Source organism: Aethalodelphis obliquidens, unplaced genomic scaffold, assembly GCF_003676395.1.
Source record: "Aethalodelphis obliquidens isolate GAN/ISIS:26980383/991018 unplaced genomic scaffold, ASM367639v1 scaffold50, whole genome shotgun sequence".
Taxonomy (NCBI): domain Eukaryota; kingdom Metazoa; phylum Chordata; class Mammalia; order Artiodactyla; family Delphinidae; genus Aethalodelphis; species Aethalodelphis obliquidens.
Window position 1 is genome coordinate 12,284,673 of NW_020837994.1, and position 144,179 is coordinate 12,428,851.

The 144,179-nt window shown below is 36.6% G+C and overlaps 1 protein-coding gene and 1 long non-coding RNA gene across 22 annotated transcripts; both read right to left on the reverse strand.

Moving 5' to 3' along the window:
• Positions 1 to 1,459: 1,459 nt before the first annotated feature.
• PICALM (phosphatidylinositol binding clathrin assembly protein) lies at positions 1,460 to 107,831 on the reverse strand. Of its 21 annotated transcripts, none has more exons than XM_027083582.1 (22): positions 107,327 to 107,830; positions 75,373 to 75,515; positions 71,729 to 71,804; positions 68,447 to 68,549; positions 52,979 to 53,072; positions 49,800 to 49,911; positions 48,114 to 48,220; positions 45,758 to 45,799; positions 42,562 to 42,647; positions 40,554 to 40,677; positions 40,145 to 40,281; positions 37,840 to 37,943; positions 32,559 to 32,687; positions 24,833 to 24,940; positions 23,148 to 23,279; positions 23,025 to 23,055; positions 22,745 to 22,844; positions 19,357 to 19,380; positions 17,909 to 17,968; positions 16,081 to 16,185; positions 4,580 to 4,682; positions 1,460 to 3,317 (listed from the first exon to the last, which is right to left on the reverse strand). In XM_027083582.1, exons 1-21 carry the CDS (start codon positions 107,454 to 107,456, stop codon positions 4,590 to 4,592), a joined length of 2,040 nt encoding a protein of 679 aa, XP_026939383.1. In that variant the 5' UTR covers positions 107,457 to 107,830; the 3' UTR covers positions 1,460 to 3,317; positions 4,580 to 4,589. The 21 variants fall into 21 exon arrangements, with proteins under 21 accessions (XP_026939383.1, XP_026939382.1, XP_026939381.1 ...); XM_027083581.1 differs by having other exon boundaries at positions 23,148 to 23,264; positions 32,559 to 32,708; positions 107,327 to 107,829; XM_027083580.1 differs by having other exon boundaries at positions 32,559 to 32,708; positions 107,327 to 107,829.
• LOC113607850 (uncharacterized) lies at positions 83,788 to 96,388 on the reverse strand. Its single transcript, XR_003428117.1, has 3 exons — positions 95,941 to 96,388; positions 84,172 to 84,298; positions 83,788 to 83,940 (listed from the first exon to the last, which is right to left on the reverse strand). It is a non-coding gene; the product is annotated as an uncharacterized LOC113607850 (long non-coding RNA).
• Positions 107,832 to 144,179: the final 36,348 nt, after the last annotated feature.

Sequence of the window (144,179 nt, forward strand, 5' to 3'; positions counted from 1 at the left end):
TTTTCTGAGAGAGACTGCATGGAAGATGATACAGCAGCCTTTCCATCCAGAGCCTATTCAGACTGCAGAATTCTAGGTGTAGTCAGACCCACGGAAGGTAGCAAATGTGACAGAACAAAGATCTAAGCTAGATGCAAAGGCTGTGGAGCCATCTTTTCTCGAGGATAAGATAGATGAAGTTCACCTGGCTGAATGCTGTGGTCTTTCCACATACTGTGAGCTAGCCACTGGTGAACACACAGGGGCCACCCTCCCCTGAAGAGAGCTCCCTCCCCTGAAGAGAGAGATTCTGTTTTTCTCCATGGAGTGCTGGAGAATAAGCATTTACATCAGTACTCTGAATTCTCAAGAATTTGGAAACATGTTTATTAGTGACAATAAACAGGAGAAGAGCCTTGGAATTACTTTAGTTCAAGGAGAAACTTATCCCATAAAGGCCTGCTTTCCAGGGGTAATGTTTTGTTGGCTCGTGGAGAAGTAAAAGATTCCTGCTCTAACATAAGGCCTCTTCCTAAATATGGACTCTCACAGTCAATGGTTAAGAAAAGTATATCTTAAAAATATAATGAACAATAATAATGAGATGTTAAAAGGAAATATTTTGCAAATGATCTGGGATGGGTTAGCTGCCCTCTGCTAACAGTCTTAATCTCTTTCTGCAGCCACTACCAACTTGTTAGCTGGGTAGTAAGATGGCGGGGGCATATACAGGTTTAGAACCTGATTTAGTTATGTATTTTTTTATGTATTCAACAGCTGACTTACTTCACTTACTTTTTTTTTTTTTTTTTTTTTGGCGGTATGTGGGCCTCTCACTGTTGTGGCCTCTCCCGTTGCAGAGCACAAACTCCAGACGCGCAGGCTCAACGGCCATGGCTCACGGGCCCAGCCGCTCCGCGGCATGTGGGATCTTCCCGGACCGGGGCACGAACCCGTGTCCCCTGCATCAGCAGGCGGACTCTCAACCACTGTGCCACTAGGGAAGCCCCCACTTGTTACATTTTGATTAAAGTTAACATGCTCATGTGTTTTGCAGGAGGTGGGAAGTATGCTTCATAGGAGAAGACCATCTGAGAATAGACAGTGGTCATCAGGCTTGGCCACAGAGGGAAATAATTCCCTTTTCAGTTTATGCACAGACAGAACAATGGACCATGAAGCAAAGACCTGATTCCAATGTCTGTTAGCTTGTCAACCTGAGCAAGTTCCTTATTCCAATCTGTAAAATGGGTAAAATGTGGATAATACTAATCCAACAAGCCCAAAAGTTTGAACAATAAGATGGAAATGTTTATGAAGGATTTCACAAACTTGAATATGTTGGGAAAAAAAAAAAAGTAGTATAAAAGGAACAAGCCATAGACCTCAAATATAACATCCACTCAAACACCACCAGGAGAGACAAATCAAAATCTGTGATGATGTTAAGGAAGTTAACTTACAAAAGTACATTTTCCAGTCTGTATGAAAATGGTTTAATAATAGTGAAACTTAAAAAGTGGTAAAATTAACAATGTATATTAGTTAAAGACTATGTTTTCCAACCATGGCAAATAGTATGCAGACATTTATCAATGCAAAGCTTTTAGTCCCTCTATCATGTACTCTGGATCCTACTTACTATTCAACATGAAACACGATACAGTCAGAGGTTTCTTTGGCAGACATAATCACATGCATCAATAGGTCAAATTCAAAGCATTTTCTCCCTTAAACTTACCTGACCGAAGGCGTCTGATCAAAAGACAAAAATGAACAGTTTTAATAAGTAGTTCAGTTTCTAGAAGGTAACAAAAGTACCAAGATCAAGCTTCTTGGAAGTTAAGTTAAAAGAGAAATAAATTTTACATTTTATTAAATCATCAAATATAATCACTTGGGTATACTTTTATTAGCAAAAAATAATAATACCAATGATAAAGAAAAGAGAAAAAAAGTAAATGTGCCTCAGACCAGAATACCATAACAAAAGTTTTGTGGAAGCTGCATTTTATTTGAAAATCCACCCATTTTTGCTAACATACATTTTAATATTGTAAACAAAAATAGAATCTGCAGAGACAATGCAACAAGTATGCTTAACTCATGTACAGAATTGCTTTCCTACAACAAACTGTCCTTCTTAAGGCCCCTCTCAACCCAAATGTTAAGATGTATTTACACAAAGCACCGATCAACAGTGCAGCTTAATTCTTCGTTAACTAAACTCTTGGCTAGACATTAACTTTAAAGATACTATTTCCCCTTATTTAAAAGGTACATGATCATAACATGGCATGAGCCAAATAAAAGGTTCAAGGATTTTGTCCCCTCCCCTCCCCCCATAACACCTCCTAGAGTTTTACTGAAAAGAAGGAAAGTCTTGAAGTGAAAGCAATTCCTCACATTCATTTTGGAAAGGCCCTAATGTCAAATGGAAAATAATGACATGCCAAGCACAAAGCAGTAAAGTCCCTTCCCAATGCACTAATGCTGAATTTAAAATGTAGTGCTTTTCCCAGTTCTGTGAACTGTTCCCTTGCAAAATCCTAGGCACAGAATTGACTATAAGGATTAATGCATTTATAATGCTTCCCTAAATCCCATAGAAACTGAGAATTCTTAAGCGATTCAGACCTATGGACTTGCCTTAAAATATTTAGTGCTCTGTATGTCAGCTGAAAAGCATTCTGAATCAGATTCATTCTTATGGATAAAAATCAAACATACTGTGTACATCCATACTCATTTTCATAAGGAGGTTTGATACAATATTAATGTTACGTAAATTGATAATCATAAATAAATACAAATACTTAAGGAATGTCTACTGCAAACTGAATATATAATTTTTTAAAAAGAAAAGTTAATTTTAGTTACTGTTTCTGTATCTGTGAGGACTGGAGAAAAGAAAGATACTGCATAATTAAGAATTATGATTTGATCCCCCCAAAAGAGTCCTGTTGCATTACAGTAAAGGACACAGCTCTTCTCTCCAGGCAGCTTTTCCAAATACAAATTTCACTCTTTCCAGATAAGGGCTTTTCTTGGTAGGTTACTGATTATGGGTATTAACAGGAGATGAAAGAACTGAAGAATTAGTCACCAAAAAGACAGTCTGAATTCATGGCAATTCTTGGCTTTATAAACTGTATTGATACGTTCTCCTATCGACTAGTCCCAATTTCCTTCATGGGCCTTCATTGGGTTACTGTAGCATTCTAATGAGAGTTTAAGAGACAGCAGTTTGGATTTTGCTGGAAGTAAGTATTTGCTGCTTGAGCACTTGTCTTTTTGGAATAATTCCATTCTCTTCCATCTAGTTACATAAACTGTATCTGGGGGAAAAAAAAGAGTGTAAGTTAATTCACTGCATTGTAGGGTATCTTCTCATAAGTAAAAATGCTTTGTGCCTCTTACTATTCAACTTGCCTGGAAGTGTTCATGGCATGCTTATCACAAACCCTGATTACAAAACGAAGTCAGTATTATCAGCTTATCATGAGCCAGAACTCAATATTTGAAGCATAACTACAGGAACTTCCAAATATCTTTCTAATTACTAAAAAACCAAGGGATATGGGAAGAAAGAAGACGAATGATTTTTCCATGACAAGTTCAGAAAATCTCTCCATGAACACAAATATTCCACATAAAAATCTCATTTAGGCAACAAGCAAAATTTGAAATATTATTTCCAAATATTATAATAAAATCAGAGATAATTAAGGCAACAGTAATATTTATTAAAAATTTCTGATATAAATCAAAATCTGAAAGATCTACAAAAGAATACTTTTCAATAGGGTGTCAACTAGTCACTCAGATATTTCACTCATGATATCTTTATCCTTTAAACTGCTCATCCAAAGACATTACTGAAATGATGTGCTAATAAACTGTTGTCAAATCAGAAGAGTACAAACTCTCAAAGATCCAGAAGGTGTATCTACACTGGGGGCTACGGCATCAAGAAGAACAAATGACATTGTCTTCCAGGAAAAGAGGCAGTGTGGATTCAAAAGCAGAATCTTTCTATCAAAAAGGGCACTAAGTATTCACTTGCCTTTAATTTAAAAAATATATATAAGCTGTTTTCTTGGAAAATACTACTATTTTAAAATGAAAAAGGCATACATAAAAATATAACCCTTTAAAGAAATTGTTAAAATGAATTCTTCACAATGAATCCTGGCCATTATGTTAAAACTAAAGATGCTCCTAATAAAGCTTGAATCCAGTGTGTAAAATTGTGTTGTTCTCTATAAATCTTTTAAGACTGAATAAAACACCCAGTTTTTAACGGCTGGTGTTTGAGCTCATCCATCTGCTGTGCACAGTGGATGCTTATATGTACATATGTGAGATGGTCTCTTGATTTCACATCTTCTAATAATGTTAAAGATATTTTCCAAAAGTTCTTTGTCCTTATGCCCTGTCTTGATCTATTCTTCACCTAAAGAACAGAGGAGGAGGAGAAAGAGAGGGAACCTAGAGTCCTTTAAAGAAACAGAGGAGAAGAGTAAATTGTGCTTAATGTTTGGTAATTTTTAAAAGTATTGATATTTAAGTCCCCATCTCCCCCAACAAGCAGCAATACCTAAAGTGATTTATAAGAAATCCTCCAAAGAGAGCTCTGCAAAAGGGTCCTTTCCTGAAGCTCTGTGAGGACTGTGACTGGAGGGGCTGGATGCTGCCGACAGCTGGGGGAAAAGAAGACAGAGAGAGGGAAAGAAAAAAAGATCTCAGAATGACAGAACATGAAAGCAGAAAATGTAATGAAAGAAGAAGTGGTTTTTGTTTTGTCAACTTTAATAAATATAATGGCAGCCCTTGCAGAAGGTGGAATTATTTAAACAAAAGTTTCAGTCACACGTCTAGTTAAAAGGGTATCCAATGGCATGTGTTTTTCAGAAAACAAATTCTTGTTTCTGAATTCCAAAGGAATAAAGTCTTTTACCCAAAAAGGTTGAAATAAGCTGACCCATGGTTAAGACTTTTATTTTATGTGTGTGGGGGAGAGGGGAGGACGGGAACCACAGCCTAATTGTGAGCCACAGAAGATGGCTTCCTGTGTCCAGGCTGTCTGTCAAACGGTGTGTCAAATCTGACCTCAGTCCAGACCCAACACATCTAGCTGCAATACCCTTTCCTTCCTTCCTCGTAAGAGGTGGAAAGTCCTGTTCTCAGTGTTTACACTTTTTTGACATGGAGTTGTCTCCTGCCTGTTTATCTGGACATGTCACAGCTGATGCTTATACTTTGGGAGGTAGAAGGAGCTTAGAGGTTATCTGGTCCAACTACCCGCATACTGCCCTGAATACATGGAATACTTAAGATCTTTGGTTCAGCTTCCTGTTAGAATACATTCACTTGATTCTTGGAATTTGCTCCTGTTGTTTAATTTGAATATACAGTAAGGCAAGCAGACTGTTGAACTCCATAACATATCTTTAGTAACCCTAAAGTACCAAGATGTTCATTTCATACATGTATCTCCTTCACCGAGCCTACTTTAAGAGTATTTTAAACCAAATATAAGCCATTTTAGTTTGGAACAAACTTTTAATTTTTTCCTCCTCCTGCATCAGATTGCAGAGGCATGAACAGGAATGTTCAACTGAGCATTAAATCAAAGTTAAGACTAAGTAGAAACAGTTTCAATTCATACCTCAACATTCGAATTCCTATAAAGGATTTCAAGGCTCAAAATCTGTCTTTGCTGGGTCAAAGTGATCTCATTTCTACCTTTTTATTTTCTTAAGAAAAGCACTATAAAGAATGAAGAGCCAATGAGTTTTCAACAAATATTACACCACAAGTATGTGCAATTTGTTGTTTTGGATGCCAAGATTAATTTACAGGTTTAGAAATCATCTTCAGTTATATTAGTGGTTGAGTCATTTTCTTAATCCATACCTTGTTCTCAGAAATAAATGTTCAAAGACAATGGGAAGAGACAATGGAAAAGTTGATGGAATTACACAAGCAGCTACAGATGGGAGGACAGGACAGCAGGTCTGGGTTTGGAGATTCAAGTATCATACGTGCTGAGACAGAATAAGGTGCAACTTATTAGAAAGACATTTCCTCCTCACCTTTCAGACCAACCAGGATGACCATTCAGAAGCGAAATGATTTTAAGTAAAGTGATCCCTGAGCTGGAGGGAGTTTAAGATTAACTGGGTTTTTCTCCAAAACAGATTTTCTTTTTCATTTGAAGTTAAAAAACAACAACAAAACCCCCCTGCTTACTGCAGATAGCTAAGCATCCAAAATCAACAGTCTCCCATGAGAGCCCCACACTGAAACATCTTCTTAAATCAAATTTTCATGAGGGCAGCAGTCTGAAGACCTGACAGTCTCAGGGGAAAATGTCCCTGAAGAATATGGTCAAAGGGAGCACCAGAATTCTGTTCTTTTCCATATGTGAGCATACTGCTGGAGAAAAGTCCTGGAGGCTCAAAAACAATGTTGAAGAGGATCAATTTTCCTTGAGGGAAGAAGTGCTAGTTTCTAACTAATACTTCTACTATTCTGTTAAATTGGCAAAACAAACATATACATATGTCTTATACCTATAAAAAATATGTAGCTAAATTAAAACATGAGAAAACAAGACTTAATATCCCTGCAGTAAGTTTCATATCATCAACATCCATTTCAAGCAGATGAAACCTTGGCCCAGACTGGACTGGCTGACTGCAGCGAGTGCCAAGGACTGAGCCATGGAGCAGCCCTTCACCAGCGGGCCCCACCCCTTCCTGGCACCTGTACCGAAGCATAGGCACATCTTGCACTGGTGAGAAGGTAGTCAGCTCAGCGAGTAAATAAGGAAGCAGAAGGAAAGGAAATATACTGCAATCGCCCAGTTAATGCTCAAGGAAAGAAGGAAGAACAAAGTACACAAAGGAGTAACAGGATCCTGGTGGGTGAGAAGCAGCAGGATTTAAAGAGCCTGAGAAAGTCAAGTTAACCCTCCTTTACTTATAATTCTTGGGAGTAGATTAAAGAACACGTAGGGTTGCTACGTACTGGAGGATAAGGAATTTAAAAAAAGAAAAAATCCAATGACCATCATTAATTACAATATCACCATATTTTACAAGCCAGCGTAAGACAAATTGTAACTGACCATTCCAGTAAAATTCTACTACAAATATGCCAACACACACACACACACCAAACAAAAGAAAAAGACTTTCACTCATTTATTTCAAGTAACATTCTCTATACCAAAATTCCCACAGAACTAAAAAATTAGTACAGCTATCAGTTTGTTCAAATTAAATCGACCTACCTCACAACTAAATATGCCATTTAAACAAAGCAGTCAGTCTCACTAGTCTAATACAGACATACTTAAAGTCTTCTCATTTTATAGGAAAATGAAATACTGAGAAGCAGTGAAAGAAGAGCCGCAGATAAATAAAAATACTAAAATGTACAAGTAATTGATGATGGCAACTCTCAGCTGACATTCCTTCACCCACTCCCGCCACTCTAATCAACCTTTAAAAAAAATATGTTGAAATAGAAAAAAAAAGAATCTAATGTTACCAAAAATCTTTGTTTTTATCTCCAGAGCAAAGATTTTTTTTTGGCTGTAGTGTGTGTTTAGTATAGTAAAGACAAGAGTACAGAAATCGTAAGTTAACTTTATAAAAAAGCAAACATACAGAGAATAAAGGAATTTTTAAAAAAGAATTCTATCAGCACACTAAAGATCATAAATAAAAATGGTTACTCCTTCATTCTACTCCCATTCAACACCAAAGAAAGAAAATTTCATGTTAGAACAGGAAAATAGCATCAGTCTCAGAAAGTGAACCTAGTGCAATTGAAAGCTTACGGGAGAATAAAAGACTGGGTATTTAAGGACAAACTTGGCTGTGCTTAAAATTCTTAGCGAAGAAGCAAGGTGCCACATCTTTACATTTGAATTTGTATCCAAAAGCCTGGATAGCAAATAGCAATGCTGTAAAGACTCATTTTGTCTTTCTTGAAGAAGCAAAGTTAACATCTTAGGAAAAAATGGGCGTATTTCCTTTGCCTGGGATGAGAGAGCACAGTTTTATGGAAAGGAATCTAATCCTGGCTCTTTTGTAAAATGAGGTTAAGAATATCAAGACCCAATACCCACATCCCCGTTAATGGCTGTCTTGAGGATTAAAATATACAAAAAGCACCCTGGCATATGTTAGTCACTCAAATATTAGTTCAACCTTCCTTACCACCTACAATCAAATGCTCATCTAGTCTTACATAATAGGAGCCACTCTGTCTTGTCTGTGTTGCTCTTATTATAATAGTTCTTATTTTACCATCAACCAGTCACTTGTGCTTCCATATTATACTCACCTTTAGGCTCCTCAGATGTAAGAAACATATTCTCCCTGTCTCTTGTTCAGCAACTAGCAGTGACTTACACATATTATAAGCATTCTATAACATGCTAAATTAAAATGTTTTTTGGTGATAAAACAAGCTCTGTATAAAAATGTCACCAAAGTCGGATATTAGAAGTATTAGAACTTCCCTATTAATTTTTACCCTTTTAAAATGTCTATTTTTACATGTTATTTAATGTACATATTGTTGTAGGGATATATAAATATAAATACACTGAGGGTACATGCTTAAAGAATATTTTCCTGATATTGCTGTGCAATGGAAACATTTTAGAAACCTCAGCCCTACCTAATATGATTTCACAGAGATGTCAGATATAAAACTGAGCACAGAAAGGTATGTTGTTTTTGAATAATGTTAGACCACGGCCAGACCACTGAATCCAGATGCACAGGAATATAAACATATAGTGCTGCATTCCAAAATTTTATACTAAAGATAATGCTATTCTCAGCTGCCTCTGTGAAGTATAGCTAAAAGAGAGGACTCCTTTCTCCACTGCATAAGGTAGAGGGCCTGTCCTGTACGTTGAGTCTAGTGCCTTTTGATAACTGCTTCTTGGGTTTATGCTTAACACAACCCATCTTGGGCTTCTGCCCATCAATAACATCACAAAGTTACGCCAACCTTACTCCTGTCACCTTCAAAGCACTACTTCATCTTGTCTTAGGGGCACCAAACAGTGACCTAAGAGGATTTCTCTTTGAATGTGTTGTTTCTAAACCTCTCTACTGCTAGAGTCCACGTAACTTAGAACTATTAACATAGGAGTGACATTATTCCAAAATGGCATCTAAGTCATCTCCTTAGAATTATGGCAACCTAAACCGACAAAGAGTTAAAGAAGACCAAATTGGAGAGAGGGAAATAGATCAGAAGATTTCCTAAACTCATGGGAGGAAATACTATTAACTGACCTAAGCCAAAAATAAACAACATTTCTGTATATCAGAAGTATTTGCAAGGGTAAGAGAAGTCTGTTTAAAGTTCCATTTGATGGATGGAAATCATGAAAACTGGCTCAGCTTATTTGAATAAAATGTTCACTGCTCATTCATATTAGACTCTTACTCCTTGAAAACCAAAGAAAATGAAAAGCTGTAACGTTTATGTCAACTGGTACATAAGGAGACAAAATAATAATTACATGTGCCTACAATGCACCACTTATTTGCTGTTTATTGAAAATATGGCACTTTTGTTTGGTTAAAAAAAATTTCCAAACTGTGTTCCATATATGAGCTTGAGGCTACCTGCTTTTACCTGATTTATCTATTGGGCTTCCACTAAAAACGTCTAAGACAGAGTTCCTTAGACTTAGACATTTTCAAAAGAGGTTTGCCCCTCCCCACAAAAAGAGACTTATAAACTGTATTAAATTGGACCAAATAAAGATTTTAATTACTATAAAATAAAGCTTGGTCCTTTAGGGTAACACCACCTCCACAAATACTGAGCCAATTCAGGTGCTGCTGACAGAGTCCTCAAGAGCGGTGTGTCAGGTTCCTGTAAACAATGTCCAGCGTCTACACCTCATGTGGATGATTCAGGCCCTAATGCAGACCGTGCTCACCCAGCCCGCCCCATCCCCACACCACAGTGACTACCCTAGCCTGTGGTTCTCTATGAGTTTATCTGATGTCATCAGATAATAGTGAGTCATGATTAAGGTTTCAAAATAATGAAGTATGAATTATTATATTTACAATAAAGATAATTTGTAACACATGGGAAGAAATATAAACTGTATTATTATAAATCAGAAGTTGGGAATAGGGACACCTCATGGAATAGAAACCATTTCTGAAAATAGGGCAACCTTGTAACATTTTCTTCTAAAGACAAAAAAGGTTCCTTATAATCATCAATAAAAAAACATAAACATCCATATTCCTAAGTCAATTACAAATATTTTCATTTGGACCTTTCAACAAACTTATAAAGTACACAAGGTAAAAATCACCATTCTATATATAAAGAAACTGAGGCTCATCAAAGTTACGTAGACAATTTTCTCTGAAACACCCGGTTAAGTGAGGAGTCGAGCTGAGAGTCTGTTGAACTGTATCCCCTAAAAAGATACGCTGAAGCCCTGACCCCTATGAATGTATTTATGAATGTGACCTTATTTGGAAATAGGGTTTCTGCAGTTGTAATCAAGTTACGACAAGGTCATTAGGGTGGGCCCTAGTCCAATGACTGATGTCTTTGTAAAAAGAGGGAAAGGCCATGTGAAGACAGAGACACAAGGAGGATGCCATGTGAAAGAGGCAGAGACTGAAGTGCTGCAGCTCTAAGTCAAGGAATGACTGGGGCTACCAAAAGCTGGAAGCGGCAAGGAAGGATCCTCCTCTAGAGAATTCAGGAGGAGCGTGGCCCTACTGACACCTTGTTTTCGGACCTTAAGACTCCAGAACTGTGAGAGATTAAATTCTCTCACAGAGAGAAATTTTTAAGAAATCGAGTTTGTGGTACACTTTGTTACAGCAGCCCCAGGACACTAATAACAGACTCGAAAGCAGATCTGCTGACTCCAAGGCTGGTGCTTTGCTTTCTCTCTAAAACCTGCTATCTCAAGCTCAACTCAGCTAGAATTCATGGCTATATTTTAATGTACAGAAAAAAGTTTAAGAGTCGAGAAATAATTTTTTAAAAAGGACTTCTCTAGTAAATGTTAGACAGTCAATATACCTGTGTGCTTTCTATATTCACAGTGCCGTACACAATCACTGATGTTCATCATGAGGATCTTGAAGAACTTCACAGTCACCCAAGATTTTATGAATATGTTCTAAGTTTTGTTTAAAACAAGAATTAGATTTCCACCTTTTAGAAAAAATGTTCTCAGCAAAAATCCAGTGAAAAGGCCTGGTCGTACATGTTGTCTTATTAACAATAATGGTAAGCAGACGGGACTCCAGAAACATTCTCACCGATGGTCCTAAATCCCAATTCCCAAAGTAAATCCCCTCCTGAGCTCTTCTACTAAGCAAGGATGAATGAGCACAACACACTGCTGACAAGGAAAAAGGCTTTCACAGAAATGCAGCTGGGCAGATCAGCTGACAGAGAGGCACTGCCAACACCCACAGTTAACATACCAAGAAAGTAAACAAACAAACAAACAAACAAACAAACAAACAAAACTAAACTAAGCCTAAAAGCAAAGAGAGCTATTAGTTCTTATACACAGGAAAGTCATTAAAAGGCTTTTTTTTTTTTTGGTAAGACTTGAATTATTCCAATATCCAAAGCCAACAGTGCCCCCATTTACATCGGTAAAAAGCACTCACAACTAGCCATTGTGTCCTTTCAGACACTTAACTGATGTCATACTTACTTAAATTTGGCCAATACAAAAAAAACCCAGCAGCCATTTTACATCTTTAACCACAGCCTCCATTAAAAAAAACCCTCAAAGCCCCCCAATACCAACCAAGAAAACAATAAAACTTTTAATATGCTTATTTTAAAAAATAAATCCCCAAATGTAACACTCTACTATGGTTTTCATATTGCTTTTGGGAAAACAGATAAGGGATCATTTTGAGTTTCTCATATAAATAAGTGATAAGAACATAATAAACACAACCCTCCCCCTCAAAAATCTTCAACATCTAAACTGTCTTATAAACATTCATTAAGAGAATGTTAGCTCACGTCACAGTAACTTAAAAAAAGCAAAACTAACTAGGTTAATTGTCTTCATGCTTAGTAACATAATAGCTGCATACTGCAACGCAGAATGAGTTTATAAAATATTGACCAGCAATGGATATTTCAATTTATATACCAGTAAGTACCAGTAAGATTTATACAAAGCATGAGCGAGAGGGCATTAAGAGTCCCCACTCTCCCCAAGTTAATGAACACATTAGTAACCGGTAACAGGCAATCAAATAGTGTGAGGAAGCACAGAAGAGGAAAAAAAAGCATTAACCAAAGGTATCTAGTGTTTTCCATGTAGTCAAACACCTAGAAAGATGCACTCATGTAAAACATTAAAAAAAAAAAAAAGCTACAATGTTAGGCATGGAACACAAGAACGTAATACCCATCTTTAAGCATCTAATAGTTGTGTTAAAATATCTTAAAAAATACAGAATAAGCCAGCACAAAAAATGGGATGGGAACAGAACAGAAGAAGTGTATAGGTGTATAGGGAGGCATAATTTCAACACTACAGTGTAGTCTATTAGATTAAAGCTATTCTGAAGACCATTTCCTAAAGAACAAAAAGTCTGAGCTAACAGTCATGTGGAAGGTATTAGCTACTTTCTCACTAGCAGGCCCTAACACAGCACTAAGAGTAATCTAGATATAATTCAGAACACACAACACATTGTTTGAAATACCTCACTGATGGTAATATGATAAATATATGTGGGAGGGTTGAGGTACTCTCAAGAATATTAGCTTGGTTCAATGGTAAGTAGGCAAGAGACCAGGAGCTACAAGTTACACCTTTGGTAAGTAATGGCTCCCAAAAGAAATACTTCAAGGAATAGGAAAAGATTTTTGATAAGAGCTGGAGAACTGGGATTTGATTAAAAGATTCTATTTTGATGGCATTTGACTTACATTTAAACTATCATTTACTTTACAATGTACAAAGAGACGTCTCTGCCTCAAGGAATTTTTATTGAAAAAAAGAGCAAAACAATGAGAGAACAATTAAAAGGTAATTCATTAAGAAAAATTACTTTGGTTACTACTACCATTGGATGGACAAAGTTAATGCAAGGGACTGGCTAAGAATCATTAAAATACTAAAGCATGAGAAAATCTTTCCTACTTCAAAGATAAATCGTTTAATTTTTAAATGATTAAAAATATTCAATCATGAAATTAAAGGTGTCTTCATTCTTCAGGTGACAGTCATCTAACATTTTAACTTATGGTCTATTAGCATAAATTAAACCAATTTTGAACACTGCTATAAATTATTACAATGGTTATAAGTAAGTAAAAAGCTATACCAATGAGAAGCAGAGTAAGTTACGAAATGGTAAAGGTAAGTTTTCAACCAAATTCACTTGTTTGACAAATAATGTTCAAAAACTATCATGAATCAGGCACTGTTTTAGGAACCATGAACACAGAAGTAAACAAGCCACATCTAAGCCTGCCTCTATGAGGGTTACAATCTAATATGGGATCAGATGGATGGATGGATGAACGGACAAATGGATAGACTGATGGACAAACAGATGTCAAGTAGTGGTAAGTTCTATAAAGAAAAATAATGCAGAATAAGGAAAAGAACTTCAGATCTCAGAAGAACTGAAAAGGGACAAGACATGACTAAGATTGAGTAAAGAGTAAACGCACTTTATGACAGACAAAGGACTTCTGGAAAAGACAAACAGCAGCAGAACACTGGATACTTATCGAGAGTTATAAAGGCATGGGAATTGAATATTCTGTTTATTCATTATTATTCTTACAAAGAGGGAGATTTTGTGAGGTAGTTTTTATGACAGAAGGAAAGCCTTACATTTCAGTTATGTTAGATTTGTCTCCTCAGATTTTTGAATATGGAGATGATACAAATGCTGCCTATAAAAGTTTACTCCAGTATCTACAAAATGGATTAAATTAGAAAGGCAAGAAAAGTTCCAATCTGGGCAAAGGATATAGACTGCAAAAAGGGTGGAGCTAATAATAGCAGAGGAACAATTAGTGGGACTTTATGACAAGACATATGGAAAACAAAGGGATAAAAGGAATTAAAAGTAACATAAAATTTAAGATTCTGACTTTCAACTGATTCAAATAACTGCATAAGGAGAAGACCAAAGCCTCTTTGAGCCACTTTACTGCCACCTGATTTTCTTTTCCTAGTTATCAATTTCCTTCCTTCACAGGCTTTTCTCAATCAGTAATATTTAAAATTAAGTACTCGCTTCAAATTTGATTTCTCAACTAGAAACTTATTACCTTAATGTTCTCATTCTCTTCTCTTCTGGTATAATTAGAAAAAGGCAGTTCTATCACTCTTTCATTTAAAGAACTTGGAAATTCTTGCACTTTTTTTGGTGTTTCAGTGAAAGTTACATGGATTTCAAAAGGAAACAGGATATAAAATCTGTGTTAAGAAAACATGCCAGGAGGCCAGCAATTTTTTTAAAGGTAGATTTTACTAAGATTTTTTTTTTACCATATTAAAAAAAAAACCCTCATATAAAGTGTTTCAAGGTTAAAAGTATTATCCAAAATTGTATAGGATGCTCTTGACAACTACAGTAGTTATATCCCAAATACATAAATATAGTTTATAATATAACAGTAAACGCAAGGAATTAGCAGAGTGCTTCGTTGCTGACAAAAGGAAGACAGTACTACTGTAGTGGCCACAGGGGCTGAGTTGCACTAGTAGAGAGGCAGTGTGGCACAAATGAGCACTCGACCAGGAATCAAGGATTCTGGGAGCTAAGTTGCATTTCACCACTTATTTAGTTGAAGAACCTTTCCAAGTCTCAACTTTCTTTATCTATAAAGATAAAGGATGATGACAATAGTGATCCTAGGCCCATCTACCTTAAAGATTATTTTGAGAATAAGATGAGATAATGTATGTGAAAGTGCTTGGAGACTGTCAGGCAGCATCCAAGGTTAAGGTAACAATATATTCTGTTTTCTGTTTCTGTTTCTGAGACAAAAGCTTCAACTGGATCAATACAAATAATTTTGGCCATGTAACACTGTATGCACTGGCAAGTGTAATACTTATATCCATTCAAGTGGAAAAGGAATAAGTCCATTACCAAATGCTCCCATGAATGTTTTCAAATAGCATTAAACACATAAAGTAACCAATCAGTTGGCATCGGAAGCCAAGGAAGGTGTACTTTAACAATCACATGTCATTATTTCTAACTGTTAAATGATATGAGCACAGCCACAGATACAGAAGGACAAGCTGTCCTATCACTTTACAAGGATCTCATTCCATAGTATGCTGCCAGAGAAGTAAATAACAGAGAAACTTCATATCTCCTCTCCTAACCACAATGAGAAGCTTTTTTCAGAAAAAACAGATTCCCCTGATGCTAACAACGAGATGAAAAAGAAAGAGTGAATATTTAGGTGAATTTTCTTGAACTGGAAGAAGGCCTTAGAAACATTTGAAGAGGAAAGTCTTTCCTGTGAAGACATTAGGTCAGCATGGCATTTCAAGCTTTTTTGTCCTTTTGGAGGGGTTGCTTTTAAATATGATCTTTAGCAGCAGGAAGTTATCTAATGAAAAAACAGCATTCACAACTTTTGAAGACTCGTCAAGTTTCACAAATATCTCAAAGGCAACACCTTTATTGTAGCACCATTCAAGCCAAGGCACTGAGTTCTGAGTTCAAGGTTTCTAAGGCCCACAAAGGAGAGCATGTCAGAATCATCATCAGAAAAAAGGTTCCTTAACCTCAGAAAAACCATCCTCTGGACCCACCAACTGTAAGTTATCAAGAATTTTCCATCTTTAATATTTGTAATCTGCTTATCCTTTCTTTCTAAATAATCAATATTCCTACAAACTCTTAGATGAGAAAGATATGCGAAGAAAATAACATCCACAATGAAGGGGAAAAAATGCTAATAACCTGCTTCTCAAGTTGTATAAAAGGATTTTTTGCTATTATATTTCTTCCACATCAAGCACATTAAAACAGTTACGTGTAGCATGTTAATTAGTACCTGTGCTCCTGATACAGGGCCAAAAGGGTTTGGTGGTCTCATGACAGGCTGGCTGTATATTAAGGTTGGTTGTGTCATTACAGGTACACTTCCCATTTGAGGAGGCTAAAAAAACAAAAAATGTCAAGTTAAAGGATGTTAACTCACATTTTCCTTATTATGAGTAAGTAAACAAGAAGGATGACAGGGATGAACAGTACTAGTACTTTTGCAGTAACTCAAAGGGAAAATACCTGTAAATGCAAATAAGACTGACAGCTACAAATTTTTTTTTTTTTTGCTGTACGCGGGCCTCTCACTGCTGTGGCCTCTCCCGTTGCAGAGCACAGGCTCCGGACGTGCAGGCCCAGCGGCCACGGCCCACGGGCCCAGCCGCTCCGCGGCATGTGGGATCCTCCCGGACCGGGCACGAATCCATGTCCCCTGCATCGGCAGGCGGACTCTCAACCACTGCGCCACCAGGGAAGCCCCATCTACAAATTTTTAGGAGTATTTTTTTTTTATATGGAAAGTCTTTAATGTGCTCATCTTTTAAAGTTTGCAAAAAAGCTCAACTTTTTCTACATGAGTTGCAAAATTCAAACTACGATAAACAGACAAAATAATTTAGACCAAAAAAATTTCCAAATTTGCCAGCTTTAGACATGGGAAACTTGAAACTATAAAATGGCTAAGACATTTCAAAGAAAACTGCCTTTGTGTATCAAATCAAGTTCTTATGCCATTATGCAAATAAGCACAAGGGAAAATAGTTGATTGTTTGAAGAAGTTTACTCCCAATTGAAAGAACCCAATGGTTCTTTCATTTTATTTCAGACGTTTTTAGGGAAAACCAAGAGGCTTAAATTACACACAAAGAGGTTAGTTCATTCTTAAATAATTGAAACTCTCAACCAACCATCTCTTTAAAAATTACCACTCCATGGTATATAATTAACGTAAGTGACAAAATAAAGTACACATTGACCACCATATTATTTTGGTTAAAATGCTATATTCTAAAACCTTACCTTTCTGCAAGTTCTATTTAACCTTTTAGGATGACTCCTATTTGTAGTGAGATTCATTTTGAGTTTTTTGTGCAGACACCTTTTTAATGTAATGACTACTAATCCAAAAGCTGTGAAGCTCCTTCATATGCAGGAAAAGAGCTACAGATGTATAATAAATAAAGAAGTAGCAGAAGCAGCCACAGTAGCAATACCAACGGATGCAGTGCTGCCTCCCAACAGCAACAGTTCCGCCAAGTGTGTGGTGGGCTGAAGCCACTACCTTCATTTCTTATTTATGTGAGTCTATGTATTAAAGAGAGTTGGGAGAGTAAGGGCAGTCTAGAATGTGGGTTGTGGGCAGCTTAAAGGTTTAAGGACTGTTTCTGTACTATCCCAATCATGTCATAGGAAAATTTCTGTGGCCTTTACTAAACTAAATTTACCCCTACACAATTCAAGAAATATTAATTCCCCCCTTCCTCTAGAGTGGTATTCAGGTTATAAGACCTCACTGGTATTAATGTAAGATCACAGCAACGAAGACTTGGAGTTAACATTAATGTTTAAATGAGTTCATAATGAAGTATAAAATGCCTAACAAACTTATGAGAGGAAAAATAAGCCAAGTAAATACAGTGAACATTAATAAATAGTATCTGTTGTATAATGACTATTCTAGAAATACTTATGAAACCTATGCTATGGTGCAAGGTTCTGTGTTAGGCATTAAGGATATATGTGGCACTAAGTTCTTTTTTCAGTTAAGCTGCGAAATAAATTCATGTTAAATGTGAGTCAATCTATTTTCAAAAAGCTGTGTTGGGAAGAATACTTACGATTCCATATCCTATCATGCCTGTTGGTGTAGTAGCAGGATAGGCCATTACAGGGGGTGCCTGACATGATGAAAGAAAAAACAAACAAGGAAGTATAACTCATGTATGTCAACGGAGTTCAAGGAATTAATAGCTGTAGTTCCACTAAAAAGAATTGCTAAGACAGCTGTGATTAAATATGACATTTGTGTTCGTTAATAATTGTGTCAATTAAAGCTCAATGAAAAAAAGTGTCTTGAAATTAGCGGAAAAGAAGAATTATCAGAAAGAAAAAATACCATTTAAAGTTAGATACAACAGTGATCTAAGATTTCATTGTGCTTTTACAAGCTTTAAAAATATTCAGATTTTTAAAAATACTCAAAGTTCTAAATTTAAAGTCTATCACTAACATAAAAAATGTTTGCCTAGAAAAGTAGCATTACTGAATGTTTTCCTAGGTACTTCATTTTTTGAGCAAAATAAAATGTAAAGATCCCAAATCCATGAACAATCTGATCTTCCAAAAAATTAGTTTCTAAGGACCTCATTCACTCTTTTCAAATAACTCCAAAGATTTCAAACCACTATGGAGTATGACTATTTCTAAGAAGCACAAGTTCTTACATAGAGCATGTATACTAGTATTCCTTCTAATTTATTTCATAAATTATTTAAACTATCTTCTGCAAAGCACCAATTTGGAAGAGCAATACATTTTTAAGTCTGTTTATGCTTTAAGTCCTAAAAGAGCCATCTACCACTAAGGTGTTTAAGGTCCCTTCCTCCTCACACTTTAACTCAAAATAGACAATCTCAGCACAGAATCATTTTAGACATATCTGCTGTCTTAACAACATTCCCTGTGTGTGTTATCTTATAATAAAAACTGAAGAAGCTGAATACAGGTGAAAGACCAATAACACTGCTAAAACATGAAAAATAACAAATTATATGGCAATTTGAACATACACATGGAGAAGTTAAATGAAGCATAACTAAAGTGAACAGTTAAAAGTTTAGTATTTGGGTGAGCATGTAGGACTTATTGGTCTCTCCCTACTTAAAAACCAAGAGCTGCGAGAGCAGTAGACAAACTGCCAAGTTCAGCAGAAGCCTGTAAGATTTCATGCAATTGTTATTTTCAACATTACCACAATCAACATTTCCCTTCATTCAGAAGTCATCAAGTGCATAGTGGCAGCACAGATACAGACACAGACACCCAGCCATCTGGCAGCAAATGGCAGAATATTAAGCAAGAAAAAAAAATTTGTATTTCCCATGCCACCATCAGAATCAATTCTGCAACAAACCCACAAAATCAGTAGATGCTAGGAAGAATTTTTGGCACATTGAAAATCTGAATGTGAAAACAAGTAATAGCTAGAAGGTTATGAGATTCTGCTACAGCATTGGTTAACAGCATGCCAATTTATTGCAAAAAAGGCTAGTTTTTGGTCACTTACGTATTGTGGAAAATGCATGCCATTCTGTTTTTCCCAGGGAGAACAATTACATAATGCAATAACACTGGATTAGAACAAGTACTTACACAACAGAAAATACATAGAGAGCATTTTAGTTCACATGAACATTCATTAACTACTTAAAATCCCTTGTATTTCCAGTATCTAATGGAAGAACATCTATACTAAAACACTATCAAGGTTGACACGGGAAATTTAGTCTTTGGCATCATCACCTTACTTACATAATAGTTTATCGATTACAAGTGTCATCAAAACATAAAATCTATCAGTAGCATCAACAGTGCATCCCATAAACAGGGTTGCATTGCATAATGTCTACCACAGAAAAAAAGCAAACAGTAATAGAAAGAGTTGGTAGTGTAACATCATTATATATTTTAATAAAACATCAATGAATGGTTAAAATTTTAAAAAATTTAAAAACCTTGACAGTGTTTAAGGATTAATTAAAAAGGTTAGAAATGTAAAGAAATGTCAAAAGCAGCAGTTTATCTAAGTAGTGAATCACATCACCAGCCCTAAATGTTAGTCATTACAAAGAACCTCTATAAAATACATACATACAAATGTTTTACCAAAATCCTTAAGAGATGATATACCTTACCGTATACAACACAGCACCATAGATATTGCTTCTTATCAACAAATTCTAGATGGTTAGAGGCCTATTAAATGCTAAAAGTCAATCTTAAGTCAAGTGCTATTCACAAACTTCTAATACTTCATACAGATTAATACTAATTTCATACAAAATAAGAAAATATTCATTGTATTTTTATATCATTTGGATTTATATCATTCCTCATATACTGTCAATGTATAATTCACTCCTGAGGCTATAACATCTACTAACCTAACCTCCTGCCATCCCTAGTCAGAGAGGTGTGTTAGAGTGGGAAAAACACTGATTGCGAGTCAGAAAGGATGGATTTCAATTTAAATCTGCTTTCTAGTTGCTTTGCAATTGAGGGAAAAAAAAAATTGCATAACTTTATCCTTACAGCTGGGACAATAGCTGCTCAAACTCCCCCAAGAGTGCACTATTTACAGACTCCGGATAGTGTGTGTGTGAGTGTGTGAGTGTGTAAAAATGTAAACTATTTAAATGCAAGGTTTTATTATTGGTGACGGTAGTGACCACTACCAGAGAAAAAGTACTGATTTAAAAAGGTGGCTAAATTTCAATATTATTTTCCATTAATGGAGACTGAAACTAATAAAACTCTTTAATGTCATGTAAAACTTTAACAGCACACTATTTTTAGCTCAGCCCTATTAATTTTAACATACAATTAACCCAAGGAAACAGCAAAACAGCACAGTACTCTGGAAGAGATTTAATAACAAAAAGTAGCTATAACAAGGATAATGTGGGGAGATCAGCTTGGTGCTTTGTAAGGACCTAGAGGGTGGGATGGGAGGATGGGAGGGAGACTCAGGAGGGAGGGGATATAGGTATACATATAGCTGATTCACTTTGTTGTACAGCAGAAACTAACACAACATTGTAAAGCAATTATAACCCAATAAGGATGTAAAAAATAAATAAAATGAAAAAAATTTAAAAAAAGAACGCCCCTGAAGGTATATTTAAAAAAAGTGGGCAAATGGGGATATATGTATACGTGTGGCTGATTCACTTTGCTATACGGCAGAAACTAACACAACACTGTAAAGCAACTATACTCCAATAAAAAAAATTAAAAAATTAAAAAAAAAAAGGATAATGGGGGTCTCTAACAACAACAGAAAGGATACAATGTGTGACTCGTGTAATCAAATGCTGATTAGCACACACTGTTGCAAGAAAGCATGTTTCAAATTTTTCTACAAAAAAATTGGTTTTCTCCGATGCAGGGAGACTTACTGGATTGGTAAAACAGCAGCTGACCAAGGATTGGGGTACGGCCACAAAACTACTCTGGGACGACCATACCTTATATTAATTAAAACCATTAGAACTTCTTCAGTACTAGATGCTAACTCATTAATTATCATATACAATTAATTTTCATTACTCATGGATTCTGTATTTGCAAATTTGCTATGCACTGAAATTTATTTGTAATCCTAAAATCAATACTTGTGGTGCTTTTGAAGTCATTCACATACGTGCGCAAAGTGGTGAAAAATTTGTAACCGGATGCATTCATTCCCAGCTGAGGTCAAACAGGGGCTGTGCCTTGTTTCAGCTCTGACATGAAGATGACCAGAAGATGGAGAAGTAGGGAACAGTGTAGTGTACTGCAAGAAGCTCTGGGACCAGTTGGATAGGGCAAGAGTCTCTCAATTCAGGCACCTATTAGTGGGGATGCCTCAGGCAAGTCACTTAATACCTCTGGCACTCATTTTCTCTTTTGTAAAATAAAAAAATATATAATCCACTAGAATGAGTTTTTTTGTTTTGGGATTTAAGATTATAATCTATGTGAGATGTGTATGTGTATAGGCATACTCAATTAAAACTATACTTGCTTGGCTTTTGTTAATACTGTCATATAATTTATATAGTTGATTCTCCTTATTTGCTGCACTTACATTCTTAAAGTCACCAGAACACTGAATCAGTGAACACTGCACCATCAGTGCAGCGGTCCCCAACCTTTCTGGCACCAGGGACGGGTTTCAGGGAACACAATTTTTCCTCGGGTGGAGGAGCGGGGAGAGAATGGCTCAGGCGGTAGTGCGAGCGACGGGGAGCGGCAGATGAAACTCTGCTCGCTTGCCAGCCACTCACCTCTCCTGCTGTGTGGCCCGGTTTCCTAACAGGCAGCGGACCCATACTGGTCTGTGGCCCCAGGCATTGGGGACCCCTGCATTAGTGAACACTGAGCCACTGTTGGGGGAAACACGTGTATGTGTGTGAATCTAGCAACTGGTTCAGTGTTAAGGTTATTTATTTATTGTAGATAGATAAATAATAGATTTGAAACCAGCAGTAGACAATAGTGATTAAGAAAATATGCTCTGAGGTAAGGCTGCCTGGGTTCTAAAAACCCACCCAATCTCTGTGATCTGGGCTTACTACTTAATAACCCTGTGTTTTCATTTCCTCATCTGTAAAATTGGGATAATAGTTACTACCGTGTAAGGTAAATTTGAGGATTATATAAAACAAAACCACATATTATTTGTTAGAATCATGCCTGACACAAAGTAACCTTTAAATAAATGTTAGCTACTAAAATGTACCTGGCAAACATAGTCAACCAAGCTTCCTTTAAAAGAAATACAAATTACTTATATTTCTAAAACTTGGTAACAATCTTTCCACTTATGCCTTATCACTATTTAAAAAACATTTTCATGTTACACATTTACCTAAATCATTCATGTTAGTATATAATGAGCTTTTCCAACTCACCATTGTTGCAGCATTCCAAGCAGTTGTTGGTGCAACCTTCGGTTGCCAGTTAGATCCTCCAGTTAGCTTCTTTTCACCTGGCTGACTCCAATTTACATCACTTTAAATAAATATGAGTGAGAATATTAAGTGTGTGTAATTATGAAGTTTCTTTACTACACATTTAGATTGAACAGAGCATTTAAGATGCAGATGACATCTCTACACATAGTTTCTTGAGAGGAAAGCCTAATCAACCTCTAAATGGCACATAGGGAAAGAATACAAATAAAACACTCACTTCTTAGTGGTTCCATTTCCAATGCCAAGATCTAGGACAGGAGAAAAAGAAAGCATTTAAAAACCAGACTAATTTTTATAAAACAACTTATTTTAAAGATTAAAGAATACAAAAAATACTTACTGCCAACAAGGTTGGCTAAGGATGAATCCAAGTCATCAGATACTAACTTGTTAGGTGGGAGTTTGGCAACAGGAAGACTCTGGTTCTGAGAGGCCACTGTTGGTTTGAGAAGTCCACCTAGTTCATCAAAGCCTTAAAGTTACAAACAGACGAAATAGGATTTGTAAGGAACTTTATGGTGCTACAGCTTTCTAAAGGAGGTCTCTGCCTTTTCTCCTTGTTTGTTTACTGGAGAAGTCCTCCAGGTAAATGGGCACTAATAAATGCTCTTAAGTGGAAAAAGGAGAAATCCACAATTTCAAATCCCTTCTCTGTGAAAGAGAAGGGAATGGAATTAATCCTTCCCCTCAGCTGACAAAATTTTCTGAAGACTCACTTATACCTGAAGCAATACAGGTAAAAAATATATCTCTGTAACTTTGAAAAAAAGTTCCTTTTAAGAAATAATATTTTATAGACCTTTTAATACTCTTCAAAGTGGAGAATGTAAGGTATATATGTAAAACAGTATATTAGAAGCAAGTGAAAATGAACCACTAGGTTATCTCTTTTCCTGTCTAAAAACAGCTAGCCTAAATTATACACAAGAAATAGTTAAACTACACTCAAACTGCATAAAACTATCTAGTAAAGTAGAACCCTGTTTAAAAATTAAAAATAAAATAAAATAAATAAAATAAAATCCCTTAAGGTTCTCTACCAAACGGTAAAAGGTGAAACAGATCCAATCAACAAACCACCAAAGGACTGAACGGCACAACCCAGGAATACCAGAGAATATGAAAAAGAAAGTCACCAGAAACAGGGGTTTATAAAATATGAACAATTGGTTTCTATTTCCTTTATCCTTTTTCCCAGCAAGATAAACTCAAGAGGACAAAGTCAAATGCATCAAAAAATGTAATTATAAACCTGCTAGTGCACAGAAAAAAATAAATTCCTAGTTCATACACATTCTTTATAAGTTTGCTTCTTACTTTTGTATGTATACTTATGATAACTAATTGTATATTATAAAATTAACAACACCTCAATATATTTCTTTAAATGGCTTGAGTTTAATTACTACACTTACCACCCCATGATTAAGAATATAATTTGGTGCCAACTTTACAGGAACTCAATCTTTACAAAACTTGAAATTACCAAGATGTTAAATGGAAACTTGGCTCTACAGATTTTATAAAGTTCTCTTAAGATGACTAAACAAGCATACTATAAAACAATAAAAAGCCCCTGAACCCACAACTCTGATATTTAGTTATTCTAGCTGTTCATTACACAGACTACCTCAACGAGTCAAGGTACCACAGGTCATATTTTCCTAGTTTTCAAAAAAGCCAATTTCATTTCAGTAAAGGTAAAAATTAGAGTAAAAGGTACAGCATTCTACACACAGTCCCTAGCAATTTAGCAGTCTAATCTGAGTAAAACCTCTTTTTTTCTCTCTTATTTAATAGCTCTGGGAGAAATAAAATCTACCCAGATTCAAAACTGCCACTAAGAAAAGAGTAAAGGCTAACAACAGTCCCTTGAAGCTTTCTTCTAGTGGCTGGGGGAAGAGGGACCACTTCTTTGGCTACCCCAATTTCATCTATTTACACGTTAAAAGGACCATTATCTGTCCTTACACAGACTCTAAACTAGAACATTATAGTAATGTTAATAAAGCAATTTTTTCTTACCCCCAGAATCTACAATAACGTTGGTAGATTTATTTCCAAACACAGATTCAAAGTCAACATTAAGGCCAGCTGAAGGATGTGGCTGTGCAACTGGAGAAGGAGTGAATCCTAAGAAAAACCAAAATGGAAAAAGCTCAATTCTTTAATAACTCTACATCTACAGCTCTTTAATAATGATGACAATAGAATGGAAAAAGCAGTAAATTCCCACAACAAAAAACAAAGCCAACCCTTCAAGCAAAATGCTTCCTAGACTACCACATCTCTTGTGATTACATTTTCCAAAACAAAATCATCCCACTAAGAAAACTAACAAAAGAGCAAGTGAAGTTGAACTACTAGTTTGTTTCATTACAGAAATAACATTTTTTGCTTATTTTTTACCTTAAACTTGTAAGCTGATGTTAAAAAACCAAACACATCTAAAATTCTAGGATTTTGCATGAAGCCAAATTTAATTTAAGGGATCATTTGGGAATAAAATAAGTATTCTGTGGTGCTTTAAAAAAATATGAGTCTACTTAGTATCCCCCAAGAGTCTTTCTCCCTCTACCTACTCACCTTCCATATTTCTCTCTCCTTCCTTCCTTTCTCCCTTCCTTCCTTCGATGGTTAATCAAAAGCTATATGGTTTAAGTTAATTTGAGAAGTGACAGGATTCTGAAAGTTATAACCCACTAATCCTTATGAGCCCCCCCCTTGTGTCCAGATGTGTTCTGAATATTAAAAAAAAAACAAAAAACAGACTATTTTCAACACCCAACCACCCTCTAGCTTCAACTTAACTACTTCCTAAAGTGGAGCTGACATGTATAATCAAATATACTAATTTACCTAACTGTTCTGAAACACCAGAAAATTTATTCTTTCCTGTCCATGTTACACTGATGGTGGTGGCAATAAGCCAACAGACACCCAGCTCACGTTGCTGAAACCAGACAATGCTGAGTTAAACGTTAAGATTTTCAATTGTGTGAGGTTGTATTTTGTGAGGTGAGGCTCTGAATTTCCAGAGGCTGACAAGAAGAATTAAAATCATCTAAAACCATTAGGGCTGTCACATGACTTGGGGAGCTTTCAATCACTGAGTATATATCCAAGTAGAGAACAGCCTAGCAAGGATCACAAAGAAGGAATTCTTTTGCTTTGTGGAAGGCTGTAATAAATGGCTCCGGAATTCTCTTCCATTTCTAAATTCTATAAAGTCAGAATGTTAAAAATAAAAAAAAAGTCTGGTATCAGAAGATTAACAACTATATCATTAAAGAGAAGTTAAACTTTTGAGCCCTGAACATAGACTCTCTCTCTCTTCCTGTCCCAACTTTCTGCTAAAGGACTTTCAGTCTATAAGAATCTCACTTTGAACTCTTAATGTATACCACCAGGATATAAAGAAGTACAATAATGCTGTACTAAAAGGACTGATCTTAAAGAAAAACAAAAAGTAGGACAAGATTTGGTGAGAAGTTCAAGAAGGTCCTCAAAGCCAGAGAAGCCAGAAAGCAATGACTTATTATTAACAATGACCCACACAAGCTGGTATACATCAATGATACTACTTTAAAAGTAGCATTTTACATCATAGTATGAATATTCTGTAGGGCACAAAATTTTTTAAATGTACAAATTTGATCTTATTCCATAATTATTTAACCCTTTCTTAACTCAAAGACACTGGTCATACAATGAGAATACAAGCACTATCAAAACATAAAATAATTTAGTAAATAAATCTGACCATTCATCAAAAGGCTCCTAGAATTCTATAGATATACTGATTTAACAGCTCTTTGAAGTGTACAAACTGCTTAAGAAATATACCACGGGCTTGATGGTTCTTCTCCTAACTCCTTACAAAAAGAACAGATGTATCTACTCAAGAAAGACAAAAATCTATCATGCTTAATTATATGCCCATGCTGAACCACCACACATAGCATTCTTTAAATCATCCTGGAAATAATATCTGAGCTATGATATCATTAAACTTTAGAAAACACAGGGAACAATAATTTATAAAGTAGGATGGCATACCAATTTCGCTTTTCCCTTGCTATCTTGTCCCAAATTCTTTCTAGAATTTGATTGATATCAGAGATGAGCCTATCCTTTATAATAACACAAAAACAACTTCATTACTTTCTGTAAAGAGAGGAGCCATCTCCTGAGGTCCCTAGGGGCACCAATCTGTGAAATTATATTACTGCCTAAAAGTATAAAAGCTATGAAAAGATATAAAGTAATCCAGAGCTAGTACCTCAAATTTTAAAAGCTTCTACATAGCAGAAGAATAAACTAAAAGGGAAATTCTTAATAAATTATAATAGCTGATTAGATTGTCAACCTTCAATTTTTAAAAGTTACTTAAAGCAAAGTTACAGAATTAATATCACCATTTCAAAAGAGCAGATTTAGGGACCGCCCCCAAAAAAGATGAATAGGCTATCAAAGTTAAGGTTAATTTTATGAAATAATCACTACATTGAACTGCCTAACTTTCATTTCACAAAGCCCAATGAAAACTCTGTCACTGAACAGCTCCAGTTCACAGATTAACATTTAGAAACCACTGTACTACAGGGCAAATCTTGAGAGGACAATAGTAAGGTGACGGAAAGGTACAGGATGAAAACGCTTTTGGGACAGAAAGGCAATCCAAACACCTTTGAGAAAAATTGGCTGGGTTGTTTAATAGATTTTGATGGTAGTTCTGTAATAAATAGGCCTCATTCTTTTTTGAGAAAATTACTGCTACTATTTATTAAACATTATGCAAGGGCTTTATAGATAGGTTATTATTTAAACCACACAATAACACTATGAGACAGTTATTATTATCCTCATTTTACAGATGAGGAAACTAAAAGATTAAACAACTTATCCAAGGTAAAATAATTAGTAAGTGGCAGAATCAAGACTTAAACCCCAATTTGTTTGATTCCAGAATCTATTAAGGGTTTTTGGTTTATCCTGAGTATTTCATCTTATATAAATTAGTAGGTAGGAAAATTAGTTTTTATTATTATAGCTATAATAATTATATCTATCAGGACTCTTCAAGTTTTATGAACTTCTTGAGCTTTGAAATAGCGAATACTGGGCTAAAAAATAAATAGCCCTTGGCAATTTAAAAATCTATCAGCAATACAAAAACAATGAGTTTTCAAGATTATATCTGATGATTAAATAATTTAGGTAAGAAGTATACTCCAAGTATGAAATGATCTGCATACACAAGATAATTGCTTTTTTTTTTGGCCTCGCCCTGCGGCATGTGGGATTTTAGTTCCCCAATCAGGGACTGAACCCTTGCCCCTGCAGTGGGAGCGCAGAGTCTTAACCACTGGACCACCTGGGAAGTCCCCACAAGATAAGTTCCCAATGCAAGTAGTTTTAATGATACTTCTGTGTCAGGCATTGTGCTAGATGTTATACAGGCATATATGTACACCTCATTAACAATCCTGCAAGACATTATTATCCCAATTTTCATAGTCTTAGAAAGGTTAAATACTTGCTTAAAGTCACACAGGTAAAGGAGTGTAACTGGAATTCACACCCAAGTTCACCGTATTCCAAACATTTTCTTTCTGTTAAATGCCCTCAACAATTCCATTTTTAAACACTTTTAACCATGTCTAATTCTTACTGCCAGTCAAGAACCTCAGTTCTTCAGTTGTGTCAAACCTACTTTTTAATGCCAACTTAACTAAGGTAACAACTCCTATACACAAAAAAATTCAGCTGGATTTTGAGGTCTTATTGCTACTGCACTGGTCTAGACAGAATATATTTGGAAAGATACAGATCAAATTGGTTACACCTCCCTGGAAACTACTTCCCATTTCTATGGCCTTTGCATAGCGCTGGAAAAGTATACTTCTTTCCAGTATAATCTCCCTTCACCTGTGCCACAACTGTTCAAATCAAAATTATCTGCCATTCTATCACTAAGATCTATACACAGAGCTTTAAATTCCATAACCTTGTAATATTAAAATATTATAAACTCTTCTGAAAATTTGAAAGTTTTGAGAATGAATAAAATCAGGAAGATGACAGGCATCCATTCATAAAACAATCATGTTTAATCAAGGAAAACAAAATTAAGCAAAAAACTACCTGTTCTTCAAAACCAAGTATTTTTTTTCTTACCAACTCATTTTAAGGAAAACAACAAAAAGAAACCCCTCTTGCATAAATAAACTGATAAATTTTAGAGATTATTGTTACCTACCTCCAAATAAACCAGCTACAGTAGAAGGCTCATGGCACATAAGGGTAGTATTACGATAAGCTTGAGTACCACAAAAAGAATCTGACAAGGCATATAAGGGGGGAAAAGAAAGGACAGGAAAAAAAGAAAAAAGAGAAAGAGAAAAGTGAGAAAGTGAGGAGGAACAGTTAAGAGTGGAATGGAGTAATTAAAAACAAACAGAAACAAATAAAAACAAACAAAAGAAAAAACAGAGGAGTCCAAGCCATTGGTGTTCTTCAAATTACAACTTACTAAAAAAAAAGCACTTAAGCCTCCATTGTAAGTACTATATTTAAAAATAAATATATAAATAATATTCACAACAAATTTTTAAAAATAACCAATACTGCATTTCTTTAGATAAAGAAATATGAACCAGTTGGCTTTTTAGTCAATACCAACATGTCTTCTAATGTCTTCTTTTGCAGATGAGGAAGCAGGCCTAGACAAGGTCACAAACATGGTAAGGCTGAGACCACAACCCACTCCCCTTGACTTACAAATTTCAGTATTCTTACAGCTTTAATGAGGACAAGCTACAAAGTACACTGAGAATCATATCATCAAATCAAGGTCCTCTCCTGGAAGGGCTGGAAGGTATCTACATACCTAACTCTGATTGTTCTTGGTTGTTCTTAATCCTATAGAGCAGGGGTTGGCAAACTACAGCCTGGGGCCTATTTTTATATGCCCATGTGAGCTAAAAATGGTTTTTACCTTTTGAAAGGGTTGTTTAAAAAAAAAAAAAGAAAGAAAAAAGAAAAGATGACGACTCAAAGATTTTATGCATCCTATAAAAACCTAAAGCATTTACTATCTGGTTCCTTACACCAGAAGTTTCCTGACCACTGTTCTAGAGCACTATCCAACAGAGCTTTCTAATAACAGAAATGTTTTATAAATCCACACAATATGCAGATATGTGCATATGGTACATTATGGTAGCCACTAGGCACATGTGCCACTGAAGAACGGAAATGTGGCTAGTACAAGTGAGGAAGTAAAATTTTAATTTTATTTAACATTTAATTTTAATTAACCTTTAAATGATGACATGTGGCTAGTGGCTAATTAGACTATACAGTGCCAGGAATGGCACACCTTGGGTGGTCCTCTCATGCTCTTACTACTCTGAGTAAGAAAGTATTGGAATTTTTATTACACAACTCTACTTCTCAGGAACTTTCAACTTGCATTGAAAGACTTATTAAAAAGCCTCTTCTAGGACAGGCATCAACAAACTACAGCGGCTTATCTTTGTAAATAAAGTTTTACTGGAACACAGCCAAGCTCATGTGTTTATGTCTTGTCTACAGCTGCTTTCACGCTATAATGTCAAAGTTGAGCAGCTGCGAAAGAGATCGTGTGGCTCACAAGCCAAAAATATTTACAATCTGACCTTTTAAGAAAAAGTTTGCTGACCCCTATTCTAGACTAATGCCTAATGGTTTGACATCAGTGGTTTTTAATTTCCCCTTCTGCACTCATTTTCATTAAAAAAGAAAAGTATTTAACAAGTTTTTTTTCTCTAATGACAAAACTTAGCAGATGTGATTTTTTTTTTTAAAGTATACTTCATACTTTCATTTGTATTATTCTCCATCAGAAAGAGGAAGATAAGGGTTTAAATGAAAGTCTGCACTTCCATAAGGGAAAGAGCGCTGCAGAGCAAAGCTGCTGTCTCCTGATTTAGGCTTTGCTCCCACTAGCTGGGCTATCTTGATTAACTTCTCTAGGACTCAGGTGATGCATCCATAAAATGGTAATAATGTTCTCTTACTACTGTGAGAGTTGAGCTGGACCAAACATTCTCTGCAGGTTTTTGCAAACTCTAAATCACCAATTCTATGATTTTAATTTTCAAATGGACCGACTGACCTTGGAGTATATAGCCATCAACTTTACTAATCCGCTTTGCTTTCTGGTCTTCCTCTTGCCCCAAATCATAGGCCTTAAACTTAAAAAACATTAGGAATATGACATTTCTAGGATATTCCTCTTATTACAGGCTTTTTTCCTTGAAAAGTCAAAATAATAATTAACTCTCTCACATGACTTTTATATATTTTTACTCTGTTTTTGTTTATATGTGAAATACCTACAACCTTCAGCACTTAAGGTTACTGTCCTCCATTCTGTCCCCCTTCAGGGGATACAGATGTGACATCCTGAAGCCCATGCACTGCTCTGACCTAAAAGATCTAAATATATAGTCCCAAAGCAAAGACGTATCTGTTTCATATCCCCAAATTAAGGCAACTGACTTAAAAAGATACAAACAGCCATATTTACAACATACAGACTATTCATATTCAGTAAATACGAAGAAAAGATAAACCTAAAAAACCACCACCCCAACAGAACACTCCAAAGATAACTCTAGTTAACCCTTATTACCAAGCAAAAAGGCACTCCATTTGACAAATTTCTAGAGCAACAAAATGTATAATTTAGTTTCAATTACTTTTTATATAATTTCTAAATGTACTACAATAAAGGAATTATTGCAACCAAATATTACACTTTAGAACTATTAGACTAGTTGTATAACTGGAGCACGTGCCTTGAAACTTTCTCATATCTCCAACTACTGCTTTCTAGTCACCTTCCATCCTCCCCTCTCTCAGATATATCTAACAGAATATGGCCACATGATCTACCTAGGGTACACAGATGACTTTCTGCATGCTGCTTTAATCAAAGATTTAAATTTGTGTCACCTTACGTTGTTTCTTTGAATTGAATAAAAGCAGTTTTCATCATCTTTTAAGGGGGTTTAGCATCTTTTTAGTAGGATTCAAAAACATTTATTTCAGTTTAGTATGTACTTAAAAACTTATTCTTCCTTGTACAACTTTGGTATGAAATTTTGCCTTTTTACAGATTTTTAGACCACAATTAAGCCTATTCAGTCAAGTTGCTTTTCATTTTCTACTTTTCACCCCAGGCTAACAATGAAATGAGACCCTTAAGATTGGACAGAGGGTATAGTGGGTTTTAGACAATATAAAGTTGTACCATTATTTGAAATTAAAAACGGAGAAAAAAGGAAGATTCAGAAAGCTACTAAGAGTGATAATCACCCTCTTTCTCAAGCAGAGAGGGGAAAATATAAGCACACATAAATACGTAACTAAGTTTAAGAGATGTTACGCCTTCAATCAACTCTCCTAATAACCACCTCTCTGAACTAATAAACAGGATGTAGCATGTGATGCTACAGTATGATAGAGAACAAAACAAAGTCCAATTTCAAAGGAAATTTTCTTTCCTAAAAACTTGCATTAAATAAAATTAGGGATACTGGTGTAAAAAATCTCACTACATTATTACTATTTAGTTTACTTAAAAATTTATTATTAAAATACAAAGTAATTATTGCAGTGCTTTAAAAATAATGGATACGTTAAAAAAAATACTTAGGCAGTATAAACATTAATTGGAAAGAAAGGTTAAATGGTACTTTACCAACAAACATTTCATGAGTAGGTGTCCTAGTAGTAAAAGTGGATACATCTGAAGAAATGGGAGGGTGAACATCACCACTACTTTTTGTGAGGAAAGGATTTAAGCTTGGAATGGCATCATCAACAGCATCTACAGTAGCAGAGAAAGGATCTGTGCAGTCCAAGTGCATTATAGCAAAATGAAGAGAGGAAGTAAATTAATTAGTATTGTAATCAGTCAAAAGATGCAAAGTGAAAAGTAGTAGCTATATTATTATTAATCTAAATGCAAATGATCAAATCTAATCACCAAGATAGAAGAAATGCATTTAACATATTTTAAAATGAACCCTCAGAAAAAAATACTTATGTGTCCATAACAACAGTAGCATACGAAGGCTAGATCTGCTTTACATCAGAAAGCCAACAGTCATGTAGTTAAAAAAGAAGATAAGTAAGAACAAAAATGTTTCTATAAAAGAGCCATCTACCCTGAACCGTGTTCCCCACCCAAGGTGGGAGTGTATCAGTTCTGGTGGCATAGCTATGTTTACTCACATAATTGATATAAATAATTCAAATGTGGAATAAGCAGTATTTCAAAAGCCAAAGGGAATTAGGGGTTTCTAACATGTGAATATAAACTCTTGTATGGGTTCAGATGTAGGAAACAAAATAATAAAGACGAAGAAAAGGTCTAATGATGGGAAAGGAATTTTAGAAAAATTAAGAACAGAGACAAAAGACTGGCCATCCCAGTAGACTGGGATTAGCTTTGAAGGCCTAGCTATGAGTTTTAAAGCCTAAATGATTTGGAAGGAATAACAAAAGTATTGTTCCCTACTAGAATGGTACCAAATATGTACTTTATTATCAAATTTAGAATCACATATTTACTATACCTATACCTCATTCAAGATAACTGTCACTGTAATGACTGAAAGCCATTCATCATACCTTAAGTTAATGGGGAGAAGAAAAAATAAAGAGCAGCGAAAATATAGTGTCATAATTTTTTCTCTTATAACACAATTAAAAATGAAAAGATACTCCTGTACTTCCAACCAGCACCTGTTCTTGCCTCTTCTAGTCTAGTTTGTGGTCCTTACTTAAGAATACAGTATTAAGCACTGTATTTTACTCTAAGACTGTATGACAAAACAATAAGGAAGCAATGGCCTAAGGATCAGCTTCTGCAAAACAATATAGGCACACTTTATCCTTAAAGTCAATAAATTCAAAGCTAGTGTTCCACAAATCCTGCAACTGCAACTTTAAAAAGAAAAATATCAAGATAATATTGAGGTCATTGTATGAAGTCCTACAAACATCAAAACTCACTGATGTACTATTCTAACTCAAATGATCATGTTAAACATCTTTCCCACCCCTCCACTTCTCAATAAATGGAACAATGGGGGAAGAGAGTCAGAAAAAATAATTCAGAAATAAAAAGCAGAAAATAGTCAAAAACAAGATTCATTTTTTTGTACTAAAATAAAAATGTAATGATGACCGCTCTAACTCCTTCTTGTATAAGAAAGGATTTGCGTTAAGTTTAGAGTTAACCAGTTTGGTTGAAAGTACTACTTTTAAATATTTGATAGAGGCATGGAGTTTTTAAAGTACATCATACTTTGTTGGACAAGTAACACAAAACTTCTCTCTGGTTTTCCATGCAAAAGAAGTCATGAGAGAAGTCATTCAAAAAGAGTACACATATTTCTACAACAGATCTATTAGGTTCATGAGAAAAGACATGTTTGGAAAAAGTTACTAGTTATCTGCTATTCTATTGATTGACACTTTTTACCTAAGCACTTAATATCAATCATTTCCTATTATATGAAACATCCTAAAGAAGAATATGCAGAAACGCATAAGTGAATCTGTATATTTAGATCAGTGAGACAATAAGAAAAACCAGCTCTTAATCTACCTTGACAAAACACTACTACTATGGGTAGCAGATTAACATCATTTAGATTAGATGACGATTTTTAAATCTAAATGTTAGTCTACTATACCATAAATGATTAATTCAAATTCATTAAAGATAAAAAAAATAGTAATAATGTTCCAGCTATTCCAACTTAAACTGTACTTATCAGACTGGCAACTCTAAAATTCCTTATACTTTTAATAAATACTTTTTTCCATTATTTTTATCATTATTCACTTGAAAGTTTAATTTTATGTTACATTAGAGTCATAGAAAAATAATGCAAAAAATTAAAACAAAAATAGTACCAGTCATGTTACAGTCTTGAGGTAAATATTTGATATCTACGTTTATTCACAGAAAATTGAGAGTTTTCATAGTGTTGTGTGTCTCATGCCAGCTGAGACTAAAACAAATTCAACTTCAGAAAGGGTCATTCTTTTTTACCTGAATTAAATTTTGAAATCTTGCTTAAAATATACAACAGTATACTTAACCTGGTAATACTGTATATTTTTAGATTTGCTGTAACTCAAAGTTTTCAAGGTGATGAAAACTGATATCTCAAGATATTAGTATTCAACACCAAGTGCTTGTTTAGATGCCAGACCATTTCTTGAAAAATCAAAGGCTCACTAATAATGCAATGAGAGAAACAGGAGAGCTTGTGTTCTCTCTCTTCAATGTTCATTTTTAGGTGGAACCGTAAAATGCCTCTCACATTAAACATACGAACTTTACCTCCTAACTCTAATCACTAACCTAGCTGTGATTGGGAATATACATCGTTTCTGTGGTGCATATAAGAACTAAATTAAATACCAAATCTGTTGTTAACATCCATTTTTAGCAAATGAGAGCAAGGAAAGCATAGAATAAGATTTTAGAATTATCAAAAAAAAAGCATACCTCTGTTTCGTCACATACTATAAAAAGCATGATGTAAAATGCTACATATTTCAAATGTTCAGGTAAATGGTTAACGTCAAAAAAATGCCTTTTAGAATTTACTGTTATGATCAAAGCTTTTTATATATAAGATTTATTTATCTTAGTAACTTTAATTTTAAAAATAAAGTAAAGAGTCTTAATCTGAATGTCATGGGTATGAACAATACAATGACTAAATTAGTAAGTATTCAAAGTTCTTGGCTTAAAATACTCTTCCACTATCCAATTATGCACAAGTCAAAACTCTGAAATTATCACCAACTCAGAAGCCAAATATCTTTATATGAAATATAAGACAAGATTTCATTCTTCTTAAATTGAGGGGTTTATATAAGATCACTGTCCTTTCCTCGTATGTAATTGTAAGCTTTTGGAAAAATAGTAGTCAGTTGCTACTGCCTCTGCTCTCAACTATACTTGATAATACTTTTTTTTTTTTAAAACAGTTTAACAGTGTCACTTGGACACAGCAAGCCTAATGTTAAAATATGGGGGAAATTTTGATGAAAATAGTACATAAACCAAAATAACCTAAACTAGAAAAGGAAATCATGATTAAATGTACTCCCACACTGTATTCACACACAAATTGCCATGGAATATTTCTTCTAACAGAATATAAAACAATTTTTACAGGCTGAAATTACTTAAAATTATTCTCCTACAGTAACAGTCTATCTGCCTTCATATATGAGCTCAATAATTCCAAGCAGAAACTTTGTCATTGTTAGAATTAATTGTACATGGTATCCAGACAAAATAATTTCACAGTTCAGTTTCATTGAAATGTTATATTAGTCCTCATTAAGCCTTCTGTAAAATTTTTCATCTATCTAAAAATACAACTTTTCAGCCTTAATTTTAGAAAAACTGGTTTGTTTTTTTAAAAGGTGAGCAAGCTAAAACTGCTTAAACGGTCATGTTAATCCTACTAATGTTTCCTAAATCAATTCACAATAAGCAGGAAATAAGCATGTAAATTTTGGCAGATTAAAAATCCTAAAATTGTAATGACTGTTAGGATGTTAAGAAAATGCTTTCTTAACCTTAATTTGCTGTCTACAGATCATTCAGATAAATAATTCTAAAATATTTACTGACTTTAAAACTAGCTTATCATTTTTAGAAATTACTCCCAGATCTTAAGATTTAGCTAAATTAAACTAGCTTTCAAAATCAATTAGTTTTAAAAATCAAGTTATGGCTCACAAAATTAGTCTAAAAATCTAGTATTTTAGTGTTTCACTATTCCTGTTCCCTGCCCTGTCTTGAACCACAAATAACCTGCCCCCCAAAAAAGAAAACGTCTAATCATTCAACAAATATTTACAAAGTACATGTTATATATCAATAAGTGTTCTAGGCATCAGGGATATATCACTCAACAAAACATTTTAGAGCTCTTCCCTTCACATAGTTTACATTCTATTATATAAAATATAGTCTTAAGAAATAACTATTAAAAAACCCCTAAAAAGTTATTAACTCAAATCAGTGAAATAAAGATGAAAAAGTCGAATACACCATAAAAACTCACTAGAACAATGAATCCTGCTATGAGAAGTAAGCTAGTCAATTCCGATTTTACATGTGACCAACATAAATGTTAAGGTAGCTTGCCATTCTCTAACGGTTCTCTAGACAGTGTCCTTTCTCAGAGTATCTTTCCCTCCCAAATAATTTTTCAGTGTTTATAAAATAATATTGATACTTACATAAAAACAAACAGAAGTACCAAAACCAAACAAAGGAAATGATTTGAAAACATACTAAGTGTCTAAGCAAAACTGCTTAAAAACTGACATGGACTAGGCTCATTCCTTCAAAGATGCCAGGTCATGATCATAATATGGTCACCTTAAGATCAAAGAACTACTCAAGGTCAGCAAACTTTCCTGTTGGTACTAGGGGAAAAATTCTTTGAATACCAAAATCTTGCAGGTCTGAATTAAATCAACATTTTAAATACAAGTAGCATAAAGTTTGTCATGACATTCCTGCAGAGAAGCTAGTGCACTGCCTGATAACACCATCCGAATTTTATTAGAACTTTTATTAGATGAGTTTTCCCCTCTGCAAGTAAATTTTTTTTTATATACCAAAGGTAAGATAACCATTACATATTTTTGGGTAATAGAACAGAAATTCAACATTGAAAGAATGATTTCACAACTAAACATATATTTGGTCCTTTTTCATCTTCATTAAACTTCATTTCATAATTTAATTGAACATACATTCCAAAATTGCATTTATAAATGAATGGAAATGTCTTCAAGGGGCAAAACAACTTCACTGTCATATTAATATTTTTCAAGTACTCATGTATCAAGTGTAAGGCAAGTAAACCCCACAGAATGGGGAAGGGAGATGCCTATACAACATACAAAGTAAGTTCATTAATGCTTACCTCCCCATGTACTTGCTACCTGAGAAGCAGCTGACATAGGAAGTACAGATGGGTGAAAAGTTGGCTGTTGCAAATCAAGCAGATCATTTGGTAGCTTTGATGTGCTAGGAAGATATTTTGAAAAGATGCTTTATTTATTAGATAAACTTTGCTACATTAGCCACTCCCCTCATCCACCCCGGTAAATAAAAACATTAAAAAGAAAAGTGAAAAAAGAGTCCCAATAATATAAATCTCCAAAGGAAAAACAGGTGCAACAAGATAACAGTTGCATACCCCTCACGTAACAGCATATTTCTAAGGAGGCCTGGAAAATTATTCAAGTACCATATCTTAAGTTTACATAGGATTCAAATAATAATAGCCCTTCTGGAAAGAATCAATGACTTCCCCAGGAAAAAACTAATTTCTTTATTGAAAAGAACCTAGAACCTAAACAACATAATTTTAAAATATGAAACGTCATGGCAATTAATTTTTTTTGAAAGAAATTTGTTTTCTTAATCTTCAAAAAAACTTCAATTAAATTTGCAACACTAATACTCCTACAAAGTAAAATACCTGTTAACCTTACCTTTATTGCTTCAAATATCAAACAACATACCAACAATACATGGAAAAACTTATACATGCATATATGATATAAATTTACAACGAAGCCACCCCATTACATAACTCTAGGGGAGTACTACTTACGTAATATATTTCGTGTTACGTGATTAAGGAACAACACAAAAAAAGATCCCAGTTTCCATGAATTGAGGCATTATGTGTATCTCAGCATAGATTATTTTTAACTTACACTTATTCAAAAACAAAAGTTTTGAAGACATATCTTTCAGATGTAAAACGTAGTTTTATAAGTAGATAAATCAAAATACAAATGCATTTAGTGCTTTGGGGAAAAATACAGAATATGCAATAAGCATTCTGTAATAGGCTGTAGGTTTGTCCTCAATTACTGTTAAAAAGGTGAAAATGTTGAGGGTACTAAGTGAAATAAAAAGATTAGTTCTTTATCTAATAATTTGTTTCATCCTCAAACTGTCAACATTCTTTTCCATTTACCCCCATCCCCCCACCCTACTAAGACAGACTTCTTTTTAAGGTCCCTAAGTGAAAAACTTGACACTTAATGGTTCAGTGTTACTGGGGACTAAGGAAGGTATTATACAAAAATCAAAACAAACAAAAAGATAAAGCTGAAAGAGAAACACATAGCTAAATTCAACATCTACTAAGACTTCAGAGAGCAGGTAGCAGCTGAGTTAGTAAAAGTTACACTGAGCTGTGACAGGAGTCGGTAGGTGGAAGGGAAGACCATTTAAGGATGAGTTAATAAAATAAACAGCAACAACAACAAAATCAAAGAAACACAAGCAAACAAAACACCCCATCACTCTCTATGTAGCATTTACCATGCACTAAGCACTGTGTTAAACCCTATACTAGTGATCCTGTGACCCTGGCAGAAATGAAAATTCTTGGGCCTTACCCTGCAGGTGGGGCCCAGAAACCTGTGGTTTAATAAACCCTCCAGGTGATTCTAATGTTAGGTAAAGACTGAGAACCACTGACTTACACCATACATTATCTTGCTTGGAAACTGAGGTTTAAAAAAAAAAAAAAGATTAAGAAATAAATAAACCAGGATTCAAACCAGAATCTGAATTTCAAATTTCTCTAAACCACTCTGAGGTAAAACATAGGAGGAATTTAGAAAAATCCAGTTATTCCAATTTGCCTGGAAATATAATATTCCTATTGTTAAGCAGCTTGAAGTTGGGCTGGTAAGCTTCAATACCACAGAAATCTGGCAACTAAACTCTTATTGTGTTGCAGATTACTGAGTTTGAGTTTAACACCAGGGACTAGATATGAAAAACATTTAACATCCAATGAAAGGCTATCCTGAAATACATATCATACATACATATCCAAGAGTTATATACAGGGTCTTGAACCATTAGACACTTCACAAATGTGTTTAACTATAGTTAATTTTTTTACAATGAAACGTTTGCCCAGAGATAACCCACCACCTTTCCAACTGGTATACCACCACCTTTCCAATTGGTATAAGTCTATCATTTAGCCATATCCCATTTCTTAAATATTTGAAATATAAAGTCTTTCACTTTATATTTAGCTATTATACCACTACCACCATTTATCACTACCTCCTTTGTGTGAATTTATGATTACAAAATCATGTATCAAACTAAACCTGAAAAACTCTGCAAAATTTCTGTTAGAAGTCTTTAAGCCTAAGTATTCAAAGGTAATCATTAACCACTCCACCTACCTGTTAGAAGAACTAGGGGTAGAAAATATGTCAATGGCTGGTGCAGTCACTATACCCCCTGCTGAGGTGGACACAGGAGAGGCTGCAGTTGTTAAAGAGGTATGAGGTTTCTTTGCAAGTTCTTTTAGGCGCTGTTCCTGTTGAGAAAGGGAACTACCATAAGGAATCCAGAAACCAGATTTGTTTGTATGGCCTCTGAAAAAAAAAAGCATTTTCTAATTTTGTTTTGATAGCAGAAAGGTATTCTCTGTTTTGCCAGTCATTCAATGTCAGGATGAAAAATTAGACTACTGAATGTCACCCCATTTGTACAAATATTTATTAAATACTGTTAGTCTGTACAGAAGTCCCGGTTACTTTATGAACGCCTATACTTGTTTTTCCAAATAAAGAGAATGCACACACCTACCTTTAAAGCTTTTAAACGAGCCTGTTCTTCCTCTAATGCTGCCTGCTTTTCCCTTTCATCCACTTTGGTAAGAGACAGGCCAGTGCTTGCCAGGGAAGAGACTGCATTGGAAAGTGTTGTTGCCCTTGGATAATCAGACAAAGGTAATTTGGTATTTTGCCAAACATTTATTTCACTGGTTATGAAATGGTCTAGCAAGCTAGCCATGGATAGGCACCATAATTATGAACTAAACTTATGGAGTCAAAACCCATACTTCAGATGAAATATTCTACCCACTGACCTAGAGGATTATTAGAAATTAGTTGATCTACACATACATTCATTTATTTTTTTAAAGTTAAGTGTTAGACTTTGGAAAGGGTTCACAGTAAAGGTGAGGGACATTGCCTCTTCCAAGCCCCAAGGTAGGGAACCAATGCAATTAGAGAAGAGCTCACATACTTCTAGGAAAACCCTGATGTGTAAAAAGTATTGAATTTCTCATAGAAAATGATCTTCTGCTAATGTACAGCCTGGGTTTGGCAGTACTACTACAGAATACTAAAACATAAGTACCAGCAATAAATAATGTATGTCTAGGTATGTTTCCCTTATAATAACACCCAAAGATGTTATTCCCAGAGGATCCACAGGTTCTCTCAAAGGAAGATCAGTTTCATTCCAGTCACTGGTCCATCTGGCTCCCCCTTTCTGTCTGCTACCCTTTTGCCAAGCTAGAATTTTCTTTTCAAACATATTATATATGCACAATACATCATCCCTTACTGATGGATTCACAGCAAACCACCTCATTTCTCTTATATCAAAACCTTATCCAGATCATAAACCCCAACATTTAATTCCCCAATGTTATTAATCCTAGGCAAAATAAACATGTGTGGTAAAGAATTCTAACAGGAAACTACTCCTCAGTGACTGCTACTAATTTTCCCTTTCTCACACACCAAACACCATTAATTTCTACTCTAAGCACACAAGTGGAAAAACTAAGTTTTATGTAAAATCAATTTTATAAATGAGCCAATATAAAGATATAACTCAGAAGACAAAGGAAGAGTAATACTGCTATGAAGAAATACAAGAAACCCAGAAAATTTTATGTTAAAAAACATATGAGGTACATCGGTGTACCTGAGCTACCTGGCTATATTTTTCATTACTTTCGCAAATAATCGGACCTTATAACTTGGCTTATACTTCTAAAAACCTACTAGAAAATCCAAAGAACAAATCTACAATTAAAAAGCATTAAAATCCAGTAATGACATTTTCCTTTACAAATTACTTAAATTTTGTTGCTAAAAAAAAAAGTTCTGAAACAACAATCAAAAAGAAGAAGAGTTCTCATCATACTTCATACAAATTTCTTCTTCATACTGCTAAAAGGAAATCTTCATAAGAAAACATGAGAATTACTCAAGTTACTAACCAACACAAAAATCACGTTACAAGGTCAATAAGCGATGATGTATATTACTTTCAATTTGCTGGTCTTGGTCTTGGAAATCAGCTAAAAGTCTAATAGAATGATTAAAATATGTCCACAGTCAACCCCATAAACTGGCATTAGAGAAAGATGATGAAATCTTATGTCAGACATCCTAGGTTTGAGTCCCAGAATTACTACTGCATACTTCACAGGGCTATTGTGAGGGTTAGTCAAATCTGTAAAAAAAGGCATCTTGTAATTATAATACACCATATGAACCTATGCATTTCATCTTAAAGAGAAATACTGACACTATGAACACCATTCTAAACCACGTAGTTTTCACTGCCATCATCTTAACAGATGCTGACATTTACTGAAAATTAAGAACTATCCCCAAAACTTACATGTGTTAATCCTTAACAGCAACTCTCTGAGGTTGATACTATTATTAAATCGACTTACAAATGGTTAAATCAAGATAAAGAGAAGTTCAATAACTTGGAACTTCAGCTAGACTCATCTACTTTCTCAGAAACATCACTACTGTTCTTTGCCCCACAAAGAATAATGTACCTGCTTGCAGCTGTAGAATCTTTGATTTTCTTTCCTTCCAAGGAAGCTAAATGTTGCTCCAAAGCATCAAGAAGACTGCTGGGGGCCTAAAATTGTACAAATATTAAGATTTTCTTTCGTCAAAATAAATCAAGTATCATCTAACACAGGAGAGCAATAAAAATAAATAGGTATATTCCTCATGATCTAATTAACAGTGTAGTTTCAGCCACCTAAGAATGACACTATTATTTTTATTACGTAAGTATGACCTGGTAAGGAGTATTAACAAACATAAAGATATAAAAACTAAGACTATGTGAACATGAAACATTAAGAGAATCTTAGAATTTTCTATATTTAACTTATTTAAATTTTAAATAGAAACACAACCCTAAAAATCAGACATACTGTTGAGCATGGTCCTGGTACTTAATAACTACTCACTGAGTAACTGAAAATGTCCAAACACTATTTCTGAATAGTTATTGACAAATGAAACTGAAGACTAACATCAAGGAAACAAAAACTGAAATCACAGTGAGATATAACTTCTTACCCACTAGAATGGTTAAAGTTAGACAGACTAGTAATATCAAATGTTGATGAAGATATAAAACAAATGCAACTGTCATACAATGCTGGTGGGAGTACATCCACCTTGAAAAAACTATGGGTTTTTAAAAAAAATAAAGTTAAATATACAACTACCTTAATTACCCAATTCTATTCCTAGCTATTTATTCAAGAGAGAGACAAATGTTATCTCCACAAGACTTGTTCAAGAATGTTTTAAGCAGCTTTATTTATGATAGTTAAAAAACTGCAAATTTCCAAATTTTCCAATTTAGAAAACAGATAAACAAAATTGTGGTAAATTGACATGATGCAATACTATTCAGCAATTAAAAAGAATTAATCAATGGTATATTCAACAATATGGACAGATCTCAAAACATTATGATGAGCAAAAGAAGCCAGATATGAAAATAGTTGCATGATTCCATTTATATTAAATTCAAAATCTGATACAAATTATTCTATTAGAATTCAAAATAGTTATTTGTGTGGAGCGGATTAGGGAGTGACTGGAGGGGGACAGGAGGATTGGGGTGATGCAACTGATTTATATCTTGAATGGGGTGTTGATTACACAAGTGTTAATGGTTATCAATCCTCATTCAAATAGATATTTACCTCAATTTTTTTTAAAGACTAGCTTTAAACCTTCAGTCTATATATCAAATCTCAACTTAATATGAACAGTTAATTACTTTCAAAAGGAAATCTTTTCTGTGAGTTGAAAAGGAATTTTTCACTATTTTTAAGTGAAGCAAATACATCAGTGGCATTCACTTACATCAAATATTCTTTAGGATTTCAGATAGAGTTTCTCAATTACAGAGATCCAAAAGCAGTTGCAAGAGACAATACTAGCCAACTTCTCTGCCAATTATGACCTGAACAATTTCCTTCATCCTGTATTTTCTCTCTACATATCAAGACCTTAGCACAAGAAAGATATGGTAGAAAACATTGACTTCTTTGTTGATCTGAGAACACATGTGCACTCCCTCAACCCCAATAAATCAGCAGGCCAACTACTGTCCCAAGAGCTATTGTTAACAATAGCGGTTAACATTTAAAAAGCTCCTGTAACACCACAGGCACTGTGCAAGCTACCTTATATGTAATCACTGACTCTATGAGAAACACACTACTACATATCCATTTTACAAATAAACAACCTGAAACTGAAAATTAAGCAACTTGTCCCAGATCACATATCTGATACATAGCAGGAGCTAACATAGTGTGCAAGGTTTGTCCGATCTGAAAGCCTAGATACTAACTACTATGCTACAGAATCCTAAATTAAAACTGTGGTCATTTAAAGTGTACTTTAATTTTTTCTGAAGGGTTTAAGCTGTGCTTACAAATATTAAACTACCTAGTTATGATAATTAATAAACTATTTCCCAAATCCCTTCTAAATGTATCTGGCTGTTCTTTAAAAGTCAAACCCACATTACAAAGAGTGAAGGAAATGTGATGCTTCACATCCTGAAAAGAGCAATTTATAACAAACAAAAAAAGAATAAATAATCTCAAATTTCCTCTCTTGTGTTTAACTACCATCTTCCCTTAAGTATAAAAAGCTTTGTTTTAATTCACTTGAAAATTTTCTGAATCATTCAGAGATCATCAATGAAGAGGGAGGGACGGAGGAAGGTCAGAGGCTGGCCAACCCTACCCAATCACAATACCATGAATATTAAAGTACAGACACATAATAACAGTCTGGCCTGAGGCTGATGCTTTTTAAACAAAAATAGGTGAAGCTGACATGACAAATGGGGTAATGGCTTATCTGAAACTGCCAAATTAGCTTATACTACTATTGTTCAAACAATGACTCTTCTCACTTTTAGCCTACAGTAATGTGCTTAATCTTAATGACATCAATTATCTCATGTGGGCATATGCAGAAATTTTTTATTTACATATAATCCATAACTAAATCTAGTGCATACTCTTAGCCTGGTGATCAAAGGGATGAATTAGAACAAGTGAGTACAGAGAAAAACAGTAAGAACCTTGATACATAAGGATAGTTTATGCCAGGTACTTTCATTCTTAATGCTCAGTACACAAACACCAGAAAAGGCCAGAACTTCAGGTTTAAAGTTTCCTTCCCAGAAATTTTTAGAAGATAATGATGATAAAAATAATATTATAATAGCTAACATTGAGTACTTAATGCTCTAATTGTTTTTTAGGTATTAACTCATTTAATCCTCCAAACTACCTAATGAAATGGATATTGTAATATCTGCATTTTAGAGATGAAACTGAACCATAGAGAGAACTTCTCCAAATCACAGGGCCAGCTAGTGGAACAGCCAGGACTCAAACTTAGACAAAGCCTGCTCTCTTAACCCAACATCATGTTCTGAGGTTTATCCCATTTAATATATTTACCTGAGCCAAAGAGCCAAAGTGGAAGGTTTAAAACAGGAAAAATAAATCCTGTATAAGATCATTTTATACTGTAATAATGTTAGAACAATTGTCAGCAATATATCAAAATGTTAAAATCTGTCAAGAAAAATTACACTGATCTCCTTGACAGCAGAGGCTGCATATTATTCATCTTTGTACCCTTCATACCTAGCAGAATATAGCAGGCAGTGATTGGTATTATAACAATACTTACCTGTGAAAGGTCTGGTATATCACCTCTGTCAATTCCAACTTGCTGTAAGAAGAAGAAGCATTGTATTTAATAGATAAAATTACAATAGGGTGTTTTATAAGTAAAATTTAGAAAATGACATTTATGACTAGTACTATGAGCAATATTTTAGAAAGAATTCTTTAAAATTAGAAGAATATTTAATCCCCACAGATATCATTCAGTACTTCCAAGGACACAGGTGTTGTCTGATGGCTCTACAAGTTCTAACAGGAGGGGAATAAGAGTTGGAAATTCAACAAGGCTCTTAAGTTACCATCTCCACATCTTCTAAACACCTATATAAACCACCTTGTCACAATCTGAAAAATCCATCACTTCTATGACAAAAACATTACACCAAGAATGAGAAAGGCTGACCATGAACAAGTCCCCTGGGGCATAAGAAGAAGTTAAAGGAACAAACCTAATGACAATGACTCTCTCTCCATATAGTATGCTTTCCCTGGCAATCACCACAGATAACAATTTTTAAAACCTATGTTCACTTAAGCAGGTCAGGTTTTATACAAATACCAAGTGATATTTAACCAGGATATAACTGTCACCACAAAGCAATCCCCATACACTTTCATGATGTTCAGGTACTAGGTAATTTCTAGCAAAAAAGATAAGAACCATTTCTATTTATTACAACACCCAAATTTAAAAATTCTTTTCCCTCCCATGACTATATGACTATATTTCTTTTTCTAATCATTCTCTCTTCCTTTTCTCAACCTCTCAAGGGCCAGTCCCAGAATGACAGCAGTAGAAAATTTGATAAAATAATTCATACTAAGATCTTAAGAGCTAATTGATATATTTGTCCTCTTCAAACACATTTAAAAAGGTTACTTGTGTCTTTTTTCATTTTTAAGTATCATTTTGACTTTATTTATTTTTATTTATTTTGGTTGCGCTGTGTCTTCGTTGCTGCGCGTGGGCTTTCTCTAATTGCGGGCAGCGAGGGCTACCCTTCGTTGCAGTGTGCGGGCTTCTCATTGCAGTGGCTTCTCTTGTTGCATAGCATGGGCTCTAGGCACGCAGGCTCAGTAGTTGTGGCTCACGGGCTCTAGAGCACAGGCTCAGTAGTTGTGGCGCATGGGCTTAGTTGCTCCGCAGCATGTGGGATCTTCCCGGACCAGGGATCAAACCCATGTCCCCTGCATTGGCAGGCATACTCTTAACCACTGCGTCACCAGGGAAGTCCCAGTTATTTGTGTCTTTACTCCAAGAACTAAGGTCTCATAATGAAATTGCTAGCCCAAAGACCGCCTCATGAAAGAAAAGAAGCCAAAGGGAAAAGCCAACAAACTAAAACTTTATTTAAGGAATTTGCTAGAATCATAGCATAAACACTACCTTTTTCTGGTTTTAGTATGTGACTGACCCTAAAGAAATGGGGGAAAAAAACCATTGATTTCTCCTTGAGAGATACTTTAAATCCAAAATAAATTTCAGTACACTTCACAAAATAGCTGATTAACACCACAAAGCTATTTTCTTCAAAGAAAGAAGAAATCTTTCGTCATCCTTTTCTATCCTATTCCATCTGCTACAGAATAAAACATCACTACGGTAATAGAGCTAGAATCACCAACTTGCTAGTTTCAGATTAACTACTTTGATATTATTAATCAGTTATATAGTCTATTCATCTTCTAGAATTATCCTAGCAAGACACCTCTGGTGGTAATGCATAGAGGGCAGAGAAAGGGAAAACAAACAAAAACACTTCAAGTGCCGCCTCTGTGCAAGCAAGATAATGCCCACAAGCATTACCACAACTACCTTCTGTGACAGTCGCAGAAAATTATTTTTTAAACCGATTTGTAAAATTAGATTATCCTATAACCTACGTTCATGGTTTTCATAATCAATGACAAACAATAAATGCACTATATTCACTTCTGAAGGGAACAAAACATTTTGAACAATGTGGCTCCAGCTGCAACTCTCGCTGGAGAAAAGAGACTTGCACTAACATAGAATATTCTCTACCATATTGAATAGAATAAATCTTCTACAATACATGGCCAATTCCAAACATAAAAGTCACTGCCACCTACTTGATTTTATAGAGAAATAAACAATTTAAAAATAGATTACTTTTCAGTATTCAATACTGAATTAAATATACAGGAAATTTTTTATTCAATATTATATCATATTCATACCATAGCACAGAATTCAATATTGCATAGTGATATAATTGAATATATACCTTACTATATTTGACACTTCTTTCACTTGGATATAGACTGATTTCTTTGAAATGCACGCTTAAAGACAAAAAAAGCAACTTAAGAGATACAGTCACTTAAAGACAGTTTACCTCTGCAACTTTGAGAAACTCTGAGATTCTTGTCATCCTAGTCAGGAACTTCTTATAGATGTCAAGACCTTCTTTGCACTGGTTCTTTTTCATATCGAAATATTTTTCTGCAAAAAGTAGATGTAAATATACTTTTATTCACTTCAAAATATAACACTCAAAAAGGAAAAAGATTTAAAACAGCTCTAAAGAGATTATATTGATGTCTCAGAGAACACATTCACCCTACAGAAAAAATAGTGTTAAATAAGCTTAGATATTTAAAGCAAATTAAAATAGAGATGCTGTTATATTAAAAACTAAGAAATTATGACTTTACTCATATTACTAATATGTTCTACAATATTTCTTCCCTCACAATTCCCTAAATATATACTTGCATGTTAATACAGATCACATTTGACTCCATTTAAAACAGTGCTAACATCTATTTCCAAATATTCTTACTAATGATAAAGAAAGATGGGGGCTTCCCTGGTGGCACAGTGGTTAAGAATCCGCCTGCCAATGCAGGAGACATGGGTTCGATCCCTGGTCCAGGTAAATCCCACATGCCACGGAGCAACTAAGCCCGTGAGCCACAAGTACTGAGCCCATGTGCCACAACTACTGAAGCCCGCGCTCCTATTGTCCATGCTCCTCAACAAGAGAAGCCACTGCAACGAGAAGCCTGCGCACCGCAACGAAGAGTAGCCCCCGCTCACTGCAACTAGAGAAAGTCCACATGCAGCAACAAACACCCAACACAGCCAAAAAATAAATAATTAAAAAAGAAAGAAAGAAAGAAAGATGGCAACTTTTCCACGTCCAAATGTCACTTGGAAAGCTAATTTAACTTAATATATAAACAGCAGTAAAGAGCTTAATTTATACCAATCACAGGGTGGGAGACTATGCCTTCCAAAACTTTGTAGAAAAGAAAACTTTCCATTTTTCACTTGTTAAAAAAAACAACAACCTTATTTCCCTATCTCCATAGACTAAAGCATCCCTGAATGAGTCTGTGTTAAGCCAGCCTATGAAAAACAAATTTAAATAAATTCTAAAAAAAAAAAAGTACTGAAAAGGGAGAACAATTACATTGGAATATTTCACATCTGACACTTGATACTTTGGCACACTTGGCAGACTGTTAATTGTCTACTCCAACCAAATCCCATTAAAAAAACTAGCATCTCTAGGCGAAATTAACTGCATTCCATATATACTGAATACACAGTAAAGCACCACATTCCTGAAATGCCTCAAAAGTAAAAAGCATCCTTAAAAATGCGTGTTTAATTATTTTAAAATAATTAGCAATCTGAAAATTAAGTTTAGAATAAAATACCAATTTTACAGTTAAAGTTCATTTTGGAGTAAATTGTGAGGAAATGATTTTCCTGAGACAGAAAATTCCAACTTAATTTTTATGAAATTTTTGTATTTCTAAAAATAATAAAACTGATAGAAAAAAAGATATATCTAAAAAATACAAAATTCATCTAGCTGAACATTCTAGTTGTATAAGTATTTAATCACTTAGCATATGTAGTCAGATATAAAATTCTTTTCTCCGAATTGTTACAATGAATGACTATATCTCAGTGGATTTTTAGGCAGCTTTAAGTAACAACTTAGACAATATTATTTACTATATGACACAAGATAAGAAATAAAATGTTATTTAACTATAGAAATACTTACCCAGCAGGTTAATAATTCCTTCATTGTACGCTGCAAACAGTCTAATGGCATCTTTGAACAGGAGCATGAAGGCAGCATTTATTACCCCATTTGTAAGTTCATTGCTATTAACCTGGAAAAACAAAAAGAAAGATTAGCTAATGTTTTGTTTTAAAATGACAATTACTTCCTTCAAATTAAAATACAATGAATTCAAACATTTAGGTGTATGAGAGGAAGACATTTATCTCTAGCAATCAGTTATAGCCATATAGTGCAAAAATCTTGATCAAAGAGTTCAGATTTATTTAAAAGCTACAAACACAAATCCTACAACATTCAATTTAGTTCAGAAATAAGTCATTGAGAACAAAAGTACCCTTTAACTCTTGAAATTCTTAGGCTACATCTCAAAAGTTTTTTAAGTTCAATTCAACATTAAATACTTCTAACTGCAAAATAAAGCCCATTTCTAGGTAGAAGTTCACTCTGAGTCATGAAGAATTTACTGAATATTTATAAATCAAAAAATATTTATTAAATGGCTACTACAATCACCAAGGCACTGAGTTAAGCTAGGCAGAATATATATATTTTAAAAATATAACTTTTCCCAATATTACAAACAAGCTCACCTTCATAATGGTTATAATAATATTTCTACCTCACACAGTTACTGGGAGAATTAAATGATATACTGAGTGTAAACAGCCTGATGCAGTACTTTACAAATAAATGATCAATATTTATTATTATTAGTGAATTATGCTTTAACAAAAAAAGCACTTATTTGTTTACCAAGAAATACAAGAAACACCTTTAGTTTTATCTTAAAGAAAGAATCAAAAGGATAAACCAAATTTATCTTAAATTCCTTTTTAGATATCTAAGTACATGATAGTTACCTTGTTAGGTATAGAAAAATATAAGCACAAAACTGAATGGTAAGCAACCAACTGGTAAATATTTGCAGAATATCTGACAAGGTTGACTTCCATCATAGAGAGAATTCTATAAGACAATTCACAAAATAAAAAATACATACAGCTAATAACATGTGAAAAGAAGTTCAACTTCATTGATCAAGTAAATTAAAATAATCAAATTAAATTCCTGAACTATCCTTTCTTGAGCACCAGACTAGTAGGTATCAAGATAATCAAAACCAAGGTATTATTCTATACAGATAAGGATGAAGAAAAACAGGCACCTTTTGACAAGTGACTAGCTCAACCCTTTTGGAGTGTTAAGTTGGCAAAATTTAAATTTCTTAAAAATTTAAATGCTGGGACTTCCCTGGTGGCGCAGTGGTTAAGAATCTACCTGCCAATGCAGGCGACATGGGTTTGATCCCTGGTCCAGGAAGATCCCACATGCCGCAGAGCAACTAAGCCCATGTGCCACAACTACTGAGCCTGCGTTCTACAGCCCACGAGCCACAACTACTGAGCCCGGGCACCACAACTACTGAACCTGTGAGCTGCAACTACTGAGGCCACACTCGGCAACTACTGAAGCACGCACACCTAGAGACAGTGCTCCGCAACAAGAGAAGCCCGTGAACCACGACGAAGAGTAGCCCCGGCTCGCCCCAACTACAGAAAGCCCCCGCGCAGCAATGAAGACCCAATGCAGCCAAAATAAATAAAGTTAGTATTCCTTAAAAAAAAAAAAATTTAAATGTTTATGTCCTTGAACCACCAAATTCTTTTCCTAGGCATTAACCCTATAGAAGTAGGTTTATAAATGTGTAGATACACTATTACCTAACACACACAGAGTACGTAGTGTCCCTCCCACTTGTTTTTTTTCTCCATTTATTTTCTGAATTAAAAAACCAAAATACCCTAAATATTTATCAACAGGAGGATCATATAAGTTGTTACACACAATGCAGTATAATAGACACTGAAAAGAATATGCAATTTTATAAAGGTACCCACAATAAATTAAGTGAAAAAAAAAATTCATGGTTGGACCCTTTCTCTATAAAAACCAAAATAAAGCTCAGTAGTTACATTAATCCCCTGTCATGTAGACTAGGGGCCAGCAAACTTTTTTGTAAAGGGCCTGATCATGAGTATTTTAGACTTGCAGGCCATATGGTCTCTGTCACAACTACTCAATCCCGTTATTACATCAAAAAAAGCAGCCACAGACAACATGTAACCAATGAGCCTGTTCTAAAAACACAATTGTGGACACTGAAAAATAAACTTCATATACTTTTCACCTGTTAAAAATATTCTTTTTTTTATTATTTGCAACTATTTAAAAATTTAAAAATATTCTTTGTATTATTTGCAACCATTTAAAAATGTTCTCAGTTCACAAGCCTACAAAAAAATACTGGTTTGAGAACCTGTTCTAGTCTATAAAGCACCTTCAGGATTCATTTATTGAATGTTTACTGAACACTATCTATGTGCCACACACTACTGACAATGGAGACACAGCAGGGAAAAAGAAGACCCGGTCCCTGCCCTCCAGAAGCTTAAGACTACCAATTAATAGCATACCATTAAAGGAAAATCAATTTCAGCATAAAACTGTCACAGTTCCAATCACTAACTTGCACTTACAAGCTCTAAAATACAATGTCTCTAAGCTAGATGAACCAAAAAAGAAAAGACTTGTAAATGCTAACACCTAACATATTACAAACAAATGACAAAGCTGGCAATTTGGTTCAAGTAACAGTCATGAAAACAAAAATCCCAGGGAACACAACATCCTTGGGCAATAGCTATATAACATGTTGTTACAAGTATATTTGAACTTCCCTTTATTTCTCAATAACTGTCATGCTTTGAGTTCTACAATGCAGACAAAAAGTGAAATATTAAGTTAGCTTATCATAAAGAAAATCTTTATACATTTTTAATATCTAAAAACCATTATCAAAAGAAAGTAGATTTTCACATCAATCTCTTCATCTCTCCATCACTTTCTTTAGCTTATATACCCTATAATTTGGGGGTTAGAGAAGCACCACCAAAGAAATCAGAGTAAATCTAAAACAATTATAAAAACGGAAAGTAATCTGGTTTGGGACCACATTTACAGAAAATCCTTAGGCAAATAGGATATTAGTGTGAAAAAATTAGTCTATGATAACTTGAGAATAAAAACTCTGACCAATTAAAATGATATAATTTTTAAAATCTCAAATTATAAAAGCATTTATGCAATCAACTTACATTAAAATCAAGAAGGGCATCCATTTGATTTTGAATAATTGGTACAGTTTTTAGGAGTTTTTCTGTGTTCATTGTTCTCATAACTCCATCAGCCCTGTTTAAAAAAAAAAAAATGAGTTTGTTATTAAATCTACATTTTGAACTCCCATCTGATTCTCTATTTAAACAGAGAACAAGGTGCTACAAAACATCGCATGTTTTTATCACTTTTTTTTTTTTTTTTGCGGTACGCGGGCCTGTCACTGCTGTGGCCTCTCCCGTTGCGGAGCACAGGCTCCGGATGTGCAGGCTCAGCGGCCATGGCTCACAGGCCCAGCCACTCCGCGGCATGTGGGATCTTCCTGGACCGGGACACGAACCCGTGTCCCCTGCATCGGCAGGCGGACTCTCAACCACCGTGCCACCAGGTAAGCTCCATCGCATGTTTTTAAGTCATTATTGAACCTGAAACCTCAAGTATCAATAGAAATCATATAGAGAAAACAAAAACAGGAAACACCGTTATGTCCAATATCAAGGTGCTCGTTTATAACTAAAAAGAAGATGTAAAGCATGAGACATAAAAATAAAAGTTTGCATTATATAGCCAAGTTTATACTATACTTTTTACATGAGAAAATCGTCTGATCCTCACACCACTCATATGTGTGTAAAGGGCAGTTTTACAGATTTTTTTTTTTAATTATAAATTTAAAAAGATCATTTCCCTCAAATCACTAAATAGGACACAATGGAGTCTGCAGTTGAACACAAGTCTTGGTGAGCACCACTTTACTTAAGGTACTTTATTTGTGACTCAAATCAAAATAAAATTATTTTATTATAAAATAAAGAACAATTTTACCAAGTCATTCTAATCTGGCCATTAAAATAAGTGATAATTAAGAGGAATGGTTTTTAATAAAATGTTCTGTTAAATATTTCCAAAAAGATTTCTTTAAATATTTCTTTAGATATTTCTAAAAATAGAGAAATATCAGCAGTACCAAATAAACTAGAATTTTACAAAACTGACAACAAAAACACTATATAAGAGGTACTGGGGTTAAGGTGCAGAACTAACACTAAGTGTTTATTATATATCAGGCTCCATATTAAGGGCCTGATGTATGTTTTTAAAATCCTCACAAAAATCCTCTGGACAGTCTTGTCCCATTTTATAGACATGAAATTTTAGGTTCAGGGAGGTTATGACTATCTAAGTTCAGAAAACAAATTCATTTTAGGGTCAGTATGTAAACGCAGGTGTATGAGACTCCAAAACAGTGCTTTTCATAATCTTTTGGCAGAGGAACAAGACCCTTTCAAAAAATATACAGGCTTTCCCTAATTTACAAATGATCCATACTTATAAACAGCTGTTCTACCTTAAGCTACCCCTTCAACCACAACTCCAGATACCAGAAAAACAATTAAGCTATGAAAAGCAAAAACAGTGCTTTGCAGGACAAAACAAGAGTTTAAAGAACAAACACTGGACTGCCTTACATAGGCAGCTATTGACCAGCTTTAGTCCAACAACTCTCCCACAGAAGATGTGTTAACCCACCGACACCTATATCCTCTCAGGTATTAAACTACATTGACTGGAGTTTGGGATAAGGACGCCACTCCCTCTTTGTAACCCTTTCTTTATTCTCATACACATCACACTCTCGTTTTATCAGTCACTGTTAGTCCCCTTTTAGTTCTTCCTCCCTCTCCTTGCTGAAGTAATTTTTGATCTCCTGGTCACTTCCCCTCCATCACAGAAGACTTGAATACTGGCTCAGTTTTTCTCAGTTAACTTCAACATCTTAACATGCACAACCAATCCAACATCTTGATCGCAAAATCCCTTAACCACAACCCCTATTCCCATAGTCAGATCCTAACCTTAACTGCCCACCCCCCAAGAAACAACATTATCCCTACTCCCACTCCTACTCCCTTACCCCCAACTTAAGAAAAAGGCAAAATTCAGACACCTTATCCTGACAATAACCTTTTAACTTTCCAGCTGCCTTGGTCAAGTGTCCCATGGCAAAAACTATTTGACTTTATCATAAACTTCAATGCATCAACCCCACCACTACCCACATTGATCCCTTTTCATTTTTCCTTCTTTAATCTAGCTTATAATTCCACAGGTCATTATTATAATCACTCCCTTGCTAATACCCTAACTCTCTTACACCTCTCATTCCCTTGCGGTCACCTGGCAAATTCACAATCCTGGGTGAACACACATTTATCTTCTCTGTGCCTGTACACATGCAGCTGAGTGCTAGTAAAGAAAACTGGGTAAACTGGTTAAACTACAAATTCTTGATCATCAGCCTCAAATGGGGACTCAGAATTGCCAGCAGTCCTCTTAGCCTCTCTAGTGAATCCCTCCCCTGAGTACTTTCAAACCACCTTCTCCCACCTGTCCTTCTCCACCCCTCCCCCACATCCAACACACAAACTCTCAGCTCATACCTCTCAAAATATTTCATTCAGAAATAGAAAATGACAAAAAGAGATTGTCTGATTATCTTGCCACCAAAACTATATTTATCTGATCTGCTCATATTACAACGGAGGAAGTCTATTTCTTTCTATCAAATGTAAATATCAATCACACAGGTCCTTTGGATCCCACTCTGTCACAATCTTTGGTTATCCTCTTTCTCTTTAACACAGCAGTGTCCAATAGAACTATCTGCAATGGTAGAAATGTTCTACACCTACACCATTCAGTATGGTAGCCACCAGCCACACGTGGCTACTGAGCACCTGAAATGTGGTTGATGGAACTAAGGAAATGAATTTTTAATTTTATTTCAGGTGAATTTAAACAGCCACACGTGGCAAACAGCTACCATATTGGACAGTGCAGATCATTAATCTCTTTTAGACTATATCATTCCCATGAACATGCAAGCAAAGTCTACCACACTTTAAACACAACCACACTTTAAACACAAACACACACACACTTGCACTAACCCCACATTCCCATTCAGCTACCACTTCTATTGCATAGTCAAGCACACTTTTTAAAAGAATTGCCACTTCCTTTTCATTCATTATTCAATTCACTCCAGTAAAGATCCACTCTTGCCTCTCCATGTTGCCTCTCCAATGGGTACTTGCCTAACATTACCTGACTAGACTTCTCAGCATCATTCAAAAGTTTCCCTCATTCTTGTAATACTCTGTACTCTGTCTTAGCATCCCCTATATCCCCCACTCCTTGTTTTCTGCCTACTTCACTACCACTTTTTTAGTCTCTTTCATTGACTCCTCATCCTCTACTCATTCTCTAAAATAAATGCTGTGTATCTCAAGATGTTTCTAGGCCCTCTCCTCTCATTCTGTATTTATTCCCTAGAATACTGTCATTCCCAAGCCAGAAATTACCAAACTGCCACTGATATATTTATATTCCCAGACTAGAAATCTCAAAGTTCCTAGTTAGTATTGTTGATTGCCTAATTGATACTTTAACTTATATAAATTACAGGCATCTAAAAACTAATATTTCAAAAACGAAATCCTTAATTTTTAATCACTATACCCTACCCTACCATTCCCAAAGACCTTCCCAGTAAAAGGTAACATCTCCCCAGTGACTTAGGCCAGAAACTATGGGGATGTTTTTTTATTCTTCCCTCTCTCACTAGCCACATCATTTCATCCCAGAGAACTTTAAATTTTTCAATTAAGAAAAATCCTAAGTTATCACATGCTTACATCAGACTTCAAAAAACTCAACTCACAAACCCAAATGCTTAAATATGATTCAGAGCAAATGTATGACAGTTCATACTCTATGTAGAAAACAAGCTTTTATTACTTCTTAAATAGATTATAATTCAGATACTTGCTTCCCAAATATAAGAGCAGTGAATTAAAGGATGATCATCCATATCCTTACTCACAGACAATACCTCTAATATTCTTTCTTTTGCTTGTTATGTAACAATGTCTTGTTACTTTGAACCGTACTAATTTAGAATTCAAGATAATTAAACATGGTAAGTTAACACTATCAAAAAATGGAATGTTAAACAAATAGAAAATGAAGGGACCAATCTTTAACACAACTAACTAAAAAGATAAATCTACAGGCAATTTACTGGATCCATTTTTCATAGAACCGTTTAATGTACTATTTAGAAACACCTAGTCATCTTTTCAAAAACTATTACATATTTACTATGTTTAGATACTGTGGAAAGTCCTGAAGATATGAATCTGAGTAAGACTATATTGTCTTCATGGACGGACAATCTCATATAAAATCTAACAGAAATAAGGCTTCCTCAAAAAAATGATGTTTGAGTGAATTCTTGAGGAATGACTAAGAATTTGCCAGAATAATGAATAAGGGGCTAGATAAAAGAAGTATATTTAAGTGAAAAGTCATTTAACCATACAAGGGTAATAATTCATTTTGATTTTGAATATCCTATATTTCTATTAAAAATTACAGTTATCTCCACCTCAATTTCTAAATACCAAGATATATTCTAAATGAATTAAAGATTTAAATATAAAATACTGGATCCATAAAAATATCCAATGAAAACATAAATACCTAGTTGATCACTTTGGGGCAGAAAACCCCGCTCCAAGTTTGCTTAAAAAACAACAGCCATAAAAATAAAGATAATGGGCTTCCCTGGTGGTGCAGTGGTTGAGAGTCCGCCTGCCGATGCAGGGGACACGGGCTCGTGCCCTGGTCCGGGAAGATCCCACATGCCGCGGAGCGGCTGGGCCCGTGAGCCACGGCCGCTGAGCCTGCGTGTCCGGAGCCTGTGCTCCACAACGGGAGAGGCCACAACAGTGAGAGGCCCGCGTACCACAAAAATAAATAAATAAAATAAAGATAACAATTTTTAACACATAAGATTTTTTTTAAGTTTCAATACTGCTAAAATAAAACCAGGAGCAATATTTGTAACCTGTGACAGTTTATTTTCCCAATAAAACCAAAAGCTTATTTGTTACTTTGCCATGTGCTATAAACATTACATAAAATATATCATTTAATTCTCATAACAATCCTAATAGATAAGTGCTATTAACATCACCATTCTACAGATGAAAATATATTTACAGATGAAATAACTTGGAGCATAAGTCAAGGCTTCCCAAGTTGTGCCACAGCAGACTACTGTGGTACAATTGGATTATATGTATGCCAACACATTAATGCCTAACCCTTCAGCCTCAAACAGTCTTCTCCATGTAACTAACCCACTGTCCTGTACAAATAACGTAAGTTTGTGTAGCATGATGCCGAAATAGTTAGCAAACTGATGGATATGTAAAAAAAAGATACTTGTTCTTAGGAAACAGACATTGAAGTATTAAGAGCTATACAATGTAAAAAGGCATGAGGTATGTAATCCACTTTCAAATGGATCAAAAAGAGAAGTATACAAACACACATACACAAAGAATGATTAAACAAATGTGACAAAATGTTAAAGCCTGGTAAATCTGACTAAAGTGTATAGGAGTTATCTGTATTATCCTTGCAGCATTTCAGGAAGTGAAATTATTTCAAAATAAAATTATTTTTTAAAACTTAAGCTGGGGGCTTCCCTGGTGGCGCAGTGGTTGAGAGTCCACCTGCCAATGCAGGGGACGTGGGTTCGTGCCCCAGTCCGGGAAGATCCCACATGCCACGGAGCGGCTGGACCCGTGAGCCATGGCCACTGAGTCTGCGCATCCGGAGCGTGTGCCCCGCAACGGGAGAGGCCACAACAGTGAGAGGCCCGTGTACCGCAAAAAAAAAAAACAAAAAAAAAAACTTAAGCTGGCTGAAGTATCCTACTAAAATCTTTCATATAACTGGAGTGAAGCTAGAAATCAAACCTAAATTTATCTGACAAAACAGCCAGTTAGTCTTAAGACAACAGAAAAGAATTGTAAAAGCCCAACAGAGAAGTGGGCAAAGGACACTGAAAAGCAATTAACAAAGCATGAATGGCATTTTTAAAAAGAGAGAAAGAGGCTCAATATCACCATTTAAAAATTAATTGATCAACCAACATAAAATGAACACCTAATGAGATACATTTTCATGATGAGGGAAGAAAACAGAGGAAGAGGTATTTATAGCTGTAATTAACTCAGTAATCTGGTACCACTTTTATCCAGGGCAACTTAATATTTTCTAATAAATGGTAAATGTCTATAACGTTTGACTTGTCAATTCTAAGAATTTATTCTACAGGAAACTTCACTTAATGCAACCAGAGAGGACAGACGGAAGAATTATAATCCCGCAGCCTGCAGAATGAAAACCACAATCACAGAAAGACAGACAAAATGAAAAGGCAGAAGACTATGTCCCAGATGAAGGAACAAGATAAAACCCCAGAAAAACAACTAAATGAAGTGGAGATAGGCAACCTTCCAGAAAAAGAATTCAGAATAATGATAGTGAAGATGATCCAGGACCTCAGAAAAAGAATGAAGGCAAAGATCGAGAAAATGCAAGAAATGTTTAACAAAGTCCTAGAAGAATTAAAGAGCAAACAAACAGAGATGAACAATACAATAACTGAAATGAAAAACACACTAGAAGGAATCAACAGTAGAATAACTGAGGCAGAAGAAAGGATAAGTGACCTGGAAGACAGAATGGTGGAAATCACTGCTACAGAACAGAATAAAGAAAAAGGAATGAAAAGAAATGAAGACAGCCTAAGAGACTGCTGGGACAACATTAAACGCACCAACATTCACATTATAGGAGTCCCAGAAGGAGAGAGAGAGAAAGGACCTGAGAAAACATTTGAAGAGATTATAGACGAAAACGTCCTTAACATGGGAAATAGGCACCCATGTCCAGGAAGCACAGAGAGTTCCAGGCAGGATAAACCCAAGCAGAAACACGCTGAGATACATAATAATCAAACTGACAAAATTAAAGACAAAGAAAAATTATTAAAAGCAACAAGGGAAAAATGACAACATACAAGGGAACTCCCATAAGATCAACAGCTGATTTCTCAGCAGAAACTCTGCAAGCCAGGAGGGAGTGGCACGACATATTTAAAGTGATGGAAGGGAAGAACCTACAACCAAGAATACTCTACCCAGCAATGATCTCATTCAGATTCAACGGAGAAATCAAAAGCTTTACAAACAAGCAAAAGCTAAGAGAATTCAGCACCACCAAACCAGCTCTACAACAAATGCTAAAGGAACTTCTCTAAGTGGGAAACACAAGAGAAGAAAACGACCTACAAAAACAAACCCAAAACAAGAAAATGGTAATAGGGACATATATATCGATAATTACCTTAAATGTGAATGGATTAAATGCTCCAGCCAAAAGACACAGACTGGCTGAATGGATACAAAAACAAGACCCACGGGCTTCCCTGGTGGCGCAGTGGTTGAGAGTCCGCCTGCCGATGCAGGAGACGTGGGTTCGTGTCCCGGTCTGGGAGGATCCCGCATGCCGCAGAGCGGCTAAGCCTGTGAGCCATGGCCGCTGAGCCTGCGCGTCCGGAGCCTGTGCTCCGCAACGGGAGAGGCCACAGCAGTGAGAGGCCCGCGTACCGCAAAAAAAAAAAAAAAAACAAGACCCATATATACGCTGTCTACAAGAGACCCACTTCAGACCTAGGGACACATACACACTGAAACTGAGGGAATGGAAAAAGATATTCCATGCAAATGGAAATCAAAAGAAAGCTGCAGTAGCAATACTCATATCAGATAAAATAGACTTTAAAATAAAGAATGTTACAAGAGACAAGGAAGGACACTATATAATGATCAAGGGATCAAGCCAATAAGATATAACAAGTAAAAATATATATGCACCCAACAAAGAAGCACCTCACTACATCAGGCAACTGCTAACAGCTCTAAAAGAGGAAATTGACAGTAACATAATAATAGCAGGGAATTTTAACACCTCACTTATACCAATGGACAGATCATCCAGACAGAGAATTAATAAGAAAACACAAGCTTTCAATGACACAACAGACCAGACAGAACTGATTGATATTTATAGGACAGTCCATCCGAAAACAGCAGATTACACTTTCTTCTCAAGGGCACACAGAACATTCTCCAGGACAGATCACATCTTGGGTCACAAATCAAGCCTCAGTAAATTTAAGAAAACTGAAATCGTATCGAGCATCTTTTCCGACCACAACGCTATGAGATCAGAAATAAATTACAGGAAAAAAAATGTAAAAAACACAAACACATGGAGGCTAAACAATACATTACTAAATAACCAAGAGATCACTGAAGAAATCAAAAAATACCTAGAGACAAATGACAATGAAAACACGACGATCCAAAACCTATGGGATGCAGCAAAAGCAGTTATAAGAGGGAAGTTTATAGCAATACAATCCTACCTCAAGAAACAAGAGAACTATCAAATAAACAATCTAAATTTACACCTAAAGGAACCAGAGAAAGAACAAACAAAACCCAAAGTTAGTAGAAGGAAAGAAATCATAAAGATCAGAGCAGAAATAAATGAAATAGAAACAAAGAAAACAATAGCAAAGATCAATAAAACTAAAAGTTGGTTCTTCGAGAAGATAAACAAAATTGATAAACCGTTAGCCAGACCCATCAAGAAAAAGAGGGAGAGGACTCAAATCAATAAAATTGGAAATGAAAAAGGAGAAGTTACCACAGACACCGCAGAAATACAAAGCATCCTAAGAGACTACTACAAGCAACTCCATGCCAATAAAATGGACAACCTGGAAGAAATGGACAAATTCTTAGAAAGGTATAACCTTCTAAGACTGAACCAGGAAGAAATAGAAAATATGAACTGACCAATCACAAGTAATGAAATTGAAACTGTGATTAAAAATCTTCCAACAAACTAAAGTCCAGGACCAGATGGCTTCACAGGTGAATTCGTTCAAACATTTAGAGAAGAACTAACACCCATCCTTGTCAAACTCTTCCAAAAAACTACAGAGGAAGGAACACTCCCAAACTCCTTCTATGAGGCCATCATCACCCTGATAGCAAAACCAGGGAAAGACACTACAAAAAAAGAAAATTACAGACCAATATCACTGATGAATATAGATGCAAAAACCCTCAGCAAAATACTAGCAAACAGAATCCAACAATACATTAAAAGGATCATAAACCATGATCAAGTGGGATTTATCCCAAGGATGCAAGGATTCGGATACTGTAAAACTCTTAGAGTAAAACATATGCGGAACACTCTCTGACATTAATTGCAGTAATATTTTTAATCCACCTCATTGAGTAACAGAAGTAACAACAAAAATCGACAAATTAAAAGCTTTTTCACCACAAAGGAAACCATAAACAAAACCAAAAGACAACCAACAGAATCGGATAAAAATGTTTGCAAATGAAGCAACTGACAAGGGATTATCTCCAAAATATACAAACAGCTCATGCAGCTCTATGTCAGAAAAACAAACAACCCAATCGAAAAATGCGCAGGAGATCAAACCAGACATTTCTCCAAAGAAGACATACATGGCCAAGAGGCACATGAAAAGCTGCTCAACATCACTATTAGAGAAATGCAAATCAAAACTGCGAGGCATCACCTCACACTGGTTAGAATGGGCATCATCAGAAAATCTACAAACAAATGCTAGAGAGGGTGTGGAGAAAAAGGAACCCTCCTGCCTGTTGGTGGGAATGTAAATTGATACAGCCACTATGGAGAACAGTATGGAGGTTCCTTAAAAAACAAAAAAACAGAACTACCATATGACCCAGCAATCCCACTACTGAGCATATACCGAGAAAACCGTAATTCAAAAAGACACATGGGGCTTCTCTGGTGGCGCAGTGGTTGAGGGTCCGCCTGCCGATGCAGGGGACACGGGTTCGTGCCCTGATCAGGGAGGATCCCACATGCCGCGGAGCAGCTAGGCCCGTGAGCCACAGCCGCTGAGCCTGCACGTCCGGAGCCTGTGCTCTGCAACGGGAGAAGCCACAACAGTGAGAGGCCCACATACTGCAAAAAAAAAAAAAGGCACATGCACCCCAGTGTTCATTGTAGCACTATTTACAATAGCCAAGTCATGGAAGCAACCTAAATGTCCATCAACAGACGAATGGATAAAGAAGATGTAGTATATATATATACAATGGAATATTACTTGGCCATAAAAAGGAACAAAATTGGATCATTTGTAGAACGTGGATGGACCTAGAGACTGTCATACAGAGTGAAGTCAGAAAGAGAAAAACAAATATCATATGTTAACGCAGGTATGTGGAATCTAGAAAAATTGTACAGATGAACCAGTTTGCAAGGCAGAAATAGAGACACAGAAGTAGAGAACAAACGTATGAACACCAAGGGAGGAAAGCAGCTGGGGGTGAGGGAGGGTGGGATGAATTGGGAGATTGGGATTGACATATATACACTAATATGTATAAAACTGATAACTAATAAGAACCTGCTGTATAGCACAGGAACTCCACTTCACTGTAGAGTAGAAACTAAGACAACATTGTAAAACGACTATATTCCAATTAAAAACAAAAACAAACCAAAAAAAACTGCCCAGTCATATGGTTTGTGTATATATATATATATGTGTATGTGTAGGTATCTGGGTATTTTATACACCCAGATACATACACATGTTGTGCTACTCTTGATTCCACTCAATCATAGGTCCTCTTTGATTCACTTTTCTTTTCCTTAGCATTAAATAAGAGTAATTTCCTTTAAATCAGTACTAATTACATTGTGTATAATCAAGGACTGTTCTCATCCAAGTAATAAAAGTTTGCTCTATTAAATATAAAAATGCAACAACACTCCTCAATTGAGAAACTGACCCTTCAGATTAGAAAAGAAGTTACAATTTTTAAAATATATTAATCTGGGACTTCCCTGGTGGCGCAGTGGTTAAGACTCCACGCTGCCAAAGCCAGGGGCCCAGGTTTGATGCCTGGTCAGTGAACTAGATCCCACATGCATGTCACAACTAACAGTTCACATGCCACAACAACGGAGACTGTGTGCCACAACTAAGGAGCCAGCGAGCCGCAACTAAGGAACCCGTGAGCAGCAACTATGATACAGCGCAACCAAATAAATATTTTAATATATACATATATGTGTGTATATATATATATATATATATATTAAAATGTGAAATCTACAAATATCTTGATCAGTTTTAACTGAACATGCTTTACAGGGAAGTATTAATATAAACCCAGCTGGAAAGTGGTTTACTGGACAGAATACTGAGGGTTAAGAATCAGACCTCTAATATGATCTCCTCTATCATAATCACCTACAAAGTACCTAAATATATGAAACAAAAATCTGTGGAATTCAGTTTTGGTAGGTTCCAAACTCATCACCTCCCAATTAATTTGAAACAGTGACACAGAAACATTTAAATTCAGCTTTAAAACTTCTTGAATAACTGAGAGGTTACTTTACACTTGTATTAAAATTTCCATTTCAGTCTAGTAATTTAACATGTCAAGAGAACAATTTAAAGGAACATATTAATTGCATAGATCTTTGGGATCTTTAAAGAGCAGGGAAATTCAGAAACTCAGTATTTCCGCAGAAGCCAGATTCCCCTCAGGGCAGGCCTCCATAGTTACAAGGGTCATCGATGCCCCTTAAGAATGTCTTCTTTCCTGAGGACTCATCATATATCCTAAAAAAAACCTGTACACCGGACTTTTTATCAGGTATAGAAACACTGATTCTATCATTCATGAGATTAGTTCTTATGACAAGAAGACTGTGATTTAGGGCACAGCAAGAAATAAATTCAACCTCTGCGTTCAAGATTAAAAAGAACCTTAAATGCAAAACAGCAATGAAAGAAATTACACAAGATAAACAGAAAGATATCCTGTATTTATGGATTAGAAACAATGTGTTAAGACACTTAACGCTTCCCAATTTGATCTACAGATTAAATGCAATCTTTATCAAAATCCAGCTACCATTTCTGCAGAAATTGATAAGCTAATCCTAAAATTCATACGAAAATGCAAGAGATACAGAATAGCCAAAACAATCTTGAAAATTAAGAAGAGAGCCAGAGAACTCACACTTCTCAATTTCAAAACTTACTACCAAGCAACATTCTTCAAAACAAGTGTGGTACTGGCATGAGGACAGACATAGATCAACAGAATAGAATTGAGAGCCCAGAAATAAGCCTTTACATTTATGATCAATCCATTTTCATCAAGACCATTCAATGGGAAAAGAAAAGACTTCAACAAATGGTGCTGGGATAACAGAATATCCACATACAAAAGAATGAATTTACACCCATACCTCATACCACATACAAAAATTAATTCAAAGTGGATCAAAACCTAAATGTAAGAGCTAAAACTACAAAACAGAAAAAAGGTAGGAGTATATCTTTGTGATCTTGGATTAAGCAATGTTTTCTTAGACATGATGCCAAAAGTATACACAACCAAAGAAAAATAAATAAATAAATAAATTGGAATCCATCAAAATTAAAAACTTACGTTTTTCAAAGGATACCATTAAGAAAGTGAAGACAAGCCACGGGAGGTGAGAAAATATGTGCAAATTATATATATGATAAGGAACTGATGTCCATATTTTAAAAAACGCTTACAATTCAACAGTAAAAGGACAACCCAATTAAAAAACAAGGACTTGAACAGACATTTTTCCAAAGAAGATATACAAATGGCCAATAAGCACATAAAAAGACACTCAACATCATTAGCCATCAGGAAAATGCAAACCAAAACACGATACATCACTCCACACCCACTAGGACGGTTATAATCAAAGACAGAAAATAACAAGCATTGACAAGAATGTGGAGAAATTGGAACCTGTATACATTGCTGGTGGGAATGTAAAATGGTTCAACTACTTTGAAAAACAGTTTGCTACCTAAGGAGGCAAAAGACCTGTACTCCAAAAACTATAAGACACTGATGAAAGAAACTGAAGATGATGCAAACAGATGTAAAGATTTACTGTGTTCTTGGATTGGAAGAATCAATATTCTTAAAATGACCTTACTAACCAAAGCAATCTGTGGATTCAGTGCAATTCCTATCAAATTACCAATGGCATTTTTCACAGAATTAGAACAAAAAAATTTTAAATTTGCATGGCAACACAAAAGATCCCAAATAGCCAAAACAATTTTGAGAAAGAAGAATGGAGCTGGAGGAATCATGCTCCCTGACTTCAGACTATAAAACAAAGCTACAGTAATCAAAACAGTATGGTATCAGCACAAAAAGAGACATATAGATCAACAGAACAGGATAGAAAGCCCAGAAATAAACCCATGCACTTATGGTCAATTAATCTATGACAAAGGATGCAAGAAGATACAATGGAGAAAAGACAATCTCTTCAGTAAGTGATGCTGGGCAAACTGGACAGCTACATGGAAAGAAAGAAATTAGAACATTCTCTAACACCATATACAAAAATAAGCTCAAAATGGATTAAGCACCTAAATGTAAGACCAGATACTATAAAAACCCCTAGAAGAAAACTCAGGCAGAACACTCTTTGACATAAATTGTAGCAATATTTTTTTGGATCCATCTCCTACAGTAACAGAGATAAGAACAAAAATAAACAAATGGACCTAATTAAATTTAAAAGCTTTTGCACAGAAAAGGAAACCATAAACAAAAACAAAGACACCTATGGACTGGAAGAAATTATTTTCACACAATGCTACCAACAATGGATTAATTTCCAAAGTACACAAACAGTTCATACAGCTTAACATCAAAAAAAGAAAACTCAATCGGGACTTCCCTGGTGGCTCAGTGGTTAAAAGCTGCCTGCCAATGCAGGGGACACGGCTTTGTCCCCTGGTCCTGGGAAGATCCCACATGCATGGAGCAACTAAGCCTATGCACCACAACTACTGAGCCTGCACGCCCTAGAGCCCGCACCACAACTACTGAGCCCACACACAGCAACTACAGAAGCCCGCATGCTCGAGGGCCTGCGTGCAGCAACTACTGAGCCAGTGTGCTGCACCTATTGAAGCCTGTGTGCCTAGAGCCCATGCTCCACAAGAGAAGCCACCTCAATGAGAAGCCCACGCACCACAATGAAGAGTACCCCACACTCGCCGCAACTAGAGAAAACCCTTGTGCAGCAACAAAGACCCAATGTAGCCAAAAGTAAATTAATTAAATTTAAAAAATAAAATCCAAAAATGGGCAGAATAAAAAAATAATTTTTTTAAAAAAGGGCAAAAGGCCTAAATAGACATTTCTCCAAAGAAGACATACAGATGGCCAACAGGCACATGAAAAGATGCTCAATATCACTAATTATTAGAAAAATGCAAACCAAAACTACAATGAGGTATCACCTCACACCAGTCAAAACGCCCATCATTAAAGTCTACAAACAATAAATGCTGGAGAGGGTGTGGAGAAAAAGGAACCCTCCTTCACTGCTGGTGGGAATGTAAACTGGAGCAGCCACTATGGAGAACAGTATGGAGGTTCCTTAAAAAATGAAAAATAGAGTTACTGTATGATCCAGCAATCCTATCCTGGGCATATATTCAGACAAAACTCTAACTCAAAAAGATACATGAACCCCAATGTTCACAGCAGCACTATGTACAATAGCTAAGACATGGAAGCAACCTAAGTGTCCATCAAGGACAGATGAATGTATAAAGATGTGGTATGGGGCTTCCCTGGTGGCACAGTGGCTGGGGGTCCGCCTGCTGGTGCAGGGGACGCGGGTTCGTGCCCCGGTCCGGGAGGATCCCACATGCCGCGGAGCGGCTGGGCCCGTGGGCCATGGCCGCTGGGCCTGCGCGTCCGGAGCCTGTGCTCCGCAGCGGGACAGGCCGCAGCAGTGAGAGGCCCGCATACCTCAAAAAAAAACCAAAAAACAAAAAAAACCAGATGTGGCATGTATATACATATGGTGTCTCTACATGATAGAATATTACTTGGGCATAAAAAGGAATGAAGTACTGATGCATGCCACAACAAAGATGCTGTAACTTGATTATGCTGAATGAAAGAAGTCAGACACAAAAGGCCACATATTGTACGATTCCACTTATACAAAATGTTCAGGACAAATCCATAGAGATATAAAGTAGATTTGTCGTTTTCAGGGTCTAGAGGAAGAGGAAAATGGGAAGCAATGAAATGTTTTGGGATTAGATAGCGGTGATGCTGCACAACTTTGTAAATATACTAAAAACCACTTAATTGTACACTTCAAAAGGGTGAATTTTATGTTGTGTGAATTGTCTCAATAAAGCTGTTATAAAATTCAAAAGAACTTTGAAAATCCTAGTGCAAAAAGTATCTGATATACTTCTTCAGAGAAAAATGAAGTTCACCTTTTAAAACTGGCCTGAAATTCCATAACGCATAATCAATAATGCCTACGATTTATATTTAAAATATTAAAATACATCAGATATCAAAAAAAAAGCAAGCTTAACTCACCCTCTTTTCACTTTTGTGAAATCAAATGCAACTTGTCTGTATGAAACTGCTTTTTCATTTAGATATCTACTATACCGCCTAATAAAGGTAGACATATCATATCCTGTAAGAAAAGAAACAGAAAAGGGTTTCATAATTAAAATCCCAATTAGCTTAGAAAACCAACTCATTTCATCCAATGGCCATATTGTCTTGTTATCCCACCTTCAATTTAGTGATGTAAATTAAGTGACATTAAAATCTAATACTTAACATTTTTAAAGTCAGTTATGTCATATGTGGCTTAGAAAAATTTTCCCCCTTAGAATTTCAATAAAACAACAATTCTGTTTTACTTCTGACCAATATTCCTATCTTTTATTTATCAGGAATTGAAAAGCCTGTTTTCTTATACTACCTGATAACCTCATAACTCAAATTTAACATCCTATGGAACCACAACCCCACTCCTTAAATCATTAATCAATTTAATTATTTTCATACTTACTAATCTTTAGCTGCATATGACTTAGAACAACTATAACTTATGTGTGCCAACCTTATAAGTAGCAGAGAAAATTACTGCATAGCACAATGAAAGAAATGGCAATACGAAAGTTTAAGGCCTAACAAAAAACAATTATGTGAATGTTTTCAACTAAACTTCCAAAATGAATACCTAAATCATTCTAAGATTTTGTTTCATCACAATCATGAGATTTGAAAACTTCAGCACCATAAAAATCTAATCAGTATTACTAAAAAAAAAAATTTGTGTTTTAGCTATTGCCTGGCTCAGTGAGGTCTACAAATTTTTGCTTCTCATTGTACAAGCAGGTCCATTCTATCATTCTATTTTAGGTCATCTTCATCTAACACATTCAACTTTAGTTGTTGATGGTCTCTGCTACTTTAAAAAGATAATACCAAAACAAGCAAAAAAAAAAAGAAAGAAAGAAAGGAAAGGAAAGTGACTGGATTTAACATAATCACCAATTCATTTATTCAGCAAATATTTCTTGAGTGCCTACTAATTTGCCACTGGAGAAAAATCAGTAAATAGAAAAAAAAAAAATCACTGCCCTCAGATATTCTCATAGCTACTAGTGCATTTTATAAGGTGTTACATACTCACATTCTTCAGCTCTTTAGTTAATATTGTCCCCTCTAATCCACTCTACTCCATCCTCGATAATGGGAGAAATCTCTCTTATCCTTCAAGGCTCAATCTCTGAAACTTTCCCTGAGCTCTTTGTGCTCCCATATTATTCTTACTCCAAGTACAGCTCAAAGCTATTAGATGTACACAGTGTCTATCTCACTCACCAGACTGGAAGTTTGTATTATATACACCCATTATATATTTAAGAAAATATACCAGACTCCACCCAACAAAATACATCAGCAATCAAAACTACAAAAACACCACTGAATTATATACTTTAATTACCATTTCAGTCTTACCTTCATAATCTCTTTAGAATATGAGCTTTAAATAAAAGGCCTAAAAACTGTTCTCTACATAAAAGGAATGAAAGCCTTAAAACCTTATCACTAGAAGTGCTTAATTTCCATCTTAAGAAAGTAGAAAATCAGTAGCTAATAAGACACAAAAAACCCACTTGGACATATGCATATTTTCTGCTCTAGAGTAGTGGTTTGTATATTGCTTTCCACAGACTCTTACAGTTCAAATGAACTGAATAAGGGGGAAACCAGAAATAAAAAGATGAGCAGGCAGAGTTTTCTCCATGTTCCGGAAAACACAGCAGCTCCAGTTTCATCTGTTATATGTATCTAGCTTCTATTTAAGATTTTATTTGAAAAAGGGATTCCACTGCTTCATTTTTTTCCCCCTTAACTATTTAAGGCATTATATCTCTCATTAAAGTAAAATCAATCTTGTAACACTTGGTCCTATGTATAGATTACTGACCTTCCAGAATCTCTGGAAGACTGGGTATTCAATTCATTCTAATTAATACTTCCATCTGCCAAAAGTAAATAAGTATTGAACTGGACAGTTCCTAAACACAAACACAGTTAGTCACTAAATTCCATTGATTTTTATTGCCGTAAAAACCACAATTCAGGCCCTCATTAACTCTCTACCAGATGACCAAAATAATGACCAGAGCAGTCTCAAGGTCTTTAAGACTTTATTCACTCGAATCCAACCTGCACTGTGCTATGGTGCTTTCTTTATAACACACACTCCCTCTGTCCTCCTCCCTCAACTCAAAAAAGTTTGATGGTTTCTCACTGCATTACAAAATCCCAACTATATCAAAATCTTTTGTGCATGATTTTGGCCCCAAACAGCTTCTTGAGGGCTATCTGTCACTACATGTTCTCTAATACCTCCACCTACATTCTATTCACATTCATTTGCTCTATAAATCTTAAACACCCTTTCTCTTTCACATCCACGTCCATCTGTGTACCTCTGCTTAAGCCAACTCATGTTCTCATCCATCTTTCAAAGCGCAGCACACATCTCACAGATCTCTAAAGATACTTCCCAGCTGAACCTTATTGCTGAGTATTCCTTTAGTTTGTCTTAGTATGGTCTTAGTATGTCCTTTATGAGGCTCTTCCTAGAGTTAACATTCTATAATGCTAACAGCCTAGTTCTGGAACTAAGTATAACAGATCCCATTAAGACAGAATGTACATGGAGGGTGAGAATACCAGATTACAGCAATTTCCACTTACTGAATTAAAAGTAAAATAAGTAACAGGTAAGTATCAATGAACAATTCATCTGAATAACACATAATGCTTACCTTTGCTACTAAAATATATGATATTCCCAACTACATTTCTTGGAATAAAGCATAAAATAATAAGAACAACAATGAAAGCAGATACTTACATAGTGTTTCCTATTTGCCAGGCATCATTCTAGGCACTTTACATGTATAACTAGGTTAAGCCTCATGATAATCCTACAGGGTGGGTGCTATCATTATTCCTGATTTTACAGATGCAGAGAGGTGAAGTAACTTGCTCAAGTTTATGCAGTTGGTAAGTGTTACAGATGGGATTTGAATGCAGTCCGTCCAGTTCCAGAACCCATGCTCTCAAATTGCTACCTTATGCTACTTTTCAAAAAGCTCTGGGTGTCAAGTAGTGAAGTCCATCTTTATCTTCACATGAAAATACAGTTTTTCCTTCCCTACAACCCTCACTAAAACATGAGGTTCCTCCATAGCACATGTTCTAAAGGAAAGAGTTCAACTCTGCAGTAATCCTCAAATGGGGTCACTCTTGATTTTCTATAATGAATAAGTTGTTTTTTACCTTGCAATCCACTTTTATCCAAAAAATTGCTTAAGTTAAACAACGTGTTTCTTGAAGCCAAATACTGAATAAAACGCTGGGGAAAAAAACAAACAAACAAATAATTATGTCAAGTAGTACTGCCATCTAAGAAACTCTAATTTGAGAATTAAGGGAGAAAGTGGTGGTTAACACATTCCATTAATCTTATCTAGTTTAAATTTTCATCCTCAATCCCCCTAAAAACATAAAATATATTTTTCACTAGCATGCAGGAATTTATTAAAGTCTAATGCCCACAGCTATGGTATTAAAGTTAAAATAAAAGGAAACAGGCACTTTTAAACTAGAAGCAGTAATTTTTGGCTTTACTATAGCATATTATGGCTATAGTTAATCATACTCAGATGGTGCCTTTATTTTACACGGATACCTGGTGACTCAAAAATTTTTATGACTTTTTTTTTAAAAAGCAAAATACCTGTAATCATACTGGAGTATAATATTACAGACATCCTCTTACCCACTGTCCAGATTAAACACATTACCATAATCACTTCAGACCCCTTACAGAATCAAATTACAGATTATTGAAGACACACACCTTCAAAACCATTCCCTTCCCTCCCTCCCTCTTCAGAGGCAATGGCTTTTCTGAAGTAGGTTTACATCATTCCCACAAATGTTTTTACAATTTTACTACATATATAAGTATCTATAAACTGTACATAATTTTGTTTTCTATTTTAAATTTACAGAAATACCATACTGTACTTATTCTTTTCCAATGTGATTTTTAACAACTTCTTCCCAAGAATTATCCATTTAATACATGTACATCTAGTTCATTCATTTTAAACAACGTTTGAGCATTTAAATGAACTACTATATCATTATGTATCCATTTCTATACGGATATTTAAATTCTTTGCAATTTCACTATTATTAACAATGTTTCACCGACATCTTTGTACTGGTCTCCCACCTGCAAACATACAAGAGTTTCTCATGATATATACTTAGGGTTGAATTGTTGGGTCGGTATGCGTATGAAAGTTCATTTTCTCAAAATACTGTCAAAACCCTCTCCAAAGTGCTTACCACAGAACACTACCTTAGCTTCCCTTTACATACAACCTCTAAAATAGCTGAAGAAACTCCTTTCGATTTCCTTTAAAAGGATTACTTTTTTGTAAATGTATGCAGAGGATTATTATCAATTTTATGTACACCATCACTTCTCTGACTCAATCTTGTTCATCAGCGATCACCCCAAACAAACCAGGATTTTGAAAAACAATTTGTAAATCGAAGACTCCTGTTTCATCATTTATCCTAAAACAACCTGTTTAAAAAGGTGTTAAAATATCCTAAGAAAATATTACACTGTATGATTTTTTTATAAGTTTTGATCATTCTTTCTTGTGGGGGCCTGTCCTGTGCATTATAAGATGTTTAGCACGCCAGTAGCCTCTACCTACTACATGCCAGTAGCATCCCCTCCAGTTATGAGCAATGTCCCTTGGGGATGAAAATCACTCTCCGCCCTTGCCCTATTTGAGAACTACTGTTCTATGTAATTTCCAACACCATAGCATAGTGAAATCCTATGCATACTCTCTCACGGACTAATAACACCTGCCAATGCAAAAACCTGAGGGTTGTACAAACTAGCACCAAAAAAAGAGCAGAGCATTGGACTTCTCTTAGCTGCTGAAGGGAAACTAGAGTTCATCTGAAAACCACTACTGAAATGCTACCTTTCTCTTTCTGTCAGTCAACTGTAAGGAATGACAGTCAACTTTCTGGGTTTTTTGCCTTTATAAAGTTTTTGCTTCTGGTATCATCACCTTATTTACCTCTGAAAGTCACCACTGATAGTGTGCCTCCTTATCCAGCATTGTAGTTGGTTATATTTGTGGCTTTTTCTTTTTAAAGAATAAACTATATATATTTTTTAGAAAGGTAAAAAATACATACAAGCCTGAAATTCTTCTGAATAAATGATCATGATCTTAGACAAACACATTCCTGATGAAAATAGAAACTAATATCCTAGTTAAGATCAAAACGTTTCGAGTTACACGGAGGCTAGTATATCCAAATTTTTCTATTGACTCTATATACTGCTCATAATGAATGAGAAAGCAACTGAGTAACATATGTCCTAAAAATGGTCACGTCTGTTACCCAAGTAATCATATTTCAGGTAACGCTTCTGGAACTAATTTTTAAAACTTAAGAACTACAAATAAAATCATTCAATGTGGTACTGTAACGGTGAATAATCGGAAAACTAAATTTCCAGGAAAGAGAAGAATTAAGAAAATGATGGACCATATGATCAATTATGTAGTCATTAAAGATGATAAATAGAAAGAACACAGAACATGGAGATGCTTCTTATGCTGTGATATATAAAAAAGTTAAATATAATATTTTATATAAATTATTATAGCTATAAAAAAGACCAGAAAGGAACATCAAAATATGCAAACAGATCTGTTGCAATGTAAGAGTTATGGGTAAATTTCTGCTTTAATTCTGAACTCTAATGATGTTCTCTTTGGTATCTGTCAAAGATAACAGCAGGGGCTTCCCTGGTGGCGCAGTCATTGAGAGTCCGCCTGCCGATGCAAGGGGACACAGGTTCGTGCCCCGGTCCAGGAAGATCCCACATGCCACGGAGCAGCTGGGCCCGTGGGCCATGGCCGCTGAGCCTGCGCGTCCAGAGCCTGTGCTCCGCAACGGGAGAGGCCACAACAGTGAGGCCCGCGTACCGCAAAAAAAAAAAAAAGATAACAGCAGAGTCTCATGACTGAAAAACCCAAAATAATGAGTAAAGTGATGATGTCAGAAAGTCATGTTTATAAATCTGATACAAATGAATAAAGTCCCTCCCCATCTCTATGGGAGCTATCTCCCAGCAACCAGTGGTCTGCATTTTTCTAAGGCACATACCAAGGTACCAGATTTATCTAGTTCCATTCAAATTTTCTTTTAACACAATTTAAAATACTCCTTTTGACACAATTTTACAAGTAAGTATGCTAGGCTGGGAAAATCACCTAAGGTAAGAACTCAAAAATTAGCTATCATGGAAAACGAGATGATTCTCTCCAAACAGTTAATTGCAAAAGCTCATGCATCTTATCTGTTACCCGTTTTTGGGAAACAAAGGCTTTAGACACAACTCTTTGCTGAAGAAGGCGTTCTTCAGTCAGTCTCCTCAGCAAAATGCCATCTTAGTCCTTAATATCACAGCCTTGAACTAGGCAAAGAGCGTCTATAGACAACTACATCAGATCAGACAGAAATCTGATTGGGCTACGATAAAAAAGTAAATGAAAATAGACGAACATACAATCTATACACAAAGGCCTGCAAAAAATCAGTGATGCTTATAGAACCCATCTCTAGGCATTAATCTTTGCTTCCTGATCCCATTACTGAAAGTGCCCTGTGCTCTGACCCATTTTCTGCTTTCTGACTTAAAGGCCATCTTTCCTCAAAGTGTAGGGTCTACAGTTATATTTCTGTATAAGCACCTTGCCCTTTTTACCTATATTATTCAGTTGCTATAGCCATTTCTGAAGTGTCAGTGAGAGAAACAAGCTGAATCAGTCAACTCCCCAGTATACTTGTTAACTAAAAATACTGCTTACCTCATTTCCATACACCATCAAATGATGAGTTGTAATGAGAGATTTGAAGACCACCACCCAACTACTGTTAGTAGTTCTTTCAAATAAACTGTCTGCCAACTGCGGGATGTTCACATTCATCTCATTTGTGCACTGAATTAAGTCTGCAATAAAAAAAAAAAAGATTAATTTACTCTGGCTTTTATTTATTTTTAATGCTAGATCTGCATACTAATAGGGTAAAGATCTAAAAAGAGTGGAGCAACAATGGACAGTTTGCAGAAGTTGTTAAAAATCTCTCAAGAGAACAATTGAGACAGTACTTCTACCTGAGAAGTAAACAGCACATTGATTAATATCACACAATTGATCAGTAATACCAGAAAGTAAATCAAACTCCTTTCAACCTTAAGTATTTTATGTATCTCAAAAGGAACTGTTTCAAGGTCTTGAGTAACACTTTCAGTTCTCTTACTACTCACAAACCTTTAGTTACAATACTAATATTATACATCCCTACATTTAAAAAAGAACTTTAAAAATTCATACATATGGAAGCATAAACAAGCTGAAGTTCAAACACTTTATTAATATCCCCCCCTAGAATGCTGTGTTTGCACTAATAGAAAGAGCAGATATGTGGTCTGTGAGTGGATAGGATTCTCAGTTTGTTTAAATAAAATAATTCTCATTCTTTTCTCCCTTCAGTTCTACTGAGTTAGCTCAGTTTTCACTTGATATCAACTAGCTAACACTGACAAACAAAACTGAAAATGAACTGAAAGTTTCTCAATGCAATAAATTTCCAAAGAAGTGATCCAGGAATTCTACTTGATTATTACTCTGAACAGTTAAAACAATGTAAGTTCTAATTTTATATTTTAAAATATAAATAATTGGAAAGCATTACCATAAAATCATCTAATACACAATTGTTTTAGCACCAAAACTGAAAAAAAAAGTTAATATACCTCAGAGTTTCACCTCCAATCTGCTTCAGAGATATTACTGGCAAATTCAATGAAGAAAATACAAAATATGGTCCAATTTAGAGACTTAATGAAGAGGAAGACCAAGAAATGAGTTGTTTTATTTTTAAAGTATGCATAAAACAAAGTGTATAAATACCTCCATTATAACTACCATAAAGGGGAAAAAATTAGTTATCTGTGCCTCATCAGCAGTTTTGTCCACTTTTAACCTTTAGTACCTAATGATTAAATATGAATTCAAGCGACCTAACTTGGCCGTGATTGCTAGTAAGAAACATCAATGTTAACTATGACCGTTTATCTGCTTATAATCTTTCAAAAATGTTTGTTCTAACAGGTCTAATTACTATAGAAAGTAACATTTGATAAGCAAATGCATTTTAGAGAAGCAGTTACCCTGGCCCACAATGCCTGAAGAACAAAGCACAAAACAGTCAAACAGAATGCCCATGGAACAGGAGAACGACACAAGGTTTTCACAATTGAGACTACCTGCAACAAAAATTAAATAGTACATTCAACTTGGTTTGTATGGCTCAGCTTCTGATATTTCACTTCTGGTATTTTATAATTTGACCTCTGCCTTCTCTGAAAACTTCTTGAATAGTACTTTATACCAGTCCTATGGTACTGAATATACTGTACTTGCCTTATTCCCGAAGATAAATTTTCTGTCTCTCTCTCAAAATATAATTTACTGGGGGCAAGGCCTATCCATGTCTTGCTCATTCTGAATCCTTTAAAACTTCAAGCACAGTGGTCAAGTTCTGAACTTTATAAGAAGTTATATTTCTAGCTTCCTTTTTTCCCATGGATTTATCCTTATATATTTTTCTATATCCTTCTAGAAACTATCTTGATAAGCTATTCAGTTCTTAAATATAACAGTTACTTTCTCACAATGACATCAATAGTCATTTTACTCCTCAGAATCTTATTTTAGTTTCCAAAATTGAATCTGTCACAAAATTTCTTGTCGCAATACTTGCCCAAAGGTGCTCCTACCTGTGTGTGTGTGTTTATAAACACTCCCTAGAGCCAATAGGTAACCAAGTCTCTTAAACCTCTAGCAATCCCACCTTCTCCTCTCCATCCCGTTATCACTGCCAAAGCCAGAGTTCGGATCCCATTTTTCCTTAACTAGAGGTCACCACTTCCGGGAGCATTCAGAAATTGGGGAGAGTGATTATCACGCTCTCTGAGTTTTACTGGCACTTAATGTCAAGGATGAGGGAGACTGTCATGCAATGCACAATTAACACTCCACAATTAAAAATTACCCCACCCAAAACTGTCCCCACTGAGAAAATGCTGGACTGACTGGTCTCTTCACTTCTAACGATACCTAATTTGGGGTCTTACCCACGCCACACTTCCAAACATTCTCTAAACTGGCCATAAACTGACCTATAACACAACACTGACTGTCACTGCCTAACCTCAATGATGTCCCAAATGCTTACAGGATTGGCATACATTTCATCTTTGTCCATATCCTCCTTCTTGAACCTTAGCTTCCAACACAGAACCACCTTCCAGCGTTCTGTAATGTTACCTTTTGCTGTTACACAACCGAATCCTTCCATTCTTGCTCATGCTTCAAAATGAATGACGTCTTTTCCTTTGTGAAATCTTCTCCTCCACAGACTAAGGTACCCACCAAACAGACACTAAAGCTGGTACATAATTCTACATTTTCATTATTTACTTCCACATCATTCTCTTCTTCTACAATGAGAGATTTTAGAAGGAACCTGCAAACACTTTTGTTAGTAATTTCCATACTCTTAATCAGGGAGGTAAGTAAACTGCTAGATTAGTCAGATAGAGCCTGATCCTAAATGAAGCCAAAAGTATAGATTTCAGTTTCAACAACTACAGTATTTTATATATTAGAATATATATATTCTATCTATGCTATGTTCCCTTTGTGATCAGCTCTCCTCTCTGCAGCGCTTTGCTTCAGTTACACTAATGTCTCCTTTGCAATACCTCCCATGAGTCAAGTACCCTTACCTCAGGAGCTCAGTACTTCTGTTCCTTGTGCCTAGAATACTCTTCTCCCAGATATCCACACTTCTCTTACTCCCTGGCTTTATTACTATAGATCTTTGCTCAAATGCCATCCATCAGAAGAACATCTCTCAATATTTACAAAAAGTAATAAAGACTTAAGGGCACTCCTCTACCTCCATACCCTCACTATACCCTCTTACTCTGCTTTATTTCTCTCCAAAGCACTTATCATCACCTAACTCATTTTAATTTGTTTAATGTCTTTCTCTCCCAATTAAAGTATAAATTCCATGTAGGTAGGGCTCTATTATGTTCTCTGCTGTATCCCCAAAGGCCTAGAATAGTGCAACACATACAGTGGTCACCCATACTTTTTGAATAAATACACTTATTTTAGTATGCACAAGGACAGTCGTAACAGGACCATCCAAAATGGTTTTTTTTTACGTAGACTAAACCAACGATCCACAACTCTCTGCACAACCTGCTGTTCCCAAAAAGTTGAAAAACAAACCTGAGCCCATCGCATGTGAAAATTTTCAATTTCAAGTTAAAGAGGATCTAACAAATAATGGTTTATTGTAATGCTATGAAAACTATATAGTATGCTTTAGAAATGACCACATAAAAACTGAAGGAAAACTCCAGAAACTAAAATGTAACACTTCACATAAAACAGGAAAAATGAGATGAGTTCATGCATGAATTCAGAGTAGACCAAAAGCAAAACCAAAGATATACAAACATTACTGGGAGAAAAAATACTGCACGGGTTATACAAACTCTGCAGAACACACTTCCCCATAGTACTTTAACTCAACCAGTCATTTTCTCCAGGGGTAACTTTTCCTCTGAACAATGTTTCTACTATAGTAGTAACCTGAAAATGCTTTTAAATCTGACCTCCAACAACTCAGGAAGGAAGATGTTTTCCCCACCTCTGACTAACCAAAAGCAAATTGTTTCAAACAAAAGTCAAGCACATCATGGAAATCTTGATAGCTACTGCTTTTCTCATTCTCAATCCAGATTTCATTTCTTAAAAAGCACAAACTTGGTATTAAACCTCCTTTACCAATCAAAAGGCTTCCAAACTAGAAACTCATATTTTTTTTTTTAGCTATTTACCTTAAGAATATTAAAAACTGTAAAACCTTCTTTAATATTACATTAGTAACAAATCCTAAACCCTACACTCAAAAAGTAACTACTATATGGCATATAGATTCTCTGCTTTAGGTAGGTGAGAATTCATGAGGATTTCTAGTATTTAAGGGCAGGGAGAAAACAGGCCCACTATGGAAATGAAGAGCATTTTTCCATACAGAGACAGCAGAAAGAATCAATCCCTACTATATTAAAAAAATGTTCTCACTTTTATTATTTAATATGCCTCTCCAACAAACAAGGTCTGGGGTAGATAAAATAAATGTTAATTGTATTAACACAGGTTAGGTGCTTACCCATAGGTAAGGTCACAGGAGCTCACTACTAAATATAACAGATTTATTAATAGAATTAAATTTTTGTAAAAGATAAGGGTGCTTGGAAACATATACGAAGTGAATACCCAACCAGCCAATTTAATGCAAGTTCTAAATTTCTAGCTAACTAAAAACAAAAAAACAGAAAAAGTAGTGAAATGCAAAAAAAAAATTTTGTATTCAAGGGAAAATGTTCAGCAAAGTACAAAACTTCGCAAGTAACTAGTTACCAGATGGTTTCATTAATCTTACAGCCGTATTCATAGAACGTGCCACACATCTGTATAGACCTCCCCAGGCAAAGTTCACCAACTTTAGAAACTTACAGGACTTGGGGCTGACTTCCACAGCAAGTCAGGCAATCCAGCCAGTGGCATGCACCATTAGCAGAATGTAGAGGCCTCAAGTTCCCATCTAAACAGGCACTCTCTAGGCTATATCAAAACTATGCTGACACCCAGGTAGATTTTCTAATAAATGAGCTTGCCTAAAACTTGTCTTTAAGATAAAAAAAATTATATATATATATATATATAAAATCATTTAGCCACATATCATTGTCTCTTTCAAAAGGGTCACTTCGAAAGATACTCTTTTTGCAACTGCTTTCATAAGTGATTTTAGTAACATAAGACTGATTTCGTCAACCATCCAGAAAACTGGAGACACTCAGTTTGGAAGGCAAATTAAGTGGTTCATCAAATGTTCCTTCACTGATCAGATCTCTGAAATTTTTCCTGGGTAGGAGTACAAATAAAAAGAAAAAATATTCACCAAATATCCAGTAACTAGAGGATAAAGAAAACAGTTTCTGAACTTTTGCTATAAAGTATTGGCACAATTTTTTTCACTTAGCAAAAGTGTGAAAGTATTTAGAAAACATGCAAGCTGAAATCAGACCTCAGCCAAAAGATGTCTGGGAAACAAAATGAACAGTCTTATACCTTACTCCATTCAATTTTTTGTGTAAGGGGTCACAAAACATGGTCCAAATTAAGATGTAACTGTTATAATTTTATCTTTAAAGTTTGTGGGATCCTCTGTGAGAAACATGTTACACTTTAACATAACTTCCATTAGAATTCACTCAAAAATACAGTCTTCACAGACTGATTTATACCTTAAGGAATAAATCTAACCAACATTTTAGTTGGATGTTAAAATTAAAACTAGGGAAAGACACAAAATATAGAATGCTCAGTACAAGTAATAAGGATTGAATTAATTTGAAAAGAGGAGAGAAAGGAGCATCCAAAGTACTAAAAAGAAATGACAAAGGTATCTAAAAGGCTTTGATAAAAGTACTATGACGCTAGGATACCTAAATCACAATGTGGGTGGGCACGTCCAATAATGGAGCAATAGCTCATTAAATGGCAGCAGTCTGACAGTGAAATACTATGAGGCCAACAAATACATGGCAAGAAAAGCTGAGTGGGGAAAACGCTCACAGTATATTATATCAAAACCATGTTAAAGGGACTTCCCTGGTGGCACAGTGGTTAAGAATCCGCCTGCCAATGCAGGGGACACGGGTTCGAGCCCTGGCCCAGGAAGATCCCACATGCTGCAGATCAACTAAGCCCGCATGCCACAACTACTGAAGACCCCGCGCCTAGAGCCTGTGCTCTGCAACAAGAGAAGCCACCGCAAGGAGAAGCCCGCGCACCGCAACAAAGTGTAGCCACAACTTGCCTCAACTAGAGAAAGCCCGTGCACAGTAACAAAGACCCAACGTGGCCAAAAATAAATAAATAAATAGATAGATTTATTAAAAAAAAAAAATGTTAAAGAACAATGCAGAGTAAGATTCCATTTTTTAAAATCATAGATATACTATATTTTCTGATATATAGTGTATTTGCCCAAATATGGGATGATGCAAAAAGAACTGAACACTTTCAAAATTACTCAGCAATTAAGTTATATATGAACATGTAGTTAAAACCAATATGTAACAGAACTATATCACTGTTATTTCCATAATTTCACAAATTTCAGTAAGCACCTCTCATGTCACACAGCCAACACCAATCCTGTACTGTAATTCATTCCAGACCCTTTGGAGCATATTATGATCAATGGTTGAAAGGACAGCACTGACATGTCCCTTTATTTCCTCAAGAATATGAGGAAGAGGTGGTAAAAGTACAAGCGTTGCATGGTGTAACAGCTGGAAATTCGGCAGCCACTCTTGCAGAGGTAGGCCAATATTTTGAATACAAGCTCAATCTCTCACCATGGCAAGTGAGTCTTGAGGAATCTCCAGAACCCATAAAGAAAGTAAGGCAAACTCCCATCTTACTAAAAAGAAACAAGTTGCAGCTGTAGGAAAAATCAATCTGTTAGCACAACTAGATATGCTATTTCTGTCACCGGGTTTTCTGCAAAATGAATGGACTAAGAATTCACACGTGAAAACTAAGAAATGTAAAGATAACTCTACAATTTGATAATCATATATTAGTAGTTATATTAATAGTATGATAGTATAGTTATTTTTAACCTGGTTATTGAGCGGTAAGTTTTTCTTTAACTGTTTTTTTTTAATCACCATGTAAAAGGAGAGGTTTTTTTCCCCCTTAGAAACTATTCAACAGAAAAGCTGCTATAAATCTTCACAAATTCTCTCATTACCTGGTTTTGTTTATTTTAAACAAAGTTTTTTTGAAGAAGATATTAACCTGAAAACACCTCCATCAGTGCTAATTTCAGGTGCTTATGGAGGCCACCAAAAGAAATCAATTTTTTTAGTAAGAGGAATTAAAACAACAGATTTAGAAAGTGTTCAGTGCCTTCAGAACACTTTAAAAACCAATAGAAGAGAAAGGATTGACCTCCTTTACATCTGTAGCAGAAGAAAGAAGAAGAACTAAAAAGGGAATTCCTGGGCTTCCCTGGTGGCGCAGTGGTTGAGAGTCCGCCTGCCGATGCAGGGGACGCGGGTTCGTGCCCTGGTCCGGGAAGATCCCACATGCCGCGAAGCGGCTGGGCCCGTGAGCCATGGCCGCTGAGCCTGCGCGTCCAGAGCCTGTGCTCCGCAACGGGAGAGGCCACAACAGTGAGAGGCCCACGTACCGCAAAAAAAAAAAAAAAAAAAAAAAGGGAATTCCTAAGAGAAGAAAGAATTCAGATGGAACTAGGTAAACAAAGCCAACCCTAAGGTACTCTACATTAATATTTCACTGAAATTTAGCTCTTCTGTCACAGATTAACACAAGCCAAGTTTGCTGAGTCATCCATACTTTAATTTTAAAAGTTCAAAATAAATTGTTTTAGTTAATGGAATCATCACGTAGTTGCCGTAAAATTTTAATCACACACCAAGCATCTTCTTCAAATCAGCTCAACCTGTCTCTTAAAATTATCTATTATTATTTAATCATCGCAATCTGTCATACATAAAAGTCTTACAAGAGCAGAAGAAAGTTTAAGTCATGAAAGCACTACACAGAGAAACATATACTCCTGGAATACTCTCAGAATTCACTGCCACTACCTTCTTTCTCAAGTGAAATGGTCGTTTTCCACCCCCCGCCACTACCAAAATGTTTTAGCCTACTATGTAAAAGCATTCTTAATATGAAAAAGTCTGAAAACCTAAAGCTTTCTCCACAGTGTTGTGGTGTATTCTGCATTCCTACCACTAGATGGGAGACTGTACAGAGAAACAACAGGACTGGCAAGAACAGACAAGGGTTCAAGCTTACCTATAAACAGACCCCTTAATTTTGAGACTGCTTAGGATTCCACGTAATTTCCAAACCTAGACAAGTTTAGTCCCAACCCAGATTCCAAATAAGATCTTAGAAGTGAGGAGAATCACATTTTGGTAAGCACTACTTCAGAGGTAACTATTACTTCTGTATTAATGTTTAATTTACCAGATAATGTAAGGTAACAATAAAAAGTTACTTAATAGAATAAAAACACATCGCTTAATATAAGAATAAAAAAATTTATTTAAATTTATTTAAACAAAATAAAAACATTACAGTGTTCCAACTTAAAAAAAAAAATCACATGTCTATGGTACAAGCACAAGGCATTCTCCTTCCCTTCTTTGAAGATCTGAAGTTTCAGAATTACAATCCCACCTGTAGAAAAGAAAACAAAGTACAGATTGAGTAATTTAAGAGTAAATGCCAAAATTACAAATTCTCTTTGTACTACATTCTAGGAACTTAGTAATAGTTCATCAGCCCAGTTAAGGAGATATAACCAGGATTCTCAAAAACAATCGAACACTGGATCAGAAACACACAAAACCTGATTTCCTAAGCAAAATAAAAGGTCAACTAACAATACATTACAAGTTCTGTACTTACCTCCACCAATGCTGTAAACCAGAACAGTCCAGGGCTCCAGAAAATATGGAACGAATTCTTTTCATTCCACTGAGACCAGGAAAAAGGAACCAAAGCTTGAGATTCTATGAGTGCAGATCAGAGTTCTCTAAAGGAGAAAAAAATTATGTGGAGAGGTTCAAAGAACTGGGACTAAGTCTGTAGGAAAGTATGTTATTAGTAAGGGGCGATCAGTGCCCTGATTTTCCTGGAACAGTCCTGGTTTACACCTGTTGTCCCAGTGTTCCATTCAGATAGCATATACTTCAGATAGCATATACTTTCACTCTTGAAAGTGACCCAGTTTGGAATATAAACCATATGTCACTCTAGTTATAAGTGACCTAATAAAAGTCTACATGTAGCTACGGAATTAATAGACAATCACCATCTACTCCTAGTATATTTTGCATTTTTCTTTCTCTGAGGGCTATACCATTCTATTTTGTCCTCTCATCCCCAACAAAAACCTCTAGGCAAATGATTCTCAAGTTTCTTCTCTGGGGAATTGGAAATACTAGAAATTTTCACCTCTATGTCCAAAAATATCTTCTGCTTAAAAAACAGGAACATAATCTTAACTGTAACCTGACTGTCCCACCATTTTTGTTTTAAGTGATCAAGATTCATTCTTTGCTTTTTTAAAATAAATTCAGGAATCTTTTGTTTCCTTTTATCTTCCACAACATGTGGCATGATTCCTTGTACATGTGTTGATATGATGGTATAAATACTTGTAGAGTTATAGGTGAAACAAAAGTCCATTTCTCCACTCTAAGATCCAGAGGGAAGAAGAGAGAATAAGAGACAAAAAGTCCTCCCCATAGCTAGGTAAATGTTATTCAGTAACAGCCAACCCCACGTCTAAAAAGTAGGAATCCAAAAGAATTTTAATGGCTTCTCTTAAGAGTTTAAATCTGCCTAGACAGAGGGAATAACACATTGCAGTTAGCCTCTGTGCCAAAGTCTACTCACCCAGAAAGCACAAATTTCATGTCCCCAATGCAATTAGAACAATAGAATCTTTATATTCCATCTTCCCACAACTTTGCAAACTTCAGTACAAACAAACAGAAATCCCATTTCTTCTACAATACTCACTGCATACTATAATATGCCAAATAGTCTGACGAGTTAGAAATATACAATAGTGGACAAAGTTCCTGCCATCATGAAGCTTATATACTAGTGGGAGAGACAATCAATAAACAAATGAACAAAAACATGTCAGATGGTGAGAAGTGCTAAGGATTTGTTAGGCCTTAAGAAGAATGGGGCAGGTGCTTGGGGGAGGTTGCTATTTATACATGATAATCAGGAGTCTTGCATAAACAGACTTCTAAAAATTAACAGCAACAATGGTAGGGTGTCACCAGTGGCTTGGAGGCCTATGGAACTGACCACCATGATTAATTACCATCTTCCACATAGTAGGGAAGTACGGAGGCATTCCATTCATTCTACATCACCTATGTGTGCTTCACCCTTACCAAACCAAAGTTATGCTGAACAGCAATCTTGTTGATTCTGCAAAGCCTCTAGTTTTATGTAGTTAAGTAGAGACAGTGGAAATCTCATTTATTCACACATTTCACAATTAAATCAAAGCAATACGTTCACCTTCAGTGAGTCAAAATGGTACCAGCCATCTACTACAGTTCATGAAGTAGGCATCAAGAGACCCCTCATAGCTAGTGGGTAACAAAGTGAATGCCATTTCTGAAAACCTTTTTTCAAACTGATGTAAACAGTAATGACAGATATAACCAAAAATAGTAAGCACCAAACAATAACCCACCTACATGGCTTTAAATTTTGAAATAATGCTAAGTGAAAAATGTGAGTAATCAATATATTATTAACAAATCCCAATAAACTAAAGCCAAAGTATTTTTCCTAGTAAGTTTAAACTTGAGCCTTTAAGTTTCTACAGGAAAAAATAATCACTCGGAGTATTTCAGCCAAAAGATCTCCATTCTCACACATTGCGTAACCATACAACTGTTCTTATAAAATTCACTATAACCCATGTTAGCCTATTTCTCAGCATAAAAGAAAAAAAAGCTGAAATTTTCATGACAAATGACTTTCTTGAAAGGCGTAATAGCTTCTGAGATAAAAATCTGCTTTATAAGATGTCAAAATTGAAGATATTACTTTTTTTAACTTAAAAATTCCATGTAAATTATGCAATAATATTAAAGAAAAAAACACCAGTTTGAATCTAAAAATCCAAGCTTTGGCCATTAAAAATTGTTTGTTGATCTGAAAACAACACTTTTTCAGAACTATGCAGGAGAATAGGGAAGGAATTTGGTACATTTATTTAAATTCTAAAATAAAGTTATTTGAGCTGTTTAAAAGTCATCAACCGATTAGCTCTTCTATTAAAAGTTGACAGGATCACAACTTATTCTACACAGTTAGTTACGGATTTATTTCCCCTAAATATAGGCTTTAAGTATTTCTCAATACAAGACATTTTGATAAACAGATCTCTGCTGCTACAGAATTTGGAAACAATCAATTTAACACAACATATATTGTACATAGTACTTACAGTGGGTTTTAATTTAGTTCTGCTTTTATGTACCAACTTCAATAACGCTAATAATAAAAGACTAAGAAAAACAGTTGATTCTTTCATGTAAGTATCTATATTTAGGTAGACAGATAATATCACATATATTTTCAAAATCCACATTCTGTCTGTGGATGGATATCTGAAGAGTTCCTCAAATTTGAAAGAATGTATCTTTCACTTGATTTGTTATGGTAAGGTAACACAAATCTTAAATGGTCCAGACAAGTAGCAGGGAAAATTTAACCACCTTTCTCCCTTCAATTTACAATACCACCCTTACACCAATTTCCCTTTTGCTGCAGTGACAAAGGCTCCCCAAGTAGCCTTCTACCCAACTAAAATGCTACTACTTTGAAGACTACTATTTTTAGGCTACGATCCTTGCCAAAAGACAATTTTTCCCACTGAAGGCGGGGGTGGGGGGGTGGGGGGGTGGATGGTTCAGGCGGTAATGCGAGTGATGGGGAGCGGCAGATGAAGCTTTGCTTGCTCTTCCACCACTCACTTCCTGCTGTGCCGCCGGCGTCCTGCTAGACCAGGAGGACCCTGCTATATTGGATACCTTCCAGAATGACTGGGATTGGCCAGTGAGGAGAAGGAACGTCTGTTTTTAGTTCTTTCTATTCCTTTAAAGTTCATTTCTCCCTATTAGAGCTCTTCTCTGACTCCACTTATTTGACAGTCTATCCTAAGTGCTATTCATTTCCAAAATGCATCGAACAGTAATGATGGGGATGCTAATTCCACCAATCGCTAAAATTCTGCTCTAGGCTCTCCTTCCAACACTCCCATGCATGGCTGAATCCACTTCCATGTGCTAGGACTGTACTGTAACAGGATGAAGTGACATCAGAATAACCAAAGGATCCAGAACCAAATTCTAGATTCACTATTTTACCATTATGACTTCAAGCATGTTAATTAGCCACTCAGTTTCAATTTCGCCATTTTAAAAACAGGGATAGCAGTAATTAATTTTCACAACAATATAAACTGTAAGACAACATATTTAGAGTACTTTACAAACTTTAAAGCACGATTAAATATTAGATATCATTAATTTTACTTAGTATCATATTTTACTGGTGAGTTTTCCCTCATTTTAGTAGACTATATTCCTCTATCACTTTTCCAATACAGTACTATGAAACCACCTCAAACTCAAGGACATCTGCAAAACCTTCTTCAGAATGTTTATAAAGCCCAACTTCTTCCACTGAGAAGTGTTAACCAGTTACTCGCACTGGATTGTAAGAGGGGCAAAATCTTTATACATAGGGATTTCTTCATACTTTATAACAAAGTTCTTTCACATCCTTAGTCTTTTGATTTTGTATTACAATAGCCTTGTGACAAGGCAAGGGATGCTTTGTTATTTCCATTGTAAAGATTTAAATACTTGCTTACCTTGCCTACCTAAAGTAACACAAACTAGTAGCTGTGCTGGAATTAGAGTCTTTAAGAGTATTTTCCACTAGAGGAATGGATGAAGATATATACATATTTTCCTCTCAATTCTCTCTCTCTTCATTTCACATGGTTCGAGTCTTGTCTTCACCTTCTCTAATTATTCTAAAATTCACACATTTCTTTTTAGCCCTCACAAATCTAATTACTAGTACAGACAGTAACCACCTCTTAACTAGTATAGTATATTCTGCTCATTAGCATCCTCGTTTTCATTCTGACTACAATAAACTGAAGTTGACAGGGTGTAAGGAAGGAACCATATCATTCAACTAAAGTTCACAAGGAATGGGTTTAAAGAGTTTTGGCATCCCCATCTCCAAGTGACTCAGAAACTGCAAGCCTTAATTTATAAGCAAGGTTTAAAAAGCCAAGAATATTACAAAACAAAGTCAACTCACCAGATTTTAGGTGAGTAGGGCTTACATGATTTTACATGAGAGGAACACATAAGGCAGTTTTCCAGTCATCTGCCAGAGATGTTATCATTCCCAATTCTAAGTAATAGGAGAAGAGGTAAACTATGTTTAAAAGGGCCTCAAAAACTACCATACCTTCTGGTTGGTCACTGGCTAAGTTAGGAAAACCTAACTCTGATGAAGAAAGTCAAAGAAAAGGCACTTCTAGGTTAAGTCTACAATCCCAAGGACAGGAAGCAGCTTAAGCTTGTCTTAAAAAGTTTTCCAGCTCCTGATCGGAAGAAACAGCTTTCTCCCAGCAGTTAAGCAAGGAGTGTCTCAGCCTCCTCAGCTGCTTTATAAATATCAATAGCTTTCTAACTTAGCTGCCAGTTGTAACTCTGTAACTAATTTCTTTTTCTGTAACTGATTTTTAAGTCAGTACTTATGGTTGTTGTTTACTGCCACTCAGCTATGTTTATGCAGTGTTTCTGGGATGTGCTACAGAAATCACCTGCAAATAATGCCTTGGTCCACTCTAGGTTGCCAATTCAAAACATTTTGCAAGAATATGAAGAACAAAAATAAAGGAGGGTTGGGCTTCCCTGGTGGCACAGTGGTTGAGAGTTCGCCTGCCGATGCAGGGGACACGGGTTCGTGCCCCGGTCTGGGAAGATCCCACATGCCACGGAGCGGCTGGGCCCATGAGCCATGGCGGCTGAGCCTGCGCATCCGGAGCCTGTGCTCTGCAGCAGGAGAGGCCACAACAGCGAGAGGCCCGTGTACCGCAAAAATAAATACATAAATAAATAAAAAATAAAGGAGGGTTTATACCATACCATGTCTAAAATCTCATACTGAATTAATACCTAACACAAATTCCAAACCTGATAACTAATACACAATTACATAGTTCTGTGAAAAGTTACAAAAGTTAATGCTGAGAAAAGAAAAATAAAAAAGGAAATACTGCCTGCTAAACCTTAACTTCTCAGTCATTGAAAAGCTGGTGTTACTTCTAAAAAGAAATGTACAAATGGGAATAAGGATAATGTGGTTATATCTTCCAGATCTGAAAACTGAAGACAACGTGATTATGTAAAGAACAAACCAGATCTTGCCTCCTTGAGTTTCATACCAAGAGATCAAACGCAGCTATCCTGTAACCCTCTTGGATTCGCAGTTCTTAAAAACAAATTCACTGTAGAGCAATCCATTCAATTTCATTCAATTGAATTGAATTGAGCAATCCATTCAATTGAATCCATTCAATTAATTGGTATTTATACCAATTAATCTTCACACTGGCCTTATAAATCAAAACTAGACCCATTTCCCCACAACATCTCATCTGAAATAAAGCTAGTAACTGCAATTAGTGAGATGTTTTGTTTTCTACTCACCTAATATAAATGCTACACATTTCCAAAATCTTGCCCCTCCCTCCCCAAAAATGCTACCTGAAGACAAACTTAGCAGTTAAAAAAGATACCAACACATATTAAAACAAGTTTCCTAGGTATAATTCATATTGTATACAACTAAAGATTATTCTAAATGATATCAATAAGTTACTTACTTAAAGTTAAAAAAGGTAAAAAGACTGCCAAAAAGAAAGACAGCTCACACTGTATTTGACAAGTTAACTCAAAACTAACTACACATACATGTACCTGCAAGTAAAACTTTTTTTTTTTTTTTTTTGGCTGCACTGAACGGCTTGTGGGATTTTAGCTCCCTGACTGAATCCGGGCCCTCACCAGTGAGAGCGTGGAGTCCTAAACCTGGACCGCCAGGGAATTCCCTCATCTTCTCTTAGTGGTGGCCCTAAGAACACAAAAGGTTGCAGGCCAAAAAAGAGTAGGCAGCTATACTTGGAAAAACGGATGCAGTGTTGGTCTATTACAAGTTCCAGCCTTAATAAGTAGACATATGCAACCCCCATCCACAATAAATATCCATAGTATACATATAATTCAAGAAACAGTCTCCCCAACAAATAAATAACCTTTGAAACAAAAATAACGCTTAATTTCTATGGTTCTATGAAATAAAATAAGTGATAAAAATAAGGTATAAGGCTTTAATTCACAAATTCATCACTTAACCAAATAATTTTAAATTACTGTGCAAATGAACACAAGGGGATGGATTAGTGATGCTCCATTATATACAGTCAACTGATCTCCCATTATAACCAACAGCCAACAAAAGCAAGATAATCACCAGTGTACATCATTTAGTCTGTGGCAGTAGTTAAGGGACCACCACCATCACCGCTTTTCAGGTATCAAATTCATAATCCTAGCATGAACACTATGAACTTATCAGGTGAACCAACTAGCTAAAGACCAAGATCATATCTGAATATTTGCAATAAAGATTCTGTCCAGGAAATTCACATTTAAAAAATAAAACAAAAAACTGTTGACTAAATAGTTCATTAACCAGCCCAGTATATTAAGTCCATTATCTTCATCAAAGATTTATTAAATATTTACTAAGATATAATTATGCACCAGGCATTCATTATATTCTGGGTATTGGGGATACCGAGACAAAACAGTCCCTGTTTTCAGGAGAAATAAACAGGCTCAAGATGCTCTGAGTTAAAAAAAAAAAAAAAGAAAGAAAAAGACGACGACGAAAAAGAAAACAGAAAAAAGAAAGCCTCTGCAGAGGGATAGAGGAGCAATTTGATTACAACTGCTACTGAAGGCTTGACAGATATGGCTCATCTGACCAACCAGGGAAGGGGGAAGAGGGGAGAAGGGTCCTGTTCTCCCTCACCAAATAAGGGCATCCAACTCAAACATAAGTGCCCCAAGGGGGCAAACATGAAAGGAAGATAAACATCCTGTGGTCAACCTGGCTGACTTAAGTGAAAAATTCAGAAAAGAAAGCATTTGAAACATGGTTGGAAAGGCTAATAGGAAGTATTTTATTATCAAGTATGTTAATATTTTACATAATTCACATATTTTTAATAAGATAGAAGAAAATTCACATTTTTGTTGGCCATTTTCTCCTAAAACAAAGTCACAGAAAACAATGCTACCCCTCCCTCCCAATGACAGTAAAATATTTAAGTTAAAATTGTTTTTCAAGGAAAGATGATATATTGGTAGGTGAGCTACTCTAATTAATGGAGAATGAAGCAAAAGCTCATAAAGAAACCATCCTTAATCTTAGTTTCCAAAGCACCAAGCCAAGAACAAAAAAGCTAAAGGGGCACAAATATAGCATCACAGAACAACAGAGCAGGGAGGCAATTTAGAAAATAAGCAATTTAAGTGAGTAAGGGATTTTCCTAAGGTCATATGGAGCTGGGGCCAGCACACCACATTCCAGTTCAGGCTTATTCCTCTAAAAGCATAAGAAGCATAAGAAGTTGCTGTTTCCAAATGTAATCTTACATATTTACAGAAATTATATTTCTCAAAGAAAGGCTTTCTCCTAACTATATCCCATTCCCTAAAAGTTCTCTGTGAGTTAAGAGATTCCCCAGATTGCCTGACTTCCACTCAAGGTTCTTCATTGCCATTTAAGTGCTAAATTTATTCTCTATTTCCTTTTATTAATAATGTTTCCTTTATGTATCTGTATAATAGAGCTAATAAGACTACATATTCAATAGGTTTTTTTATGAAGATTAACTGTGTTCATGCATGTCAAGTGCTTAAGACAGAAAGGATTCTTTAAATCTGAGCTATTATCCCCACCATGCAGGTTGTGTCCTTAAAAAAAAACTGATCTGATCAGATTTTGTGCAACACTGAAGACTGAGTTTCCTTAAACTTTAATAAAATCTCTATCTTCAGATCAAAATTAGGAATATATTATTACTGTTTAGAAGACTTCTTCAATAATTCATTCCTGTGCAATCTATATACTCAGAAATCCCCAAAGCCTTAGATATTGCCACTATTAATACAGTCTATAACCAAGTTAATATGAGATATAAAATCTCATTCTCAGCTTCAAGATCAGCAAAACTTCTTGCCTTCCCTATTTTAACACTGGCAGCAGAAAACATAGTGCAACTTTGAAAATCAGCTCTAACTATGGTTCAACTTTACCTACAGCAGCCAAAAGCTACCAGGAGATGAGATATATCTAAAGGTCATATGATTAAAATCCATACTCCCTCCACAATTTCACCTCAGACAATTGCTCCAACTATCTCTCTCCTTACGCCTAACCTGTCCTTCCTCTGGCCTCAAAGCACCCCATTTACCATCTCAAGTTAAACAGATTGCTTTGTTCCCCAAGCACAGTTCCAGCTTTCCTACCTACAAATGTTTGCTCAATGCTCTTTCCTCCAGCTGAAATGCCTACTGCTCCTCCCTAATTATCATTTAAGGTCCATTTCTCCCCCTCATCGAAAGCAGTTCTCTCTCTCTCTCCTCTAATTTTCAATGACGTCTGATCTGAGCTTATCTCACACTGCCTGGTAATACAACTATCTGTATATGTCATCTTCCTTACTAGACTGAGGACATGATCAGCAATTTCAGTTTTAGATTTCTCAATAATCTCAACATGGTAACTTGTTTATATAATAGACACTCAATATGCAATTGCTAATGAGTATATTAATTTCCACTAGACTAATAAAGTCTTGTTTGGTAGAAATCAGGCTTTAAAAACCTAAAGAAACTAATAATTAATGTATCCTTTGTAAATAAATTGATATCAATTGTTAAACCACATAAATCAAACATGCCCCCAAGAATCTTATCAAACTTTTCCTCTTCACGCTGACCATCGTCAGATGATAAGATAGTTTGTGTTTAAGTTCATTCATAAATTTGGAACTCAAAAACACTTCACTTGCATCCAAGCCCACAAAAGCCATGAGATCAGTGTACCTGATTTTATTTACTCAGTGAGCCAAACCACCATGTATAACAACATTCAGAAGTACAACTTCAGGTGCCAAAGCTCATCTAGCCCCCTGCACAAAAGGCAACAGGATTGTAGATTCCTATCTTCCTTCCCTTTCAATAACTCTGCCACAAATTACCAGGAAAAAGGAAAGCAGTTCCTCCAGTTCCATAACACTGGCATCTAAAGCTAGGAAAGCCGCTAATAAATGGGAGGAAAGGGGATCCTAAAATCAGGATCTGGGGAGGAGAGACCAGAGTCTATCAAGATAACTCCTGTCCTTACAAGACATTTAAGGGCTCTCTCTCCAACCTCATCTCCCTCTTACTCTCATTAACACTTTACATTCCACCATACAGCACTACTTAAAGTTTTCCCCAAACACATCAAAATGCTTTCTTGCCTCTGTGTCCCTAAATGTGCTAATCTATTTAGGAGGAATCCCTTTGTCCATCTGGCAAATCACTGTTCATTCTTAAAATTCTTGTTACCTCCTCTACAAAGCTGTCATTAACTCCTTCAAAATTACTCCAGCCCCTACTTTGATACTTTATGTAAATAATATTACGCATTTATCTCAATTATTACAATTATTTGTTTACACATTTTCAACATCAGATCTCATGTTCCTTTTAGAGTAACGATTAAGTGCCATTCATTTTTACATTACTTTCTAGGCCTTGATCACTTTTCCTCAGCACCCCATTTAATGCTTCTAACCATGGGTTTTGCCAGCACTGTTCAATTCAACAGAACTCAATCTCAGAACTTTCACCCCATATTCTTGCTCATAGAACAAGTAAAAGATTTTAATACAGTTTCCTAGATAATTTTAGTAAAATAACATGAAATTTTAAAAAAAGATTTGCTCTTATAATTCTCTTTTTTCCACTCAGGTCTTCTCCAAGAAATATAAAGTCACACAAAATAAACTCTTGAGTCTGTAGGTACACAAATGAATTAAGATTTATCTACATTACACATTCAAAAAAAATTAATTTGGATTTCCATAAGCAATTCACCACAGAGCCCTAAGACTAGGACAAAAAGGGCATAGGTGAAGTAGGTAGTAGAAAGAAGCCAATCAAGGTCAACATCCAGTTCATTATAGCCTATTAAAGACATATACTTCATTTCTATCTTACTTTACAAGTTTTGCCAATATCTTATAACAAAAAACACAAGCATTTAGCAAATAAGGCCTATAGCATTCTGCTATCAGGTGTGAACTATCACAGGTAACACAAAGTCTAAAATCAAAGACTGCCTGGAATTCACTTACAACAACCATACATTAGCAAATAATACTCATAATAACAGGGGAAAAAAGAAAACAAAAACAGAAGAAACATTTGAAATCAAATATACCAATATTAAGTAGCTCCTGGAATAAATAATATTTTAAGTGTGTCAAACTACCCTAATTTTATATAATCTAACTCTGGAAATTTACTTCTTAACTTCCATAATTCCTCACATTTTCAACCAATAAAGAATAAAAATTTACTTCATCATGGAAACAGAAAGAAGTTTAAACAAACAACTACTACTTATAGCAAAGGCATTAGCCCTACAGTAATCTTTCTCTTCCTTTATGGAAAAAATCCTAAAACGTTCTTTAATAACACATTAGAAACCCCTCATGGAAATTTCATCCCTTCTTCATTCTTTCAGCATCTTTTTATTACATACTTGCTATATGCTCTATTTAGCACAGTAAAGAGGACACACAAGGGTTTTCTGTAAACACTTATAATTATAGAAGCTATACGTACCCCAATGTCCACTGCAGCACTACTTACAATAGCCAGGACAAGGAAACAACCTAAATGTCCAACAACAGATGAATGGATAAAGAAGATGTGGTACATATATACAATGGAATATTACTCAGCCATAAAAAGAAGTGAAACTGGGTCATTTGTAGAGATGTAGATGGACCTAGAGTCTGTCATACAGAGTGAAGTAAGCCAGAAGGAGAAAAACAAATATCGTATATTAACGTATATATGTGGAATCTAGAAAAATGGTACAGATGAACCTATTTGTAGGGCAGGAATAGAGATGCAGACATAGAGAACAGACATGTGGACACAGGGTGGGGAGTGGAGGGTGGGATGAATTGGGAGATTAGGTTTGACATAAATACATTACCAAGTGTAAAATAGATAGCTAGTGGGAACCTGCTGTAGAGCACAGCGAGCTCAGCTCCATGCTCTGTTAACGACCTAGATGGGTGGGATGGTGGGGTGGGAGGGAGGTCCAAGAGGGGGGATATAGGTATACATATAGCTGATTCACTTCATTGTACAGCAAAAACTAATACAACATTGTAGAGCAATTTTACTCCAATAAAAAAAAGAAGTAGTACAAGTCATTATGGAGAAGTACAAGATACTATGGAAACATACACACCATTCTGTATAGACAAAAATTACTGCTTATGGACACTCATGCAACTATGTATTATCTCTTCACACATTTAAACTATCCCAAGAACCTAAAAAAAAAAAAAAAAGGTTGTTGGATTAGATTAATTAGTCCATTCAGTTGAAAAATGTTTGACTTGAATTTTCCATAGTCAATGAACTATTACCAGTACTGGAGAATGCCATCAAGGAAAATTTTTTCTCCCTCACTAATCTCTATTTCCACATTACACAGAGGTAGCAGAGTTGTACCCCATGTAAACCTCAAAAGAAGGGGAAAAACTCAAATATCCTTCATTTTCCTTAACGTCATCTTGTGTCCACACAGCATATATAAAAATTAACTCAAAGCTGATCAAACCTAGAAGAGCTAAAACTCTTAGGAGTAGGTAAGGTGTAAATCTGCGTAACCTTGGATTAGCCAATGGTTTCTTAAGATATTATACCAAAAGCACAAATATTCAAAGAAAATATAGACAAACTGAACTTCAAAATTAAAAACTTTTGTGCATCAAAGGACACTATCATTTATTTAAAAAATTATGAATCACTATGTTGTATACGTGGAACTAATATAATATTGTAAATCAACTATACTTTGCTTTTTAAAAGGGCAGGGGGAACACTATCAAAAAAGTGGAAAGACAAGACACAGGATGGGAAAAATATTTTCAAGTCATATAAGGATCTAGTATCCAGAATATGTAAAGAACTCTTCTAGCATTCCAAATAATAAAGAACCAAATTTAAAATGGGCAAAGGATCTGAATAGACATTTTTTCAAAGATATACAAAGGGTCAATAAGCTCAACATCATTAACAAGATGTTTAACATCATTAGTCATTAGGGAAATGCAAACCAAAATCATGATATATACTATATATATATATATATTTAACTAGGATGACTACGATGAAAAAAAATTTTTAAATACCCTGAAAATAACAAGTGTTAGCAAAAATACGGAGAAACTGAAACCTTTATACATTGTTGTTGGGAATGTAAAATGGTGCAGCTGCTGTGGAAAACAGTCTAGTAATTCCTCAAAAAGTTAACATATAACCACCATATGACCCAGAAATTCTTCTCCTTTGTACATACCCAAGAGAACTGAAAACACATGTTAACACAAACACTTCTATACAGATGTTCATAGCAATACTATTCTTCCTGGATTTAAAGGGATAAACAACCCAAGTGTCCATCAATGGATGAATGAGCAAAATGTGGTATATCCATACAAGGGAATATTATTAGGTTATAAAAAGAATGAAGTGTTGTTACATGCTACAACATAAATAAACCTTGAAAACATTATGCTAAGTGAAAGAAGCCAGACATGAAAGGCCATGTATTGTATGATTCTACTCATATGAAATGTCCAGAATAGGAAAATCCATAGACAGAAAGTAGATTACTGGTTGCCAGGGAATGAGGGTGGAGAGATGGGGGGAGTGATTGCTAACAGATAGGTGGTTTCTTTTGGGGGTGGGGGGAAACGTTCTGTTATTAGATACTGGAGATGGTTGCACACAACACTGTGAATATATTTAGTTATGTGAACTACATCTCAATTCAAAAATTGCATTAAAAAAATCACTTTGCCTCACAATCCCCCTTTTCACATTAGCTTTGGATTAAATGACAATATCTCAAATCAGTCAATACCATGCATGATAATAAATTTCTGCAAACAACTGTTTCTAATACACCAAAAAGGTCTGCAAATCCTCTCTGGTGTGAATACCACCCTATTTACTTTTTGGTATATACTTGAATTACGATAAGATTTTTGCATATTAGATGTATTTAAAATGTTACATTTGTATTTCTCAAGCTTCCACAGGATAACTAACTCTATTACCAGCACATAAAAATTTTAACATACATACACACACACACACCATGACCCTTGTTCTCAGAGCTTATAAATCACATGAGGAGATCTATAATCAGCAGAAACATGTACATTAAAATACAGCAACTGAGTATACCCTATGAAGTCACTTGTAAAGTATACCTGCAATCTTTAGTGAGGGAAGAAGTTTGCAAAGCATATCTAGCTTCCTCAACCACTACTTGAAAGAAATGTCCCTTGAGTAAAATCAGGGCCCCTAGCAAGCTTTCAAGTACTAAGTTTATGACTATAAATACCAGCACCGTTTCAGAAATCACTGCTGGAATTCCAAGCATTCAGAGAAGACTTGCAGCAACTCCTACCAGCCCCTGGAATGAACTGATGATCTGGATTTAGTGGTCTTACTATCATGGCCATCACTACTTAGCACTCCAACCTTTGCTTACCCTACAAGGCTTCGTTCTAAAACGGTCATTTGTTTTCTTTTGCATCTTGACGTTACCTACTACGTGTACTTTAGGCCATCACTACTACTACTCCAACCTTTGCTTCATACCTCACAAGGCTTAATTCTAAAAGTCATTTCTTTTCTTTTGCATTTTGACATTATCTATTAAGTGTACTTTATCCTAAAGTGAGGCTGCCACACAGTTATATACTGGAGGCACCCTGCACATCATAGATTATAATGTGATCAGCACCTCCTAGAGCTGTACAAGGAAGCAGCTCTGATAAACATTTCAAATCTAATTCTGGTACCCTGTTTAATTCTTAAAATTAATTTCTACTTTTAAGACCATATCCTCAAAAACCATGCATTTGAATATAGTTTTCAAACTGAGTAGCTGTAACCAAGAAACTTTTTTTCTTTGCTATAACAATACTTTGGAAAAACCACATAATACCTAAACAAAACTAAACCTCAATGCCTCATAGGTGCCATAGCAATTTGTTATAATCTTTTTTATCAATGCTACTGAATGACTTCATATATAATTTTGTAATCAGGTGATTACCATTCACTGCAACTAAGATAATGCCCACAAAAACATTATTAAAATATCTACTGGAATAGATCTCTACGGTGTGTCCACCATACATTGTTCATGGAATAGCCTGAGCTGTGACGGGAGATTACGTGTAATCATTCAGTACTTACTGGGCACCCAAAGGGCCACTGATTAGTTACTTTGAGAAGAGACATAGAACAGTACAAAAAAGAACAGTTCCTATTCACAGAGAAAACACACATGAACCCAATATATACATAAAAGCATAATACTGAGTACAGTTTAATAAAAAAATATATATATATATGTAAACTTTAAATGGTGATAATAATGTTGGACTGACAGAACCAGGGGGAGTTATTCAGTAACGTCTTTAGGAAAGTGGTTACTTTAAAGGTGAATGTTAACAAAAGCAAGTTAGTTTAAAGAAGGTTTAAAAGGAAGGATGCATCTGTACTGACAGAGGTGAAGATATTTTGTGTCCAAGGAATGGGATTTGCAAAGGCTGGCTAATAGTTTGAGGGTCAAGAATTTATTTTGGTTCAACTGGTACCTAACCTGCTTGACTGAAAAGAAATAGCTTAGATATATTTAAAACAAAACAAGTGAGGAAAAATAGATCAAGAGTCTCAATTTCGTGCCCCGGTCCGGGAAGATCCCACGTGCCGCAGAGCGGCCGGGCCCGTGAGCCATGGCCGCTGAGCCTGTGTGTCCGGAGCCTGTGCTCCGCAACGGGAGAGGACACATGGTGAGAGGCCCGCGTACTGCAAAAAAAAAAAAAAAAAAAAAAGAGTCTCAGTTAATGATGGACTCTATCAAGGCCTTTTAGGAAAACTTACATTATTACTGTTAGAGACTCTTTTTGCCCCCCAGAAGTCTCCTTTCCAAGTCACACAGCACATTCTTTCCAATCTACTCAACCGCATGACATAATCAAAAGATCACGTCACATCTCTTGCTCAGTCCTACAATGATTGGACCACTGTTACCCATCAAATCAAATCAAAATTACTCTGAGAATTTAAAGGACCACTTACATCTAGTTTCTCTCTAAGTATTCTTTTCTCCCCTCTTCTAAACACCATTCCTTAGAGTTGCATTTTTTAGTCTCAGAACCTTTACAATCTTAAAAACTGAAGACCCCAAAGAGCTTTTGCTTATGTGGTTTTTCTCTATTGGTATTTACTGTGTTAGAAATTAAAACTGAGAAATTTTTAAATATTAATTCATTTTAAAATAATAAAATTCATCATATGTTAGCATTATTCATAAAAAATAACTGTATTTTCCAAAACCAAAATTTAGAACAGTGGCATTGTTTCACATTTTTTTCCAAAACTCTTTACTATCTGGCTTAATAGAAAACAGATTTTCATATCTGCTACTACATTCAATTTGTTGCAGTACCACATAGCCTCTGGAAAACTCCACTGTACAATAGTGGAAGAATGAAAATGGAAAAGGAAAATAATGTCTCAGCATATGAATATAATTTCGATTTCACAAATACGCTGAAGGGGTCTTGGGGACTCCCAGGAATCCCTGGACCACACTTTAAGAAACAGCCATGAATAGATAAACATGGTCTATTCATTCTCTAGAATAGAAAATCATTACATAAAAAGTTACACTAAAGTGAAAGCCAGACCTGATGCTAGACTACCTGGGTTCAAATCCCAGTTCTCTTCTTCCTGGCAATGTGACCTTGGGCAAATTACTAAACTCAGTGCCTTAGTTTCCTCTTCAGTAAAATGGTGATAATAATAAAATCTCTTGGACTTCGCTGGTGGCACAGTGGTTAAGAATCTGCCTGCCAATGTAGGGGACACAGGTTCGAGACCTGGTCCAGGAAGATTCCACATGCTGCGGAGCAACTACTACCGAGCCTGTGCTCTAGAGCTCGTGAGCCGCAGCCCGCACACCTAGAGCCCATGCTCTGCAACAAGAGAAGCCACTGCAATGAGAAGCCCACGTACTGCAACAGAGAGTAGCCCCCACTCGCTGCAACTAGAGAAAGTCTGCGCGCAGCAACGAAGATCCAACGCAGCCAAAAATAAATAACTTTAAAAATAATAATAATAAAATCTCTCACAAAGTTGTTGAAAGGAATAAACAAGTTTATAAATGCAAAGTGTTCAGTAATGTGAGTGCCCAGCACAAAGTAAGCATAAACATTTGTTAAATAAATATAAACACAACCTAGGCATAAACACAAAAAACATGTCTAGCTGTGAGTATTGCCACTATATTCTAATGTAACTTGAGAAATCCTTAATATTCTGATAACCCGGCAAATTACAATTCTGAACATAATTTTTAATACAAAGGTTTAAGTTCATTAAAATTCCCTTTTAAAGGAATATCATTAGTAAATTGTAACTGCCTACAAACAATTCTCCATGAAAAGAACCATATACACAGTGAATACACAAAATTCTGAAAGATCAAATCCAAAAATTTCAATTCTCTAGAGAAATATATAAAGCCATTTAACTGGGAACATACTGAGACAGAACACAAAGTAACGGAAATGCCACTTCAGCCACCAAAAGAACAGGAAAAGCAAATATTAAGCCTTTACTTTGAAAATCTAACCCTACTTCTTCTTGGTAGGGCGCTAACCTCTTGCCAAGAAGTCTTTAAGTTTATTTTACTTGCTTCTTTGACTTTAAGGGCAAAATCACGGAACTAAGCACTTTGAAACTGAAGAAAACAGAAAAGACTTTCTATGTATTAGGGTGAACTTTCACATTAAATATTCTAAATGATAATCAGAGTCAAAATAAAGTATTTTATTCAAATTAAAGCAATTCTGATGACTAATTAAAATCAATTATTTTAAACAAATTGGTGAACTTTCACATTATTTAAATTAAACCAATTCTGATTAGTTAAAATAAATTAAACAATGTATTTTTAAAACATCTGGGGGGGGGCTTCCCTGGTGGCGCAGTGGTTGAAAGTCTGCCTGCTAACAGGGGACACGGGTTCGAGCCCTGGTCTGGGAGGATCCCACATGCCGCGGAGCAACTGGGCCCGTGAGCCACAAGTACTGAGCCTGCGCGTCTGGAGCCTGTGCTCTGCAACAAGAGAGGCCACAACAGTGAGAGGCCCGCGCACCGCAATGAAGAGTAGCCCCCGCTTGCCACAACTAGAGAAAGCCCTTGCACAGAAATGAAGACCCAACACAGCCAAAAATAAAAATAAATAAATAAAAAAAAAAAAATCTAGGTAATTCCCTGGCGGTCCAATGGTTAGGACTCCACGCTTCCACTAAAGGAGGCTCGGGTTCAATCCCTGATCAGGAAACTAAGATCCCTCAAGCTGTGCGGCACGGCCAAAAAAAAAAAAAAATAGGGACTTCCCTGGTGGTGCAGTGGTTAAGAATCCACCTGCCAATGCAGGGAACACAGGTTCGAGCCCTGGTCCGGGAAGATCCCACATGCCGCAGAGCAGCTGGGCCCATGTGCCACAACTACTGAGCCTGTGCTCTAGAGCCCGCAAGCCACAACTACTGAGCCCAGGTGCTGCAACTACTGAATCCCGCATGCCTAGAGCCCATGCTCCTCAACAAGACAAGCCAGCACAACGAGAAGCCCACACACCGCAACGAAGAGCAGCCCCCACTCACTGCAACTAGAGAAAAGCCCGCACACAGCAATGAAGACCCAACACAGACAAAAATAAATAATAAATAAATATTTTTTAAATTTAAAAAGTAAAGTGGAAGAGCTTAAAAAAGTTAAAAAAATAAAACATCTAATTAAATATCATACAAGTGCTTTACAACTCAAATGAGAGGGAAAAAAGCATGTCACTTCATAATGATGCTTCACTTCTTTTCCATTGAAATTAAATTCTAAGACATCTTTAAAAATTATTCAGATATATAAAATATATAAACAAAAAAAGCACTGCTACAAGGATAAAAAATAGATGAATAAAGTCTAAACAGTATTTCTTAAAGTAACAAGTCCACCAGTGAAGCCTAATTACTTTACAGAGAAATTTTAGAATTAATTTGCTAGTTACAAATAAGGCAGCTACCGAAATGGCTACAGGTAAAATTCTCTTCAGGTTGCTCTTTTAAAATACATACTATTCAGAAACATAACTAAATATGTCAAGGAGGAAAAACTTATATTTGTGGAGTTCTACTATACATCTCCTACAATTGACATAAGTAGTCAAATCTTGCTATTACCACTTTGATGACTCAATTACCATTTTTTTTGTATTTCAGAACTATTAAAGTAGTAAGGGACAGAATAGGTCAAATAATGAAAATGAAAATATAAATCATACGATTAATTCTTATGGGAAAGAACAGTAAGCCCAAACATAACTATGAAATAATTGTCCATTTGGAAAGCCCCAGTTACCTTATTTCTAAACAAGCGCCATCTAGGGGCAGATCTTCTACTTACTATCTTCCTCACAGGTACCTTCTTTCAAATCAGATCCCAGTTACCAGATATATTCTTGACAATACGCAAACTAAGGACCCATTGGATATCATTAACTAAGACATTAAAAATCAATAATTTGCTTAGAAAGATAATTATTTTGGGTGCATGTCAATATTTTATATGTATTTTCAATGGTTTTACAAACCACTTACCCAAATACAAATTCCACCCTCTACATATTCAAAACATTCACAAATTCTTACTTAAAAAAAAATATATGTTTCCACAATTAAAATTAGGCAGAGTCTAGAGCCATTACACAACACACAAATACCCACACTGTATCTACTTTAGAGGTATGCTTATAACGGATACTGAATAAGAACATGATCTTGATTTTGTTATACAGAATGTAAGGCAGATGGTGGCTGGAATGAAGTGTCCCTTGAAATTAACTGTAAAAAATATGGATATAAAAGTGAAAACATTAGAGCCATTAACATAATATTTCATCTCAGTGAAACATGCCCCAACATAAATGTCCAAGGAAAGTAAACAAGTATAGAAAAAAGTGTTCTTGTCAAAAAAACAAGAGTAAAGGTTGTGAAATCAGGTAAGAATGTTTTTACTTCAAGAATTTATAAATTTTAAAACTCTTTTCTGGGCTTCCCTGGTGGCACAGTGGTTCAGAGTCCGCCTGCCGACGCAGGTTCGAGCCCCGGTCTGGGAGGATCCCACATGCCGCGGAGCGGCTGGGCCCGTGAGCCATGGCCGCTGAGCCTGTGCGTCCGGAGCCTGTGCTCTGCAATGGGAGAGGCCGCAACAGTGAGAGGCCTGCGTACCGCAAAAAAAACCACAAAAAAACAAAAAACAAACAAACAAAACCTCTGTTCTGTCTGTACTTCAACCAATAATGTTTTAAGTATTCTATACCTCTTTAAATTTAGTTACAGATGATCTTCTATGCATATGACTTGCCTCTCCCATAGCTATGAGAAAGGATTAAATTAGATAATGGTTAATAAGTGCCTGGCAAACTGAAATCCTTCAAATACAAGGCTGCTATTCTTCTATCTTGATTATGGCCATTAGAGGCCTGAAATTAAATGCAAACCATGTTTAGTTTTAAAAATATGCTTCAGGTTTGACAACTCTTTTCATATTAGGGACACTACTTAACATTATTATCTACTGACCCCTATAAGCAAAGCAAAAGCTCTTTCTTAAACAAGTATACAATGTAGTATGAATTAAGCCATAATTCATGGATTACAATCATCATTTCCTAATATAGACAGATTTTGGCGAAGTACACAGAAACCACCTCCACACTCTAAAGGCTTATAGGAAAAAGCAGTCTTAAGCATATTTTTGTTAAATACTAATATTTAAAAAATAAAATCATTTTCATTAGGGTCAACTAATTAGGCAACAGTTTCTCAGTATATTAAAAGGCACAAGAGAACTAAGCCTTCACTAGAAAGAAAAATTCCTAAAAGAGGAAAAATTGTATCTACATTAAAGACTTAAAAGTCCATGATGTCAAAACCCAGAACTGTTTGTGAAAGCCTTTTCAATTTCCTCAAAGTATGTTAAAGTGTGTGGGGGAAGAAGGTGTTTACAAAAACCACTCATTGGTCAGACTTAAATTTATTCCATTAGTGGAACTGGTTATAAGGGTGTTTTAAACAACAATATAAAGAAAATAGTATTTTTTAAAAATTGTATTTTAAAAATAGTATTTTAAAAACCTCATAGAGTAAGTGGCTCCTTATTCATACAGATTTTTTTAAAAAATCAAACATTACCAGGAATATTCAGGTTCTAAAGTGGGAATTTATAAACACAGCAGTGGTAGAGAAAAAGACTACAAATGTGAGATTATCCATATACCAAACTTAATTCCAGTTCTTATCTGCAGCAGCTTCCATTACAAGAGAAAAGGCTAACATTCATAAAACCACAAGCAAGTCTCACTCTCCTAAATTTACCTAGCCTATTTTCTGACCTTTTCCACAATGTGTTAGAACTGCAACATTTGAAATAAGACAAGAACCTTTAAAAAGACTTTTAAAAGTGGTATCTATTCGTGTTATAATTTATCATTTTGAAGGGAGAGATGAGGATAACAGTTCACAAAGTCACAAGTAGTTTCTTCAACGCCAAAAACAAACAAACAACAAAACCAACCTAACAAAAGAATTAACAGTGTTAGGGCAAACCACAGATTGGGTAGAGCAAGCCAAGTAGTCATTTGAAGAGAAGTAAACAGTAGAAATGTCTACTCCAAATATCAGACAATCAAAAGAGGTACTTAACAGCTTCATAATGTATTTAAAAGAATTTTCCATTTATAAATATGTCACCATTTAAATATATTCTGAATTCTTTAAAACAGTCAAGGATTGATAGTTAACAAGCAGCCTCCATGAACCGCACGTCAAAAGAAGAACCAAGCAATAATGATGCCTTTTTAAACTTTTCCACAAGGAAGGAATAAGTCACAGTGAATAATGGGTTTGTCTGTAGCAGTAACTTGTTCTAACAGTACTTCATGAGCAAAGTATCTTGGAAGAATTCACATTTTGTACATTTTTTTAAAAAGCGCAAACCTTACGGCCAAAGTCCAAACGAGAACTCAAAACAGGACTCCCGTCAGTGAATTCCCTTTCAGGACATGCTCACTCTTGCTTCATACAGTAAAGCAAAGTAACTTTCACGTAGGATGAAGTCAGTCAGGCTTATGTGTCCAGTAGCCATTTAAAAAAGGAACTTATCTATTACAATGCCTTTTTCACTATGTTTCCCTGAAAAGTTTCAGGTCAAAGCTCCATTGAGTCAAAGCTTGAGTAATCCACTGATCTTTGTACCTTGAGGTAAAGGAGTGGAATAAAAAAGGAGGATATTACAGGTGGCTTCCAGGTTTGGAAAAAGTTGGGAGGAGTTAGCTCTAGTAATTGTAGCTAAGTTAGTGAATGGTGTAATATCATGCGTGTAAGAAAAACTAGTTCCTCAAAAGATAACCAGCATAAATTAAAACGGAGTCCAAACTCAAGCATCACCAAATATCTTTTTACCAGTTTTTTAAAGGATGTATGTTATTTGTAGATTTGATTATTAATCTATTTTGAATTCCAATAGTCTACGCTTCACTCAAGCTTCAGAATTCAAACCGCCAGGCTTAACAGCTCTAGGAACTGATACCAAAATCAGCAAACCCTTTTCCATATCCCCATTAGAAAAAAGAAAAGGGGGGGGGGGTGACTGACATTCACAAATTATCCCAGTCAAAAGCATGAAAATACAATGATTAAACCCCACCAGAGGTGATTAAAAATCCCGGCGTTCCACAAAGCTTTCCCCACACCAACAGAATCCCTTTACTTTCACGCCCACGAAGAAAGTAGTCAGGGGAAAAAAGTCGGATATTGAGTATGATATTTACAATGAGACGAAGGAACTTAAGTGAAGATACAGAGGCAAAGAAAGGTAACCCAAAGGGCGGGGTGAGGGGGGGGAAGGTGGACGAGAAAACCGGGAAAGGAAGGGACAGAAGAGGCCAGTGGAGCAAAGGAAGTGAGAATCACTTCAAGGGAGGCGGCCCTCAGGGTTGCGGAGAAACAGGGATCCGGGCCCACGGAACCAGGCGTTTACGGAAACCCGAAGAAGGCTAGTGGGGAAACAATAGGGCGGTGAGGCCGGGAGCAAGCGGGGAGACGCTCAGGAGAGGGCGGCTAGGCAGCACGGGACAGATGGGAAGAAAGAGTAGAAGGCTGCAGCAGACAGAGGAGGCCGGGAGGTGAGGGACTAGGTGGAGATGCAAGTTGGCCGGCTGTAATGTGTATCGCGGAGCACCGGGCAGAGAAGCCAGGGTCCCCTAGGAACCTGGAGGGGAGTGGCTTGTCAGGGATTTTTAGACAGGGAACGGAAGCCGTGAAGGCAGGTGTGATGGAAGCAGAAAGAACACAGCTCGGATGAGCACAGGACCCGCCGCGCCAGAGAAGACGCAGGGAGGGAAGAGGCAGCTGAAGCGGGGAAGAAGAGAGATAGGGAGAAGGACGCGGGTCGCGGGGGCAGCGGTCGGCTTCACTCACAGTCCAGGTGCTTTTTCTTGGGCCCCATGATCTCGTGGGTCGTGGCCTTGCATACTGTCTTGGACACGGCGGAGCCGGTGACACTGTGTTGGGCGGCGGTGATTCGGTCCGTCAAGCTCTGGCCGGACATCTCTGCGGCTCCTCCGCCACCCCTCCCGCTCGGCAGCCGGCGGGGACTGGGACCCCCAAGCGCCGGAGGACCCCCCCCCCCCCCTACCCCCACCGGCTCCTTCTCCGCCTGCCGGCCTGGGGCGGGGCTCAGGGCCGCGCGCTGCCACCCAGCCCGGAAAGAACCGGCTCTTGTCACCCGCGGGGTCAGGCACGATATCGGGCACTCCCCTGCCCCCGCCTCAGCTCAGCCCACCCCCTCCCTGGTCAGCTGAAGCCGGGCAGGGCAAAAGGGACAGGCAGCTGCAGGAAAATGGCGGCGCCAGGCTCCTCCTCGGAGCTTTCCGGGCTGCCCCGGGTCACGTGACTCGGGCACCGCCCCTCCTTCTCTGTCTCCCGCCCCTTTTCCCTTCTCTTTCCTCTTCGACGCAGGCCCTCCCTCGCTCGGCGAGGGAAGAGCGGGGCGGCGCCCGCGCGTTACGTGATGGAACCCGCCCGGCGGGCGCAACAGGAGGCTCCCCGCGGGGGCTGTGCGCGGCCCGCCGCGTCACGTGACGCTCCCTGCTAACAGGTCGCCCGAGGCTGGGCTCGCTGGGGTCAAGGGGCGGGAGGTGGGAGGCGGGGCGAGGGACGTATGGCTTCTCCCTTCTCCCCCCACAAGGGTGTCCTAGTGTCTGTGATTGAAACCAACGGCTCCCCACAGAGGAGGTGCAGCTACCTTCACAGCTACCCCTGAGCAAGGGGGTGTCAGAGCTGCTTGGGCTTTCCTAGCAGAATCAAGAATGTGTTTAGGGAGGCCCCCAAAACCATCCTCCTGGCTTTAATGAAAAGGAAAAGGCTTCCGTCGGCCCATTCTCGGAGGCTGTCAGCAGACCTCTCCCTACAGTGGGTATTGAAGCTCTCCCTGCTTACTTACCCCAGAAGGGTTGGGGGTTTTTTCCCCTTTTCTTGAGAGGCTTGGAAATGTCACCTGTTTTTGTTTATCTCTTCCCTGAAAACTTGACACATTGCTGCCAGTCTAAATTTGGATACTAATGGGCCAGTATTTTTTTCTCTAGGGTGTCAAATAGGACAGGAAACACATAGCTTCACTGGAATTTGAAAAGGGAAGTAGTACGATGATGTCAACAGAGATTAGCTGACCCTACAAGGCTGACTGCTGTGGTGATTAAAGGTCCAGACCATAGAAGGAAGTGAGAAGGTAGTAAGTGGAGAAGTCCCATTCAGAGAATCCAGACATCACTACCTGCCATCTCCCCTGGTTTAGTCTTTGTTCTCTTTGGCCTCTTTTTCTCTTGCGTAAGCCAGATTTTCAGGGAAAGAAGACACTTGAAACTGTCCTGTGGGCATTTTAGAGGAATTATTATATCCTGTGAATCTATTCTATGAGATCCACATCTATTTCACAAAGTCTTTTAAAATGTTAAAATGCCCCACTTTCAACACAAGTTTAAGGATAAATTTTAAAATCTCCATGAATGTTAAATTACCATGATAGTCCTATGTAATCTTGCTAGTTTCAAATGAAATGCTAACATACTCAGAAAGTCTGTGTACACCATCTGCTAGCCAAGTCCAAAATACTGTGCTTCAATCTGGTGACTCTCAAAAGATGCAAAGCTAATGGTTAACATTTTATGTATCATCATGAATTTTGTGGTCTCCTCCCATTCCCTTTCCCCCCCTTTTTTTTTCACTATGGCTGGTGAAAATTTGCAACACCATGCTTTTGCCAAGAACATAAAGTGCTTAAACCAGCAGGCTTCATCTGTGTCAAGCCAGCCCCAAATTTCTCAAAACTGTAATGACTTCCTTCAGTGCATCTGCAATCCATCTGCAGTTTGGTGCCCAGTTTGCTGCCCTGTGTGCATTGGGCCGTGGAGTTACCCAATTCTTAAGACCTCCTTACTATTCTTCTGTGGGTTCCACTTAATAAGTTACCAGGTGGCCTGAGCCTCTGCATTGGTAGACCCCTGCTGAGGTAAACAGGAGCTAAATCAGTAGCTAAATATTTCATCTTTAGGGAAAATGTAAAAGTTATTCCTAAACACACAGAAGGCAACGTGTATTTTTTGCACTACTATGAATGTCATTCTAGGAAGGTATTTCACCATTACTTTTACCAAAGAGATTCTTACAAACCACCATTATTCAAATAACTGTAGACATGTTCACCTTATAAATAAACTAGCTTCTGTTAGAAATATCACTGTACTTTTTTTCAAGGGTGTATTTTAGAAGTTTCTAAATATGTAAACAATTAGTGTCAATTAATTGTTAGGGTCCCCTAAATTAAAAAGTATATTGTAGAGAGGTGCGAGGTACAGGGGAGGGAACAACCTTTTTTTGAATGCTTTCTATGTGCTAGGAACACTACATGAATTTTTTCATTTAGTTCTCATTACTATAACTCTAAAAAGTATTGTGCCACTTAATACAGGGAAGAAAAAAGTCTTAGAGATTAAATGCTTATATAATTTTTCTCTATTGCTTAAAAAAAAAAATTCTTAGGGGCTTCCCTGGTGGCGCAGTGGTTGAGAATCTGCCTGCCAATGCAGGGGACACGGGTTCGAGCCCTGGCCTGGGAAGATCCCACATGCCACGGAGCAACTGGGCCCGTGAGCCACAACTACTGAGCCTGCGTGTCTGGAGCTTGTGCTCCGCAACAAGAGAGGCCGCCACAGTGAGAGGCCCGCGCACCGCGATGAAGAGTGGCCCCCGCTCGCTGCAACTAGAGAAAGCCCTCGCACAGAAATGAAGACCCAACACAGTCAAAAATAAATAAATTAAAAAAAAAAAAAAAATTCTTAGAAGTCCCAGAATCCCACAAATACTCAAGTGATAGAAGCAAGATTTAAAAACTCATTGTCTTTCCATTACTTTATCTAGATTCTTTAGGCAAGACTTGAAGCAACTACCATATATATTAAATTCATTCAACAAATACTTCTTGCCTGCATACCCTGTGCTAGGCATTGCTAGGTGCTGATGTAATAATGTGTGACGCAAACATGGTCTCTGTTCTCAGAGTTCTTACACTATTTTAAATGGCAACAGAGGAGAAAAATAAGTGGGGAGAAGAAAATATGCTGCACCTGAAGAATCTTTATGATGTCTGTAACTTTAAGAAAATGAGGGAGAAAAAGAATATGGAAGAGGGGATTGATCAGAATTTTTACCCTTTATTATTTCAGTTAAGCCCATTCCCAAATCCAAAGAGTCTACCAGTTCCCTACACCCACTCTTCTTAGACATTAAGGTTATCTAAATTATAATCTTTTGACATTCTGTTAGCTAAGCTGACATGAACAACTTGGCAACCCCTTCATCCCTCACCTTTCAATGTTTATGTTTCCTGATGCTGCCAAATCAGTTAAAGATCATAATCTTATATAACCTTACACAAAGGTAAGGACTTTTCTTTGAATGTAGCTGAGCTCTCTTGCTAGAACCTCCAAGCAAGGACTTCACTTCCTTATTCAGACTCGCAGCATACACCCTTGTGATAATAATAATTACATGCAACTGTGTTGATTACTTACCCTATGCTAAGCACGTTACATGCATTATCTCAGTTAAACCCTAAGACCACCTCATGACCTGAAGTGGCAGAGAAACCTCTGAATTCCCCAAAGTCTGTTTCCTTTTCTCCTGAGCACACATACTATGTTTCCCAGCCTCTCTTGTGATTAGTTGGGGTCAATACACAATAGACTGTGGACAGAAACAATGAAAGCTGTTTAAGTTTTGGCCCACAAAACCTCTAAAACCTCCTACACATGCGCCATATCCTCTTTCTTTCCCTACCTACCAGCTGAATGAAGATTTCAAAGAATCTAGAGGAAGTCAAAACTGCAAAATAGAAGAAGCATGGGGCCCCAAATTAGTCCTTGAAGGAATCCTGCCCCAGAGAACTGCATGACCAGGAACACCTGTATTGGATTTTGTTTTATTAAATTATGCCTCTAAAATTTTAATGCTGTGTGTTATAGTAGTAATTAGCTACCCTACCTAATGCCCTTCTTTTCTCTCCATTTTACTGATGAAGAAATTGAGGCTTAAGAAAAGTTAAGTAACTTGCTTAAATTTGCTCAGCTATTAGGTAGGGGAGCAAGGATTAGATCTCAGGTCTGTCTGACTTTAGAGCTTGGGCTCTCACTGCTTGAGATCCTCGTGATACTATTTTATGTACTTCTAAAAACTTTATTAAAATTTTAATACACACTGCTTCACCTAGCATGCAGAAAAGACAGAAATCAGGGTGACCACCAGGTTCTCTCCCATATGTGAGACTGTCTTACTATCTTTAACTCATTCCTGCCACATTTTCCTTTCTTCCAGGTATATTAATTCTATAATTTCAATATGACTTTCAATGTATTTGGGCCTTTTATACCTCTTGAAAGATGACATGTGGACTAGCTCTTAAATATAATCCTTCTCTTAAAAGGAAAGACTAACCAAACCTTGACCCTGAATCATCATCAAAAACTCTCTAATTATGAAGCAGAATAAAAGTAGGATACCTGTGTTGTCAAGGTACCTGGGGTCCATTCTTCTCTGTAATATAAAGAGGCTGAATCAAGTAAAAATGTATTCGAGCATGCAACACTGAACTAAAAGATCAGAGTTTCAATGTTAATGGTAAAATTAGGATATTAAATTTTGACCAGTAAGTATCACCAAAATTAATATTTATTAATTCATTTGAGGCAATGGGAGAAATACCAGTTTGGAGTCAGACACACTTAGGTTCAAAACTCTGGGCAAGTTATTCAGTTTCGTCGTATGTAAAACAGGGGTAGTAGCATATATCTTACAGATTTCTTGTCAGGATTAAGATAATGTATATTTGTAGCCTTTATTTAGATTCCACGTATAAGTGATATCATGTGATATTTGTCTTTGTCTTACTTCACTCAGTATGACAATCTCTAGGTCCGTACATGTTGTCGCTGATGGCATTATTTCATCCTTTATTATGACTGAGTAATATTCCATTGTATTTATGTACAAATGAACTTATCTACAAAATGGAAATAGAGTTACAGATGTAGAAAATAAACTTATGGTTACTGGGGGTAAGGAGTGGGGGAGGGATAGATTGGAAGATTGGGATTGACACATACTACTATATATAAAATAGATAACTAATAAGGACCTACTGTATAGCACAGGGAACTCTACTCAATACTCTGTAATGGCCTACATGGGAAAAGAATCTACAAAAGAGTGGATACATGTATATGTATAACTGATTCACTGTGCTGTACATCTGAAACTAAAACAACATTGTAAATCAACTATACCCCAATAAAAATTAAAAAAATAAAATAATGTGCATAAAAACTAGTACAGTGCTTGACACACAGTTGTCACTCAATGAATAAAATCATTCAACAAACATTTGCTCAGAATTTACTATGGGCAAAGCCCTCTACTAGAGTCTCAGGATACAGACATAGATTAGACAAAATGTTAACGCAATGTACAATTAACCCTTGAACAACATGGATTTCAACTGCACACGTCCACTTATACATAGATTTTTTTCAATAAATACATACTATAGTGCTACATGATCCCTGGTGGTTGAATCTGCAGATGCAGTGGTAGGACTGTAAAGCTATGCATGGATTTTCGACTTGACAGTGGGATGGGAGATGGGGGCTAACTCTTGCCTAGTTCAAGGGTCAACTGTATTAAGTAATATGACAGAGGTATGCCTAGAGTACTATTAGAACAAAGAGAGATGACACCTAGTTCTTCCTGATGGGATCAAGGAAGGTTTATCAGGGACAGTGACACATAAACAGACTCTTGAAGGATGATTAGGAATTGTGAAGGAATCAAAGAGAAGTTATTGCAGGCAGAGGAAAACCACATCTGCAAAAGAAGGAGCCATTTGGGGACTGCAAATTGTTATATACGGCTGAAACATAGTGTATGTGACGTTTTTATTTATTCAGTCAATCAGCGAGTAGTTATTGAGCACCTACGTATGCTGAATAGTGTTCTAGGTCCTGAAAACACATCAGTGAACAAAATAGAAAAGTTTTCTGCCTTCTTGAATGGTGTGTATATTCAAGTGGGGCATATAACAAATAAATATGAAACAGATGCAGGGAGAGAAGAGTGCTATGAAGAAAAATTAAGCAAGGTAAAAGAATCAAGAGGACTTTAAATTGGATGATGACAAGGGAAAGCCTTTCTAAGAAGGTGACATGTGACCTGAGTGGATTGTGGGAGTCAGCGGTGCAAATATTGGGGAGATCATTTTGCATAAAGGGAACAATGAGTACAATGTCTCTCAGACAGGAACAAGGTTAACTTGTTTGTGGAACAGTAAGGACAGTGTGGCCACCAAAGAGAGAGTGAAGAGAAAACGATTCAGGAAATGATTCCAGAGATATGACCAGATTATGAAGGCTTTATAAGGCATGTTGAGGAATCTAGGTAACATCTAGAGGTAGAGGTCCCATGAGAAGAGACAGCCCTAGGTCCTTGGAACAACTAAAGGCTGCATGAAGTAGGCTGTTTCCAACCAAGACAGCTGGAACAAGACCCCATTTGTTGCCATGTTCTTCTTTGTACCTGTATCCCCTTGGGTTTGCATCTTTATCTTCTCAGCTATTTTCTTCCCCCACTTCAGGATTAAGGTCCAAGATAGCTAATGGCTATCTGTGTCCTTTACTCATGGTATCCCCAAGACCTGTATTCCTCATACACTAGTAAGGTTGAATAAACCCTACCCAAATTAAAGGGCAAAAGAAACTTGATTACATAAGGAAAGTCCAAATAGATTGTCACATGCTTTCATTGTTCAGTTTTCAAAATCTAATATGGCTTTCAAATGCCTTTCAAACTCTAATAATTTTTGTCTTAGTGTCTGTCTGCATAGCAGTTACCAGATATATGATCTTCAGAGTCTTAAATGCTGCTGCACAGCCACTGCTAACACTAGATGATTTACAAATGATCATCCAACCAAAAGAACAAGAAAGCCTGATACTTACAGAGGTCAATATGACTACCATGAAAAATTCAATACGTAATTGCAACTTACTAAATAGCAGTGCAGATCTGGATTGATCACCTCCCCAGGAAAATAATCGTCTTTCTTTCGGCTTAGGCTGCAGATTGACCAAAAGAATGGGGACTGAGAAATGAAGCAAAAACTAATGATTTGCAAAATGAAATGAAGCAAAAACTGAAATGATCCCCTGTACCATTCCATGATATGTAATAAAAACTATTTAAGCTCTTATTGTTTTAACACCAGCTTATTTAGGCCCATTTGTAACAATATAAGACTACAAATAAACTGATTTAACTGTAACTCTGCACAGATTCATAGGTTCTAGTAATACAATTACTTTACAAATTCTAACCAATTCCTGCCTTATTAGGCTACTAATATCCACCTCAAAGGCAGCCTATGGTTAATCCTATAAATATCTTTCCCTTACCACCCCCTTTTGAGACGTTATTGAGACTCTATTACTGTGATGCTTCCCCTTATTAGCAACTTTAACAAATCCATGTTTTTATGATGAAATATTTTTCTCATGATCTTTGTATGGAATGTGGCAGACTAAATCATATGCCCCACAGAGGTGTCCATGTCCTAATTCCCAGAACCTGTGAATTTGTTATCTTACATGGTAAAAAGGATGTAGCAGATAAGATTGAGGATGGAGAGATTATTATCTGGGTGGGCCTGATGTAAAGGGTCCTTATAGAGGGAAAGAGGAGGTCAGAGGGAGAAGAAGGCTATGTGACAGGAGAAACAGAAATTGGAGTGATGTGACCACAAGCCAAGGAATGCCAGTCACCTCTAGAAGCTGCAAGAAACAAGGAATGGGTTGTCTCTCGAGCCTCTGTAAGGAACCAGCCCTATTGTCACCTTGAAGTGAATTCTGGAGGTTACAGATCTAAAATAAGACAACAGAATAAATTTCTATTATGCAAGTCACTGAGTTTGTGGTAATTTTGTTACAGTAGCAATAGGAAACTAATGCAGAGAACTTTGGCAGGAATTTGGATTTTATTCTAAGTGAGATGAGAAGTCATCAGATGGATCTCAAAAATATATATATATATATATATATATATATATTTTATGTACATTCTTGCTGTGTGGAGAACGGAATTTAGAGCAAGGTAGAAGCAGGGAAAGTAGGAAGGAATTGCTTTAGACAAGAAGAGCAGTCAGTGGCAGTGACTTGGATTAGAGTGGAAGGCATGGAAATGAACAGTAGATAGATTTAGGTATATTTTTAATGTAGAATCAACAGAATTTGCTGGTGGCTCCAATGGTGGGGAGAGACTCTGAGGACAGTGACTCAAGGGAAAGAGATTATACAAGGATGACTTCTAAATTTTGGCCTGAACAAGTGGGTGAATGCAGAATAGGGGCAGATGAAGCTGGAATGAAGATAGTAGGCAGGTCATGAAGAACCTTGCTGTGTTTAGGAATCTGGATATTGTCCTGAAGGCAAAGGGAATGCATTGAAATATTCTAATCACAGGAATTGGATGGAGGTCTAACTGACCTTTGTGTCCCTTTCATTTTCTTAGTTCGATTGATACATTAAAAGATGTCCCAAAGCCATAAACCATTATTCCATCTCTTTCCTCATTCTCTACCTGTGTAATGCTTTGGTTTTTAATTTAATTGAAGCCTTGTTATGAGAAAAGTTATCAAGAAAGTTCTGAACAACTAAGCTTTGCATTTTATGGTCTGCACTGGGCCTGATTTACAGAAGTCTGATAGATTAGAAAACAAAAAGCTTATAAAAATAGTTGTACTTGTTCATAACACTTAGCCCAAGGGTAGATCAAGGGAAAACTGGTTGGTGGGTAGAGGGCATTGTAGCAGTGGCATTAGAGAGGGGAAGAAGGAGATAGATTCTAGAGATATGAGGGGAAATGCATAGAACTTGATAAAGAGATTGCATGAAATATGCAAGGGAGAACACAAAGTAAAGGTTGATTCCTAGGTTTCTGATGGGGTTCATCTGGATACATCATGATTCCAGTTACTGAAAAGGAGGAACCTAGAGGGAGAGGAAGTTGGGAAGATGGCAGGGAGAGAATGATGCATTCAATTTGGATATAATTTATTTTTTAACTAATAAAATTGATATTTTAAGAGCAGTTTTAGGTTCACAGCAAAACGGAGTAGAGAGTACAGACAGTCCCCGTACACCTCTGTCCCCACACATGCACAAACTCCCCCACTATCGACGTCCACAGCGGTACATCTGTTACAACCAATGAGCCTACACTGACACATCATTATTATCCCAAGTCTGAAGTTTACTTTAGTGTTCACTCTTGGCGGTGTACATTCTATAGGTTTGGACAGCTGTATAATAACAAGTATCTACCACTGTAGTATCATAAAGAGAAGTTTCTGCCCTAAACATTTTTGTGCTCTCCCTTTTTATCCCTTCCTCCCCACCCCCAACCTCTGTCAACCACTGATCTTTTTACTGTAGTTTTGCCTTTTCCAGAATGCCATATAGTTGGCACCATACGGTATGTAGCCTTTTCAGAGTTGCTTCTTTCACTTAGTGGTATGCATTTAAGGTTCCTCTATGTCTTTTCATGGCTTGATAGCTCCGCTTTTTTGGTGCTGAGTAATATCCCATGGTCTAGATGTACCACAAGGTACTTTTTCATTCACCTACTGAAGGACATCTTGGTTGTTTCCAAGTTTTGGTAATTATAAATAAAGTTCTATAAACATCTGTATACTGGTTTTTGTATTTTGTATAGACATAAGTTTTCAATTCATTTGGGTAAATACCAAGGAGCACGATTGCTGGATTGTATGGTATTAGTATGGTTAGTTTTGTAAGAAACTGCCAAACTGTCTTCCAAAGTGGCTGTACCATTCCCACCAGCAACGAATGAGAGTTCCTGTTACTCTACATCCTCACCAGCATTTAGTGTTTTCATTGTTCTGAATTATGGCCATTATAATAGGTGTATAGAGGTATCTCTTTGTTGTTTTAACTTGTAATTCCCTAATGACATATGATGTTTAACATCTTTTCATATGCTTACTTGCTATCTGTGTATCTTCTTTGATGATGTACCTGTTCTGGTGTTTTGCCCATTTTTAAAGTGGGTTGTTTGATTTCTTATTGTTCAGTTTTTAAAGTTTTTTGTATACTTTGAATAAGTCCTTTAATCAGATGTGTCTTTTGCAAATATTTTCTCCCAATCTGTGGCTTGACTTCTTTCTCTTGACATTGTCTTTTGCAGAGCATAAGTTCTTTACTTAATTAATTCCAGCTTATCAATTTTTTTTCTCTCGTCGATGATGCCTTTGGTGTTGTATCTAAAAAGTCATTGCCATACCCAAGGTTATCTAGGTTTCCTCCTATGTTATCTCCTATGAGTTTTATAGTTTTGCATTTTACATTCGGGGCTATGATTCATTTTGAGTTAATTTTTGTGGCAGGTGTAAGGTCTGTGTCTAGGTCTTTTTGTTTTTGCATGTGGATGTATTCCAGTACCATTTATAAAGAAGTCTATTTTTGCTCCATTGTATTGCTTTTGTGCCTTTGTCAAAGATCAGTTAACTATGTTTATGTGGCTGTATTTCTGGGCTCACCATTCTGTTCCATTACCTATCTGACTATTCTTTAGCCAATACCACACTGTCTTGATGACTGTAGTGTTATAGTAAGTCTTGAAGTTGGGTAGTGTCAGTTCTCCAACTTTGTTCTTCTCCTTCTATATTGAGTTGACTTTCTGGGTTTTTTACTTCTCCATATAAACTTTAGAATCAGTTTGTCATTGTCCACAAAATAAGTTGCTGGGATTTGGATTGGGATTGAAAGGAATCTATAGATCAAGTTAGGAAAAACTGAAATCTTGACAATACTGAGTCTTCCTATTTATGAATATGAACTATCTATTTATTCAGGTTTTTAAAAAAATATCTTTCACTAGAGTTTTGTGGTTTTCCTCATATCAACATTATACATATTTTGTTAGATCTGTACCTAAGTATTTCACTTTTCTGAGTGCTAATGTAAATGATAATGTGTTTTCAATATCAAATTCTGCTTCTCTGTTGCTGGAATGTAGGAAAGTAGCTGACTTTTGTTTATTGGCCTTGTATTCTACAGACTTGCTATAATCACTTATTAGATCCAGAAGGTTTTTTCTTTTGTTGATTCTTTCAGATTTTCTATATAGACAATTGTGTCATCTGCAAACAAAAATATTTTTATTTCCTTCCCAGTCTGTATATCTTTTAATTCCTTTTCTTGTCTTCCTTCATTAGATAGGTTTTTTTTTTTTTTTTTTGGTACGCGGGCCTCTCACTGCTGTGGCTTCTCCCGTTGCGGAGCACAGGCTCCGGACGCGCAGGCTCAGCGGCCATAGCTCACGGGCCCAGCCGCTCCGCGGCATGTGGGATCTTCCCAGACCAGGGCACGAACCCGTGTCCCCTGCATCGGCAGGCGGACTCTCAACGACTGCACCACCAGGGAAGCCCAGTTTTTTTTTTTTTAATTTCCACACTTTACATATTTTACTCCACTCTCTTCTTGCTCATGTGGTTTCTGAGAAGTCAGATGTAATTCTTATCTTTGCTCCTCTATAGGTAAGGTGTTTTTTCCTCTGGCTTCTTTCAAAATTTTTTTCTCTATCTTTGATTTTCTGAAGTTTGGATATGATATGGCATGATGTAGCTTTTGTTTTGTTTTATTGTTTTTTATTTGGCATATATCCTGCTTGGTGTTCTCTGAGCTTCCTGGATCTGTAGTTTCGTGTCTAACAATAATTTGGGGACATTCTCAGGCATTATTGCTTCAAATAATGCTTCTGTTCCTTTAGCTCTTTCTTTTCCTTCTGGTATTCCTGTTACACATGTTATACCTTTTGTAGTTGTCCCACAGTTGTTGGATATTCTGTTTTGTTCTTTCAGTCTTTTCTCTCTTTGCTTTTCAGTTTTGCAAGTTTCTATTAGTATATCCTCAAGCTCAGAATCCAGTCATGGGCTTTCCTCTGCCATTTCCAGTCTATTGATGAGCCCATCAAAAGCATTCTTCGGGGCTTCCCTGGTGGCGCAGTGGTTGAGAAGTCCACCTGCCGATGCAGGGGACAGAGGTTTGTACCCTGGTCCAGGAAGATTCCACATGCCGCAGAGCGGCTGGGCCCGTGAGCCATGGCCACTGAGCCTGCGCGTCCAGAGCCTGTGCTCTGCAATGGGAGAGGTCACAACAGTGAGAGGCCCGTGTACCAAAAAAAAAAAAAAAAAAATTCTTCATTTCTCTTACAGTGTTTTTGATCTCTAGCATTTCTTTTTTATTCTTTCATAGTGTTTCCATCTCTCTGCCTACATTATCCATCTGTTCTTGCATGTCGTCTACTTCTTCCATTAGATCCCTTAACATTTTAATCATAGTTGTTTAATCATAGTCCCCAGTCTGATAATTCCAGCATCCCTGCCATATCTGACTCTGGTCTGATGCTTGTTCAGTCTCTTCAAATTGTGTTTTTACCTTTTTGTATTCCTTGTAATATCTTGTTGAAATCCGGATGTGAGGTACTGAGTGAAAGAAACTCCAGTGAATAGGCCTTTTGTGGTGTGGTGTTAAGGTGTCAGGGGAGGAAAAGCATGCTCTAGTCCTAAGATTTTGGGTCTCAGTCTTTTAGTAAGCCTGTGCCCATGGACTGTGAACTTTACCAGTGCTTCTCAGTCTTCCCCCCCTTAGGTAGGACAGGATGGCCAGAGGGGGCTGGAGTTGTGTATTTCCCTTGCCCCAGGTAGGTTAGGCTCTGATAAAACCCAGCATGTTAGACTCTGCTAGTTTCTCCTGAAGATAGACCTTATTAAGAATAACAGAATGCTCTGGTATATTTCAAAATGGTTCATTTTCTCCTTCCTTTGCTGGAAACACCAGGGGAATTTTCTCTGGTATTTGCTGTGAGGGCCTGGAGGAGCTCCTAGAAGTAAAACTCACAGAAATGGGGGGCCCCTTATTCCTGAGTTCCCCTGGAGATTTTAACTCTCAGACTTGTCCATACTTGAGACACCAGCATTTTTTTTTAGCATCTTTATTAGAGTATAATTGCTTTACAATGGTGTGTTAGTTTCTGCTTTATAACAAAGTGAATCAGCTATACATATACATATATCCCCATATCTCCTCCCTCTTGCACCTCCCTCCCACCCTCCCTATTTCACCCTTCTAGGTGGTCACAAAGCACAGAGCTGATCTCCCTGTGCTATGTGGCTGCTTCCCACTAGCTATCTATTTTACATTTGGTAGTGTATATATGTCCATGTCACTCTCTCACTTCATCCCAGCTTACCCTTCCCCCCACCCCATGTCCTCAAGTCCGTTCTCTACATCTACATCTTTATTCCTGTCCTGCCCTTAGGTTCTTCAGAACCAATTTTTTTTTTATTCCATATATATGTGTTAGCATATGGTATTTGTTTTTCTCTTTCTGACTTACTTCACTCTGTATGACAGACTCTAGGTTCATTCACCTCACTACAAATAACTCAATTTCATTTCTTTTTATGGCTGAGTAATGTTCCATTGTATATATGTGCCACATCATCTTTATCCATTCATCTTTCAATGGACACTTAGGTTGCTTCCATGTCCTGGCTATTGTAAATAGAGTGCAGTGAACATTGTGGTACATGACTCTTTTTGAATTATGGTTTTCTCAGGGTATATGCCCAATAGTGGGATTGCTGGGTCGTATGGTAGTTCTAGTTTTAGTTTTTTAAGGAACCTCCATAGTGGCTGTATCAATTTACATTCCCACCAACAGTGCAAGAGGGTTCCCTTTTCTCCACACCCTCTCCAGCATTTGTTGTTTGTAGATTTTCTGATGATGCCCATTCTGACTGGTGTGAGGTGATACCTCATTGTGGGTTTTTTTTTTTTTTTTTTGCGGTACGTGGTCCTCTCACTGTTGTGGCCTCTCCCATTGTGGAGCACAGGCTCCGGACACGCAGGCTCAGCAGCCATGGCTCACGGGCCCAGCCGCTCCGCGGCATGTGGGATCTTCCCGGACTGAGGCACGAACCCATGTCCCCTGCATCAGGAGGTGGACTCTCAACCACTGCGCCACCAGGGAAGCCCCTCATTGTGGTTTTGATTTGCATTTCTCTAACGATTAATGATGTTGAACATCCTTGCATGTGTTTATTGGCAATCTGTATACCTTCTTTGGAGACATGTCTATTTAGGTCTTCTACCCATTTTTGGATTGGGTTGTTTGTTTTTTTGATATTGAGCTGCATGAGCTGCTTGTAAATTTTGGAGATTAATCCTTTGTCAGTTGCTTCATTGCAAATATTTTCTCCCATTCTGAGGGTTGTCTTTTCATCTTCTTTATGGTTTCCTTTGCTGTGAAAAGCTTTTAAGTTTCATTAAGTTCCATTTGTTTATTTTTGTTTTTATTTCCATTTCTCTAGGAGGTGGGTCAAAAAGGATCTTGCTGTGATTTATGTCATAGAGTGTTCTGCCTATGTTTTCCTCTAAGAGTTTGATAGCGTCTGGCCTTACATTTAGGTCTCTAATCCATTTCAAGTTTATTTTTGTGTATGGTGTTAGGGAGTGTTGTAATTTCATTCTTTTACATGTAGCTGTCCAGTTTTCCCAGCACCACTTATTGAAGAGGCTGTCTTTTCTCCATTATATATTCTTGCCTCCTTTATCAAAAATAAGGTGACCATAGGTGTGTGGATTTATCTCTGGGCTTTCTATCCTGTTCCAATGATCTATATTTCTGTTTTTGTGCCAGTATCATACTGTCTTGATTACTGTAGGTTTGTAGTATAGTCTGAAGTCAGGGAGCCTGATTCCTCCAGCTCCATTTTTCTTTTTCAAGATTGCTTTGGCTCTTTGGAGTCTTTTGTGTTTCCATACAAATTGAGAAATTTTTTGTTCTAGTTCTGTGAAAAATGCCATTGGTAGTTTGATAGGGATTGCATTGAATCTGTAGATTGCTTTAGGTAGGATGGTCATTTTCACAATGTTGATTCTTCCAATCCAAGAACATGGTATAGCTGTTTGTGTCATCTTTAATTTCTTTCATCAGTGTCTTATAGTTTTCTCCATACAGGTCTTTTGTCTCCTTAGGTAGGTTTATTCCTAGATATTTTATTCTTTTTGTTGCAGTGGTAAATGGGAGTGTTTCCTTAATTTCCCTTTCAGGTTTTTCATCATTAGTGTATATGAATGCAAGAGATTTCTGTGCATTAATTGTGTATCCTGCTACTCTACCAAATTCATTGATTATATTTAGTAGTTTTCTGGTAGCATATTTAGGATTCTCTATGTATAGTATCATGTCATCTGCAAACAGTGACAGCTTTACTTCTTCTTTTCTGATTTGGATTCCTTTTATTTCTTTTTCCTCTCTGATTGCTGTGGCTAAAACTTCCAAAACAACGTTGAATAATAGTGGTCAGAGTGTGCAACCTTGTCTTGTTCCTGATCTTAGAGGAAATGGTTTCAGTTTTTCACCATTGAGAAAGGTGTGTTGAGCCACCAGCAATTTGTCAATTATAGTTTAGGTTTCCCTATGCTGGTACTGGTTCCTGTGGAGGTTTCTGCTTGTGGGTTTCTGCTCCTGCAAATTGTGATTCACTGTGTTCACCTGTGTGTCTCTCCAATTTTAGGGGCAGTTTGCTCTGTGACCTCACTTCTCTGACAAATGTATGAAGAGTTCATTTTTCAGTTTGTTCAGCTTTTTACCTGTTGTTGTGACAGTGTGCTGACTTCTAAGCTCCTTATATTTGGGACCAGAAACCAGAGGAGGGGATTTTGAAGTGCTCATGAGACACGCAAAATATACCAAGGGATAGTAATGTGGCTTTCAGTAAGCTGGAGATACAGGCCCAAACGATATGAGTGTACAAGTTGTGCAGTTGGTGAAATCACGGAGTGTATGAAGTCTACCTAGGAGTGAGCTCCCAGGAGTGAGATGAAGTCCTAGGGAATTCCAACATTAAAGAGGCAGCATACAATTTTAAAGGAGCACTGAAGATATAGCCACCCTCCAATAAAATTAAATTTTCTCTGGTACTTTGTTGTAGCTCATATAAATTTATCAAAGTTCATTACCTTTTATTCTTTTACACCCACACCTCCCACACTCCAATTAACTGAAGCAATTATATTACATAATCTTCTCATCCTGGGGCAACTTTTAACGTGGAGACTTTTAAAAAGTATAATAAAATATTTCAAACTGCCTTTTAAATTACGATCTATAGATTGTCCTATAGATTTTTTGTTTAAAAGTATCACTGTAAAGAGAAGATATTTTATTCCAATTGGCAGGCCACCAAAAGTTTTGAGTACCAAGTTTTGAGCCTCCAAAAGTAGGATTAAAATTTTAGATACTGAAAGCTTTCAGGAAACAGCAGCATTCTGCCTGCTACAGTAAAATGAAGACAGGAGGGATACATCTGCCAAACTTGACATTGTAACTAAATCACTTTGTACTGACATAGCTTTACTTTAGTGGAGAATGTTTGTGGGGATTTTTAATCAGATAAAAATAGGGCTGCTGTTTTCTCTATACCAATTAACATAGTTGACATTTAGCCAGATCTGCCCTGGACACAGCAGGGGATGTACAGTTTGTCCTGATTCTGTGGGAAATGAAAAATGCAGCACTTGGCACAAGAGAAAATATGTGAACCCAAAAAATGTCAAATATAGCAAGTCAAATTAAGAAAATTGATTTACTGAAGGGCAGTCTCTGCTTTCTAGAGAACAAAGGAGGAGGGAGGATTCTCTGGACTTCTGAAAAAATTAGGGATCTTGAGTTTAACTATTAATATTACATATTAATGAATAAACATTTAGTTAAAGACTTTCCTACAACCCTATTAAATATGCAATTTGTCTTACTGTGAGTTTGAGAAAGGAACTGGTAGTGGCTCAAGCATAGCATACAAAGACTTATTGAACATTTCTTAACAGAAAGTCAGCCTAGATGTCATCTAGTCAAATTCTTTCATTTATGGATGAGGAAAATTGGTCCCAGAGATGTTAAATTACTTTTTATGAAGTCCCTCTGATACAATGCCCTCACAGACCCTTTGGCTCATGGACCGAAAACTTTATGGGGACATCAATTCTATAGTAACATTTCAAATAACCAGAGTGTTTGAAGAATAGTGTATTCTAGTTCATTTAAACTGATGGTTAAATAATTGTTTGAAAGAAAAGTGTTTTTATATGTATAACTGCTTAAAAAATTGATCTAAGGTATCTTAGTTCATAGTCCTACCTTTATAAGTAGTGGGTTGAAAACATGAAATTGCTGATATTGGATAATTATTTACCCACAAAAAATCACAAATTTCATATGGTTCAACCTAAAGTAGGAAAGTGAACTGAACTGAATATTTAAATAACTTGTAGTAACTCAAGTTCATCACTCCAAAGAGTATTTTGTATACTTTATCATTATGGCTTCAAATATAGATGGTTCAAGTGGCTATATAGGAAATATCCTGGTTCCCTAAATACCCTGAAAAATTTGGGACCTGTGCTAGCCAGCCTCCATGATGGACTTCAGTGATCCTCACCTCATGGTATTCATGTCCCTGTATGGTCCCCTCTCACAATGAACAGGAATGGCCTACGTGGGAACATTGAGGAAATGATGGCGTGTGTCTTCTCAGGATTGATCATAAAAACTATTGCAGCCTTCACTTTGCTCTCTCTTGGCTCACTCACTCTGTCAGAAGTCCATCACCATGTTATGAGAACACTCAGTCTAACGGAGAGGTGCACGTGGCAAAGAACACAGGCCTCCCGCCACCAGCCTGCATGAACTTGCCAGCCTTGTGAGTGGGCCATCTTGGAAGCAGATCCTCTGGCACCACAGCCAAGTCTTCAGAAGCCCTGACCAACATCTTGATTGCAACCCCAGGAGAGACCCTGAGCCAGAATCACCCAGCCAAGCCGTTTCCAAATTCCTGATCCACAGAAACTGTGTGAGGTATTATTTTAAGCCACTAAGTTTTGGGATAATGATAACTAATACAGGGCTTTAAAAACATATCTCTGCCCTATGTGTTAGTTTTCTAGGGTGACTGTAATAAATTACTACACATTTCGTGGCTTAAAACAACACAAATTTATTCTCTCACAGTTCTGGAGGCCAGAAGTCCAAAACCAAGGTGTTGGCAAGGCTGCACTCCCTCCTAGGCCTCTAGGGGAGAACCCTTCCTTGCCCCTTCCCGCTTCTGGTGGCTCCATGTGTTCCTTGGCTTGTGGCTGCGTTGACTTAATTCTGCCTCCACTTTCACATGGCTTTCTCCTCTTCTCTGTGTGTCTCCCCTTTGTGTGGCTCTTACAAGGACCCTTGGATTTAGAGCCTACGCAGATAATCAAAGATGATTTCATATCCAGATCCTTAATATAATTACATCTGCAAAGACCTTTTTTTCAAATAAGGTCACATTCATATGTTAGAGAATATGGACATATCTCTGGGGGGGCCACCATTCAACCTACTACATGTTATATGAGTTTACATATAATTTAATATATAATTTGCTTAAGTCACCTAAAAGAGTCATGAAAGCAAAATGATAATAACAGTAATAATAATAGTAATAATAGAAGACCTGGTTAATTGAGTGCTCTAGTGAATGGGTTTAATTCTCAAAGCTGCATCATATCATCTTTTTTGTTTTTATGAAGAGGAACAAGAATCCTGGGTTCTAGCTACCACTGGTTGTATGGCCTTGGCAAAAAGCTTTACTTCTATGATCTCCCTTTCTTTTTTTTTGGCCATGCCGCGCAGCCTGTGATATCTTAGTTCCCCAACCGGGAATCGAACCCGTGCCCCCTGCAGGGTAATCATGGAGCCTTAACAACTGGACCACCGGGGAAGTCCCTCTATGATCTCTTTTAAGGGAAACTCCTTTCCCCTAGCCTTCTTCCATGTGCGGATACCTCCACTAGAGTAACCCCCCTGGCCTCTCTTTTCCTCCACAATCACTCTCCCTAGGGCAAGAGGAGGGATTTACCTGATGAGTGAGTTCAGGAAAAAGAAATGGACATGCTGGCTAGGGCCAGGATGGTATGAGGCCAGGGAGGCATCTGGGGCACAAAATTTAAGAAGGCGCTCACACTCAGGGTCATGAGACAGACATGATCATGAGCCTGAGAATGCGGGCCTCCTTGAATTCTGCACTCTCCACACTCTAGTCCTGTGCATAGCCTTCACCTGTTTGGATCTGCCTGCCTGCAGAGGCCTCGTGTCAGGTCTGTCTCGGCTAAATGGTAAGGGGCCTGGGCCTGCTTAGGGAGGCCTGGTGTCTCTAGTGGACCCATGTCTAGATGAGTAAGTCTACCCAATTTAGGGGTGAAATGTATATCAGATTGGAAGATATTTGGTCACATATCAAAGCCATATCTTCCCATTTAGCTTTTCACCACTAATAAAGCTGCTATTTTAATCTTCAGTTATTTTAATCTGAATTTATTCACTATTTTAACCTGAATCCTATATCTGTCTCTCAGCTGATTCCTATATCTGTCTCTCAGCTGATTCCACAGTCAGGTAGAGGAAAAGAGCGCTATTAATGACATTCACACACACACACATCACAGTTCCCTCATGGATAAAAAAAACAACAACTAAGTAACAGTAGGAGCCTTTATAGCATGGTTATGGAAGAGGAAGGAGACAGAGGGATGGCATTTCGTTTGTTTGAAAATACTGTTTACAGCTCATGTGATTTCCCTGGACCTATAAGGCCCTAACTCCATTCCAGGGATTATATTATTGGTCTCACTCCAGTGCCCCTCTGTGAAATCCTCCCTGCTGGATGATTCAAGATCACACCAATCTTTCTCTACTTTGATCCTCCATAATACTTGTTTGGACCTCACTGTTCACAGTTCTTAGTAACTATTCTCTAATTTTTCCAAGTATACATCATTTACCCCTTCAATTAAATTTTAAACCCTCGATGTTGGCCAAGTATGTTGGGGCACATTATATGAACATCATTACCCATTTATTGATTGACCAAATTAATAGGAACACTTCTTCAAGAAAAACCCACTTATCATGCTTTTCCCCCATGAAGATCATTTTGTCTCAGAAATCATTCTTTATTTTAGAACATAGAACAGAGATTTTCCACATGGACTATTTTCCCCAAGAAAACTGTATAGTACTTAAAACACCTAAATCCCTTTTGTAATCCTCTTTAAGGTATTCCTATTTCAGAAATGTGCTAAATTTTTTGCTGTTAATTTGCTTTCCCAGTTTCTTAATTTTTGACTCTACTTGTGAGGCTACTGATTTAACTATATTATTTTAGACAGGCCAAAATACCAGTTAGGCCAAAATGAGCTTGCTGTGTATGGACTCTGCCCAAAAGGCACACCCCCAACATATGTGGAGGTGAGACCAAATGGTACATAGAGGGCCACATATCATATGTCTACATGTTTAAAAGTTACATATCAAGTTCTCAAAGTTTTAGAGAAAAAGAACACCCTATACTTCTACTTGACATATTTTCTCTTTTCTTTTCTGAATTTCACATTTACGTTTTTCTATTTCTATCTTGGCCTGAACTTGTACTCACTCTTAATGCTCTAAAAGACTGAAAAACAAAATGTAATTGTATTCAAACTGTCCAAACTTTGAATGTATTTTCCATCAAAAAAATGTAAAGTAAACAAAACAACCTGAAAAATAACAATTATTTTTGGATTAAGGTGGTCAAAAAGTGCAAAATTTCAGTTATAAGATAAATAAGTTCTGGGACTATAAAGTACAACATGACAGCTATAGTTAAAAATACTGTCTTGTATATTTGAAAGTTGCTAAGAGAATAGATTATAAAAGTTTTCACCACAAGGGGAAAAAAATTGTGACTGTGATTTAATGGATGTTAACTAAGTTTATTGCGGTAATCATTTTGCAATATATACATACAGTTGGCCCTCTGTATCAGCGGGTTATGCATCATGGATTCAACGAACCATAGATCAAAAATATTTGAGAAAAAAAAAGTTCCAGAAAGTTTCAAATAGAAAAACTTTAATTTGCTCCATACAGGCAACTATTTACATAGCATTTATATGGTATTAGGTATTATATGTAAGCCACAAATGATTTAAAGTATATGGAAGATGTTCATAGGTTATATGCAAATACTACACCATCTTATATAGGGGAGTTGAGCCTCCATGGATTCTGGTATCCAAGGGGGTCCTGGAACCAATCCAGAGATGACTGTATCAAATTATTATGTTGTACACCTTAAACTTACACAATGTTATACGCAAATTGTATCTCAATAAAACTGGAAATAATTGCAATATTTTATATGTTTTTTAACATCTTTATTGGAGTATAATTGCTTTACAGTGGTGTGTTAGTTTCTGCTGTATAACAAAGTGAATCAGCTATATGTATAGATATATCCCCATATCTCCTCCCTCTTGCGTCTTCCTCTCACCCTCCCTATTCCACCCCTCTAGCTGGCTACAAAGCACTGAGCTGATCTCCCTGTGCTATGTGGCTGCTTCCTACTAGCTATCTATTTTACATTTGGTAGTGTTTATATGTCCATGCCACTCTCTCACTTCGTCCCACCTTACCCTTCCCCCTCCCCGTGTCCTCAAGTCCACTCTCTACGTCTGTGTCTTTATCTCTATTCTGCCCCTAGGTTCTTCAGAACCATTTTTCTTTTTTTTTAGATTCCATATATGTGTGTTAGCATATGGTATTTGTTTTTCTCTTTCAGACTTACTTCACTTTGTATGACAGACTCTAGGTCCATCCATCTCACAACAAAAAAATCAATTTCATTTCTTTTTGAGTAATATTCCATTGTATATATGTGCCACATCTTCTTTATCCATTCATTTGTCGATGGACACGTAGGTTGCCTCCATGTCCTGGCTATTGTAAATAGTGCTGCAATGAACACTGTGACTCTTTTTGAATTATAGTTTTCTCAGGGTATAAAAAAAACTTTTTTTCTAGAGAATTCAAAATTCTCTCCCTAAATATTGAAAAGGGAAAAATAAATTGTAGTTATTGAATATCAAAATTTTAAATCAAAATTACAGAAAAAATTTTTGAAAGTTTATTTGCATTATTTAAATATTTTAATTAAAATAAAAGTATTCTTGATTCTCACATTGACCATCCAGTGGCCAACGTGAGGAACTGATATCACCGCTTCGTGTATGTTATGTTAACCTACATGTACACACATGTAAGAGTAATATGAATTGTTTTATGTTGCAAAATGTCCCTCAGCCATCATGTTCAATTACTGTAAATAATATGCTAATTGACAAGTACGTCTGGAGACACAAATTAAAACGTGAAGAAAAGCAAGAAAATGGATGCTTGATACGCTAGAAAGTGATACCACGCTATGAAAAATCTCTTGCGCTCACACTATCTGAGAGGAGGAATCTGAAAAGGTAGTCTTTTATTCTTCCTAGGTGTTTCTACTATCTAATACCCAAATTGCTGATGTACGTCTCCAAGTTTGGTGGTGATATAATCCACAGGACTTCATAACATTTAGACGCAGTTGCCTTTTCACTCAAGGACATAGGAGAAGGATCATAAAGAAGCATTTCCCTGGGGCCTGAATGCTGTTAAGCATGAAAGTGAATGTTTAAGGACATACCGTGCCAATGCTGAGCACAGAACTCAAGTGCCAGAGGTGCCCATGTGCTATTTAATAAATTTTGTGTGTGTTTTTATGATAAGTGAGGCCTTCTAAAACACAGGGTCTAAGGCAGGGCCACCTTGGGAGCAGAGTTGGTTGCACTACTGCTCCAAGAGTCAATCATTGAAAGTCAGAAAGTTCGTTCTAGTCCCTTATGTGATTCATGGATTAATGAATTAAGTTATTTGTAGTGTTACAGTATCATAGTGAGAGCACACAGACTCTGGAGACATAGTGCTTAGGTTCACATCCCAACTTTGCTACTTAGTTTTGTAACTTTGGGCAAGTCACTTAACCTTTCTACATCTCAGTTTTCTTATCTGTAGAATGGGGGTGCTAATAACAATAACTACCTTGAAGGACAGTTGCCATGCTTAAAAACACCTGTCTCATTGAGTAAAGTGTTGAGAACAGTACATGGATTATAGCAAGTTATATATATATAATTATATATTAATATAATATATAATGATTAATACAATATATTAGTAATTACATGATATATCATTATTATTATATATGATTATTCTATGTTTTAAACCAATTCATTCTTGGAAATAACACAATCATTAATAATAATTATAATAATTACAACTAGTTTTTGAGTGCCTTCTATGTGCCAAGCACAGCATTTACATTATATCATTTGAGCCTCAGAACACTCTCAGAACACTGAGAATAGGCATTATTCTCAATTTTCAGAGGAAGAAGCTAAAAGTAAGACTAGTTAACTAATCTGCTCAAGGGCACAGGTAGTAAGTGACTGGACTGAGCTTCAAATAGATGTTTTCTGAGTCTTCAGCCTGTATTTTTTTTCACTTTGTTCTTGGTGAATCAACCATGTCTCTTAATCCCAGATTCCAACTTCACAGGGTACAATGTTACTATTATTCTTAAGGATGAAAATTGTGAGTAACTTGTCATCACCAAACTTTGAGCTCCTTGAGGGCAGAGATTGTTTTATTCAGCTCTTAGCACAGTACCAGGAATACAGTTGACACGCAATATGTTTGTCAAACTAGAAAAAGACAAATGTCATATGATGTCACTTATATGTGGAATCTAAAAGATGATACAAATGAACTTATTTACAAACCAGAAACAGACTCAAGGACATGGAAAACAAATTTATGGTTACCAAAGGGAAAAGGCAGGGGTTGGGGGTGAGAGGGACAAATTAGGAATTTGGGATTAGCAGATACAAACTACTATATAGAAAATAAAAAACAAGGTCCTACTGTATAGCACAGGGAACTAAATTCAATATCTTGTAATAACCTGTAATGGAAAAGAATATGAAGCAGCTTATATATGTATATGTGTAACTGAGTCACTTTGTTGCACACCAGGAACTGGTGTACATTGTAAATCAACTATACTTCAATTATGTATATATATAGGGTTAGCAAACCAATGATGATTAATCTGGAGCCAAGAACAGGCTAGGGAAATTAACAAACATAATATTTTGTGATTTGAGAGTCTAAAATAGATTCACTGAGCTAACTGCAGTACTACCTCTGCTTCATGTAACAAAATTTTATATGATTAAATAATGATTTTTTAAGTTCAGTCATTTCTATACCCTTAGTCCTTGTTTTGACATGTTTTACCCAGGGCATGTAGGCCTTGACTTTGCCATGAAACTTTTTGAAGACTAGGAACATTCAAATTCTTTTCTTTCCACTATTATTCTCAGGATCCTTGCTAGAAAACAAATTACAGGATGTTTAGAGAGATGTTTTCCTTATTTAGATTTGAACTGCATGTGGCTATATTTTTCTCAGAAAAATCTCATGGTACACACAGGTTCATACCAGCTTGGGATATTATTTGTTTGCCTGCCATTTTAAATAACATTTAAATTTAAGTTCGTATATTTACAGATACAGTGATGATTCTATAGAGTTTTATTCTGAGTTTCAGTTCTTCTGGAGTTCCACAAGGAACAACCTGCAACTAGTACTGAACAACATCCTAAAATGCATTTCCTAGCAATTAGTAGGAGGAGAAAAATGAACCGCTGCCAGTTCTTCTACTGGACCAGAAGCAGCAGCTATTTATTTACACTTTAGTCCAGACTGGGAAAATGGGATTTCAAGCAGACTCAAGCAGCATAAGCCCAAGTGAGTGGCTAACCAAAACGGTGATGACAGAAGAAAAGACTTGTGTCAGACGTAATCCCAAATATCCACTCCTTCATCCTTACTTGGTGATGGAAACTTGAGTTAAGCTGGGTTTATAGCCACTCAAAAAACAAAACAAAACAAAGTTTCTTTTGCAGTTAGGTATGTCTATATGACTAAATTCTCATCAGAGAGATGTTAGTAGAACTGTCCTTTGCAATTCAACCTGGTTTATACATAGCATTGAAAAGAACCACACACTTGTTTCTCCTAAAAGCTTAGCATTTCTTTCCAAATGTTCCCTCATTTTTATAATCTAATCTCTAAAATCTTTCAATCTATTATTATATATTGAGTCCTATGTTGTAAGGTTATAAATTCATTTCTTTTAAATTTTCTTTTTACCCTTGAAAAGATATTTTACATTTTGAATAGTGAATAATTATTAGGGAGGTAGATAAGCATAGGGGGTGGGAGGAGAAAAGAAAATGAAATGAAAAAATTAGACTTTAACACAAAAGAAAACTTATCTAAGCGCACATTAAACATTTTGGCCAAGAAAATTCTAATAAGAAATACCAAAAGATTTTTAACCAGCAGGAACAGAAGAAGTCTGACAAAACCAAAAGGCAGGTTGCCTTAGGATCTAATAAGATAATTTTGTCTTCTTATTAGCGAATGGATGTTGTTAAAATAACACATGGAAAAATATGCTCAGATGTTCCCCCAATGGTAACAATGTGCATGATTCGGTCTGTGAGCAATGGCAACTTACCATGATGTTGGGGAAATGCACACAATTGCCAAATCATATCCTCAGGCACCAGAATATGTGTGAGTCCTCTACCCACTACCGACTCATGTCTCTAAGATATGTTGACACACTTGTCATGTGTCTGTTTTTAGTCAGCAGTGTAGTGTAATACAAAGAGCACTGGGTTCAAGGTCAGAAGACTTGAGCCCTCGGCCAGGCTCTCACACTTCATGGCCTTGTGCAAGCTGCTTGACCTTGCCCAGTGTCAGTTTCCTCATCTTAAAATTGGGGTTAATAACACCTGCACTGCTTGCTCAGAAGTCTGTTGTGAAGATCCAACGATGTGTATGTGTTAGTGCTTTGTAAATTATAAAAGTTCAGCATTCTCTTACTGCAGGCTTTTTGGCCTATACCTTCGGATCTACCTTGATATTTCTTTTCCTGAAAATCTTTTTTTGAAAATTAAGAGTGAGTCTGAATCCTTCAGTTACCTCTTTCGAGAACAAATCCCTTATCCTCTTCAGCCTCTTTATCATAAATGGTGAGTTGGACTAGACTGATAGGTCAAACTTCTATTCAGCTGCAGAAAAATATTTTAAATAAATGTATTCAGAAGATCAGCATGTAAAAAGGACAGAAACAGTTTTGCTCTTAGTTGAGATGGTTGAAGCTGGAATGAGGAGACCTCAGAATCCTGTCTAATTAGACTTTCCCCCCACTATACCTGGCTCGGGCAGCTCCTGAAGCCTTCTCAACAAAACTCAGATCCTTCCCACTCTAACCTACATTGTTGATGTTATGATTCCAGCCCTTATGTTTCTATGATTCTTCATACAAACTCTGTCTACTTGAAAAGGGTAAAGAAAAACTGTAGTATGTTATGGACAGATAGATGCCTTGGCATCTGAACTCCTACTAGCTGGCCAACAAATTTGCTGAAATACAGCCAAATCCGTTTAACCAGATAACTACCAAACTCCTCGAGACAGAAGATGTCTTTAAGAAGCTACGTGAGGGCTTCCCTGGTGGTGCAGTGGTTATGAATCCACCTGCCAATGCAGGAAACACAGGTTCGAGCCCTGGTCCAGGAAGATCCCACGTGCCACGGAGCAATTAAGCCCGAGTGCCACAACTACTGAGCCTGCACTCTAGAGCCCGTGAGCCACAACTGCTGAGCCTGCGTGCTGCAACTGCTGCAGCCCATGTGCCCTAGAGCCCGTCCTCCGCAACAAGAGAAGCCACTGCAATGAGAAGCCCGTGCACCGCAACAAAGAGTAGCTCCCGCTCGCCACAACCAGAGAAAGCCTGCGCACAGCAACGAAGACCCAACACAGCCAAAGTAAATAAAATAAATAATTTTTAAAAAAAGAAGAAGAAGCTACGTGAAATATCTCAGCAGTCCCCATGAAGCTGAGAGCTCTGCCTGAAACCATAAAATAAATATTGAATGGTCAATTCTCCAATCTGTTCTACACTAAATATACAGCAATTCTGCAGGCTCTTTGAAACTGTTTTCAGTAAGAATGACTCAGAGATGAAGAAGCCACTTATAACAAAGCAAGTAATGCAATACCATTTCTCAATGCCCCAAACAAGAGAGCTTGCTTAGGGAAGTTGGCTTCAGAATACACAGATCATATAATCGCATAATGTCAGAACTGGAAATAATGCTAGAGAACAACTGGTCTATTTTACAAATGACAAATCTGAAATCCAGAAAGACTGTGAGCTGCCCAAGATTAGGAATTCATTCAAGCTTCATTAAGTAAACATTAGCTGAGTACGAACTATATGCCAGGTGGTAAGAATAAGTAGGCAAGTAAAACACAATCTCTGTCCAAGTGGTGAGAAAAGACAAGACAAGTAAATCCATAATTGCAGTTAGATTGTTGCAAAACCAGGTTTCAAACTCTGTGTCCAAGTTCTGAAGCCAGTGTCTGTCCCACCACCTCACACACTACTTCTCAGATCAAAAAGCTTGAGAAATTAGTAGTGGGGAACTATGGCCAAAATGATCCAAAGATAAATTAATGTCAACTAAGCCTCAGTCTTTGGGGTGCACAGGTACTTATCCCCATTTCTTAAGGACCTATGAGTAATAAAGAGGGCTCTATCCTTAAATGAAAGAAAATTTTTATGACGATCGCTCACTAATATTTATAAGGACTTCTTAGAACACTGAGGAAATCACGAATGAGAAAGTCCTACAAAGAAAACTAATGATAACATGGCCTCTGCTCAACTTTTGGAGAAGATGCCATCAAGGTCAAAGTCATGAAAAATTCCATTAACTACTGGCCTACTTTTCAACCTACTTAAGCAAGAAAAGGAGACTTTTTTTTTTTTTTTGCTGTACGCGGGCCCCTCACTGCTGTGGCCTCTCCCATTGCAGAGCACAGGCTCCAGATGCGCAGGCTCAGTGGCCATGGCTCACGGGCCCAGCCGCTCCACGGCATGTGGGATCATCCCGGACTGGGGCACGAACCTGTGTCGCCTGCATTGGCAGGCGGACTCTCAACCACTGCGCCACCAGGGAAGCCCAGAAAAGGAGGCTTTAATCAGCTGTTTTCATGGGTTTATTATTTTTCTTTAGTATGTAAAATACTGAAGAAATGTACGAGATTTCAAAGACCTATGCCATCATCCAGAAAGAAAAACAAAAACAAAGCCAAACAAAAACCTATGGCCCCACCTATAAAATCTCATTTCTTCATTACTGGTAAGAGGCTAACATGAATTCTTTCTTGCCAATTCCTACCTATTGTGTCTTTTCTAAACTGCATTGTGGTTTTCAACTACAGTAAAGTAAAATCAACACATATACCTAAACAAGAAAACTTTAGGAAACAATATCCCTACATTTATTTGGCAAAAGCCTAGCATTAGTAGACCTGAGGTCAGGCGTCTTACAAGGAATCCATCATCTATCCATCTATTGTCCATTCATTCATCTAGCAAGCATTTATTGAGTGCCTTGCTCATGAATACCATGACATCAGAAGCTATGTGAAATACTTACGACACAGAATAGTATTTCTCAAAATGTAGTTTGAGGATCCACCTGCATCAGAATCACTTGGAGAACTTGCTAAAACCTAAGTTCCTAGACTTCACTAGTATTAATCATTTATATTGGTTATAGCACCCTATAGTTCTGCAAGCAACAGAAACCAACTCAGGCTACCTTAGGCAAAGAAGGAGCTGATTGAAAGGATATCAGAGGTTCACAGAATTTACCAGAGATTGGAACCAAGGAAGCTTTAGAGGAGTCACAACAAAAATCATAAGGCAGGAACGATGTGGTCTGCATGCTGACGCTGCGACTATCCCCAGTTGTAATGTCAACGCATCACTGCTCTAGACTGAAAGTTCTGAAAAAGAGCCTCCAAATGATGCGGCCTGCAGCCCAGGCCCAGGGGACTTTTCTGAAGACTACACAAAGGGAGATTCCACTAAAAAGAAATTAGAAAGAAAATGAGAAGTGGAGTTAAATGCCAGTTAGTCAAAACTGACAAATGACTAGGTAGCTATTAAATCAGAATCTCTGAGGGTTAGGCTGGGAGTTGTCTACATTTTTTTAAACAACTTTCTCAGACAATTAAACAAGCTTCTTCAAAGTCTGAGGAACAACGATGTGAAGGATAGGATCTATACCCTAGAATGCATTATTTTTTTTTTTCAGTACGCGGGCCTCTCACTGCTGTGGCCTCTCCCGTTGCGGAGCACAGGCTCCGGACGCGCAGGCTCAGCGGCCATGCCTCACGGGCCCAGCCACTCCGTGGCATGTGGGATCTTCCCGGACCGGGGCACGAACCCGTGTCCCCTGCATCGGCAGGCGGACTCTCAACCACTGCGCCACCAGGGAAGCCCCCTAGAATGCATTTAAATTGATTTTAATCGAAGTGGAAAACAGAGACATCTTATTTATGAAACTGAAGAATAATTCCAAGTTTCTTATCAGATGTCTCCCTGTAGATATTGCTCCCCATGTCTACCTCTTGCCCTCATCAGCCATTATCTCTTCAGTCAAAAATGAACATCTTTATAAAAAGAGATATTATGCTTATACAATAGAATATGCAATTACAATAGAATATGTGTACACTCATATTTTTATGGAAAAAATATATAAATGCATAAAAGTAGGTTTGGAATACTACATATCAAAATGTAAACAATGAAAAAAAGAATAATTCCAAAGAAAATATAAAATGCATGACAGGTACATAGAATATACAGTACATACAAGTAACAGAAATCCTTTATTTCAAACTCTTATGTATTTCAGTATTTTCTAATTTTTCTGGAATGAAAAAATACTCTAATCCAATGCATTTGGACTGTAATTGATCATTGTTAGTGACCACCTTTAGGCTTTCATATGGCTGATAGTTTAGGACTTTCTAAAAGCACTACATGTCAAATTTTTTAAAGTTATAGAAATTTTCATCAGTATCACTTACTGAATGTCAAATGCAGAGAAATGGTCACCAAGAAGACGCTACAGTGCAATTAATTTATTCATTCCAACTGACATTTGAGTACTTTCCACATGTATAGTGTTATCCTAGGCTCTATGTTATACAAAAAAAAAAAAAAATGTAGAAGGGAACTAGTTAAAGAAAAAAGATTATTTTAGTAGGAGACTACTAAAAAACACTGTGAAAGCAACTTATAAACAAATACATGATGGTATAATCTAGATTCTAGATAGTGTCTAATGTCTGCTTGAGCAGCCCTAAAGCATGCTCCTCTCAAACTAACTCCAGTGGATAAGAGCAAGATAAACCATCAGCTTTTCTTGTGTGTTGCATTGATCTGAGATAGGAGTAGTCATAAAATAGAAGACTTACAGGCAGTTCTGAAATACAGCATCAACCACTGTGTGGTAGCTGCCTCCCAGGACAGCTGAGAACAGCCTGGCTCCTTTTAACAGAAAAGTATCCAGCATTCCCCAACAATTACCTTGCCTCTGGCTGATCACAGGGCTCGAAGGCAAGACTGAGACCAGGGAACCAGAAGGGCAGTTAGTAGCTGTGTTCAGGCAGTTAGGACAGTAGCTGGCTCCTAGGAGGAGCTCAGTGAATGCTCCTTGTTCAATAGTCATTTATTTGGAAAGAGCTGCTGCCGTTAATGGGTCTATCCAACTCTTCTCTCACCCTTTCCTCCTTATTTTCTCACTCCTCTGGGTCTCCCTGCCACATACAACACAAAGAGAGAATAATCACCATCCACATTCAAAGTGCTTTCTTTGAATGCAACACAGAAGTGTTCACCTGGATGCCAAACACTTAAAACTACCAAAGTATCTCAAGTGCATTGCAAAACATAACCTAAAATGTATGTTTAGCTAGAGGCCCCTCGAAAGAAAGAAAGAATAAAAAGTAATTTGGGTTCAGGCAAGAAGGGATGTTTCTGCTGTTTTTATGCATAATGTTTTAAGCTTTGTCTCTACAAGGCTTAGAGAGACTTGTTAAAAGCACATTAAAATGCAGCCAGCTGGTTAACTCACAAGTCAAGTCTTGTAGGTGTAGATCTTTATTATTATAATTATAACAGCTAATAATTATTATAATCAACACTTATGTAGTGTTGTACGTTACCAAATGCTTTACGCTATTCTTGGCTCTTATTCTGCTAATACTAAATCAATTAAAGCCAAGAGCATTTCATTTTTATTCACTAATGACGATGAAGTTTGAATGTTTTGTGGAACTTACAGAGAAAAAGACAGATGGACTAAAAGTTTAAATATTTGGTGTAAATTACAGTTAAAATATTCAACTGTAGGGACTCCCCTGGTGGTGCAGTGGTTAAGAATCTGCCTGCCAGTGCAGAGGACTCGGGTTTGATCCCTGGTCCCACATTCTGTGGAGCAATGTGGAATGTGATCCCACATTCCGTGGAGCAACTAAGCCTGTGCGCCACAACTACTGAGCCTGCGCTCTAGAGCCCGCGAGCCACAACTACTGAGCCCACGTGCCACAACTACTGAAGCCTGTGCGCCTAGAGACCGTGCTCCGCAGCAAAAGAAGCCACCGCAATGAGTAGCCCGCGTACCACAATGAACAATAGCGCCCGCTGGCCGCAACTAGAGAAAGCCCACGCGCAGCAAAGAAGAACCAACGCAGCCAAAAATAAAAATAATTAATTAATTATTTTAAAAAGTAAGAGCAAGTTTTAAAAAAATATTCAACGGCGTAATTTAATTGAAGCTTCACACATTATAAAATCAATTATTAAAGTGGCTATTTAAAAAATTTATGTATTTATGTATGTATGTATTTATTTATTGGAGTACAGCTGATTTCCAATATTGTGTTAGTTTCAGGTGTACTTTTATTTTTTATTGTTTATTTATTGAAGTATAGTTGATTTACAATATTGTAAAATAGTTATTTGATTTTGATTTTGCTTATAATTACAGAACATAATAGATACTGATAGCCTATATCAGTGTTTCCATAACTTTTCTAATGATATGAATTACAAAGGAATATTTATTAAAAATACAATTCCTTAGCTCCCAAGCCTTGGAGTTTCTGATTCATTAGCTCTGGGATGAGACCAAGATAATTGTAATTTTAACCAATACTGTAAGAAATTTTTATTATCAGGGAAATTTGGGAAACAGTACTTTCTGTTAACTGGTATCCAACTCCCAGACCCCATGGGAACTTGGAACATACAAACTCTACTTGTATAATCAATCTGTCAGACACTGGGCTCAGGGCTTTCCACCTCTCTTTTGGTCTCCACAACATTCCATAAGATAGAGTGTTACCATTTTTGGGAATCAAATTTTGAAAGGTTGAATAACTAGACCAACAGAAAAGTTGAATAACCAGAACAGGAATACGAAACCAGGTCTACCTGTCTCCAAAAGCTATGCCCAATCAGTCTGTATTTTCTTCTGCACATTGCCGAGTCTTGCATCTCAGAAAAGGAAAGAAGAGAGGAGGAAAAGAAGGAAATAGAATTCCAGTAAGTGCACTTTAGCTTTTCAAGAGATTATTGAATATACACACTAAGTCAAAAAGTTAAATACACCTTAAAATTATCCAACTGAAATGTAAAATTGTTAAAAAGAATCATGTAGAAGTTCCAGGGGAAGACCAAAGGGAATAGATGGTCATAAAATAGATCTAAGATGATAGTTGATTTCTATATTAGTGTTCAGGTAGTTGTTATTTTGTTGGGAAGTAGAGAGCCCCTTCTGTTTGAGGAAGGAGAGGAAAGAATAACTAGGTTATGATGCTTGAGGGGAACTGGTTTATGGTTTCTCTGAAGTTGGCAATTTAAACTATAAGGAGAACATTCTTTTCCGATGGCTGCAACCATTAATCTTGACTGAAGGAATGAAGCAAAAGTAATGCACAGTCTGTAGCTCTCATCTTTGTTCTGCATTAATGATGCTGAGAAAGGAAATTCTCCAAAGTCTCTTGATAAGCAATCCTAGTTATAAGAATCAGATTATTTTATAAAAATGCAAGACCTGAGTTGAGCTAACTTTTTCAGAGAACACAAGCTGAGTTGAGCTGGTTTTTGCGCAGAACGCAAGCTCTAATGTTACGCTGAAAGGCCCAGCAAGCAAAACCTTCAGGCCTTTGGTGCAGAAATGGGACAGATAGCCCATGACGAGAAAGGGTGGAATATGTCAGCAAGTTGTTATTGAAATAGCACCGCCCCCCTTTGGGTTGGTGGTATTGGTATGAATGCAGACAATGGTGATTATTTTTCAGTTTTGTTATGGATGTGGCTGCTTCCTTGGCTTTCAAAAAATTCTACTGCCTTGGTTTCTCTGTTTCAACGTGTCATAATATCTCTGCTTTACAATTAGGGGCGGTGGTCTTGGAAATAGACTAGTATGCAGGTGGGATTTATAGCTTAGGGGAGACTACAGTACGGTAATGAACTTAGCTCAGGGGAGCTTCCAGAAAGGTAACAGACCCATTAACCAGTAAGAGGACAGTTATAGGAATGCGTCTGAAAGTGAAAAAGCCATTATAAAAGAGCCTGATAAGCTGAAAGGGCCTGGCTATAAAGCAACATCAAAAACCCTGTTAATTCCCACCCTTCTTATATAGTTGATATAGATCAGAAATTTATCTAAGAACTTTGTGTTAGAAAAGCAAAGTAATATCCCAGGGGAGATGTTTAAACACTAGGGCAGGGTGTTGTGGTTTTCACTTTCAAAGCACAGTTTGCATATAAGGAAGCATCCTAGTGAATATAAATAATTTTATTATTTTGTCTATATTGAATTTATTTCATTTACACTTAATTTTTTAGCTGAAAATAGGTTTTTAAGACCTGAATGTGTAAAGTAGGGATGTCGAAGAAAAGGCCCAGTTCTCAAATGCAGAAAACTACTACAAAAAGTGGTGTGATTTGTCTAGGCATTTGCTGCCTTGATGCTTTGCGTGCCTGAGATCAGGGGTTAAACGCATTGTTCTTTGAGATCCTCCCAATTCCAAGAGCTATATATCTATGAACCAGAATCTGAAGGGGAATAAAAATAAAGCCTTTTCTCATTAGTATGTCTAAGAAACATTTTCCAACTAGATTGTATTATCTCTCTGTGCCATGTCATATACTATCTACATGCCAAGTGGAAAATATAGTTGGAAATTTTTTTTTTTTTTTTGCCAAATATAACTCTGTTCTGGGAAACTACTTTCTTTACCAACCATGGCTATTCAGTCACATCTTAGAATGTAGTATAGGTGTCCAAGGAATACCCACCATGGTCTTCTGAGTCACTGAATCAACTGTTAACAAAAATTACAGATATATTACAAAGGCACCAGGGACTGGCATAGTGTCCACCTGTTTTTCTTGCAGATGTCTAATCTAGCCAACCAATTGGTTGTGCATTGTGAGAGGGGAGAACAGAAGCATCCTGTAATAGCCAAGCAAGTTGGTTTCTTAGACATCTCCATATGACTGTCTCATAGGTCTATCGTACTTAACATATCCAAATCAAACCACATCCCCAAAAAGTGTTCTACATGCAATCTTTCCTATCTTGGTAAATGGTACCACCATACACCCAGGAATTCAAGTCCAAACCTAGGACTCATTCTAGTTCCTGCTTTACCTCACTCCCCAAATCTAATTCACCAACACATTCTGGAAATTCTGAACAAATTCTTCTGAAATAAATCCTGAATTTCACCATTATTACTCTTATGATCCCACTCTAAGCCACCATCATCACTCATCTGGACTGCCATAAAAGCCTCCTGTTTTCACTGTTGCTCCTCTATACTCCATTCTCTAGCCAGAAAATAGAATCATCTTTAAAAAACACAAATCAGTCCGTATCTCTCCCTTGTTTAATTTAACCCTGTCCATGGCCTTTCACTATAAAACATAGCCAATAGTCTTACCAAACCCTATAAGATCCTACATGATCTGGCCTCTGCCTACCTCTATGGTCTCACCTCCTACCTCTCACCCTTTTCTTCAATTCACCTCAACTAAATTGTCTTTTTCTTCTGTCCCAGGAACCTGTGCACCAAGCTCCGTTGCACTCGGTGCCTTTGGGTTACTGTTCTCTATGCCGGATATGCTTTTCCTGGACCTTTTTATAGCTGTCTCCTCATAATTCAGGTCTCAGCTCAGGGATCACCTCCACAGAGAAGCCTCTTCACCTCTCCTCTCCCTATTCATTAGATTTATTTGGGGATTTGATTTTTTTTAAGCTATATTATTTTTTAAAGCTATATTTAAAAAATCTATTACTTTGATTTTTTAAATTAAGGAAAAATAAATATATAAACAAATAAAATAGCCTCCTTAGTCACTATTATATGACTTTGTTTTGTTTTCCTCATTATAATCATAATTTTCTCAAATTAATATATTTATTTATGAGTTTACTTGTTTATTGTGGGTTTCTCACTATAATGTAAGCTCCATGAGAAGGGGGATTTGTTTCAATGACCCCCATGTCTGCCATATCAACCAGTGTATCCCAGCACCTACAAGGTCTTTTGTACATTGTAGACTCTCAATAAATATTTGTTAAGTGCATAGATTTCAGTCGCCTAAGAGAAAGGTAGTTTTCTTTTGGCTGAGAATGGTCACATGCATTCATTTAAAAAGAATGTTTTAATGAAATATTTTATTCAAGTTGGGTTCTGTTTGCATGTTAAGATACTATTGCCAGGGACATCCTTGGTGGTCCATTGGTAAGACTCCACGCTTCCAATGCAGGGGGCCAGGGTTCGATCCCTAGTCAGGGAACTAGATCCTGCATGCATGCTGCAACAGAGTCCACATGCCGCAACTAAAGGTTCCTGAATGCCGCAGTGAAGATCTGGCATGCCGCAGCTAAGGCCTGGAGCAGCCAAAATAAATAATAAATATTTTTTTTTAAAAATCCAAGAACATGGTATATCTCTCCATCTATTTGTATCATCTTTAATTTCTTTCATCAGTGTCTTATAATTTTCTGCATACAGGTCTTTTGTCTCCTTAGGTAGGTTTATTCCTAGATATTTTATTCTTTTTGTTGCAATGGTAAATGGGAGTGTTTTCTTGATTTCACTTTCAGATTTTTCATCATTAGTGTATCGGAATGCAAGAGATTTCTGTGCATTAATTTTGTATCCTGCGACTTTACCAAATTCATTGATTAGCTCTAGTAGTTTTCTGGTAGCATCTTAGGATTCTCTATGTATAGTATCATGTCATCGGCAAACAGTGACAGCTTTACTTCTTCGCACGCACATATGGTCACCTTATCTTTGATAAAGGAGGCAGGAATGTACAGTGGAGAAAGGACAGCCTCTTCAATAAGTGGTGCTGGGAAAACTGGACAGGTACATGTAAAAGTAGGAGATTAGATCACCCCCTAACACCATACACAAAAATAAGCTCAAAATGGATTAAAGACCTAAATGTAAGGCCGGAAGTTATCAAACTCTTAGAGAAAACATAGGCAGAACACTCTATGACATAAATCACAGCAAAATCCTTTTTGACACACCTCCTAGAGAAATGGGAATAAAAACAAAATTAAACAAATGGGACCTAATGAAACTTCGAAGCTTTTGCACAGCAAAGGAAACCATAAACAAGACCAAAAGACAACCCTCAGAATGGGAGAAAAGAGTTGCAAAT

What these genes read in the sequence shown, in the direction of transcription:
- PICALM (XM_027083580.1), bottom strand. Translation starts at nt 107,456, where the DNA reads ATGTCCGGCCAGAGCTTGACGGACCGAATCACCGCCGCCCAACACAGT. An exon ending in TTCACAAAAGTGAAAAGAGG is followed by an intron (nt 53,073 to 68,446) that starts GTGAGTTAAGCT and finishes TTTTTTAAACAG; the next exon opens with GGCTGATGGAGTTATGAGAA. An exon ending in GCCCTGTATCAGGAGCACAG is followed by an intron (nt 4,683 to 16,080) that starts GTACTAATTAAC and finishes CTTTTCCCCCAG; the next exon opens with CTGTCGGCAGCATCCAGCCC.